Source organism: Myodes glareolus, chromosome 2 (genome assembly GCF_982192425.1).
Source record: "Myodes glareolus chromosome 2, mMyoGla1.1, whole genome shotgun sequence".
Classification (NCBI taxonomy): Eukaryota; Metazoa; Chordata; class Mammalia; order Rodentia; family Cricetidae; genus Myodes; species Myodes glareolus.
Genome location: NC_142027.1, coordinates 107203707 through 107347885, shown reverse-complemented (window position 1 = coordinate 107347885; position 144179 = coordinate 107203707). Strand labels below are relative to the sequence as shown.

General features: G+C 42.1%; 5 protein-coding genes, 1 long non-coding RNA gene and 1 pseudogene across 8 annotated transcripts; 2 read left to right on the top strand and 5 right to left on the bottom strand.

Moving 5' to 3' along the window:
- Positions 1 to 16051: 16051 nt before the first annotated feature.
- On the bottom strand, positions 16052 to 16987 carry LOC148123117 (olfactory receptor 2AE1-like). The gene has a single exon (XM_087903420.1). The coding sequence runs from the start codon at positions 16985 to 16987 to the stop codon at positions 16052 to 16054; it is 936 nt and encodes a 311-aa protein (XP_087759546.1).
- A 21309-nt stretch (positions 16988 to 38296) lies between these two features.
- On the bottom strand, positions 38297 to 39232 carry LOC146895490 (olfactory receptor 2AE1-like). The gene has a single exon (XM_085677266.2). It carries the CDS (start codon positions 39230 to 39232, stop codon positions 38297 to 38299), a length of 936 nt encoding a protein of 311 aa, XP_085533392.2.
- A 12672-nt stretch (positions 39233 to 51904) lies between these two features.
- LOC125396826 (olfactory receptor 2AE1-like) lies at positions 51905 to 57561 on the bottom strand. Its single transcript, XM_048428868.3, has 2 exons — positions 57486 to 57561; positions 51905 to 54848 (listed from the first exon to the last, which is right to left on the bottom strand). Exon 2 carries the CDS (start codon positions 54829 to 54831, stop codon positions 53896 to 53898), a length of 936 nt encoding a protein of 311 aa, XP_048284825.2. The 5' UTR covers positions 54832 to 54848; positions 57486 to 57561; the 3' UTR covers positions 51905 to 53895.
- A 9094-nt stretch (positions 57562 to 66655) lies between these two features.
- On the bottom strand, positions 66656 to 67625 carry LOC125396822 (olfactory receptor 2AE1-like; annotated as a pseudogene).
- Positions 67626 to 82660: 15035 nt separating this feature from the next.
- Gjc3 (gap junction protein gamma 3) lies at positions 82661 to 94481 on the bottom strand. Of its 2 annotated transcripts, none has more exons than XR_014999654.2 (3): positions 94161 to 94481; positions 83595 to 84458; positions 82661 to 82934 (listed from the first exon to the last, which is right to left on the bottom strand). XR_014999654.2 is itself a non-coding variant. In XM_048428861.3 (3 exons), exon 2 carries the CDS (start codon positions 84449 to 84451, stop codon positions 83675 to 83677), a length of 777 nt encoding a protein of 258 aa, XP_048284818.1. In that variant the 5' UTR covers positions 84452 to 84458; positions 94161 to 94473; the 3' UTR covers positions 82661 to 82934; positions 83668 to 83674. The 2 variants fall into 2 exon arrangements, 1 of the variants encoding a protein (XP_048284818.1); XM_048428861.3 differs by having other exon boundaries at positions 83668 to 84458; positions 94161 to 94473.
- A 14577-nt stretch (positions 94482 to 109058) lies between these two features.
- On the top strand, positions 109059 to 121631 carry Azgp1 (alpha-2-glycoprotein 1, zinc-binding). 2 transcript variants are annotated; one of them, XM_048428853.3, is made up of 4 exons: positions 109059 to 109182; positions 117236 to 117496; positions 119121 to 119396; positions 121031 to 121631. In XM_048428853.3, the coding sequence occupies exons 1-4, from the start codon at positions 109167 to 109169 to the stop codon at positions 121351 to 121353; spliced, it is 876 nt and encodes a 291-aa protein (XP_048284810.3). In that variant the 5' UTR covers positions 109059 to 109166; the 3' UTR covers positions 121354 to 121631. The 2 variants fall into 2 exon arrangements, with proteins under 2 accessions (XP_048284810.3, XP_048284809.3); XM_048428852.3 differs by lacking the exon at positions 109059 to 109182 and adding an exon at positions 114379 to 114536.
- A 7228-nt stretch (positions 121632 to 128859) lies between these two features.
- LOC146895489 (uncharacterized) lies at positions 128860 to 131287 on the top strand. Its single transcript, XR_014999652.2, has 2 exons — positions 128860 to 128990; positions 130151 to 131287. It is a non-coding gene; the product is annotated as an uncharacterized LOC146895489 (long non-coding RNA).
- The last annotated feature ends 12892 nt before the right edge of the window (positions 131288 to 144179 follow it).

The window sequence follows — 144179 nt, the reverse complement described above, 5'->3', positions numbered from 1 at the left end:
CTAGGATTGGGGATATAGGTGTTCGTGGTCAAGTTCAACTTTCTACATGGGTACTGTAACTTAGTTGATAGAGTGCTTCCCTAGTATACATAGAGCTCTGAGCATCGTGTAAGCCAAGTGTAGTGTCACATGCCTGTAATTCCAAGTAGAAACTGAGGATCGGATGGTGTGGGAGAATTGTATGTGTCACAAATGGTGTGACAGAATCTGTATTCTGTCAATCATATTTTAATAAAACACTGATTGGCCAGGCAGGCAGTATAGGCGGGAAAGCCAGACAGGAAGTAGGGGAGGAAAGTAGGAGTTTTCTGGGACACAGGAAGCTCTCTCGCCATTCCTGTACAGACCACCGAAGAGGCAGCATGTAACTTGCCCAGCAGAGAAAGGTACGGAGCCATTATGGCTAACATAGATGAGAATAATGGGTTAATATAAGTTATAAGAGTTAACAAGAAGCCTGACCTAATGAGCCAATCAGTTTATAACCTTATGGAGTCTTGTGTGTGATTTTCTTTGTTGCTTGCCGGCTGTTGGGGTACTGGGAGGGACAGAAACCCCAACAAGCCAGCCCTCATGTTACATATGGCGCCCAGACGTGGATAACTGAATCCACAGAAAGCCTGAGAAAGCTTGGAAAAGAATAGAGTAAAGCATGGCTTCTTGGTGGCAGCAATTTCTCAGGTCTACTTTGCTTGCTAGAGGCAAGCAAGCGCTCTCATCTGAGAGAGGCTTCCTGACTCAGCTTTAGCTGCAAAACCTTGCAGCTCTTTAAAGAGGTCCTGCCACAAAACACTTAAATGTTGTTGATGACAAGCTGAACGCATTCTTTTCAGTTTTCAGCTGTAGCAGGAGAAAAGCTGTGCTGTTTTAAAATGCCGGCTATGTGGGCTGTCCTGCCAGAGCAAACTCTGACTCTTTCAGGCAGGCAGTCCGACTGAGTGTGGTCTGTGAGCAGAATGCTGCAGCTTGCTTGCTGGCAAGGACCTTGAAACGCCATAGAGTTGTGGCAGTGAACACAGCTCTGGCTGGTACCTCAGCCTTGAGGCTGAAAAGCTAAGGAATGAGCTGGATCTAGCTGTCAAAGCCACGGCTCTCCATATTGCTTAGTAAATTAATGGCTCATGTGGTCAGAAAAAGAAAAATATACAGTAAAGAGAGATTCAAAGAGGAAGAAAACCTCTAAATGGTTTACAGTGTGTATATGCAGGCTAAAAGTTAAAGTTCTTAAAGTTAAAGGAAAGAAAGAGAGTAGTTGGGTGTGGTGGTACACACCTTTAATCCCAATGCCTGGGAGGCAGAGGCATATTGACCTCTGTGACTTCAAGGGGTAGAGGTAGATTGACCTCTGTGACCTCAAGGTGTGGTAGTACACACCTTTAATCCCAATGCCTGGGAGGCAGAGACAGATCTCTGTGAGTTCAAGGTGTGGTAGCATACACCTTTAATCCCAGCACTGGGGAGGCAGAGACAGGAGGATCTCTGTGAGTTCAAAGACAGCCTGGTCTACAGTGTTATTTCAGGACAAAGATATACAAAGATCCTGTCTCAAAAAGTAAAAGTAAAAATAAAAGAAATAGAGGTTAAAATAAAGCCACATAAAGATGGAAAATGCACAGAGAATCTTCATACTGTATGCTTTTATGCTCTCTTTAAATTGTTTGATTGCTGAGGAAGGAGCAACAACTGCTAAAAGACTTTTGTTTATAAATGCTGCTGAACTAACCCAAGATAGGAATTTTGAAAATACCTTGGCTTCAAAACTGAAGTCAAAAGGTATGTTACTTTGGAGAAGAGATTTTGCTTTTGTTTCCACAGAAAACGAGAGACTCTGGATTTATTCAGAGTTAAGAATAATCACCTTTGACCAAGGGAGGCCACCTGAAAAATCTCCGATAGGAACAGATGGCCCAGATGACAGAGGTCTACATCCAGAACTGATCCAAGACTGCTGCCTGAGATGATCGAGACTCACAGGATACTCCAGTCAGGACTTGATTATAACTCTAAATTTTCTTTAGGTCCCCATAAGATCATCAGCGCCCCCAACCAGCAGGAAGTAACCTGAAATACTATGCCCACATTCCCAACAAATGGACTATGGGTATTTTCTTTTGTTTTTTTTTTAAAAAAAAAGAGGGAAATGGTGTGGGAGAATTGTATGTGTCACAAATGGTGTGACAGAATCTGTATTCTGTCAATCATATTTTAATAAAACACTGATTGGCCAGGCAGGCAGTATAGGCGGGAAAGCCAGACAGGAAGTAGGGGAGGAAAGTAGGAGTTTTCTGGGACACAGGAAGCTCTCTCGCCATTCCTGTACAGACCACCGAAGAGGCAGCATGTAACTTGCCCAGCAGAGAAAGGTACGGAGCCATTATGGCTAACATAGATGAGAATAATGGGTTAATATAAGTTATAAGAGTTAACAAGAAGCCTGACCTAATGAGCCAATCAGTTTATAACCTTATGGAGTCTTGTGTGTGATTTTCTTTGTTGCTTGCCGGCTGTTGGGGTACTGGGAGGAACAGAAACCCCAACAAGCCAGCCCTCATGTTACAATCGGAAGTTCAAGGTCATCTTTGGCCTATGTAGCACGTTTGAGGCCAGCTTGATCTCCATAAGAACCTGTCTCAAAAACCATGGTGAGGCAGATAAAATAGCTGTTGTATAAGAAAACAGGAGACCAAACAGAACTGGAACTTAGCTATATAAAGACTTTTCCTAGGTCTGTTTGTTTTCTAAGTGTTCTCAACCAAGTCTATAAGAAGTATAAGGAAGAAGGAATCTGTGTGTGGAACGAACTGTTCTAGTTACTGTGTGGAAAAATACACCAGAAACAGGGACACTGGACTACTACAGGGGAGTTGGAGAGAGAAGGGTCGGTGATTTAACTGCCTGCAGCTCCAGAATGAGGACCTGAGTTTGTACCCCAGAACACTTGTACAGTCAGATATGGAAGCTTGCATTGTAATCCCAACATTCCTATGGGCAGATGAGAGGGGGAGGAAGGCCAGTCATCTGCATGACTGTTTTTTTTTAATTTCTTGTTTTATTTTTTAAAAAATCTTTTTCATTTTACATACCAGTCCCAGTTCCCACTCCCTCCACTCCTACCAATCCCTCCCATCTAAGGCACTACTCCTCAGAAGAGGTAAGGCACACTGCTTTGAGGAAGGCCAAGGTCCTAACTACTATATCTAGGCTGAGAAAGGTATCCCTCTAAAGAGAATTGGTTACAAAGAGTCAGCACAAGCAGTAGGGATGAATCCTGGTTTCACTACCAGTGGCCCCACAGTCTGCTCCAGTCATACAACAGTCATCTACATTCCGAGGGCCTAGTTTGGTCCTATGTTGGTTCCTTCCTAGTCGGTCAGAGTTGGTGAGCTACCATTAGCTCAGGTAAATTGTTCCAGTGGGTTTCCCCATCATGGTCTTGACCTCTTTGCTCATATTCTCACTCCTCCTACTCTTCAACTGGACTTTGGGAGCTCATCCCAGTGCTCCACTGTGACTCTCTCCCTCTGTTTCCATCAGTAGCTGGATGAAGGCTCTATGGAGACATTTAAGATAGTCATCTATCCAACTATAGGGTAAGATCAGTTTGGGCACCCTCTCCACTATTGCTTAGGGTCTTAGCTGGGGCCATCCTGGTGAATTCCTGGGAATTTCTCTAGTGCCAGTTTCTTGCTAGCCCCATAATGGCTCCCTCGATCAAGATATCTCTTTCCTTGCCCTCATCTCTGTCCTTTTCCCCTCTTGACTATCTGGTTCCCTCAAGTTCTCCATCCCTTCCCCTTCTCCCCTCTTCCTTCTCTTTTGACCTCCCTTCTGCCTTCACCCCCATGCTCCCAATTTTCTCAGGATATCTTGTCTATTTCCACTTCCCAGGAGGATCTATATATGTTTCTCTTAAGGATTTCCTAGTGTTGCAGCCTATAGTACAGTTATCCTTTACATAGTATCTACTTATGAGTAACTATGACCATGCTCATCTTTCTGGATCTGGGATAACTCACTCAGGATGGTTGATGGTTTGTTGTAGTTCAACTGATTTTCATACAAATTTTAAGATGTGATTGTTTTGTATGTACCACATCTTCTTTATCCCTTCTTCAGCTGAGAGACATCTAGTTTGTTTTCAGGTTCTGGTTACTACAAATAATGCTGCTATGAACATAGCTGAACAAATGTCCTTGTAGTATTCTTTGGATATATGCCCAAGAGTGGTATTGCTGGGTTCTGAAGTTATAACTGAAGTTAAAAAAACTGTCATATTGATTTCCAAAGTGGTTGTACAAGTTTTCATTCCCACCAGTAATGAATGAGTGTTCCCCTTACTCAGAATCCTCTCTAGCATAAGCTGTCGTTGATGTTTTTGATCTTAACCATTCTAACTGATTTAAGATGGTATCTCAGAGTCATTTTGATTAGCATTTCCCTGATGGCTAAGGATGTTAAACATTTCCTGAAGTGTCTTTTTGTCACTTGAGATACCTCTGTTGATAATTCTCTGTATGGTTCTGTACCCCATTTTTAAATTGAATTATTTGATAATTTTGAATCTAATATCTTGAGTTTTTCATATATTTTGGAGATTAGCCTTCTGTACAATGTGGAATTGGTGAACATCTTTTCTCATTGAATAGGCTGCCTTTTTATCTACAGAAGCTTCACAGTTTTAGAAGGTCCCATTTATTTATTGTTGCTCTCAGTGTTTGTGCTACTGGTATTATATTTAAGAAGTGGTCTCCTGTGTTCACATATTGAAGGTTACTTCCCACTTTCTCTTCTATCAGGTTCAGTGTGGTCAGATTTATATTGAGGTCTTTAATCTATTTGGATTTGAGTTTTGTACATGGAGATAGATATGGATCTATTTGCATTCTTCTACATGTTGACATCCAGTTATGCCAGCACCATTTGCTGAAGATATTTTCTTTTTTCCATTGTATAATTTTAGCTTCTTTGTCAAAAATCACCTAATTTTTCACAGATGTATGGATTAATATCTGGGTCTTCAATTTGAGTCCATTGGTCAACCTGTAGGTTTTTATGCCAAAAACAGACTGATATCATTGCCATACCTCTATAGGTATGGTAGAGATTGATATCAGAGATGGTGATGCCTCCAGAAGATCCTTCATTTTACAGGATTGTTTTGGTGATCATAAGTTTTTTGGTTTTCCATATGATATTGAGTATTGTTCTTTCAAAGTCTGTGAAGAACAGTGTTAGAGTTTTGATGGGGATTGCATTGAATCTATTGATTGCTTTTGGTAGGGTTGCCATTTTTTACTATGTTGATTCTAATAATCCAAGAGCATGGGAGATCTTTCAATTTTATGATATCTTCTTCAATTTATTTCTTCATAGATTTAAGGATCTTTTGCACAGGTCTTTCACATATTTGGTTAGTGTTACCCAAAGATATTTAATGCTATTTTTGGCTTTTGTGAAGGGTGTTGTTTCCTTGGTTTCTTTCTCATCCCTTTTATCATTTGTATTTAGGAGGGTTACTGATATTTTTGAGCTGATCAAATTCATATGGAGGATCCAAAAACCGAGGGAGCAAAAACAATCCTGTACAATAAAGGAACTTCCAGAGGCATCATCATCCCTGACATCAAGCTCTATTATGAAGCTACAGAAGTGAAAATAGCTTCCATCCCTGACATCAAGCTCTATTATGAAGCTACAGAAGTGAAAACAGCTTCGTATTGGCATAAAAACAGAGGGGTTTACCAATGAAATTGAACCAAAGGCATGGATATTCATCCACGCACCTATGAACACCTGACTTTTGACAAATAAGCTAAAATTATACAATGAAAAAAAGAAAATATCTTCAACAAATGGTGCTGGCATAACTGGATGTCAACATGTAGAAGAATGAAAATAGATCCATATCTATCCCCATGTACAAAACTCTAATCCAAATGGATTAAAGACCTCAATATAAATCTGATCACACTGAACGTGATAGAAGAGAAAGTGGAAAGACTTCAATGCATGGGCACAGGAGACCACTTCCTAAATATAACCTAAGTAACACAGAAACTAATAGAAATGATAAATAAATGGAACGTTCTAAAACTGTGAAGTTTCAGTAAAGCAAAAGACACAGTCAATAAGACAAAAGGCAGCCTACTGGATGGGAAAAGATCTTCACTCACCCCACATCAGACAAAGGACTGATCTCCAAAATATATAAAGAACTCCAGAAACTAGACATTAAAAATCTTTTTTAATTTACTTATTTATTTATTTATAAAAATTTCCACTTTCTCCCCTCCTCCCAATACCCTCCCGTTCCCCCCGACTCCCTCTCTTTCTCCCTCTCCAGTCCTAAGAGCAGTCAGGGTCTCCTGCCCTGTGGGAAGTTCAAGTCTTCCCCCTCCCTCCAGGTCTAGGAAGGTGAGCATCCAAACAGACTAGGATCCCAAAAAGCCAGTACATGCAGATGAAACAAGACCCAGTGCCATTGTCAACGGCTTCTCAGTCAGCCCCCATGTCAGCCACATTCAGAGAATCCAGTTTGATCACATGCTCATTCAGTCCCAGTCGAGCTGGCCTTGGTTAGCTCTCATTACATAAGTCCCCATGTATCAGTGGGTGAACGCACTCCTCGTGGTCCTGACATCCTTTTTCATGTTCTCCCTCCTTTTGCTCCTCAATGAACCTTGGGGGCTCATCCAGTGCTCCAATGTGGGTCTCCATCTCTATCTCCATCCATCGTCAGATGAGGGTTCCCTCTGATCCTGCCTTCCTTGCTCACGTTCTCCCTCCATCTGCTTCTCATTTGGACCTAGGGAGTTAAGTCCAGTGTTCCAATATGTATCTATGTCTCTATCTCCATCCATCGCCAGATAAACGTTCTATGGTGATATGCAAAATATTCATCAGTATGGTTATGGGCCAAGGCCAGTTCAGGCACCCTCTCCTCTGCTGCCCAGGGAACAATCTGGGGACCTCTCCTTGGGCCTGGGAACCCCTCTAGAATCAAGTCTCATGAAACCCTAAAATGGCTCCCTTAGTTGAGATAAATACCTCCCTGCTCCCATAACCATCCGTTCTCCCTCCCCCCATCCCATTCCCCCAAGCTATCCCCAGTCCTCCCCTTCTCCCTTCTCTCTAGCCCTCTCCCCTTACTTCCACCCCTCCACCGCCCCGTGCACCCAAGTTTGCCTGGCAATCTTGTCTACTTCCAATATCCAGGAGAATAACTATATGATTTTCTTCAGGTTCACCTTCTCATTTACCTTCTCTAGGATCATGAATTATAGGCTCAAAGACCTTAAATTAAGGCTAGAATCCACTTATGAGTGAGTACATACCATATTCCTCTTTTTGGGTCTGGCTTACCTCACTCAGTAAAGCGTTTTCTATTTCCACCCATTTACATGCAAAATTCAAGATGTCATTGTTTTTTACCGCTGAGTAGAACTCTAATGTGTATATGTTCCACACCTTCTCTAACCATTCTTCTATTGAGGGGCACCTAGGTTGTTTCCAGGTTCTGGCTATTACAAATAGTGCAGCTATGAGACATTAAAATTCTAAATAACCCAATTTTTAAAATGGGGTACTGAACTAAACAGAGAATTCTCAACAGAAGACTCTCAAATGGCCAAAAGATACTTAAGGAAATGTGCAACATACTTAACCATCAGAGAAATACAAATCAAAACAACTCTGAGATGCCATGTGACACCTGTCAGAATGGATAAGATCAAAAACACCAATGGTAACTTATGTTGGAGAGGATGTGGAGTAAGGGGAATACTCATTCATTGCAGGTGGGAATGCAAACTTATACAACCACTTTGGAAATCAGTATGGAAATTTCTCAAAATATTGGGAATCAACTTACCTGAGCATCCAGCAATATTCCCAAAAGATGTTCAATCATACTACAAAACCATTTACTCAACTATGTTCATAGCAACATTATTTGTAATAGCTAGAACCTGGAAATAACCTAGATGACCCTCAACTGAAGAATGGATAAAGAAAATGGTGGCACATCTACACATTAGAGTACTACTCAGTGGGAAAAAAAACCAATGGCATCTTGAATTTTGCATGAAAATCAATGGATTTAGAAAACACTATTCTGAGTGAGGTAACCAGACCCAAAAAGATGAATATGGTATGTACTCACTCATAAGTGGATACCAGCTATAAACAAAGGACATTGAGCCTATAGTTCATATTCTTAGAGAAGCTAAGTAATAAGTTGAACCCACAGGAAAACATATATAGATCTACCTGGAAATTGGAAAAAAACAAAATCACCTGATGAAATTGGGAGCATGGGCGTGAGGGGAGAAGGGAGTGTAGAAATGGAAAAGGAGAGGAAAGGAGGAGAATTGAGGAGAACTTGAAGGAATGGGATAGTCGTGATGAAGGAATGACAGAGATGGGAGCTTAGCAGAAACCTGACTCTAGAGAAATTCCCAGGAATCCACAAGGACCCAAGCTAAGACCCTAAGCTATAGAGGAGAGGGGACCTGATCTGACTTGCACTGTAGTCAGACTGATCACTAGCTTAAATACCACCATAGGACCTTCATCCAGCAACTGATGGAAACAGAGGGAGAGACCCACATTGGATCACTAGAGTGAGCTCCCAAAGACCAGTTGAAGGGTTGAAGGAATGAGAATATGAGCAAAGAGGTCAAGACCATAATGTGTTCACCCACTGAAACAGTTTACCTGAGCTAATGAGAGCTCACCAACTCCAGTCAGACTGGGAAGGTACAAGAATAGAACAAAACTAGTCCCTCTGAATGTGGTTGACAGTAAAATTGCTGGGGCAGGCTGAGGGGCCACTGGCAATGACACTATGCTTTATCCCTACTACATGTACTGGCTTTTGGGGATTCTATTCTCTTTGAAAGTATACTTTATTCAGCCTAGATAGAGTAGGGAGGGCCTTGAAACTTCCACAAAGCAATGTGCCTTACCCTCTCTGAGGATATGATGGGGGTGATTTGGGAGGGTATGTGGATAAAATGGGAGGAAGGGAGGGAGTGGAAACTTGGATTGGTATTTTTTAAAAATCTAATAAATTTTAAAAAATAATGAAATAAAAATTATAGAGATTCTAATGACCAGTGATGGTGAATTCCTGTTATTTTTTCAGTGATAGTGTTTGTGTTTCCCTTCTTTGGAGTTTACTGGTGTGATGTCTTCTGCTACCTGTGTTTTTGTTGGTGCTGTTAGCTTCCTTGGTTTGAAGCCTTCCTTTTAGTACTTTCTGTACTCTTTAAAGGTCTCCATCATCCTTACAAAGTTACATTTAAAATTGTTTTCTTCTGCTTTTCTGGGTCAGGATGTTCAAGTCTTCCTGTTGTATGACCACTGGAATCTGGCGTTACCACATTGCATCTGCAGTGTCTTTGCCTCGTGGTCCAATCATTTCAGTTGCTGTCTGTGTCTTTGGGAACTGCTGTTGTCTATGTCTGTCACTGTGCTGTCGCTGTCTATGTCTCAGAGAGCCACTGAGGTCTCTCTTGGTCCACGCTCTTGTTCTGCTCTCTTGCCCTGCTCTCTTGGTTTGTTCTGGGTAGTTGAAGCCTGTGCTTAGAGTTCCTCTGAGATGGTGGCAGAGAGGAGGGTTTGGGGGTGGAGTGGGACTTGTAGCTTACAAGGCCTAACGGATGGTGTGGGGTGTTGGAGCAGCACACCTGCAGAAAACTTGCCTGCTGTCTGACTAGGGAGGTTAGGGTGGCGCCCAGGGTTTTGCCCTGATATCAAGGGCCTAGACAGTGGGGTGTTAGCTGGGTGGGTGATCACTCACCTCTTGTCCTCTCTGTGTTCCTCTGAGGTTGTGGGGGATGGGAGGGTTTGGGAGCAGAGTGGGACTTGTAGTTTAGATGGTCTGATTTACTGGGTGAAGGACTTGGAGAAGCCTACCTGCAGGAAGCTTGCCTGTGGGCTGGCTAGAGGCTGAGGCAGGTGGGGGAGGGGCCCAAGGTTTTGCCCCAGTACCAAGGGCCTAAAGAGTTGAGAGTTGAGTGTTTAACTGGGTAGGTGATGACTCACCTCCTAGTACTCTCTATGCAGTTGTAGCCTGTGCTTCAGAGTTCCTCTCTGGGTCCTCTCTGTGCAGTCTCAGCCAGTGCTTCAGAGTTCATCTGAGTTCATGGGGATTGGGAGGCTTTAGGAGCTGAGTGGGACCTGTAGCTTACAGGGTCCAGTTAATGGTGTAGGGGTATTTGAATAGCCTACCTGCAGGCCCTCTCCCTAACTTATAGATAGCTGTCTTCCCTCTGTGTCTCCACATGTCTTCTCTTTAAATCTGGCATTTGTCTTTGTGTTGCTTTGGGTTACTTTACCCAGGATGGTATTTTTCTGGCTCCATCCATTTATCACTCCTCAAGATGTAGCTCACACCTGACACTCCTGTGTGGCCAAGAACCTGAGATTAGATAGGCAACAGGCCAAGGAGCAAAACAAACACTATTGTTCTTCTATAGAACACAGCAGTAGTATGATTCCTAGTGATTTTTGCTGACCCATAGATCAGTGCCAAGCTCTGCCATCACCAGACAGGCTTCCTCCTGCACTAGATGGGAGCTAACATGGAGACTCGGGATAATGTGCAGAGAGTGAGATACTTTGTAATGTTCAGTCCTAAATCAGATGTCTTTATAAAACTCCTCCAACTCCTCCACTCAAGGTTAGGAAGCTGTGTGGAAGAGGAGGGAAAAAGATAGTAAGAGCCAAGGCTGATAGCTAATACCAAGGAAAGAGTCTTCCTGATTCAACAGAACTGATACATCTGTGAACTCACACTGCAGCAGCATGAACGGGGCCTATGCAGGTTCAAGCCACATGGGTACCAGACCTGAGAGTTGAAGGAATGTGAGTTCATCCATGAAGTAATCTGTAACTGTACTAATAAAAATTAGTGATCTCTAATGGCTTCTCCCTTGGTAAATACACACTTCTGCCATACGTAGATGACCAACAGGAAGTGAACTCAAAGGTGTATTTCAAGATTTTGTGTCCTATTGCTCTGTTTGTCCATTCTTTGTCATGTTGGTTTTTGCTTACATATTACGTGTCTTATTTAAGGTTTAGTGTTGCTGTGAAGAGACAACAGGACCATAGCAAATATTATAAAAAATATTTGATTGGAAAAGCTGGCTTATAGTTTCAGAGGTCGTCGTGGAAGGGAGCATGGTGGCACGCAGGCAGATGTGATGCCAGAACTGAGAACCCTACATCTTGACTCAGAGGCCATAGGAAGTTAACTTACTGACACACTGAGTGAAACTTGGTAAAAGAACCTCAAAGACTATCGGCACAATGATACACAATCTCCAGCAAGGCCTCCTAATAGACCCACTCTCCTTGGAGGTCATTTTCTTTCAAACCACCAGAACTACGTTATGGCTTCCGTGATTGTGTTTCTATGGAATTGGGATGTGTGTGTGTGTGTCTGTCTAATGATTCTATTTGATTTTTTAATAAATTTTTACAACCTAACCACTGCTTTTCCTTCCTCTCTGCCAGTCCCTCCCCTCCCAGCTCTCCTCTGAATGCCATCAATTTCCCTCTACTTCTATTCAGAAGAGGGTGGACCTCCCATGAATATCAACCAAACATGGCATATCAATTTGAAGGCTGGTAAAAGCAACCCAGAATGAGGGGGAAAGTCCCAAAAGCACCAAACGTTTTCAGAAATAGGCCCTGCTTCAACTGTTAAGAGTCCCACAAGAACACCAGATTACACAACTGGAACATATATGCAGAGGGCCAGTTCAGTAGGTTCAGTTTCTGTGAGCCCCTGTGAGCTCAGCTTACTTGATTCTGTGGATTTCTTGTGGTATCCTTGACCCAACTGGCTCCTACAAACCTTTCTTCCCCCCTTTTCTACAGGGTAGGTCTGCATAATGTTTGGCTATGGGTCTCTGAATCTGTTTCCATCAGTTGATGGATTAAGTCTCTCTAATGACATTTGTGCTATGCACCAATCTATAAGTATAGCAGAATGCCATTTGAAAACATTTTGCTGATTTTTTTGTCATTCATGTTGGATTCTATCTTAGGTCTCTAGGCCTCCAAGAAGTGTCAGTGGTTGGCTCCCCCTTGTGGCATGGGTCTCAAGCTGAGCCAGTCATTGGTTGGGCACTCCCACATCTGTGCCACCTATACCCCAACACATCTCATAATCAGGATAAATTATAGGTTGAAGGCTATGAGGCTGATTTGGTATTCCAATCCCTCCTCTGGAATCTTGTCTGGTTATAGGAGATGGCCAGTTCAGGCTCTGCATCCTCTATTGCTAGAGTCACCTTCATAGATTCTTGGAAATTTACATGGACTAAGTTTCTAGTTTGTCCTGAGATGCCCCAATCCCAGTTGTCTCTCATATGCTCTACCTTCATCCTTCCTCTACCTGATCCCTCCAGTGGTGGTACTTTGTTTGTGCTATAACAAATAAAGCTTTCCTAAGGATCAGAGTGTGGAACAAGCCACTAGTTAGCCATAAGGCAAGGCAGTGGTGGCCCACAACTTCAATTCCAGCACTCAGGAGGCAGAAGCAGACAGATCTCTGTGAAGTTAAGGATATCCTGGGATACATGAAATGGATCCAGTCTCAAAGACAAACAGTGAGATGATGATGACTCACACTTTTAATCCCAGTGCTTGGGATCACATGCCTTCAATCCCAGCATTAGGGAAGTAGAGACAGGAGTGATACAGCTTAGAGAGAGGAAAATAAGGTGGGAGAGGACAGGAGCTTAGGGAATTCAGTCTGAGCATTTATAGAGACAAGAATCTTGCCTATTTGATCTTAACATTCAGAGAGGTAAAAGCTCTGGTGGCTGACTGCTCTGCTTCTCTGATCTTTCAGCTCTTATCCCCTAATATATGACTCTGGGTTTTTATTATTAAAACCAATTAAGATCGTACTACACCCTCCTGTTTCTATACACCCCACACCCTACACCACTATTTCATTTCCCATTCCCAGGGAGATTCATACAATGCTCCCCCTTGAGCCCTCCTTGTTACTTAGCTTCTCTGGGTCTATGGATTATAGAATAGGTATATTCTACTCTACAGCTAATATCCACTTATAAGTGAGTACATATAATGTTAGTCTTTCTGGGTTGGGTTACCTCAATTAGGATGATTGTTGTCTAGTTCCATCCATTTGCCTGAAAATTTCAAGATGTCCTTTTTTAACAGCTGAGTAATATTCCATTGTGCAAATGAACCACTATTTATTTGTCCATTCTTCACTACTAAGACTAAGGCTGATATTAACATAGCTGAACAAGTGCCCTTGTGGTATAAGGGAGGGTCCTTTGGGTATATGCCCAAGAATAGTAAAGGTTCTGGGCATATATTGACATTCAATTTCCTGAGAAACCATCATATTGATTTCCAAAGTGGCTGTACAAATTACACCCTACACTAGGGTTTTAAGACACAAGGTTCTGTACCTTGGTTCTTTAGGGTTGAACTTATATCCTCAGGCTTCCTCAGCTAGCATTTAGAAATTGAGCCATTTCACCAATCCTAGCTTAGTTCAATGGCGCTCCATCCAATTCTGCCTTATTCCCAATGCCCCTTCAGAAATTCTCCAATGATGACATTCACATGTTGTGTCTCTTGCTCAGAATTCAAACCAAAACAAACACAGAATCTCAGACATCTGTATTTTATATATAAGATTTATTTTATAAGCTAGTTATCTAGGATTGCCGAGGCATAGGGAGGTGAATTCATCCTATTCTATAGTGTGTGAGTGAAAGATTCTAATCCAAGTTTGTCTGATTCCCAATCAAAAGGCAACAATGGATCTGCAAAAAATACAAAGAATTGGGGGTGGGCTTTGAAATAATGGATCTTTATATCCCTATTTGGTGTGTTACAGTTTTGCCACAGAACAAATGAATCAGAAGAATCCCGAAAGGATGGGGGATTTTTAAAGACAAATCCAAGAAACCCACTGAAGCACTTGGCTGATGACAGACACTCAGTGAATATCTGTGTGATTTAAAACACATTACAAAAATTGTGCATTCATGTCTTTACTAAGAACACACAAAGCATGGTCAGGCATGGTGGTGTATACCTTTAATACCAGTACTCTGGAGGTCAAACCCAGTTGACCTCTGAGATCAAGCCAGCCTGACCTACATAGTGAGTGCCAAACCAGCCAAATGAATGGTGATACCCTGCCTCAAAAAATATACAAAATATTTTATTCATTATCTCTGAATTCATTTCAAGGGGAATAAGCTTTTATTAATTTTATTTGTATAGTGGATTTAAAGGTCAAAGGACAACCTTCCATGTAGTAGGGAGTCACTTGTTGATTCCTGGGTGCTTTGCCCCAAAATAATCACACAGAAACTGTATTATTTAAATCACTGATTGGCCTCTTAGCTCTAGCTTCTTATTGGCTAACTCTTACATATGAATTTAACCCATTTCTATTAATCTAAGTATTGCCACGTGGCTGTGGCTTAGCATACAGAGGGAAATCCCACATCACTTCCATTATGTGGGTCCTAGGGCTTGAAATCATGTTATCAGACTTGGTAGCAAGTTTCTTTACCCACTGAGACATCACCTCTTCCCCCTTCAGAATTTTTGTCCACTAAATGAAACAAGATTTAAGAGTCTACAAATATGGCTTTCTTGCCATCTATGCTTATTCTTTGTTTATTACATTGTGTGTGTGTGTGTGTGTGTGTGTGTGTGTGTGTGTGTGTGTGTGTGTAGGCAAATACTATCACATACATATTGAAGTCAGAAAACAGCTGTTAGGAGTCAATGCTCCCCCTCAGACCATGTGCATTTTGCGGATCAAATGTGAACTGTCAGCACCTTTGAAGCAAGCACATTTTTATTTTGAACCATCTTGCTGGCCCACATCCACCCATTCTTCTAAGACTTGCTTTAATCTACACACTTTCAGTAACAAGCAATGTGTGTGTCTTAGTTAGGGTTTCTATTGCTGTGAAGAAACACCACAACAGAGGCAACTTTTATAAAAGAAAACATTAAATTGGCATGACTTACATTTTTCAGATGATTTGTCCATTAATATCATGGCGGACAAGGTGGCATGCAGGCAAACATGGTGCTGAAGAAGAGCTGAGAGTTCTGTAACTTGATCCACAGGCAACAGGAAGTGAAGGGGCCCCAAACAAGGCATTATTTGAGTGTATGAGACCTCAAAGCCCCCACAGTGAGGCTCTTTCTCTAACAAGGACATACCTCCTAACAGTTCACTCCTTATAGGCCAAGCATTCAAACACTTGAGTCTGTGGGGGCCAATTATATTCAAACTACCACAGTGACCCAGTTTGACACTCTTTTGGCATGGTATACCTATTTTAAATTAATAAAAACAATAAATGCAAAAGACTTTGCTTTACTACCTTGTCGTATTTTTTCAGTTCCACTGGCCTTTGTGTGTCTTCTTTACATTTTTAATTTTCTGTCAATCTGTCTAACTGCCTGTCTGTTTCTGCCTCTATCAGTGGATTCCTATCTATTCTATCCCACGTCAGCATGAATTGTGTGTGTGTGTTTGTGTGTGTGTGTGTAGACTATAGCTCAACCTTGGGTGTTGTTCTTCTGGTCCCACCCACTCACTTTGAGCCTCCCTGACATAAAATTACCCATTAAAAAAGACTGGCTAGACTGGGAGCCAATGGGAGCAGCTTGTATCCACTTCTACAACACTAGGATTATAAGCTTACACTACCATATCTGTCTCTATGCACAAGTTCTGGGGTAGGACACAGCTCAAGCTTACATAACAAGTACTTTATCAACTGAGCTACAGCCTTGAATGAACTCCACTAGATTGATATTTTGATATTGTCTGTAACGTCTCAAACAGCTTACTTAAAGTGTATAGCATGGAATGCTGAGAGAAAAAATATAATAGTGAGATTAGAGGCTAAAACTTCACCCATGTCTTGCTCAAAGAGCATCAGAAATTTTTTGCCCTGAACAATGTAAGGAGTATATTCTACCAAGCACTGTATCCAGGCAACTACATATGCAGTCCCTAGGCAACAATGTCCCTCCTCAGCACTCTCTTCAGCGCCTTGGCAACATCCTTGTTCCTGAGAGTATAAATCAGGGGATTCAGGGTGGGAGTAATGATGCTATAGAAAACAGAACCAACTTTGTCTTGCAATGGAGTGCGCTGGGACTTGGGCCTCATATAGGAGAACATGCCGGCACCATACCAAAGAGAAACCACAATGAGATGAGAGCTGCATGTGGCAAAGGCATTTCTCTTACTCCCAGCTGAGCGCATCTGCATGACGCTGTGCAGAATGAATCCATAGGATGTAGAGACAAGAATGATGGGGAGGAGAAGAAGAATTATGCTGCAGATATACACTGTGGTCTCAAACACAGTAATGTTGCCAGACACCAACTTCAAAACAGCTGGAAGTTCACAGTAGAAGTGGTGGATGATTCTTGAACCACAGAAAGGGAAGCTCATTAAGACAGATGTGAGAATTAGGGAGTTCACAAATCCACTCAACCATGACATGACAGCCATCATGATTCCCACTCTACTGCTCATGAGCACAGTGTAGCGTAAGGGGTGACAGATGGCAACATAGCGATCATAAGACATGAGAGCCAGGAGGACACACTCTGCACCACCAAGAGACAGGTACATGAAGTGCTGGGTGGCACAGCCTACAAATGAGATGGATTTCTGGCCAGACAGGTAGTTGCTTGCCATCTTGGGAATGGTTGTGGAGACATGCATCAGATCCAAGAGGGACAGCTGGCTGAGCAGGAAGTACATTGGTGTGTGAAGACGAGGGTCAGCACAGATGAGGAGGATGGTGAGGCTGTTGCCACTCACTGCAGTAAGGAACACCAGCATGATCAGGAGGAAAAGACAAAGGTGGTTGAAGGAGTCATCAAAGAGCCCTTGAAGGATGAAGTCTTCCAGAGAGGTCTGATTCCACCCACACATGTTCCTTCCTCATCCCCTGAGAGAACCAGGAAAAGAGAGGAGTGTTACACAAGAAACACAGCTTCACAATAAGCACTTTATTTCTCCGGAAAATATGTAAAGATTTTTTTCTCTTTATTTTACATACTTTAAATGTCTTTGTATATATTCATTGGACATGATACTAGGCCACCTGTGGAGAATTTGTAGAAGTATCTATCTATTTATAATTGTGCAACAAATCTAGTTATCCAAGTGATATTTTAAAAAGGAAACATTCAAATCTCTCTTGAAAGTCATCATCACCATTAAGGACCAGAATATCTACATTGTATAGAAAGTACAACATGGGAGCTGAGGTGACATCTCAAGAAGTAAAACGCAAGGTGCCATGCAAACCTGACTGCCCAAGGTTGGTCCCCGAGGCTTCTATGGAATTGTCGAATATGAATGGAGATGAAATGCTGTAAAATGCTGTCCTCTCAACAGAGCATGGCCACTGCAATCTTGAACTCACTGCTGTTAGGATCACCATTCCATCGAGGAATGTGGCCCAGACTGAGTAAGCTACAAATAAAAGGGAGAAGAGCACTTGAAGGAGGGAGAGAAACATGATGAGAGAATGGAAGAAAGAAATCCAGCTGGGTGTGATCAAGATACATAGTACACAAATATGGAATTGGGGGGGGGGCTGTTTGTGCATCCTTCTTTTCCTAAAAGATTATTAAGTCTTGGTTCTTTAAGGAAGAGTCACTGTATTTCATATTGTTCTTATGTATACTCAAGTGCAGCTTAAAGTAGTAGTTCTCAACCTTCCCAATGCTGCAGCCCTTTGATACAGTTCTTCATATTTGGTGATCCCCCAAACATAAAATTATTTTCATTGCTAATTACTAACTATAATTTTCTACTTTTGAGAGCTGTAATGTAAATTTTCTTGGTTGTGACTCACATATTGGGAACTACTATTTTAAAGAAACACAAATGAGTAGTAAGATAAAACTCTATTCAGACTCCCTAGAAAACAAGCAGGAGATACCTCTCTCCTGAACATATTTGTGCCCACCAAATTGTGAATCATGGACAAGAGAAATTAGGATTACAGCTATTCATCACCCAAGCTTTCCTATCTATACTTTCTACAGTCTCATCTGAATACTAATAATATTGGCCACTTAATCTCCATGGTAAGCATAACTCAAAAATATAAATTGATCTTGCAAGTAGTACACTATCTTTCTTAGGTTTTTCTCCTTCGCTATTGTTTTCATGACTAAATGTCTTCATGACTAAAACACTCCCTAAAACATGAAGGAGGGAAGATGCTCTTGAAACAGAAAGTAAACAAACTTCACATATTTTGGAAAGCTGAAACTTGCAAGGATCTTGAGGGTCTCTTCCAATAATGTGGAAACAGTAAACAACAGCTGGGCAGGAGACTCTAGCCAGTCATGATGCTAAGAAGATATCTCATACTGTTGGGACTGGCTGTAGGGCATGCAGAGAGCTCCAGGGCACTGTAGCTCTCATGAATCATCATGAGTGTAGGGATGGGCTTTCTATGATGCAGTTATTGGTGTGCAAATCTAATTAGCCTTATTAATAAAAACCCAGAGTCAGATATTAAGGGTAAAAGCTAAAAGATCACAGAAGCATAACAGCCAGCTAAAAGAGGTCTTAACCCTATGAAATCACAAACCAAATGGAGGTTCCTATATCTAGGAATCCTCAAAATGAATGGGGGTGATCCCGTCTCCACTAGTCTATTTCTGTCTCTGCCTCCCTAGTACAGGAATTAAAAGTGTGAGCCTCCCATGTGCTGATATCAAAAGTATGAAATCCCAAGTAATGGAAACAAAGGTGTGAGATAGCCCTCTCTGACCTTGATTTTCTCTTAGTCTGGTTTAATCTCTTGTAGCCCAAGGTATCCTTGAACTCCTGATATTTCAGCTTCTTCCTCCCAAGTGCTGGCATTAAAGGTGTTTGCCACCAATGTCTGGCCTCTATGATTAAGTTCTGGCTAGCTCTGCCCTCTGATCTCAAGGCAGGATTTATTTGAAAGAACACAAACAAAGTATCATACAAGCTACTTTTGGGTTCTCCCTGTTCCTGCAAGTAGCCACTGCCCCATACTCCAATAAACTTACTTCACCGAACTGAACATTGCTATAATCTTTCCTTTGACCTCTCATGCATTCTGGGGTGAATGGATGCTGATTATGCCATATGTCCCTGAGGAAAAGTATCACACTACACTTACTAGAGATCTACCAAGGTCATCATACATTCCAGATTATTTATGTTTTCAAGCAAAGAACTCAGAACTAAATGCATTTTTCAAAGAATAGTTGAAACAGTGTAGAGTCCTGTTTCTTAGGCTATATGCTGATGAAGAGAAGTCAATGCCTCAGATTCACAGCTATTACATTATGTGAGTATTTCAGTCTCATCCTATGGGGAATAACATGAACCTTAAGTTCAATAAGATGGTTCATTTATGAAGAAACCTTTGTTCAAGCGTCACAGTTTGAGCTAAAACCATAGGGGCAAAATGATGAGAGAAATAAATTCTCCAAGCTGTCATCTGACCTCCATACACATACCATGGATGGGTCATGTACACACAACTAATTAAGTAATTAACTAAAAAAATTAAATGAAATAATTTTAGAGACATAAATATAGTTCTTCTTGCTATCTCTGATTGCTTCAGCAATTGAGAAGTTTGCACCCATACAAACTGAGCCAAATACTTCTCAATCACTTACCTCATCTCTGTCCTGCCAACAGTCTCAGTGGATACCTATATCAGAAGCACTCCATTATTTGGCTCCTCAATTTCTCTAGAGTGTTCCTGACATTTTCCCCATTCTTCTTCTGGCTCTTAAAAATCCTAGTTTCTTAGCTTCTAGGAAGCTGTCCTCCTGCTCTCTATCAGTGACTCCCTGTGACTTAAGGGATTGCTGATACTGATCAAATTACTAGTAAGGGTTCCAGGATACTGCAAGACCAACATTACCATACCCGGAATTTCCTCAGCAGTGAACTGGGGTCTGACCAAGCACATTTGTGCAATGGAGCCATCAGGAGAGACCACCATGATACTCACACACATTGGCTACTATTCTGCCAAGCAGGCCTTCCCTTTAGTGCACATCACACGTCCTTCTTTAACTCTGGACATCATCACTTGCTAGTGAAGCTGCAGTAATTACCCCAATAGCAGCACCACAGGAGCAACAGGAATCTCACAGCCTGTGTCCACATTCTAAACTTTTCTCAGCAAACAGCATGACAAACATGCTCAGATCTGTATCCTTATCAGACTATTGCCAGGATGGACTCAGCAATGGGACTTCTGCCACCCATGCTAGTTGGGCAGTGCAACCATGTCAAGTGTTCTCTCTGACTCAATACCTCTACTGTAGTCATCTTTCTTTCCCAGTTCAAGGTTGGGCAACAGGGATTACCAGAACTGCGATACAGGTTCGATCATTATATTCCCAAAACCAAGAGAAACTGTATTTGTTTTTCCCTGCTATTTGGGTTCCTCAAGCTCTCTGTATTATATATAAATGAATACAATAGTCCTGTTTTTAAGGTTAAATCCGCAGATCCAGTGAAGAAGTACCTTTCTGACTCTTAGAAGGTCACTAAAGATTTCAGAATCGACTTGGCCTGATGTGAGCCAGACATGAAGAAAGAAGAGAACCCTCTATGAGAAATTAAACCTCTCTAGCACAAAGGACCTATGATGACAGCTGAGCCAAGATAACAACAACACTAAATTGACAGCAATTCCACAGAAGCTACATTCTGGACTTCTCCTGGGAATGCCTATCTTAGACAACAACTATTATGTGCTCTGGAGATTGAGAAATGAATCACCTAAGACTTTATTTACTTCAAGTTTGTTTGTGGAGTCAAGGGAATAACGTATCTGGGAAGAGGTGACCCTGGGGACAATGCAGGAATATTTTAACTAGGGATCAATTAACCATGATGAACCATTGCTAGAGTCATATTTGCTTGTTGTTGGAATACATGTCTCTCTTGCCTCTATTCATCCAAAACTATGACAAAATCTAAGAAAACATCTAAGAAAGAGGTTGTCCCTAGAGTGCTGGGAGACAAGCAGAGCACTGATCTTGTATTGGAAGACCCTAGAGAAGCAATTACTATGCCTGCAAGTTTTGGTGTTCGCAGGCACTGCTCAACTGTAAACCACCTATGGGTGAAAAGAAGCTTTGCCAGTCACTCGGTCCATTAGACAGGCTCAGAGCTCTCCATCCTGAGTGACTATGAACTACACAGGAAAGGTAGAGTGGTAGGCAACCAGCCTATCACAGACTTTTACTTCTTACTCTCCATAAGAGTCACTGGTTGATGGGACTCTACACTCCCCCAAGATATCAGGCCCAGATACTGAACCTTCACAACACAGTATTGCACCTACTTAAACTTTTTTGCAGGACAATTTCTAGTCTTCCTCATCCTAAAGACTAATTTGGGTACTGAATATGTGACTCAATTGGTAAAGTGAAAGACAGTGGGAATCTGTTTGCTGCCCAGCCCCTATGTAAAAAAGTAGCACGTACTAGAAACCCAAGTACAGGGGAGAAATTAAAGCAAGAGGACACCTACAACTTGCCAGCAAGCCAGCCCAGCTCAATCAGTGAGCTCTTGGTTCCATGAAAGATCCTGTCTCAAAAATATTAAGTCTCAAGTGACTAAGGAAGACACCTGATGTAAGCCTGCAGTTTCTATATACACATGTACACCCTCGTCTACAGAAACAAGTAAACACAAAGAAACAAGTATGTTTTTATTGGTTTTTTATTTTTTAAAAAAACTGGTTTTTTCTCATTTTAAATACCAATCCCAGTACCCCAGTTCCCACTTCCTTCCATTCTCCTGTTCCCTCAACCTTCCCCTTACCCTACCCGCCCCCCATTCACTCCTAGAAGATGGAAAGTCTTCCCATGGAGAGTTAACAAGGCTAGCACATTGCTTTGAGGCAGAATAAAGGCCCTCTGCACTATACCTATGTTGCTGTGAGGCTTCTCATACGTTCCCAGCTGCTTAGACCCAAAATAATCACTCAGAAACTATATTATTTGCAGTACTCTTTAGCCAATAGCTAAGGCATATTTTTTGCTAACTCATATCTTAAATTAATGTTTCTATTAATCTGTGTATCACCACATAACTGTGGCTTACTGGCAAGCTTCTGGTACAGCTAGTACATCTGGTTGCATGGCTTATCATAGACTCTGCCTGATATATATATATCAGCCTGAATATATTTTGTTAAGCCATTGAGCAAAAGCAGATTCTTTATTAAACAATGGCACTAAAACATATTCACAGCAAACATCACCTCCCCTTTTATGTCTAAATAAAAAGAAAGGTTTTAACTTTACTATAATAAAATTGCATACAACAAAACAGGTATCAAGCAAGAATTATGGTTACAATATTTATATCTACTTTATCTTTTTATATCTACTATCATAACTAAGGAAAACTGTAGTTATAACTATCCGTTCTTAAGATCTATCAAAGACTCCAGAAAGATATAATATTACCTAAGTAAACAGGAATTGCATTGTAGACAACTTCCAAAACTCTAGAATTGACAGAGACATCTCGCTGCTTTGACAGTCACCCAAAGTTCTTCTGTGATGTTGCAGGCACCCACCTTAAGCCTACTGGCCCTTAGTATCTGGCAGACTTTTCCATGAAGAAGGAAATTTTTAAAACAGTTCCACCTATATTGGCACCTTGCCAGTCACTATTCCATGTCCTGCAGAATGTCTGGCACTCTCTTTAATGAAGCAGGAATCCCAAAGGACTGTCTCACGTTCTTTATGCAACTTCAGCAGTCATTTTTCTGTGGGTCCTACAAGTCTAGTCAACCAGTTCAGGCAAGAGAAGTTTCTTGCCCAAATGACTAACAAATTCCATAAGGAGCCTCTTCGATGTCTATCTTTCTCTTGAAGTAGATTGGTACTGCCAGGAGCAGATGTGTCTCATTGTCATGAAAACTTCGAAGTTTTTAAACATTTTAAATGCCATATTCTGAAGGTCTCTGAAAGATTTGAAGAATACCTATCTAAATGAAATATATTTCTATATACCTTAAAAAAACTAACATGAGCTACAAGGTTGACTATTATAGATGATTATCCATTAACCTATATTTCTTATTTTTACATTACATTTTTAAATGAACTGCAAAACACAATACCTTGATCAAAAGCAGAAATATACATAGGATAAATTTACCTCAAATTTGTATCAATGAACTAAGATCAATACAACTGCATAGTATCCATCTCTATAATATATCCCCCTTTAAATGTAAATAAACATGTATAAACAATATTTGGAAATTTGCATTTAGTTCTTTCCAAACTGCTTCCTGCTTTTGGTTGGACAAAGTAATTTTAGGGGGTCTTCATGGACCTTTCAGGGTCTTGGTCCACCAAACCACATTAGTCTGGAAGAAATTCACAGGTTCTCATCCTTTTTGGAAACAAAAGCAGAACCTCTTTTCCAAAGCAACACATCCTTTTAGACCCAAATTTTGAAGTCAAGATACCTTTAAAATATATATTCTGGTTTAGCTTAGCAGCCTGTACAATGAAATGTCTCTCTGTGTTTAGCTCAATCACAGTCAAAATATTCAAAGAAAACACAATCATATACATAATTCAGATTCTTTGTGTGTATGCCATCTTTACATGGCTTATTTTTCTTTACTCCTTTAATCTATGATTGTCTGTACTCTGTCTCTTTAAAGACTTTGTTTCACATTTTCTATACTCTTTTTCTTCTCTCTCTCAAGCCTATGTACATTTTATAAACACACTGTGACCCATTTAGAGATTTATTTTTGTCTGAATCTGTCTTTATTGCTTATCTGTAATTATTTTCTGACCAGGAGCGCTTTTAAAATACTAGGCGGCATGGATAGAACTCAGGTTGCTTTGCCTTTTGGTTCTGTCCAGGCCAACATGGTGGAGGCATGCTCACTGCCACTGTGAGCTGTACACACCGCCCAGTTCCAGGTATGCAGTGGGTCCACATTGCCATTTTTGCTAAGTTGATCCTACCAATCCAAGAGCATGGGGGATACTTCCATTTTCTGGTATCCTCTTCAATTTCTTTCTTCAAAGACTTAAAGTTCTTGTCAAATAAATCTTTCACTTCCTTGGTTAGTGTTACCCCAAAATATTTTATGTTATTTGTGGCTATTGTGAAAGGTGATATTTCTCTGATTTCCCTCTTAGCTTCTTAAACATGTCTGTAGAGAAGGGCTACTGATTTTTCTGAGCTGATCTTGCATTCTGCAACATAACTGAAGGTATTTATCAGCTGGAGGAGTTCTTTAGTAGAGTTTTTGGGGTCACTTATATATACTATCATATCATCTGCAAAAAATGAAAGTTTGACTTCTTCCTTTGCAATTTAAATCTCCTTGATATGACTTTGTTGTCTTATTGTTATAGCCAAAAAGTGAAAGAGATATGGAAATAGTGTACAATCTTGTCTTGTTCCTAATTTTAGTGGAATCACTTTGAGTTTCTCTCCATTTTATTCGATGTTAGCTATCAGCTTGCTGTATATTGCTTTTATTATATTTAGATATGTTGCTTGTATCCCTGATCTTTCCAAGACCTTTATCATGAAGGTTACTGGGTTTTGTCAAATGCTTTTACAGCATCTAATGAAATGATCATATGGATTTCTTTTCTTTCAGTTTATTTATATGACAGATTACATTGATAGTTTTTTGTATGTTGAACCATCCCTGCATCTCTGGGATTAAGCTGACTTGATCATGGTGGATGATTTCTATGTGATCTTGAATCAGTTTGCCTGTATTTTATTGAGTATTTTTGCATCAATATTCATGAATGAGATTGGTTTGTAATTCTCCTTCTTGGTTGAGTCTTTGTGTGGTTTTGTGTCAGGTAACTGTAGACTAAAAAAAAGAGTTTGGCAATGTTCCTTCTGTGTCTGTTATGTGGGAAACTTTGAGGAGTATAGGTATTAGCTCCTCTTGGAAGTTCTGGTAGAATTCTGCACTAAAACCATCCGGCCCTGAGGGTTTTTGTTTGGGAATGTTTAGATGACAGCTTCTATTGCCTTGCAGTTTATAGGTCTATTTAAATTGCTCATCTGGTCTTGATTTAATTTTTGTATATAGTTTCTGTCTGGAAAATTGTCCACTTCATTTGCATTTTCCAATGTTGTAGAGTACAGGGTTTTGTAGTGTGACCTAATTATTTTCTGAATTTCCTCAGTGTCAATTGTTATGTTCCCCTTTTCATTTCTGATTTTGTTAATTTGGATGTTCTCTCACTGCTCTTTGATTAGTTTGGATAAGGGTTTGTCTATCTGTTGATTTTCTCAAAGAACAAGCTCTTTGTTTCACTGATTCTTTGTATTGTTTTCTTTGTTGCTATTTTGTTGATTTCAGTCCTCAGTTTGATTATTTCCAATCTTCTACTCCTCCTGGGTGTATCTGCTTCCTTTTGTCGTAGAGCTTTCAGGTTTGCTGTTAGGTCACTAATGTGAGCTTTTTCTACTTTCTTTATGTGGGCACTTAGTACTATGAACTTTTCTTTAAGCACTGCTTTAATAGTGTCCCATCTGTTGTGCCTTCATTTTTGTTGAATTCTATAAAGTCTTTAATTTCTTTCTTTATTTCTTCCTTGACCTAGAGGTGGTACAGTAGTTCACTCTACAATTTTAATGAGTTTGTAAGCTTTCTGTGAGTGGAGTGTTGTTGTTAAATTATAACTTTATTCCATGGTGATCCAATAAGGCACAGAGTGTTACTGGCAATTTTTTGTATATGTGGAAGTTTGCTTTGTTTCCGAGTATGTGGTCAATTTTAGAGAAGGTTCCATGAGGTCCTGAGAAGAAGGTATATTCTTTTGTGTTTGGGTGAAATGTTCTATAGATGTCTGTTAAATCTATTTGATTCATGAAATCTGTGGGTTTTTTTACTTCTCTGTTAAGTTTCTGTTTGGGTGACCTGTCCTTTTGCAAGAGTGGAGTAGTCCAAGTCTCCTACTGTTAATGTATGAGGTATGATGTGTGATTTAAATTTCAGTAATGTTTCTTTTATATATGTGGTACTCTTGTATTAGGGAGATAGATGTTCAGGATTGAGACTTCATCCTGATGGATTGTTCCTGTTATGAATATAAAGTGTCTTTCTCTATCTTTTCTGATTGATTTTAGTTTTAAATCTATTTTGTAAGATATTAGGATAGCTACACCTGCTTGTTTCTTAGATCCTTTTGATTGGAAAACTTTTTCCCAACACTTTACTCTGAGGTAGTGTCTGTCTTTGAGGTTCAGGTGTGTTTCTTGTATACAGCAGAAGACTGGATCCTGCTTTTATATCCATTCTCTTAGCCTACGTCTTTTTATAGGTGAATTGAGTCCATTGATATTAAGAGATATTAATGACCAGTGGTTGCAAATTCCAGTTATTTTTTGGTAGTAGTGTTTGTGTGTTTCCATTCTTTGAGTTATGCTGGGGGGAGGGGTATCTGTTGCCAGTGTTTTGTGGATGAAGTTAGCTTCTTTGAGTTGGGGTTTTCCTTCTTGTAGTACTTTCTGTAGGGCTGGCTTTGTGGATACTTATTGTTTAAATACGTTTTTGACAAGGAATATCTTGTTTTCTCCATCAATGGTGATTGAAAACTTTGCTGCATATAGTAGTCTAGACTTGCATTCATGGTCTCTTAGTGTCTGTAGTACATCTGTCCAGGAACTTCTGATTTTCATGGTTTCCATTGAGAAGTCGGGTGTAATTCTGATGGGTTTGCCTTTATATGTTACTTGCCCTTTTCCTTTGCAGTTCTTAATATTCTTTCTTTAGTCTCCATGTTTTGCATTTTGATTATTATATGGTGAGGAGATTTTTTTTCATCCAGTGTATTTGGTGTTCTGTAAGCTTCTGTACCTTCATAGGGGTAACCTTCTTTAGGTTTGGAAAGTTTTCTTCTGTGATTTTATTGAATGTGTTTTCTGTGCCTTTGAGCTGTAGTTCTTCTTCTTTTTCTACCCTTATTATTCTTAGATTCGGTCTTTTCATGGTGTCCCAGATTTCCTGGATGTTTTGTGTTAAGAATTTGTTGAATTGAATGGGTTTTTTTTTAACTAATGAGTCTATTTCCTCTATAGTATCTTCAGCACCTGATATTCTTTCTTCTATCTCTTGTCTTCTGTTGGTTATACTTGTCTCTGTAGTTTCTGTTCTTTTACCCAAATTTTCCATCCCAGAATTTCCTCGGTTTGTGTTTTCTTTATTAGCTCCATTTCAGTCTTAAAGTCTTGAACTGTTTGTTTCACCTGCTTGAAAGATTTTTCTTGGTTTTCCTTGGTTTCTTTGAGGGATTTATAAATGTCTTCCAAATTTTGTTTGTCTATTTCTCCATTTCTTTAAGTGAGCTTTTTATTTCCTCTTTTATGATCTCCATCATTTTCATAAAGTTACATTTAAAGTCATTTTCTTCTACTTCTTCTGGGTTAGAATGATCACATCTTCCTGTGTGTGACCGCTGGGTTCTGGTGTTACCATGTTGCTTTTTAGGTTGTTGGATGAATTCTTGCATTGGCGCCTACCCATTTCTTCCTTCAAATGAGGCTGGCATTGTCTTTGCACCTTGGTCCAATCCTTGCAGTAGCTGTCTGATTATTTGGGAGTTTTTTTCTTGGTCTTCTCTGTACTGTCAATGTCTCTGTCTCAGGAAGCCTCTGAGGTCTCTATAAGCCTGCTCTCTTGGTCTTCTCTTGTAGTTCATTCTCTTTGTCCTCTCTTGTCCCCCAATGTTGTAGCAAGCTCTCAGCTCTTAGGCTGGGTGGGCCTAGTAACTTGGAGGGTCTGGTAGATGAGGTTGGGTTTTGGGGAAGCCTACCTGCAGAAAACTTCCTGCTGGCTGGCTAGAAAAGTCAAGGGAGTTGGGGAAGGCACCCGGGCTTTTGTCCCACTGTGGAGGTTTTAGTGAGTGGGGTGTTCCACCACATGGCTGTTCACTTATCTCTTAAGTCTCCTCAAAATTGGAGCAAGCTGTGTTTCACAGTTCCACTGATGTTGCAGCATTTGTTTTCTTTTTTGAACAAATAAAAATATAAAAAAGAAGAAGAAAATATTTATTTAGAATTTTTTAATGCAACCATTTCTAAATTTACCTAGCTATCCCCTTTCCTACTTCCTCCTTTCCGCCCATTTACTCTACCTTCCCTCAACTCCACCTCCTCATCCACTTCTCAGAAAATATAAGGCTTCCCATGGGGAGTCAATAAAGTCTTAAATTTCACATCAAGGAAAGATCAAGACCTTCCCCCCCTTGAGTTCTTTGTATATTTTGGAGATCAGACCTTTGTCTGATGAGGAATTTGTGAAGATCTTCTCCCAGTCGGAAGGTAGCCTTTTGGTCTTACTGACAGTGTCCTTTGCTTTACAGAAGCTTCTCAGTTTCAGGAGGTCCCATTTATTCATTGCTTCTCTTATTGTCTGAGCTCCTGGGGTTCTGCTTAGGAATTGGTCTCCTGTGCCTATATCTTGTAGACTACTTCCCACTTTCTCTTCTATCAGGTTCAAAGTGGTCAGATTAATGTTGAGGTCTTTAATCCATTTGGACTTGAGTTTTGTGCATGGTGATAGATATGGATCTATTTTCATTCTTCTACAGGTTGACATCCAGTTATGCCAGTACCATTTGTTAAAGATGCTTTCCTTCTTCCATTGTATGCCTTTAGCTCCCTTGTCAAATATCAGGTGTTCATATGTTTGTGGGTTAATACCCGGGTCTTCTATTAGATTCCATAGGTCGACTTTTCTGTTCTTATGCCAATACCAAGCTGTTTTCAATACTGTTGCTCTGTAATAGAGTTTGAAGTCAGGGATGGTAATGCCTCCAGAAGTTCCTTTATTGTATAAGATTGTTTTGGCTATCCTGGGTTTTTTGTTTTTCCATATAAACTTGATTATTGTTCTCTCAAGGTCTGTGAAGAAGTTTGATGGGATTTTGATGGGAATTGCGTTGAATCTATAGAACTTCCCACAGGGCAGGAAACCCTGACTGCCCTAAGTGACGAAGAGGGAGGAGGAGAGGGAGTGGGGGGAGTGGGAGGGTGTTGGGAAGAGGGGCGGAAATGGAAACTTTTATAATTTAATAAAATTACTTTCAAAAAAAATAAAAAAAATAAAAAGTTATTTCTATATTCCCTTTTCCCAGTATTTAGACATTTTTTGCTTTCTACTTGAATAAAAGACTTTTTGATAAGATCGAAAAAAAAAAAGACCTTCCCCCCTATATATAGGATGAACAAGAAATCTCTCCAAAAAGAATATGCTTTGAAAGTGCTAAGAGGAAAGTTCACAGCACTAAATGCCTACATAAAGAAGCTGGAAAAAATCCCACACTAGTGAATTAACAAAATATTTGAAAACTTTAGAACAAAAAGACGCAAACTCATCGAAAAGAACTATATGGCAGGAAATAATCAAAGTGAGAGCTGAAATCAACAAAATAGAAACAAAGAACACAATACAAAGAATCAATGAGACAAAGAGCTGATTCTTTGAGAAAATCAACAAAAATAGACAAACATTTATCCAAACTAACCAAAAGGCAGAGAGAGAATATCCAAATTAAGAAAATCAGAAATGAAAAGGGGGACATAGCAACAGACACAGAGGAAATACAGAGAATCATCAGGTCATATTTAGAAAACCTGGGCTACATAAAATAGGAAAACTTAAAGGAAATGGACAACTTTCTGGATAAATATCACTTACCAAAATTGAATCAAGACCAGATAAGCAAATTGAATAGACCTATAACTGCTGAAGAAATAGAAACAGTCATCAAAAGTCTACCAACCAAAAAAAAGGCTAGGACCAGATGGTTTCAGCTCACAATTCTCTAAGACTTTCAAAGAAGAAATAATTTGAATACTCCTCAAATTATTCCATACAATAGAAACAGAGGAAACATTGCCAAACACTTTTTATGAAGCTGCAATTACCCTAATGCCCAAACCACAGAAAGACATTACTAAGAAAGAGAATTACAGACCAATCTCACTTATGAACATTGATGCAAAAATACTAAATAAAATACTGGCAAATCCAAGAACACATCAGAACCATCATCCACCATAATCAAGTTGGCTTCATCCCATAAATGATTCAACATATGAAAATCTGTCAATGTAATCCACCATATAAACAAGCTGAAAAATAAAAACCACATGATCATCTCATTAGATGCTGAAAAGGCTTTTGACAAAATAAAACAACCCTTCATGATAAAGGTCATGGAGACAGCAGGGATACAAGCTACATACCTAAACATAATTAAGGCAATATACAGCAAGCCAAGAGCCAACATTAAACTAAATGGAAAGAAACTCACAGCAATTCCACTGAAATCAGGAACAAGACAAGGTTGTCCACTCTCTCCGTATCTATTCAATATAGTTCTTGAGGTCCTAGATAGAGCAATAAGATACCAAAATGAGATTAAGAGGATACAAATAGGACCATAGAACCTTCATCCAGCAACTGATGGAACCAGAGGCAGAGACCCACAGCAGAGCACTGGGCTGAGCTCCCAAAGTGAAGTCAAAGAGGGGGAGAAGTAAGAATATGAGCAAAGAGGTCAAGACCATAATGAGGATACCCACTGAAACAACTTAACTGAGTTGGGAGCTGACCAACTCTGGCCTGTAACATGAGGGGGCCTGCTTATTTGTGTTTTCTGTCTCGCCCGGCCCCCCAGCTGTTTAGTCTTAGAGGAAATTCACACACAGATCTCTTTAAGTTATAATGCTGATTGGCCCGTTAGGTCAGGCTACTTATTAGCTAACTCTCACATCTTGATTAACCCATTTTTCTGATCTATTTTAGCCATGTGGCTCAGTACCTTTTTCAGTGGAGCAGCTTACATCCTGCTACTTCAGTGGTCTGGGCAGGAGTGGGAAGAATCAACTTCCTCCTCCCCAGAATTCTCCTGCTCTCCTTGCATCATTTCCACTTCCTGTCTGGTTTCCCCGCCTACACCTCCTGCCTGGCCAATCAGCGTTTATTTAAAACATGACTGACAGAATACAGACAATTCTCCCGCACCACTTCCCCCTCTTTTTCAAAAAAACAAAGGAAAATATCCACAGTCCATTTTTGGGGAATGTGGGCGTCGTATTCCAGGCTACTTCCAGCTTGTTGGGGGCGCTGATAATCTTATGGGGACCTAAAGAAAATTTAGAGTTATGATCAAGTCCTGACTGAAGTATCTTGTGAGTCAAGATCATCTCAGGCAGCTCTTGAATCTGTTCTGGATGAAGAATTCAGACATCTGGGCCATCTGTTTCTACTGGAGATTGCTCAGGTGGTCTCCCTTGGTCAAAGATGATTTTTCTTAACTCTGAATAAATCCAGAGCCTCTCATTTTCTGTGGAAACAAAAGCAAAATCTCATCTCCAAAGTAACATACCTTTTGACTTCAATTTTGAAGCCAAGGTATTTTCAAAATACCTATCTTGGATTAATTCTGCAGCATTTATAAGCAAATATCTTTTAACAGCTGTTGCTCCTTCCTCAGCATTCAAACAATTCAAAGAGAACATAATAGCATACAGTATCAAGATTCCTTGTGTATTTTCCATCTTTACATGGCTTTATTTTAACCTCTATTTCTTTTATTTTTACTTTTAACTTTTGGTTTTTTGAGACAGGTTCTCTGTATATCTTTGTCCTGGAATTCTCTCTGTAGACCAGGCTATCCTTGAACTCACAGAGATCTGTCTGTCTCTGCCTCCCAGGCTACTCTTTCTTTCTTTCTTTACTTCTTTCTTTCTTTCTTTCTTTATTTTACTCTGAGAACTTTAGTCTTTAGCCTGTATATATTTTTAACACAATGTAAACCATTTAGAGGTTTTCTTACTCTTTGAATCTCTCTTTACTGTATATCTCTCTTTTTCTGACCACATGGGTCTTTAATTTGCTAAGGAATATGGAGAAAACAACAGTCAAAAGTTCTTAAGGTGTTTCAAGGTCCTTGCCAGGAAGCAAGCTGCAGCAGTATTTCCATAGTCCGGACTGCCTGCTTGAAAGAGTCAGAGTTTTCTCTGGCAGGACAGCCCAGAAAGCCGACAGTGCAGCTTTTTTCCTGCTATGGCTGAAAACTAAAATGCTTTACTCTAGTCTTTCCCAAGCTTTCTCAGGCATTCTGTGGATGCAGTTATCCACATTGACGCCATTATGTAACATGAGTGGGCCTGTTTGTTGGGGGTTTTTCTGTCCTGCCCAGTTCTCCACAGCCAGCAAACCCCAAGAAAATCACTCAGAGATCTCTATAAGTTATAAAACTGATTGGCCCATTAGGTCAGACTTCCCACTGGCTAACTCTCATATCTTGATTAACCCATTTTTCTGATCTATTTTAGCCATCAGGCTCTGTACCTTTTCCAGTGGGGCAGCTCACATCCTGCTGCTTCGGTGATCTGGGCAGGAGTGGGAGGAATCAACTTCCTCCTCCCCAGAATTCTCCTGCTCCCCTTGCATCATTTCCACTTCTTGTCTAGTTTTCCCATCTACACCTCCTGCCTGGCCAATCAGCGTTTATTTAAAACATGATTGACAGACTACAGACAATTCTCCCGCACCACTGGCCGGACAGGGAAGGAACCAGCATAGGACCAAACTAGACTCTCTGAATTTGGATGACAGTTGTATGGATGAGGCACACTGTGGGGACACTGGCAATGGCACCAGAATTTATCCCTACAACTTGTAATGGATTTTTGGAAATCATTCTCTTTGGATAGATACATTGCTCAGCCTAGATACAGTAGGTAGGAAGGGCCTAGGTCCTTCCTCAAAGCAATATGCCTTACCCTCTTTGAGAAGTGAATGAGGGGTGGTCTGGGAGGGGAAGGTGGAAGGAATGGGAGGAGGGGAGGGAGTGGGAACTGGGATTGGTATGTAAAACTTAAAAAGATATTTTTTTTGAGAAGTAAAAAAGAAGATAGAGTCATGAGAACTTCCGGTAAATACTGTAGCAAAAGACAAAGAAAAAAAAAGTTCCAAGTTTTTGTTCTCAGTCCTTAAATACCCCAAAGAAAATGGGAGAGCACAAGACCCCCATGAGAGTAAGAGAAAGAATCTCCTTACATCTCAAAACACTTGATATGCATACCATACGCCAAAACCTCCTGTTGACTGGCCTTTGAAGAGTAAGGCAACCAGTAGCCACACTTGGTCAATCATCTTGTCGTCCATCCTTGAGAAGCAAGAATATGTCTGAATTCTCTGCCCATTAGTCAAGATGAAATGGACTCAAAACTGTGGGACCTCACAGGGGTAAATTATTTTCTAATTTTATGAGAAACTACTATATTGACTTCCAAAGTGGCTGTCCCTGCACTAGGGTTATTAGAGTCCACACCTTTCTGTACCTTGGTTCTGGAGGATTGAACTTATATCTTCAGGCTCCCTCAGCTAGCATTGAGAATCTGAGCCATATCACCAGCACAAGCTTAGTTCTATGGAGCTGTCTCCAACTCTATCTTATTCCCAATGTCCCTTCAGTAAAATCATTCTCTGATAATGACATTTATATTCCATGTCTCTTGCTCAGAAACCATATCAAAACAAACACGGAATCTCAGGCAACTTTATTTTATATGTAAGATTTATTGTATAGACTGGTTATATAAGATTACTGAGGCATAGAAAGGTTGATTTATCCAATTCTATAGTGTTGTGAGTGACAGATTCTAATGCAAATTTGTCTGATTCCCAATCAAAATGGAGCAAAACAAATCCTCAAAAACCACAAAGGTTTGGGGGCTTTGAAATAATGGATATTTATATCTCTATTTGGTGTGTTGCAGGTCCACCTGCAGAACAAATAAATCAAAAGCATACAAAAAGTATGGGAGATTTTATAAAGGCAAATCCAAGAAACCCACTGAAACACTTGATTGAAGACAGACAGTAAGTATCTGTGTGACTTAATATGCATTATAAACACTGTGCATTCATGTTTTCACTAAGAACACACAAAACATGGCCAGGCATGGTGGTGCATCCCTTTAATCACAGTACCCTGGGAGTCAAAGTCAGTTGATCTCTGAGATGGAGCAGGCTTGGTCTACATAGTGAGTGCCAAACTACCCAAAGAAGCATAGCGATACCCTTCCTCAAAATAAAATATACGAAATATGTTATTCATTCTCTCTGAATTCATTTCCATGAGAATGAGCTTTCATTAATTTTATTTGTATTGTAGATTTAGAGATCAAAGGAGAACCGTTCATCATGTGGGTCCTGCAGATTGAACTCATGTCATTAGGTTTATAGCAAGATTCCTTTACCACTGAGACATCATCTCCTCCCCTCTCTGAATTCTCTTCTCCTAAGTCAAACAAACTAAAGGTGTATAAATATGGCTTTCATATAATCTATCCATTCTTCTTTATTTATTACTTTGTACATGTGTGTCTGTGGAGGCAAGTGGTACCACATACATGTGGAAATCAGAAAACAGCTGTCAAGAGTCAATTCTCTCCCTCAGACCATGTGCATTATGAGGATCAAACATGAACTGTCAGCAGATTTGAAGCAAGCACATTTTCATTTTGAGCCATCCTGTTGGCTCACATTCACCCGTTCTTCTAAAACTTGTTTTAATCTACACACTTTCAAGAAACAGCGCATCTGTCTTAGTTAAGCTTTCTATTGCTGTGAAGAGACTCCATGATCAAGACAACTCTTATAAACAAAAACATTGAAATGGGAATGACTTACAATTTCAGAGGTTTAGTCCATTATCATCACAGAACACATGGTAGTATACAGGCAAGCGTGGTGCTCACAAAGAAGCTGAGAGCTCTACATCTTCATCCACAGGAAGCAGGAAGTGAACTAGGTGCCACATTGGGCATGGCTTGACTATATGAGACCTGAAAGTCCGCCCCCACGGTGACACACTTCCTCTAACAAAGCCATACCTACTATAACAAGGCCATACCTCCTAATAGTGCTACAACTTATGACTCAATTATTCAAAGACATGAGTCTATGAAGGGCAATCCTATTCAAACAGCCACAGTGACCCAATTTCACACTCTCTTTTGGCATGCACTACCTATTTTAAATTAATAAAAAACATTAGTTGTAAAAAAAAAAACCCTGTTTCACTACCAGACCATTTTTTTTAGTTCCCCTGGCCTTTATGTGTTTTCTTTACCTTTTTCATTCTCTGTCTCTCTGCCTATTCTGCCTATGTCTCTACCAGTGGATTGTTATCTATTCTGCCTCTCTCTCTCTCTCTCTCTCTCTCTCTCTGTGTGTGTGTGTGTGTGTGTGTGTGTGTGTGTGCGTGCGTGCATGCGTGCGAGTGTGTGTGTGTGTGTGTGTGTGTGTGTGTGTGTGTGTGTGTGTAGACTAGAGTTCAACCTTGGGTCTTGCTCTTCTGGAACCACCCACCCTCACTGAGCCTCCCTGGCCTGAAACTGCCCATTAAGACAAGCTGGCAAGACTGGGAGCCAGAGGCATCAGTTTGTCTCCACTTCTACAACACTGGGATTACAAGCTTATACCACCATATTAGGCTTTTTACATTAGTTCTGGGAATAGGATTCAGCTCATGCTTGCACAGTAAGCACTTATCAACTGAGCTACCACCCCTGAAAGTGTAGATGAGAGGTCTCCAGAGACCAACAAGACTAGCCATATTTCCAAGCTCTGACTTGGATTAAGACATCTTGTCTCAATGAGTAATGTGCAAGAGCAGGTGCAGATGACTCCCAACATCAACCTTGGGCCTCCACAAGCACATACAAACACACATGTGGTGTAGGAGTTCCTTCTGTTTGTGTGTTGCTTTCGTTGGATAATGAATGAAGAAACTGCCTTGGCCTAGTTGATAGTACAAAACATTACTAGACAGAACTGAATGCTGGGAAGAAGGGCAGAGTGGCAGACGCCATGAATCTCCTGCCTGAAACAGACGCTGGTTAGAATCTTGCCGGTAAGCCACAGTCACGTGGTGAAACACAGAAATGGGTTAAATTAAGATGTAAGAATTAGCCAATAAGAAGTTAGAGCTAGTGGGCCAGGCAGTGTTTAAATGAATACAGTTTCTGTGTGATTGTTTCGGGTGTAAGCTAGCCCGGCAGCCAGGACAAACAAAAGGTCCCCTCTCCTTGCTACACACATGTGTATCCACACACGTGCAAACATATACACATAAAAACAAAAAAAAATAGAAAGCTTAACCACAGCTCACACAGAAATGTGAATTGCCCAGACACCTAAGAAATCTGGATTTGAGTCACCTTATTAGGCCAGAAACTATGATCAATTGTGGATAAATAAATATGGAATGGTTAGAGGGACTACTGATACATTCATACACACAAATGTATGTATGTATATAAATGTATGTACATATATTGCATAACTTTTAAAAATTAATCTACAAAAAGGGGGTTGCTGAAGAGATGGCTCTGTAGATAAGAGCACTTTCTACTGTTACAGAGGACCAGAGCTCAGTTCCCAAAACCCATATCAGTCAGGTCACAGCCAACAGCTCCAGGCAAACCAACACCCAATCTTACAGCCTCCTTAGGCTCTTTCAAACACATGAGCCCACATATACACACATACACACACATATAAATGTTTAAACATATAAAAATGTTTAAGACAAATGCCATCCATGATCATGTGTACACCTGTAAGAATAAAACTGTAAGCATGTTTTTATAATTCTCTTATGAATATTAAATATTAATATTGTAAACAATTTTATATTTTCTTAATTAGCTTGGTCATCTATCTATCAGAGCCTCAAGATATAGACTTATCTAACCAGGAATCCACTATGTAGTCCAGGCTAGAGCTCATATGTACCTGCCTCTGAATCAGGAGTCTTGAGATTAAAGACAGGTACTATCATACTCAGCTTGTCATTCTCTTATCAAACAAACATAGAAGATCTGAATAACAGCTAAGATAGCATCTTATATTAAAGAAACTGGGTATATATGGGAGAAATGAATTAGAAAAGAATAGAATTTCTGATCCCAAACTGCCTTCTAATTATTTATGTTTATGTTTATGCCCATAAAAAAAAACTTTACTGCCCACCTTAGTCAGAGAAGTTTTATGCAATGAATCACAGTGAATAAACACTGCTGGCTGCTCGGGGGCTGAGAGTGAGTGACAGTTCATTGTGCACTCCCAAAAAGGACATTTATTCAATACCTAGTAAGACTCAGGAAACATCATATAAGAAAGGACATGGGTAGGGGTGAGAGCCAGAAGATGTGGGAAAGTGTTGCAAATGCTATCTTTTGAGAATGTCACAACCATTACAATCATGATTCTGCAAGAGCCAGGTGTGGTGGCACAGGTCTTTAATCTCTCATGTCTTTGGCATAGAAAGGCATACTTCCATGAGTTGCAGGCCAGCCTTGTCTACCTAGTAAGTTCGAGGATAGCCAGAACTATATAGCAAAACCCTGTCTCAAACACATACACACAAGAGAAAGAGAAATAGAGAGAGAAAGAGAGAGAGACAGAGAGAGAGAGAGGAGAAAAGATAAACCAAACTACCAAAAAATATTTATTTATTTATTAAAAATTTCCACCTCCTCCCATTTCCCTCTCACTCCCCCCACTCCCCTTCCTCCTCCCTCTTCAGTCCTAAGAGAAGTCAGGGTTCCCTGCCCTGTGGGAAGTCCAAGGTCCTCCCTCCTCCATTCAGGTCTAGGAAGGTGAGCATCCAAACAGACTAGGTTTCCACAAAGCCAGTCCACACAGTAGAATCAAAACCCAGTGCCACTGACCTTCTCAGTCAGCCCTCATTGTCAGCCACATTCAGAGAGTCCGGTTTGATCACATGTTCATTCAGTCCCAGTCCAGCTGGCCTTTGTGAGCTCCCAATATATCAGTTTTGTTGGGTTAAAAGATTGGGGAGAAAAAGGGACTGTAAGTGTGGACATGTGGCCAAGCTTCTATACTTGGGAAGGGATTAGGATTGTGGTTTGGTTGATTTTCAAGCACTTGAGATGTTTTGTAGAACCCTCTGTGCCTTTCTTGAAACAAAAGTTCAGATTAAGGGTAAAACATGGCAGCACAGCTATTCTATCAGTTTCAGTGGTGGATATCATATTAGATTAGATTTTTGACTAATTGTGCATTAGTCAAAAAGCATCTGGAATTTGCTTAAATCAGTTCAAGATATATCATACTCAACTATATATTCTAGAAAACTATAACCGTGATCACTAGGTGAAAATATCTCTCCTCAACACTTTTTTCAGAGCCTTAGCAACATCTTTATTCCTGAGAGTATAAATCAGGGGATTCAGGGTGGGAGTAATGATGCTATAGAAAACAGAACCAACTTTGTCTTGCAGTGGAGTGCGCTGGGATCGGGGTCTCATATAGGAGAACATACTAGCACCATACCAAAGAGAAACCACAATGAGATGAGAACTACATGTGGCAAAGGCATTTCTTTTACTCCCAGCTGAGCGCATCTGCATGACGCTGTGCAGAATGAATCCATAGGATGTAGAGACAAGAATGATGGGGAGGAGGAGAAGAACAACACTACAGATGTACACTGTGGTCTCATACAGAGTGATGTTCCCACACACCAACTTCAAAACAGCTGGAAATTCACAGTAGAAGTGGTGGATGATTCTTGAACCACAGAAAGGGAAGCTCATCAAGATGGATGTGTGGATTAGGGAGTTCACAGATCCACTCAACCAGGATATGACAGCCATCATAACCCCTACTCTTCTGCTCATGAGCACAGTGTAGCGTAAGGGGTGACAGATGGCAACATAGCGGTCATAAGACATGAGAGCCAGGAGGACACACTCTGCACCACCAAGAGACAGGTACATGAAGTGCTGGGTGGCACAACCTACAAACGAGATGGACTTCTTGCCGGACAGGTAGTTGGTCGCCATCTTGGGAATGGTTGTGGAGACATGCATCAGATCCAAGAGGGACAGCTGACTGAGCAGGAAGTACATTGGTGTGTGAAGACGGGGGTCAGCACAGATGAGGAGGATGGTGAGACTGTTGCCACTCACTGCAGTGAGGAACACCAGCATGATCAGGAGGAAAAGACAAAGGTGATTGAAGGAGTCATCAAAGAGCCCTTGAAGGATGAAGTCTTCCAGGGAGGTCTGATTCCACCCACACATGTTCCTTCCTCATCCCCTGAGAGAACTAGGAGAGGACAGGAGTGTGTTACAAGAGACACAACGTCACAGTGAGTACGTCCTTTCTCATGAAAAATGTGAAGAATTTATTCACTTTATTTTACATACCTCAAATGGCTTTGTATATACTCATTGGACATGTACTAGGCAACATGTGGACAATTTGTAGATGTGTCTACTTATTTATCTAGTTACGCAACAACTCTAGTTATCTAAGTGATATTTTAAAAGGAGAAACCTACACTTGCTTGAAAGTCATCATCACTGTGAAGTTTCAGATTATGTACACTGTATAGAAAGCCCAACATGGGAGCTGAGGTAACATCTCACCAAGTAAAATGCAAGGTGCCATGCAAGCCTGACTGCCCAAGGTTGATCCCTGAGGCTTCTATGGAATTGTCAGATACGAATGGAGATGGAATGCTGTGCAATGCTGTCTTCTTAACAGAGCATGGCCACTACAGTCTTGAACTCATTGCTGTTAGGATCACCATTCCATCGAGGAATGTGACCCAGACTGAGTAACATACAAATAAAGGGGAGAAGAGCATTTGAAGAAGGGAGAGAAACATGATGGGAGAATGGGAGAAAGAAATCCGGCTGGTTGTGATCAAGATATATAGTACACAAATGTGGAATTGTGGGAGGGGGGCTGTTTGTGCATCCTTCTTTTCCTAAAAGATTATTAAGTCTTGGTTCTTTAAGGAAGAGTCACTCTATTTCATGTGGTTCTCATGTAGACTCAAGTACAGTTTAAAGTAGTAGTCCTCAACCTTCACATGCTGAAGCCTTCTGATATAGTTCTTTATATTTGGTGACCCCCCAAAAAATTATTTTCATTGCTATAATTTTGCTACTGTTGAGAACTGTAATGTAAATATTCTTGGCTGTACTCACATATTGAGAAATACTATTTTAAAGAAATACAAATGAATAGTAAGATAAAGCATAATGAAGCAGCTCTATCCAGACTCCCTAGAAAACAAGCAGGAGATATCTCTTTCCTGAATATATTTGTGCCCACCAAATTGAGAATTATGGACAGGAGAAATTAGGATTGCAGCCATTCATCACCCAAGCTTTCCTATCTATACTTTCTAGAGTTCTCATCTGAATACTAAGAATATTGGTTACTTAATCTCCATGGTAAGCATAACTCAAAAAATATAAATTGATCTTGCAAGTAGTACGCTATCTTTCTTAGATTTTTCTCCTTCTCTATTGTTTTACAGCAATGTCTTCCTGTCTAAAACACTCCCTAAAACATGAAGGAGGGAAGATGCTCTTGAAACAGAAAGTAACAAACACACATTTTGTTAACAAAATGTGTGAACAAACTTCACACATTTTGGAAAGCTAAAACTTGCAAGGGTCTTGAGGGACCCTTCCAATAATGTGGAAACAGTAAACAACAGCTGGGCAGGAGACTCTAACCAGTCATGATGCTAAGAAGAGACTCTCCTACTGTTGTAACTGACTGCAGGGCATGCAGAGAGCTCCAGGGCTCTGTAGCTCTCAGGAATCATCATGAGTGTCAGGATGGGTGTTCTGTGATGCAGCTGTTGGTGTGCGAATCTAATTAGTATTATTAATAAAAACCCAGAGTCAGATATTAGGGGTAAAAGCTAAAAGATCAGAGAAGCAGAACAGCCATCTAAAAGAGATCTTAACCCTATGAAATCTCAGATCAAATAGAAGTTCCTATCTCTAGAAATCCTCAAAATGAATGGGGGTGATCCCATCTCCACTAGTCTATTTCTGTCTCCGACTCCCTAGTACAGGAATTAAAAGTGTGAGCCTCCCATGTGCTGATATCAAAGGTATGAAATCCCAAGTATGGAAACAAAGGTGTGAGATAGCCCTCTCTGACCTTGATTCTCTCTTAGTCTGGTTTAATCTCTTGTAGCCCAAGGTAGCCTTGAATTCCTGATATTTCAGCTTCTTCCTCCCAAGTGCTGGAATTAAAGGTGTTTGTCACCAATGCCTGGCCTCTATGGTTAAGTTCTGACTAGCTCTCCCTCTGATCTCAAAGCAGGATTTATTTGAAAGAACACAAACAAAGTATCATACAAGCTACTTTTGGGTTCTCCCTGCTCCTGCAAGTAGCCATTGCCCTATACTCCAATAAACTTGCTTCACCAAACTGAAATTGCTATAATCTTTCCTTTGACCTCTCATGCATTCTGGGGTGAATAGATGCTGATTATGCCATATGTCCCTGAGGAAAAGTATCACACACCCTTACTAGAGATCTACCAAGGTTATCATACATTCCAGATTGTTTATGTTTTCAAGCAAAGAACTCAGAACTAAACGCATTTTCAAAGAATAGTTGAAACAGTGAAGAGTCCTATTTCTTAGTTTATATGCTGACAAAGAGAAGTCAATGCCTCGGATTCACAGCTATTACATTATGTGAGTATTTCAGTCTCATCCTACGGGGAGTGACATGAACCTTAAGTCTAATAAGATGGTTCATTTATGAAGAAACCTTTGTTCAAGCATCATAGTTTGAGCTAAAATCATAGGGGCAAAATGATGAAAGAAGAGAAATAAATCCTCCAAGCTGTCCTCTGACCTCCATACACATACCATGGACAGGTCATGTACACACAAATAATTAAGTAATTAACTAAAAAAATAAATAAAATGAAATTATTTTAGAGACACAAATATAGTTCTTCTTGCTATCTCTGATTGCTTCAGCAGTTGAGAGGTCTGCACCCATACAGACTGAGCCAAATACTTTTCAATCACTTACCTCATCTCTGTCCTGCCAACAGTCTCAGTGGATACCTATATCAGAAGTACTCCATTATCTGGCTCCTTGAATCCTCTAGAGAGTTCCTGGCATTTCCCCATTCTTCTTCTGGCTCCTAGTTTCTTAGCTTCTAGGAAGCTGTCCTCCTGCTCTCTATCAGTGACTCGCTGTGACTTAAGGGATTGCTTACACTGATCAAATTACTAGTAAGGGTTCCAGGATACTGCAAGCCCAACATTACCATACCTGGAATATCCTCAGCAGTGAACTGGGGTCAGACCAAGCACATTTGTGCAACCGAGCCATCAGGAGAGACCACCATGGGATACTCACACACGTTGGCTACTATTCTGCCAAGCAGGCCTTCCCTTTAGTGCACATCACTCTTCCTTCTATAACGCTGGACATCATCACTTGCTAGTGAAGCTGCAGTAATTACCCCAATAGCAGCACCACAGGAGCAACAGGAATCTCACAGCCTGTGACCACATTTTGAACTTTTGTCAGCAAACAGCATGACAAACATGCTCAGATCTGTATCCTTATTAGACTATTGCCAGGATGGACTTAGCAATGGGACTTCTGCCACCCATGCTGGTTGGGCAGTGCAACCATGTTGAGTGTTCTCTCTGATTCAATACCTCTACTGTAGTCATCTTTCTATCCCAGCTCAAGAGGTTGGGTAACAGGGATTACCAATACTGCTATACAGTTTCAATTATCATATTCCCAAAGTCAAGAAATACTGGGATCTGGTTTTCCCTGCTGTTTGGATTTCTAAAGCTCTCTGTATTATATATAAATAAATACCATACTTCTGCTATTAAGGTTGAATTCAGAATACCCAGTCAAGAAGCACATTTCTGACTCTAAAAAGGTCACTAAAGACTTCAGATTTGGCTTGGCCTGCTGTGAGCCTGGCATGAAGAAAGAAGAGACCCTCTATGAGAAATTAAACCTCTCCAGCACAAAGGACCTATGATGCCAAGTGAGCCAAGATAACAACACTAAGTTGACAGCATAGGGACTTTCCGACAGAAGCCGCATTCTGTACCTCTCCTGGGAACACCTATCTCAGACAACAGCTAGTATGTGCTCTGCACATTGAGAAATGAATCACTTAAGACTTTATTTACTTCAAGTTTGTTTGTGGAGTCAAGGGAATAAGGTATCTAGGAAGAGTTGACCCTAGGAATAATGAAGGAATATTTTACCTAGGGATCAATTAACTATGATGAACCATTGCTAGAGACATGTTTGCTTATTTTGATAAACATCTCTCTATTGTTTCCAAAACTTTGACAAAGTCTAAACAAACATCTTATAAAGAGGGTGTCCCTAGAGTGCTGAAAGGCAAGCAGAGCACTAATCTCTGTACTGAAAGACCCTAGAGAAGCAGTTACTATGCCTGCAGGTCTCAGTGTTAGCAGGCACTGCTCAACTGTAAACCACCAATGGGAGGAAAGAAGCTTTGGCAGGCACTCAATCCATTAGACAGGCTCAGAGCTCGCCATTCAGAGTTACTATAAACTGCATAGGAAAGGTAGAGATGAAGACAACCTATCACAGGCGTTTAACTCTAATTCTCCATAAGAGTCACTGAGATTCCACACTCTCCACACAATACAGGGCCCTGACCACTGGACCCTCCACAACCCAACATTACACCTACTTAAACTTCTTTGCAGGACAATTTCTGACCTTCCTCCTACAAAAGAGTAATTTAGATCCTGAAGATGTCCCTAAATAGGAAAAGAGAAAGGAAGTAGGACTCTGCTTCCCAGGCCCTATGTAAAAAGTAGCACGTACTAGAAACCCAAGTACAGGTGAGAAATTAAAGCAAGAGGATACCTACAACTTCCTAGAAAGACAACCCAGCTCAGTCAGTGAGCTCTTGATTCTGTTAAAGACCATATCCAAAAATATTAACTGTCAAGTGACTAAGAAAGACATCTGATGTAAACCTACAGTCTCCATATGCACTTGTACACCCTCATGTATAGAAACAAGTACACACGAAGAAACACTGATGTTTGTATTGGTTTTTTATTTTAAAAAATTCTTTCCTCATTTTACATACCAATCTGAGTTCCTCAGTTCCCACTCCCTCCCCTTCTCCTGTTCCCTCAACCTTCTCCTCAATCCAACACCCATCCACACCTAGGAGAGGGTAAAGGTTTCTATAGAGAGTCAACAAAGTCTAACACACTGCTTTAAGGCAGGACAAAGGCCCTCTGCACTGTATCTATGTTGCTTTGAGGTTGCTCATTTGTTCCAAGCTGATTAGACCCAAAATGATCACTCAGATACTATATTATTTGCAGTACACTTTATCCAATAGTCCAAGCATATATTTAGCTAACACAAATCTTAAATTAACACAATTTAATAAATTAATAAATTAATCTTAAATTATAAATTATCTTAAATTAACACAATTTAATAAATTAATAAATCCCTCAAAGAAAACCAAGAAAAAGCAATCAATCAGGTAAAGAAAACAGTTCAAAACTTGAAGACAAAAAAGGAGGCAATAAAGAAAACAAAACCAAGGGAAGGCTGAATATCAAAAATCTGGGTAAATGAACAGGAACTACAGAGACAATTATAACCAACAGAATATAAGAGATAGGAGAAAGAATCTCAGACACTGAAGATACTATAGAGGAAATATACTCATTGATCAAAGAAAACAACAAATCCAACAAATTATTAGCACAAAACATCCAGGAAATCTGGGACACCATGGAAAGACCAAACCTAAGAATAATGGGGGTAGAAGAAGGAGAAGAATTACAGCTCAAAGGCACAGAAAATATATTCAACAAAATTATAGAAGAAAACTTTCCCAAACTAAAGAAGAATATTCCTATGAAGGTACAAGAAGCATACAGAACACCAAATAGACTGGATCCAAAAAAAAAGTCTAATTGCCATATAATAATCAAAACACAAAACATACAGAATAAAGAAAGAATATTAAGAGCTGCAAAGGAAAAAGGTCAAGTAACATATAAAGGGAAACCTATCAGAATTACACCTGACTTCTCAATGGAAACCATGAAAGCCAGAAGATCTTGGATAGATGTGCTACAGACACTAGAGACCATGGGTGCAATCCCAGACTACTATACCTAGCAAAGTTTTCTTTCACCATTGGTAGAGAAAACAATATATTCCATGACAAAATCAGATTTAAACAATATGTATCCACAAACCCAGCCTTAAAGAAAGTCCTAGGAAAAAAACCTCAACTCAAGGAAGCCAACAACATCCACAACAGCAAAGACATTTGACAACCCTCCACCAAAACAATTCAAAAAAGGGAAACACATAAACACTACCACCAAAAAATAACTGGAGTTAACAACCACTGGTCATTAATATCAATTAATATCAATGGACCCAATTCACCTATAAAAAGGCACAGGTTAAGAGAATGGATACAAAATCAGGATCCAACATTCTGCTGTTTACAAGAAACATGCCTCAACCTCAAAGACAGACACTACCTCAGAGTCAAGGGTTGGGAAAAGGTTTTCCAATCAAATGGACCTAAAAAACAAGTGGGTGTGGCTACACTAATATCTAACAAAATTGATTTCAAACTAAAATCAATCAGAAGATATGGAGATGGATACTTTATACTCATAACAGGAACAATTGATCAAGATGAAGTCTCAATTCTGAATATCTATACCACTAATTCAAGAGCACCCACATATGTAAAAGAAGCATTACTGAAATTTGAATAGCACATCAAACCCCATACATGAATAGTAGGAAATTTCAACACTCTTCTTTCAACAATGGACAGGTCAAACAGACAGAAATGTAACAGAGAAATAAGAGAACTCAGAAATGTAATGAATCAAATGGACTTAACAGACATCTATAGAACATTCCACCCAGACAGGAAAAAATATACCTTTTCTCAGTACCTCATGGAACCTTCTCTAAAATTGATCATATACTTGGTAACAAAGCAAACACCTACAGATACCAAAAAAAATGGAATAATCTACTGTGTCTTATCAGATCACTATGAAGTAAACTTAGAATTCAACAACAATACTACCTTCAGAAAGCCTACAAACTCATGGAAACTGAACAGTCAACTACTGAACCACTCCTGGGTCAAGGAAGAAATAAAGAAAGAAATTAAAATCCTCCTTGAATTCAATGAAAATGAAGGCACAACATATCCAAACCTATGGAACACTATGAAAGCAGTGTTAAGAGGAAAGTTCATAGCACTAAATGCCCACATTAAAAAAATGGAATAAGCTCACATCAATGACCTAACAGCATGCCTGAAAGATCTAGAAAAAAAGAAGCAGACTCACCCAAAAAGAGAAGATGACTGGAAATAATCAAGTTGAGGGCTGAAATCAACAAAATAGAAACACAGAAAACCATACAAAGAATCAATGAAACAAAGAGCTGGTTCTTTGAGAAAATCAACAGGATTGACAAACCCTTATCCAAACTATTCAAAAGGCAAAGAGAGAACATCCAATTTATCAAAATCAGAAAGGAAAGGGGGACATAACAATGGACACTGAGGGGGCTGGAGAGATGGCTCAGCGGTTAAGAGCATTGTCTGCTCTTCCAAAGGTCCTGAGTTCAATTCCCAGCAACCACATGGTGGCTCACTACCATCTGTAATGAGGTCTGGTGCCCTCTTCTGGCCTTCAAGCATATACACAGAAAGAATATTGTATACATAATAAATAAATAAATATAAAAAAGAAAAAAGAAAAAAACAATTAACATTGAAGAAATTCTGAGAATCATTAGGTCCTATTACAAAAATCTGTACTCCACAAAACTGGAAAATGTAAAAGAAATGGACAAATTTTAGATAGATAACACCTACCAAAATTATATCAAGACCAGGTGAAAAATTTAATTAGATCTATAAACTGTAAGGAGATAGAAGCTGTTATCAAAAAGCTTCCAACCAAAAAACCCCAGGGCTGGATGGTTTTCGTGCTGAATTCTACCAGAACTTTCAAGAAGAGCTAATATCTATACTCCTCAAAGTGTTCCACATAATAGAAACAGAAGTATCACTGCCAAACTCTTTTTATGAAGTTACAGTTACCCTGATACCAAAACAGGACAAAGACTCAACCAAGAGAGAGAATTACAGATCAATCTCACTCATGAACGTGGATGCAAAAAATCTCAATAAAATTCTGACTAACCAAATCCAAGAACACATCAAAAAAAACAAACATCCATCATGACCAAATAGGTTTCATCCCAGAGATGCAGGTCTGGTTCAACATACAAAAATCAATCAATGTAATCAATAAATGTAACCACCATATAAACAAACTGAAAGAAAAAGAACATAAGATCATTTCATTAGATGCAAAAAAGCATTTGACAAAATTCAACAGCCCTTCATGATAAAGGTCATGGAGAGATTAGGGATAAAAGGATCATATCTAAATATAATAAAAGCAATATACAGCAAACTGACAGCTAACATCAAATTAAATTAGGAGAAACTCAAAGTGTTTCCACTGAAATCAGGAAAGAGACAAGGCTGTCTGCTCTCTCCATATCTCTTCAGCATAGTTCTTGAAGTTTTAGCAAAAGCAATAAGACAAAATAAGGAGGTCAAGGAGATTCATATTGGAAAGGAAGAAGTTAAACTTTCGTTATTAGAAGATGATATGATAGTGTATATAAGTGACCTCAAAAAACTCTACCAGAGAACTCCAATAGCTGATAAATACCTTAAAAGGAGTGGCAGGATACAAGATCAACTCAAAAAAATCAGTTGCCCTCCTATACACAAAAAATAAAAAAGCTGAGAAAGAAATCAAAGAAACATCACCTTTCACAGTAGCCACAAATCACAAAAGAATACCTTGGGGTAACACTAACAAAGAACATGAAAGACATATTTGACAAAAACTTTATGTCTTTGATGAAAGAAATTGAAGAAAATATCAGAAAATGGAAAAATCTCCTATGATCCTGGATAAGAAGGATCTACATAGTAAAAATGGCAATCTTACCAAAGGGAATCTATAGATTCAATGCGATCCCCTTCAAAATCCCAACAAAATTCTTCACAGACCTTGAAAGAATGATACTCAACCTCATATGGAAAAACAAGAAACTCAGGATAACCAAAGCAATCCTGTAAAATAAAGGAACTGCCAGAGGCAGTACCATCCCTGACTTCAAGATCTATTACAGAGCAACAGTAATTAAAAAAACAGTTTGGTATTGGCATAAAAACAGAGATGTTGACCAATGGAATCAAATTGAAGACCCAGATATTAATTCACACACCTATGAACACCTGATTTTTGACAAAGAAGCAAAAATGATACAATGAAAAAAAGAAAGCATCTTCAACAAATGGTGCTGACATAACTGGATGTCAAACTGTAGAAAAATGAAAATAGATCTATATCTGTCACCATGCACAAAACTCAAGTAAAAATGGATTAAAGACCTCAATATAAATCTGGAGTAGGAGGTCCATCTGCATTAGCGTTGCCTTCATTAGTTGAATAAAGAGACTGCCTTGGCCTTTTGATAGGGCAGTCCTTAGGTAGGAAGAGTAGACAGAAATGGTACATCCACCATTTTTGAAATTGGAGAGAGGTGGAGCCAACGTCCAGAGCAGCCACAACCTAGATGCTTAGCATTTTAAAGGCTCTTCAAGACAGCAGAGAATTTCTTCAAACTTTTTGTTATATTTCTCATCTATTTCTATACTCATTTCTTCAAACTTTTTGTTATATTTCTCATCCAATTCTTTAAGGGAGTTATTCATATCCTGTTTAAGGGACTCTATTGCTTTCATAATGGCACTTTTTTCCACTTCTTCTGGGTTAAAGAAGGTATTCAAGTCCTTCTATTGTAGGGTCCTTGGGATCTGGTGTTTTCATGTTGTTTTTCAGATTGTTGGATGAGGTCTTGCCTTGGCGTCTGCCCATCTCTTACTTCAAATGGACCGCGAGGGGTGCGATCACCCACTGATACAAGGGGACTGATCTAATGAGAGTTCACCAAGGCCAGTTGGACTGGGACTGAACGAGGATGTGATCTAACCAGATTCTCGGAATTTGGCCGGATTTTCTGAATGTGGCTGGCCCGAAGTCTTTCTGAAAAGCCATTGACTATGACACTGGGACTTGTTTCCTATGCATATACTGGATTTTGGGGATCCAGTCTGTTTGGATACTCACCTTCCTGGACCTGGAGGGAGGGGGGAGGAACTTGAACTCCCACAGGGCAGGAAACCCTGACTGCCCTAAGGGACAAAGAAGGAGGAGGAGAGGGAGTGAGGGGAGTGGGAGGGTGTTGGGAAGAGGGGCGGAAATCGAAACTTTTATAATTTAATAAAATTACTTTCAAAAAAAAGACAGCAGAGAATTAAGGACAATAGAATTAGACAGATTCAGACATAAAAGACCTCTAAATGGGTCATAGTGTTAGATAAACGTAGACTTAGAAGAGAAAAAATAAAGAGTATAGAGACTCATAAAATAAAGTTAATGCTTTAAAAAAAAAAAGGGTAAAGTCTTTAAAGAGACCGAGTACACATAGTTTTAAATTAAAAGGAAAAAATAAGCCACATAAAAACTGAAAATTCACAGAGATTCTAGATTAGGTGTATTACTGTGTTTTCTTTGAATTTTTTGACTGTAAAGGAGGTAAGTGCAGAGAGACATTTCATTGTATGGGCTGTTAAGCTAAACGAGCATGTGTATATTATAAAGGTATCTTGACTTCAGAATTTGGGTCTAAGGATATGATGCTTTGAAAAAGAGATTCTTCTTTTGTTTTCACAGAAGATGAGACCCTCTGGATTGCCTCCAGGTCATTATGGTATGATAGACCATGCCCCCATGAAAGGCTGCTGTGAATACCCTCAAAAACTTACTTTGCTGAACTGCTGACTGAGATGAATCTAGCACATAGAACACACCATGAAAACCTGATTAACAGCACCTCCATTCAGCACAAAGCAGTTTGGAGAGAAAAAACTGCACCCATATTCCCAAATGTTGTTTATAAATGTTCTTTTACATTTAAAGGGGGATATGATATAGATATGAATAATTTACATTGGTATAAATTTTGCTTTATTGATATAAATTTAAGGACAATTTTGGTATATGTATATTCCTGTTCTTGATTAAGGTACTGTGATTGTGTAGTTCATTTAAAAATGTAATGTATAATTAGGAAATATAGGTTGTTAATGGATAATCATCGATAATAGTCAAACTTGTAGTCATATTAGATTTTCTAGCTCTATAGAGATATATTTAAGTTAGATAGGTATTCTTCACATCTTTCAAAGACTACAGAATATGGCATTTAAAATGTTTTAATAACGTAGGGCTTTTCATGACAATGAGACATATCTGTTCCTGGCAGCATCAATCTACTTCAAGAAAAAGATGGGCATCAAAGAGGCTCCTTATGGAGTTGGTCATTTGGGCAAGAAACTGCTCTTGCCTGGACTAATGCATAAACTGGACATGAAGAACCCACAGAGAGATGACTGCTAAACTTGGCTAAAAATGAGATGATCCTTTGGGGTTCCTCATTCATGAAAGAATCTGCGAGACATTTTACAGTACACAGAAGAAAGTGACTGAGCTGTTTTGAAAATTCCTGCTTCATGGAAAAGTCTGCTGGATACTATGGGCTTGTAGGCTGAAGATGTATGCCCCAATGGTACAGAATAACTTTGAGTGGCTGTCCAGGCAGCAAGATGTCTCTGTCATTTCTAGAGTTTTGGAAGCTGCTTACAATGTACTTCCTGTTTACTTAGGTAATATTATATCCTTCTGGAGTCTTTGATGGAATTGAAGAATAGATAGATAGTTATACTTTTCCATTGTTATGATAAAAGATAAAATAGATATAAATATTGTAACTGTAATTCTTGCTTGATGACTGTTTTGTTATATGTAATTTTACTATGTTAAAGTGAAAGTCTTTCTTCTTTGTTTAAAAAGAAAAAGGGGAAATGGTGTAAGAGGTCCTTATGTATTTGTGTTGCATTCATTGCTTGAACAAAGAAACTGCCTTGGTCTTTCCATAGGGCATAACTTAGATAGGTGGGGAAAAGAGAACTAAATGCTGGGAGAAAGAAGGCAGGCAGAGAGAGCCGCCATGGAGTCACAAGAATAAGACATGCTGAATTTTTCCCAGTAAGCCATGACCTCATGGTGACATACAGATTATTAGAAATGGATTGAATCAAGATGTGAGAGTTAGCCAATAAGAGGCTAGAGCTTATGGTCCAAGCAGCAATTTAATTAATACAGTTTTCTGTGTGGTTATTTCAGGGATTAAGCAAGATGGGCATCCTGCTCCTCCTCACAACAGATGGAGATAGAGACAGAGACCCATATCGGAGCACTGGATTGAGCTCCCAAGGTCCAGTTGAAGAGCAGAAGGAGGGAGAATATGGGCAAGGAGGTCAGGACTGCAAGGGGTTGGTCCACCCACAGACAGTGTGCCTGATCTAATGGGAGTTCACAAAATCCAGCTGGACTGGGACTGAACAAGCATGGGATCAAACTGGACCCACAAAATGTGGCTGACAATTGGGGCAGCCTGAGAAGCCAGTGATAATGGCACTGAGATTTGTCTCTACTGCATGTACTAGCTTTTAGGGATCCTAGTCTATTTGGTTGCATACCCTCCTAAGCCTTGAAGGAGGGGGGAGGGCCTTGCACTTCCCACAGGCCAGGGTATCCTATCTTCTCTTAGAACTGGAGGTGGAGTGGTGATGGGGAGGGAAGTGGGAGGAGAGGAGAAAGTGGAAATTTTAAATGGTATTATTTATAAAGTAATAAAAATAAATAAATAAAAAAGAAGAGTCTGTGGATAATCTAGTGTGCTTTTTTATCAGGTTTATTAGCAGCAGAAAAGAGTCTAACACAAACAACTGAGAAAAAAGTAGTTGCTGTCTCTATACATAATTCTGTGATTCACAGGATTTTGGAATTGATTTGTGGTAGAAGATTAAAAAATATATAAAATCACAGAAGCTGAACAACTCACTAATGGATGAAATTAGGTCCAAGACAGAAATCAAGAATGAAATGTAAAGCTGTTTAGAATTCAATAAAACTGAAAATACAACATACCCAAACACGTGAGACACATGAAGGCAAAGTTAAGAGGCAAGTTCATAGCACTACGTTCATAATTCAAACACTAGAGTGTTCTTGTATCAACAAATTAATGACACATTTGAAAATTCTAAAAAGAAAAAAGTAAGAGCAACACAATACACAAAAAGAGTAATTGGGGAGACACAGTCAAAATCAGGGCTGAAATTAGTAAACCAGAAACCAAAATAAAGCAATAAGAGAATACTATTAAACTCTGTGAAGTACTAAACTGGAAAAGCTACACAAAGAGGATGATATTTTTTGCTATGTTCTTAATTTAAATAGAATTATATCACTTCCTCTTTCCTTTGCTTTCCCCAACTACCCAGCCACCATCCAATGAACCCCTGCAATGCCCACTCTCAAGTTAACAGGATTTTTCTCTTTTATATTTGCAACATACACAAATTAATAAATACGGTCTATGGGGTATCTTATAGATGTTTATCTGTATATAGTTTCAAGGCTGGCCACTCCACACTGGAAAACCAATAATGAGGCTCATCTTTTACAGTCAATGATTGGCATCACACCCAGAGATTCAAATTCATAGTGTTTATAAGTTCAACAAACATTATGAGCATAATCTACCATATACACAGACTAAAAAACCATGATTATCAAATTAGAAAAAGAATTCTAACATAGCTTCATAGCAAAAGTTCTGGAGAGACCAATGATACAAGAGACATATCTCAACATAATAAATATCATTTGATACAGGTCCACAGTCAGCATCGACTTAAACAGAAATTAAAAGCATTTCCACTAAAATTGGGAACAAGGCAACAATGTCCACGTCCTCATACCTATTAAACATAGTATGTGAAGTTTTATCGACAGCCCGCTGTCATTTTGTCTTAATGTTTTTGGGTATGTCATTGGACTTTTATATCTAATTGGAGTTGGATCACTAATTGGTTGGTTTTGTTTTGATGGTCTAATTTTGAGGCTGAAACTCACTATATACCTGAGGATGGTCATGAACTTCTGATCCACATGAGTTCAGGAATCACAGACATATATACCACCAAGCCCAGTTCAAAGCACTTCTGGAGATCCAAGCCAGGATTTTGGGAATGCTAAACAAAGACTGTACTGACTGAGTAGCATTGTCTATGCATCCTTTCAAACCATTATTGAGGGTGGGTTTGGGTTTGGATTTACTTTTTCCTTAGCTCTTCAGGAGTTTCATAGTATGTACACATTAGTATTCACATTAGAAAAAGGATGTCAAACCAAAGGAATCTGAAGTCAGAAGCCTGTTCAACAGGAGTTGCAGCCTTGCTGTGCAAAACCTAAGAAGCCACACACCTTTACACAGGTAATAAGAGTGCTTCTGCTACAAGCTAGGGAAGTTTTGTTGTATTAGAAGATTGGGGAGGAAAAGAAACTGTATGTGTGGACAGGTGGCCATGGTTCTATACCTGGGAAGGGATTAAAATTGTGGTTTGGTTGACTTTTAAGCACATGAGATGTTTTGTAAAAAAAAAAAAAAAAAAAAAACTCTGTGCCATTCTTAGAAGCAGAAGTTCAGGTAAAGGGTCCAAGATGGCAGCACAGTTATTCTATCAGTTTCGGTGATGGAAATCATATTAGAATAGGATCCATGTTATTTGTACACTAGTCAAAAAGCATCAGGAATTTGCTTAAATCAGTTTAAGACATATCGTACTTGATTATTATATTCTAGAAAACTATAACCGTGATCATTAGGTGAAAATATCTCTCCTTAACACTTTTTTCAGAGCCTTAGCAACATCCTTATTCCTGAGAGTATAAATCAGGGGATTCAGGGTAGGAGTAATGATGCTATAGAAAACAGAACCAACTTTGTCTTGCAATGGAGTGCGCTGGGATCGGGGTCTCATATAAGAGAACATGCATGCACCAAAAAAAAGGGAAACCACTGTAAGATGAGAGCTGCATGTGGCAAAGGCATTTCTCTTACTCCCAGTTGAACGCATCTGCATGACGCTGTGCAGAATGAATCCATAGGAGGTAGAGACAAAAATGATAGGGAGGAGAAGAAGAATAACGGTGCTGATGTAGGCTGTGTTCTCATACACAGTCATGTCCCCACACACCAACTTCAAAACAGCTGGAAATTCACAGTAGAAGTGGTGGATGATTCTTGAACCACAGAAAGGGAAGTTCATCAAGACAGATGTGTGGATTAGGGAGTTCACAGATCCACTCAACCATGATATGACAGCCATCATCACCCCCACTCTACTGCTCATGAGCACAGTGTAGCGTAAGGGGTGACAGATGGCAACATAGCGATCATACGACATGAGAGCCAGGAGGACACACTCTGCACCACCAAGAGACAGGTACATGAAGTGCTGGGTGGCACAGCCCACAAACGAGATGGACTTCTTGCCAGACAGGTAGTTGGTCGCCATCTTGGGAATGGTTGTGGAGACATGCATCAGATCCATGAGGGACAGCTGGCTGAGCAGGAAGTACATTGGTGTGTGAAGACGGGGGTCAGCGCAGATGAGGAGGATGGTGAGGCTGTTGCCACTCACTGCAGTGAGGAACACCAGCATGATCAAGAGGAAAAGACAAAGGTGGTTGAAGGAGTCATCAAAGAGCCCTTGAAGGATGAAGTCTTCCAGAGCAGTCTGGTTCCACCTCCACATGCTCCTCTCCTCCACCTCTGAGAAAACCAGGAGAGGACAGGAGTGTGATGTAAGAAACACAACTTCACAATGAACACTCTTTCTCAGGACAAATGCAGAGGTTTTTTTCCTTTATTTACATATTTTCAGTGTCATTGTAAATATCCATTGAAGTGATACTGGGTCACATGTTTACAATTTGTAGAAGTGTCTATCTATTTATAATTGTACAATAACTCTAGTTCTTCAAGTGATATTTTAAAAAGAGAAACCTACAAATCTCTCTTCAAAGTCATCATCACTGTGAAGTTCCAGATTATCTACACTGTACAGAAAGCCCAACATGGGAGCTGAGGAGACATCTCACCAAGTACAATTTAGGTTCCATACAAGCCTGGCTGGTCAAGGTTGGTCCCCGAGGCTTGTGAGGAATCGTCAGGTGTGAATGGTGTTGAAATGCTGTGAAATGCTGTCTTCTGGACAGAGCATGGCCACTGCACTCCTGAACTCAGTGCTGATAGGATCACATGAATGAGACCACCCAACATTCATCAAGAATTGTGACCCAGTCTGAGTAAGCGACAAATAAAAGGGAGGATGTGCACATAAAGGAGGGTGAAGTACATGATGCAGGACAGGTAGGAAGGAGTCCATCTAGGTGTGATCAAATACATAGTACGTGAATATGGAATTATAGAGGGGGGTTTCTGCATCCTTATTTTTCTAAAGGATTATTAAGTTTTGGTTCTTTAAAGATGAGTCAGTGTTTCTTGCTGTTTTTATGGAAACTCAAATGCAGTTTTAAGTAGTAATTCTCAGCCTTCCCAATGCTGTGGCCCTTTGATACACTTCCCCGTATTGTGGTGACCCACCAAATGTAAAATTGCTTTCACTGTTAGTTCATAACTGTAATTTTGATACTGTTATGAATTCTAAATATTCTTGGTTGTGACTCACAGACTGAGAGCTGCTGGATTAAGGAAACACACAAGAGTAGTAAGATAAAGCATAGGGAAGCAGCTCTAAACATACCCCCCAGAAAAGGAGCCGGAGCTACCTCCTGTATATAATTGTGCCCACCAAATTGTGTATCATGGACAGAAGAAACTAGGATTGTAGATGTTCATCAGTCAAGATTTCCTATCAAGTTCTCTTATGAATACTAATAAAATTGATTGCTGAATCTCCATGGTGAAGAATAACTCAAAGAAACCTAAATTGATCTTACAATAGTACCCTATCTTTCTTAGGTTCCCCCCACCACTTCTATTCTGTTTGTACAATGTCCTCCTGACTGCAACACTCCCTAAATCATGAAGGATGGAAGATGCTCCTGAAACAGGAAGTAAACAAACTTCACACATTTAGAAAACCTGAAACTTTCAAGAGTCTTGAGGATCCCTTCCCAAAGATGTGAAAACAGCAAACAGAAACTGTGGAGGAGACTCCCACACACCGTGTTACTAAGAAGAGACTCTCCTACCATTGGGTCTGATTGCAGGGCATGCAAAGAGCTCCAGGGTTTTGTAGCTCACGTGAATCATTATGAGTTTTCAGATTGGCTCTTCTGTAATGCAGCTACTTTTGAGTTCACCCTGCTCCTGAAAATAGCCACTTCCCATAATTAATAAACTGCTTGCTTCACCAAATTGAACTCTGCTATAATCATTACTTTAGACTGTCATGGATTTGGGGTGAGTAGATGCTGTGTCTCCTTGGGGAAAGGTCTCACACAACACATACTAAAGATCTACAAGGATTTTAGTACATTCCAAATTGTTTATGTTTTCAAGTAAAGAACTCAGAACTAAATGCAATCTTCATAGATTAATTGAACCAATGAAGCATCCTATTTCTTAGACCATATGTTAACCAAGGCATTTCAATATCTCATCTTTACAGTTATCATATAAGTGGGTATTTCAGTCTCATCCTATGTGGATTTACATATGAACTTTAAGTCCAGTAAGATGGTTTGTTGATGAAGAAAGCCTCCTCTCAGCTTGATAAACTGAATTCAAACCATAGGGTTCAAATGATGAAGGAACAGGTTATCTTCTGAACTACATACAAAAAGCAATGACAGACTATTCGCACAAAAATTAATTAATTTGTTTAAAAAATAAATAATGAAATAATTTTAGAGACAAATGAAGTTCTTTTTGCTATTTCTGATTGCTTCAGCAGCTGGGAGATCTATGAACACACTTACTTATCAATCACTTACCACATCAGTGTCCAGCCAATGGTCTCTGTGGATACCCCTATCAAAAATACTCCATTATCCGGGTCCTTGATTCCCCTAGGAAGTTGCTGACATTTTCCCAATCTACTTTGGGTTCTTTGAAGACGTTTTTCTCTGCTTTCTATGAAGGCTGTCCTCTTGTGTTCTATCAGTGATGCCCTGTGACTTAAGGGATTGCTGACATTCATCAAATTACTAGTAAAGGTTTCCAGGATACTGCAATCCAAGCATTGTCATACCTGGAATTTCCTCAACAGAGTCCTGGGGTCAGAACAAGCATATGTGTATAATGGAGCTAGCAGGAGAGTCCACCCTGACACACAAACAAGTTGGCTACTCTTCTGCAAAGCAGGCCTTCCCTTTAGTGCACATCACTCTTCATTCTCTAACCCTGGACATATTCACTTGCTAGTGAAGCTGCATTACTTACCCCAATAGCAGCACCACAGGAACAACAGGAATCTCACAGCCTGTGTTCACATTCTGAACTCTGCAACATATTGCACCACAATCTTGCTCAGGGCTTTATCAGACAGACTATTGCCAGGAAAGACTCAGCAATGGGCTAATGCCAATTATGCTAGTTTGGTAATACAAGCATTCTGAGGGTTCTCTCTGAATCAAAACCTCTACTGTAGACTGCTTTCTATTCCAGCCCAAAAGGGTGAGCAAGAAGGATTTTCAAGACTGCAATACAGTTTAAATCATCACATTCTGAAAGCCAAGAAAAAATTAGGATTTGGATTCCTCTCCTGTTTGGATTCCTAAAGCTCTCTGTATTATATATAAATGGATACTCTACTTCTGTTATTGAAGTTGAAATCATCAGATCCAGTCAGGAAGACCCTTTCTGATTCTACAAAGGTCACTGAAGACACCAGAATTGAAACAGCCTTTGGTGAGCCAGACAAGAGGAAAGAGGAAAGCCATCTATGAGAAAAAAATAAACCTCTCCAAGCAATGGACCTGTGATGCCAGCTGGACCAAGATGAAAAAACTAAATTGACAGCACAGGGACTTTCCCACAAAGGCTGCATTCTGGACCTCTCCTGGGAACACCCACCCCAGACGGTGTGGTGCTCTGCACATTGAGAAATGAATCACCTAAGACTTTACTTCGACTTTGTTTGTGGAGTCAGAGGAATAAGGTATCTGGGAAGAGTTGGCCCTGGGGATAATGCAGGAGTATTCTAACTAGGGACCAATTAACCATGGGACCAATTAACCATGATGTTCTTGTTTTGGAACATATCTCTTTCTTGACTATTTCCATGCAACCCTTTGACATAGTTTAAGCAAACATCACTAAAAGGGGGTGTCCCTAGAATGCTGAGGGGCAAGGAAAGCACTGATCTTTGTACTGAAGCACCCTAGAGAATCAATCAATATGCCTGCAACTCTCAGTGTTTGCAGACATTGCTCAACTGTAAACCACCTATAGCTATGAAGGTCATAGGAAAGGCACAGTTTTAGGCAACCAGACTATCACAGGCTTTTAACTCTAACTCTCCATAAGTGACACTGGTTAATGGGACTCCACACTCCCTACATGATGACAGGGCCCTGACCAACGGACCCTCCACAATGCAATATTAAACCTAGATAAACTTCTTTGCAGGACAATTTCTGATCTTCTTCCTACAAAAGACAATTTGAGGTCTGAAGATGTGGCTCAGTTAGTACAGTGAAAGCAAGTGGAACTCCGTTTGCTGCCCAGCCCCTAATATAAAAAGTAGCAGATACTAGAAACCCAAGTAGAGGGGAGAAATGAAAGCAAGAGGACACCAACAACTTGCCAGCAAGCCAGCCCAGCTCAGTCAGTGAGCTCTAGGTTCCGTGAAAGACCCAATATCAAAACTTTAAGTGTCAAGTGACTAAGGAAGACACCTGATATAAACCTACAAACTCCATATATATCTGTACACATTCATGTACAGAAACAAGTACACACAAAGTGGTGCAGGACAGTTCTGTATTCTATCAATTATCTTTTAAATAAATGTTGATTGACCAGTAGCCAGGCATGAAGTAGTGGAGGGACAATGAGGACAGGAGTATTCTGGGAAGAAGGAAGTTCTTTCTCCAGTCCTGTCCAGACAAAGAAAAAGCAGGATATGACCTGCCCTGCTGAAAAAGGTACTGAGCCATGTGGCTGACATAGATAAGAATAATAGGTTAATATAAGTTAAAAGACTTAATAAGAAGCCTGAACTAATGGGCCAATCAGTTTATCATTAATATAGACCTCTATGTAATTTCTTTGGGGTTTATCGGTTGTGGGAACTGGGCAGGACAGCAACCCCAACAAGCAGGTCCTCATGTTACACAAAAAAAGATTGATATTTATGGCTATTCAAGACTTGAAAACTGAAATAGAAAAATAAAGAAAACACAAGCTGAGGGAATTATACAAACAGAAATCATGAGAATATGATCAAGAACCACAAGCAAAAGCATGCACAGCAGAATACAAAAGATGGAACGGAGAATCTCAAGCACTGAAAGTACCATAGAGGAAATAGACTCATCAGTTAAAGGAAACATTAAAACTAACAAAAGCTTAACCCAAAATATCCAGGAAATATGGGACACCAAAAAAGGACAAATCTAAGAATAATAGGTTTAGAATAAGGAGAAGTTCAACTCAAAAGCACAGAAAATATATTTAACAAAATCATAGAAGAAAACTTTCCCAACCTAAAGAAAGATATGCCTATAAAGGAACAAGAAGCTTACAGAACACCAAATAAACTGGACCCACAAAAAAAACCCTTCGCCACATAATAACCAAAACACTAAACATATAGAGTAAAGAAAGAATATTAAGAGCTGCAAAGGAAAAAGGCCAAATAACATATAAGGTAGACCTATCAGAATTACACCTGGCTTCTCATTGAAGACAATAAAAGCCAGAAGATCATGGTCAAATGTTATGGACACATTAAGAGATCATGGATACTAGCCCAGACTACTATACCCAGCAAAACTTTCAATCTCCATAGAAGTACAAAACAAGATATTTCATAACAAAACTAGTTTTAACCAATACCTAGCCAAAAACCCAGCCCTACACAAAAATACTAGAAGGAAAACTGCAACCCAAAAAGATGGCTACACCAACAAAAACACAAACAGTTGATGGTCTCATAGCAGCAAATCCCAAAGAAGGGGGAAATGCACAAATTAACGTCACCAACAATGACAACTAAATTTACAGGAGGTAGCAATCCCTGGTCATTAATATCCCTTAATATATATGGATTCAATTCATCTATAAAAAGGCACAGGATAACAGACTGGATATGAAAACAGAATCCATCCTTCTTCTGCATACAAGAAACACATCTCAACCTCAAGACAAACATCATCTCAGAATAAAGGGTTGGGAAAAATATTCAAACAAATGGACCTAAGAAACAAGTCAATATACCTATCTTAATTTCTAAAAATAATAGACTTTAAGCTAAAAATCAATCAAAAGAGACAAAGAAGGTCATTACATTTTAGTCATAGGAAAAATTCATCAAGAGGAAATCTCAATACTGAACATCTATGCCCCAAATACAAGGGCACCCTCATGTGTAAGAGAAACACTTCTAAAGCTTAAATCATATATTAAACCCTACACACTAATAGTGGTAAACCTCAACACTCCCTTCTCACTACTGGACAGGTCAGTCGGACAAAAAAATAGAGAAATTAGGAAATTAACAGAGATTATGATTCAAGTGGAATTAATAGACATCTATACAACACTCCATCCAAACAGAAAAGAATATACCTTCTTCTCAGCACCTCATGGAACCTTCTAAAAAATTGACCACATACTCGGTAACAAAACAAACCTCAACAAATACCAAAAAAAAATGGAATAACTCAATGTACCTTATCAGAACACCATGGTTTAAAACTAGAAGTTAACAGCAATAGTTATTCCAGACAACCCACAAACACATGGAAATTGAACAATACTCACCTGAATCATCAAAGGGTCAAGGAATAAATGAAGGGAGAAATTAAAGACTTCCTTAAATTCAATGTGAATGACCACACAACTTATTCAGATTTATGGGACACAATGAAAGCACTGTTAAGAGGAAAAACCATACCACTAAATGCTTACATAAAGAAGTTGGAAAAATCTCACACTCATGAATTAACAGAACATTTGAAAACTTTAGAACAAAAAGAAGCAAATTCACCTCAGAGAACTAGACAACAGGAAATAATCAAATTGAGAGCTAAAATCAGCAAAATAGAAACAAAGAAAACAATATAAAGAATCAATGAGACAAAGAGTTGGTTCTTCAAGAAAATCAACGAATTAGACAAACCTTTATCCAAATTAACCACAAGGCAGAGACAGAATATCCAAATTAAGAAAATCAGAAATGAAAAGGGGGACATAACAACAGACACAGAGGAAATACAGAGAATCATCAGGTCATATTTAGAAAACCTGGCTACACAAAATAGGAAAACTTAAAGGAAATGGACAACTTTCTGGATAAATATCACTTACCAAAAATAAATCAAGACCAGATAAGAAAATTGAGCAGACCTATAACTGAAGAAATAGAAACAGTCATCAAAAGTCTACCAACCAAAAAAGCACAGGAACAAATGGTTTCAGCTCAGAATTCGACAAGATATTCAAAGAAGAACTAATACCAATCCTCCTCAAATTATTCACACAATAGAAACAGAAGGAACATTATCAAACTCTTTTTATGAGGCTACAACTACCCTGATACTCAAACCACAGAAACCACATTACTAAGAAAGAGAATTACAGACCAGAATACAAGAGATAGAAGAAAAAAATCTGATCTCCAAAATATATTTTTAAAAAACTTAAGAAACTATACATTAAAATTCTAAATAACACAATTTTAAAAAATGGGGTACTGAACTGAACAGAGAATTCTCAAAAGAAGAAGTTCAAATAGCCAAAAGACACTTAAGGTCATGTTCAACTTTCTTAGTGATCAGAGAAATGCAAAGCAAAACAACTTTGAGATACCATCTTACACCTGTCAGAATGGCTAAAATAAAACTCACCAATGATAGCCTATGCTGGAGAGGATGTGGAGTAAGGGGAACACTCATCCATTGCTGGTGAGAGTGTAAACTTGTGCAACCACTTTGGAAATCAGTATGGCGGTTTCTCAGGAAATTGGGAATCAACCTACCTCAGGATCTAGCAATACCACTCTTGGGAATATTCCCAAGAGATACCCAATCATACTACAAAACCATTTGCTCAACTATGTTCATAGCAGTATTATTTGCAATAGCCAGAACCTGGAAACAATCAAGATGCCCCTCAATGGAAGAATGGATAAAGAAAGTGTGGAATATATATGCATTAGAGTACTACTCAGCAGTAAAAAAACAATGACATCTTGAATTTTGCTTGCAAATGGATGAAAATAGAAAACACTATCCTGAGTGAGATAAATCAGACCTAAAGAGATAATTATGGTATGTACCCACTCATTAGTGTACTCTAGCCATAAACAAAGGAGATTTAGCCTATAGTTCACAAGCCTAGAGAAGCCAAATAACAAGGTGAACCCAAAGAAAAATATATATAAATCCTCTTGGAAATTGGAAGCAATCAAGATGGCCGGGCAAAAGTTGGGAGCATGGTGGTGGGGATAGTGGTGTGGGTGGGGACAGGGGAAGGGGAGAGGGTGAGAGAGAAGGGAAAAGGGAAAGACTGGGACAGCGTGGGCGAATGGGAGGGTGGAGATGGAGGAAGGGCAGATATTGGAGCAGGAAAGAAGATATCTACATTAAGGGAGTCATTTTAGGGTTGGCAAGAGACTTGGCTCTAGAGGGTATCCTAGGCGTCCACAGGGATGTCCCCAGATAGGGCCTTGGGCAGCAAAGGAGAGGGTACCTGAACTGGCCTTGCCCCACTATCCCACTGATGATTATCTCTTATATCACCATAGAATCTTTGTCTAGCGACGGAAGGAGATAGAAACAGAGACCCTCATCAGAGCAATGGACTGAGCTCCCAAGGTCCAATTGAAGAGTAGAAGGAGGGAGAAGAAGAGCAAGGAAGTCAGGACTGTGAGGGGTTGGTCCACCAACTGAGATAGTGTGCCTGATCTAATGGGAGCTCACCAAATCCAGTTGGACCAGGACTGAACCAGTGTGTGATCAAACCGAACTCTCTGAATGTGGCTACCAATGGGGGCCGACTGAGAAGCCATTGATAATAGCACTGGAACCCATTTCTACTGCATGTACTGGCTTTTTGGTACCCTAGTCTATTGGATGCACACTTCCTAGGCCTGGATGTAGGGGGGAGTGCCTTGGACTTCCCACAGGGCAGGGTATCTTGCCCTCTCTTAAGGAGGGAAGGGGAGGAAGGAGCGGGAGTGGGGGAGCCGGAGGGGAATGACAGGAGAGGAGGAAGTGTAAATTTTTTAACAGAAAAATAGATAGATAGATAGATAGATAGATAGATAGATAGATAGATAGATAGATAGATAGATAGATAGATAGAAAGAGAAGAACGTGGGAACGTGGTGGAGGCAAAAGAGGATGGGAAGGTGGGAGAGAAGGAGAGGTTGGAGGAGAACATGAGAGAATGGGATGGTCAAGATGGGGAAAGGACAGAGAAGGAGAACAAGGAAAAAGATATCTTGATTGTAGGAGTTGTTGTGAGACTAGCATGAAACCTGGTACCAGGGAAATTCTCAGGTATCCACAAGGATGATCCCAGCTAAGACTCTAAGCAATAGTGGAGAAGGTACCTGAACTGGTATTCCCTTATAATCAGATTGATGACTACCTTGTCATCATAGAAACTTCATCTAGCAACTGATGGAAGCAGAATCGGAGATTCACAGTTAAGCACTGGGCCAAGCTTCCAGAGACCAGTCCAAGAGAGGGAGGAGCTATAATATGAGCTAAGGAATCAAGACCATGATGGGGCTACCCATAGAAACAGCTGACCTGAGCTAGTGGGAGCTCCCTGACTTTGGACTGAAATGGAGAAACCTGAATAAGACCAAACTAGGACCTCTGAATGTAGGTGACAGATGTGTGGTTGGGGTAGGCTTTGCTGTCACTGGCAGTGGGACCAGGATTAATCCCTGGTGCTTGAACTGGCTTTTTGGAGCCCATTCTTTTTGGAGGGATACCTTGCTCACCCTAACCATGGATGGGAGCACCTTGGTCCTGCCTCAAAGTGATGTGTCAGACTTTGTTGACTCCCTATGAGATGCCTTACCCACTCTAAGGAGCAGATGGGAGGTGGGGGTGGGAAATGAGGGGGAAGTGGGAGGAGGAGAGGGCGTGGGAGTGGGATAGGTATGTAAAACGAATAAAGATCCCTTTTTAAAAATTAATTAATTGATTTAATAAATATATATTGATTTAACTTAGTCTCTCAGCAGTTAGCTCATTAATAGTCAAAAATTCAAAGAAAACACAATAGTATACATAATCCAGACCCTCTGTGTATTTTCCATCTTTACATAGTTTATTTCTTTTATATTACTTTTACTGTCTCTTTAAAGACTCTATTTTATTTTTTAAAACTATGTGATTTTTTCTTTAACTGCCTATACTCATTTTCCTCGTTTCTTAAGCTTGCATACATTTTTTGAACACACTGAGACTCATTTAGAGGTTGATTTTGTCTGAATCTGTCTTTATTGTGTATCTGTAATCTCTTTCTAATCACTGCTTTAAATTGTTAAGTGGGCACGGCTAGGAACAAAGTGGCAGCTTTGGCGGTTGGCTCTACCCCTGCTTGGCTTTCCAACACGGTGGGGGTTGCCTGAGAGTCTCACGACCCCCCACCCCCACCCCGCCCTGCCGATCTCAGGAGTTCGTGCAGTCATCAGGTAGTGTGCCTCCAGCCCACAGGTGTGAATAAAAGCTAAATACGCCACACAGCGTGCGGAGTCTCTCTGTACCGAGACTGTGAGACTGCCGAGACTGTGAGACTGCCGAGACCCGCCATGCTGCTTAGCTCATGGCAGCTGGCTGCTGGCTCCATCTTGCAGGGAGCTGATGGGAGGAAACACATCTCTGCGCTGCTTGCTGCTGGCAAGAGACTGTGAGACTAGGAAGCCCAATGCAGCTCTGTTTCTGTGCATTTAGAGCCTTTTTTTTTTTTAAGCTTCTCAGGCCCTATGGTTGAGAAGAGCCTCACGTTGCTGCACCATTTGTAACTGGAGGTTTCTCTCCCGCCCGCCAATTCCCGAATAACCAATGTGAAGATTAATATTAATTACAGTTTGACCAGTGGCTCAGGCTTCTTATTAACTAGGTCTTATGACTTAAATTAACCCATTTCTATTCTATATTTTACCATGTGGCTTATGTCTTGCTACTTCACAACTTGCTTCTCCAGCAGCTGCTGCCATCTCCCTGGTCTCTGCCTTTTTTTTCCTCCCTGTATTTGGTTTGGAAGGGAAACAGAAACCAACAACACGGGCAAACCGCTGCAGCTGCCCATTTGGACCCCAGGTTTTCTGTACATAAATTACACTCAATAAGGAAATAAACCAGGTTCCCTGCAAGTGTGTGGGAGCCAGCTGTTGTTTAGACTGCTGATGGAGAAGGTACAGGTACTGGCAGCTGAGAGATCATTTCTCCCAGAGAATAAAATAGATGGTATTCTGCCCTCTCATAGGCCAAAACACTTTTATTCATCAGCCAATAAAAGCAACACATATTCGCATACACAGAAGGACATCTCACATCATAATGCCACTCCCTATAGGTTAAGAATAAAAAACACATGAGTCTGTGAAGGCCATTCCTATCCAAATCACCATAGTGGCTCAATTTTACACTCTTTTGTCATACTTTACCTATTTTAAATTAATAAAAACAATGAATGCAAAAGACCCTTGTTTCACTACCAGATCACTTTTTTAGATTCACTTGCCTTTGTGTGTCTTCTTTACCTTTTTTATTCTCTGTCTGTCTATTTCTGTTCTTATCAGTGGATTCCTATCTATTCTATCTCCCCTCACTCTCTCTCTCTCTCTCTCTCTCTCTCTCTCTCTCTCTCTCTCTCTCTCTGTGTGTGTGTGTGTGTGTGTGTGTGTGTGTGTGTGTGTGTGTGTGTAGACTAGAGCTCAACCTTGGGTATTATTCTTCTGGACACACCCACCCTCTTTGAGCCTCCCTGACCTGACCTGAAACTGCCCATTAAGATAAGCTGCCAAGACTGGAAACCACATTCATCAGTTTGTCTCCACTTCTACAACACTGAAATTACGAGCTTATACCACCATGTTGGACTCTTTACACAAGGTCTGGGGTAGGACACAGCTCACGCTTGCACAACAAGCGCCTCACCAACTGAGCTATCACCCTGTATGAACTCCACTAGAGAGATGGTTTGTTATTGTCTGCCACGTCTCAAACAGCTTACTGAAACATAATGTATGGTATGGCATGCTGGGAAAAATATAATAGTGAGATTAGAGGTTAAAATTTCACTCATGTCCTCCTCAAAGAGCATCAGGAATCTGGATCTTAAAAGTCATAGTGTTTTGCCCTGATCAATGTAAGGAGTATATTCTACCCAGCACTGTATCCAGACAACTACAATTGCAGACCCTAGGCAACAATGTCCCTCCTCAGCACTCTCTTCAGCGCCTTGGCAACATCCTTGTTCCTGAGAGTATAAATCAGGGGATTCAGGGTAGGAGTAATGATGCTATAGAAAACAGAACCAACTTTGTCTTGCAGTGGAGTGCGTTGGGACCGGGGTCTCATATAGGAGAACATGCAGGCACCATACCAAAGAGAAACCACAATGAGATGAGAACTGCATGTGGCAAAGGCATTCCTCTTACTCCCAGCTGAGCGCATCTGCATGACGCTGTGCAGAATGAATCCATAGGATGTAGAGACAAGAATGATGGGGAGGAGAAGAAGAACAACACTACAGATGTACACTGTGATCTCATACAGAGTGACATCACCACATACCAGCTTCACAACAGCTGGATACTCACAGTAGAAGTGGTGGATGATTCTTGAACCACAGAAAGGGAAGCTCATCAAGATGGATGTGTGGATTAGGGAATTCACAGATGCACTCAACCATGACATGACAGCCATCATCACCCCTACTCTTCTGCTCATGAGCACAGTGTAGCGTAAGGGGTGACAGATGGCAACATAGCGATCATACGACATGAGACACACTCTGCACCACCAAGTGTGCCAGGAGGACACACTCTGCACCACCAAGAGACAGGTATAAGAAGTGCTGGGTGGCACAGCCCACAAACGAGATGGACTTCTTGCCAGACAGGTAGTTGCTCGCCATCTTGGGAATGGTTGTGGAGACATGCATCAGATCCATGAGGGACAGCTGGCTGAGCAGGAAGTACATTGGTGTGTGAAGACGGGGGTCAGCGCAGATGAGGAGGATGGTGAGGCTGTTGCCACTCACTGCAGTGAGGAACACCAGCATGATCAGGAGGAAAAGACAAAGGTGATTGAAGGAGTCATCAAAGAGCCCTTGAAGGGTGAAGTCTTCCAGAGCAGTCTGGTTCCACCTCCACATGCTCCTCTCCTCCACCTCTGAGAGAACCAGGAGAGGACAGGAGTGTGATGCAAGGAACACAACTTCAGAAATAAGTTGGGAAAAGAATTTTTTATTCTTTTTTAATTTTTATCAGGTATGGTTTTATATGTGCAGGGTACTTTACATGCAGACATTATCTTTTTATTATTTTATGTTTATGGATATTTCTCCTGCCTGTATGTCTGTGCACCACATGCACACATTGCCTGGATGCCAGAAAGGGGCACTGCATCTCCTGGAACTGGAGTTACAGAGATCATGAGCCACAATGTGGGTGTTGGGAATTGAACTCAAGTGGGATGGAAAAGTAACCTAGCTCTTAACTGCTGAGCCGTCTTTCTAGCTCTCAAATATGGACATTTTTCATGTAAGCCTATATTTGTTTCTAATTATTTCACATCCCTAATTATTGAAATAGTTGAATCTTGAAATCATGACCACTCTAAAATTTAAGAATATATAGACTTCTACAAACATTTCTCATTATGAAACACAGACTACGTCTATGTATATAGGTGTGTCTGAATGTGTATTTACGCTGTGTATTGTTTGCTTGCTTTTTTTAGTCTTTATTGTTTTACGGTTTTCACACATTTACAGAATGAGTTTTAGTCATTTTCACCCCTCCTTTCCATACATTCTTCTTCTCTCTCATATTGGAACCCCCTTTTTTCAAGGAATGTCTCCGCTCCCCCTGCTTTCATATCTTTTCTTTGTATGTGAATCATGGACCTCAAGTGGGAGTTTTTTTGGTGGAGCAAGGACAGCTTATCTGTGGCTACACAGCTGAAGAAAATGACACCATTGTTAGTAATCTATCTGGCGAGGCCTTGGGGCAGTCCTATCTGTGATAAAATCTTGAGAGGTCCAACCTCTCAAGTTGGTTCCTTATTAGTTAATTTATTATACACTCCAACTCCAGAATTCCAAGCAGTTTGGCAATCTTACACATGCATCTGATTATAATGGGTCATATGTAAAATATCGCTCTCACCTGACATGGAAGCCAGGTAAGTTTATACATGGTTGTTAGATTAGTCTGTGTGATGGGGCGGCCTGGGGGAGATAGTTCATTTGGTGAAGTTTTGTCCAGGCCAGAGGATCTGAGTTCAATCCCTAGCATCTAGACGAGAAAATGCTTGATGTGGCAACACCGAGTGGAGATCCTTGACAATGGCTCACCAACTAACCTAGTCAGTGAGGCCTAGGTCCCAGTGAGAGTTTTGTCTCAAAAACCAAGATAGATTGTTCCTAAAGAATGGAACCTGAGGTTGTCCTCTGACTGCCACACTCACAACACACACACACACACACACACACACACACAAACACACACACACACAAACACACATATATGCTTGTGCAATCTCATGCATGTACACACATGCACATGCACACACACACACAAACTATAAGATGGGAAATCAGGAAAGGAAATCATTCAAAAGAATATCAGTTAAAAGACAGGTTAGAACCAACAAACATGCTCTGTAATCACACAAAACCCAATGTTTTCCTGCCTCTGGAATCTGTTGGTAGGGCATGTTGCAGGGTTTGGGGAAATTCTTAATGGATCTTAGTGCACTCAACCATCTCAGAAGTCGAACTATCTAAAAGAGGATGCTGAAAAACAGACCATTCCAGAACCAGGAGTTGTTCTATACCAGTTAGGAAAGAAACACATGAATAAACTAAAAATGACTTGTTTCCTTCCAGGAATGTTCTCTGTGACCGATCTTTTAGCCAGACGCACACAAAAAATGACAACTGGGAAATGTAACTCATTCAGCCAAGCTGACATTATAGAAACTCCAGAGTTCATCCAACTGTTGATATAGGACACACACATACATACATACATACATACATTCACACACACACACACACACACACACACACACACACACACACACACACCTTCCATAATGCTGAATCTCCAAATGAACATACTATCGCACAACCAAGCTCAAGCTGACCCTTTGCCCAGAGGACTACACAACATCCATTATTTCTATGTTGGGTGCCATGAACTCCAATGAAGTCAAATGCCCTGTTTATGACCTAATTATTTTTATTTTGCTTGATGTGCATGCATAACAATTACATGAGGGATTGGAGAGATAGTTCAGTCAGTAAAGGGCTGGCTACACAGCAAGTCCAGTCCCCAAGAACCCACATCAAAAAGACAGGTGTAGGACTGTGAGACTATAAGCCCAGCCCTAGGAAAGTGGAGATGGGCTTCCCTGGGCCCACTAGCTAGCCAGTCCAGTTGAACCAGTGACCCCACACCCTGGTTCAGAGAGAGACTTTATATCAAAATCACAAGGCAATAAAGCAGAAGACACCTGACACTGATTTCTGGCCTCCAAAAGCAAGCGCGCGCACACACACACACACACACGGCTTTCTTTTTTCTTTTTTTTTTCTTTTTGGTTTTTCCAGTTAGAGTTTCACTGTAGCTCTGGCTGTCCTCAGCTGTAGACCAGGCTGACCTCAAACTCACAGAGATCAATCTGCCTCTGCCTGTCAAGTGCTGGGATTAAAGTCATGCACCCCCATTGCCCAGTGAACACATAGAATTATCCACAGAACGAATCATCCTATATTTTAAGAAAAAGTGGGACATTCTATGGTCATCAGCTCCCCTTTTACTCAGCCACTCTTATCAATTCTCAATAAATCTATCAGTGACGCAACAAAGATAAATATTGCACATGAATTTGGCAAAATGGACTTCTGCTCTCCATGGCCGAGCTGACCAAAGCCAACACTGAAGACCCAGTCTGACAGCAACCAAGGTCACCATCACGTTTCAATATGGCCCCATTCTCTAGGTAAGCATGTGGTTAAGTGGTAGCAGATTGGCACTCAGTGCAGAAGGGACAACCCTTTCTTCTTACCACAGGAGACACTTTCTCTGGACTCACTTCCCATGTCTGCTGCTCGGCTGCCAAAGCGACCTCCTACAGACACACGATTACTCATAGCACACGATTACTCATAGTCTTGGTGCTCCAAGCAACATTGTTCCTGACCAAAGAGCTCATTTCACAGAAGACCAAGTGTGGGAATTGGCTGATGCTCAGGGATTTATCAGTCCTGGAGGGCAGGGACAGCTAGACAGTACGTGTAAGATATGTTGATCTGGATACACACTTATGAGCATGGAGGCTCAACCCCACCCACCTTGTAAAGACAGACAGGAACTCTTACTGAGGCCCAAGCGTAGCCAGTTAGGCTAAGCTAGAAATCAGCCTGTTTCCAATGCCCTAGTGATGGGTTATAAGCACATGCTACCACCACGATTTGATGTGGGTTCTGGGGATCAAACTCGGGCCCTCAGTCTTGGGCAACAAGCCCTTTGTTAACTGAGCCATCACCACAGCCCTTCATCAGTCTTACTACGGGACCTCTGTGTTTCCTGTTACAACGAGTCTAGTAGACTGATGGTGCCTGTTAAGACTCAACTATCATGACTGCTAATGCAATTCCTTGTCTTGCAGACACTGTCATCTGGAATGAAGTAAATACTGATTTATACTTCTGTTTCTCTTACAACACAGATTCACAGAACCAGACTCCAAGGACTCAGTGGATACAAAGAGGAATGAGTCCTCTCACTATAAGGTCTCTAGGGGCCAGAGATAAGGCTCAGCTGGTAAAGGAATACTGCCAAGCCTAATGACCTGAGTTCATGCCTGTGAACCACATGGTGGAAAAGAGAACTAAACTGAAAGAATTGTCTTCTGACCTCCAAACGCCCATGGTAGCACAGAAGCAAACAAATGCAACACACACACACACACACACACACACACACACACACACACACACACACCATCCCACACAGATAAACACACACACTATACAGAAACACACACATACACGAAGAAACACAGCCACACCATACCACACAGATATACACACACACACAAAGAAACACACGCACACAAGTAAATAAAATGTAGTTTATACACAAAGTCCTCCATCTATTCCTGTTTTTATAAATCTCCACAGGAGAGGCGTTTCATCTATGCCTCTTGTCTCTCCTCCTACCTTAGGAACCTTTGTGAATAATTTTCTATCCTCATTTGTAACCCACCTTTTCTCTTTCTTCTCCAGAAGTCTTCTTCGTACTCTGATCAAATGTTTCCTTTGGCTTGAAGAATAACTGACAACTAACTACCTTCTGGCAAATCTTTCCAGGATTCATCAAGCCCCAATGTTAGCTTACCCAGAATTTCTTCAACAGGTACTAGTGAGCAGAAGCACAGAGGAGAAATGGAAAAGGAAGGAGGGTCCACACGGGCATGCACATTGCCTATTGTTCGTGCCAAGAAACCTTGTCTTGTTCATCAGGCTTCCTTCTCCAGCCCTGGGAATTTCCATTTACTGTTGGAGTGGAACAGAAGATGCTAACCCAACACAACCATCATTGCACTAATTACCTGAGTTATAGCCTCACAGAAGCAGTAGGGCATGTGACTCCACAAGATTTTCACAACCCCTGCTCATAATCTGAACTCTCTCAGCCCACAGTAATGCAGATTCTAGATTTGACCCATTTTAACACCTACTAAGTCTTGGAAGCATCCAGATGTTGCTTCTGGATTTAAATATACATCTCCACAACCTTTCCTCCCCAATTTCTAAGCTTAGCCAACAGGACTTCTCATTAATATTTCCTCATTAAGATGCTAAACATTTTATCAGCTTCATCATCAAAGTTTCCAAAGTCAAAAGAAAATCTGATTCCTATTTTCTGCTGTCCCATGGATCTTGGCTAGCCTTCTCCACTGTTTGTACTTGTTCTCTATGTAACAAAAACCTAAATTTTTATTTTACAGGCAGGGATTCCCTATCCTGACTGACAACTGTTTTCTCACTAGTAATAAAACAGACTTGGCCTGACATGAGCCTGTCACAATAGAAAAGCAACACCTTCTATGAGAAATGAAATGTTCCCCGTCCTGGAGGACCTATGATGTCAGCTAAGATGAACAGACATTGCCTGGGTGGCATCGGGGATTTTCACCCAAATGACTTGGATCTCTTCTGGGAATTAATACCCAAGATACCAATTAATCTGTGTCCCACACATAGAGATAAGCACCTTAAAGATTGCACTCAGAGTTTGTATGTTGCAGTCAGGGGAATGAGATATTTTGGGGAAGTTAGCTCTGATAATAACATGAGGATATTCTCCCTGAGGACTAACGAACTGTGCAGACAAACACTTCTAGAGTCTCTGACTTGTTTTCCATTTTTAAATCCAGGCCTTTGTCATAACTGTACATTCAACCCTTGAAGAACAACAGTCTGAGAAAGACCTAGTCCAGCGGTTCTCAACCTTCCTGTCTCTGCTACCGGATTATTGCCCCTTGCTATCCAGGAATCACTTTGCCTGCAGTCCTACCTTGCTGCAGGCAGGCTATTAAAACAAAGGAACTCCCTCCCGTTTGCACTCACCGCCCCTTCTGGCCGCGGTGCCCACCCAGGCTGAGTTGGAGAAATTTAAGCCCCGAAAAAGGGAGAGAGGAAGGGTAGGGGTTCCAGGCAGAAAGCCGGGATGGCGTAGGAGGAGAGGATGTTCAGCTGGGGGAAGCCGCCCCTTTGGAGTAGCCAGGGAGATAAGGATGGCGGGAAGATTGTGAGTTCCCTTTCCGGACTTGTGTGGCGGTCAGGAACACACTTACCCCTCCATTGTATCCTCTCTCAACCTTCCTGTCTCTGTGTCCTTTAATACAGTTCCTCATATTGTGGAGACCCCCAACCATAAAATTATTTCTTTGCTACTTTATAACTGTAATTGCTACTGTTATAAATCATAATGAAAATATATGATATGCCACCCCTTTGGGGATCAAGACTCACAGGTTGGGAACCACTGAACGAGTCTCTCTTACACAGTGGACCATTTTGAGTTTCCCCAGGGGTCCTAGTATAGAAAAGGGGTCACAAAGTCAAGTCATTTCTGCCCTCACTCTTGATCATACTCTAATTGCATAAGACACGAGTAAAATATGTCAAATGTTTTTTTGTCAAGGAATAAAACAAGAGAATGTCATATCCCATCACCTCTTTATTTACTTTGATCTATTTCCCATACATTGGCCTCCTTCTTATTATAAGGATATGCTGAAGAAGCCAACATATGGTATCAGACTAAAGGAACTGTGATTTATAAACAAATGGATTTTTATTCAATCATAAAAAAAGAACAAATGTATGTCATTTGCTGAAAAATGAATGGGCTGTAGATCATGTTAAGTGAAATAAACCAGACTCAGAAGGAAAATGTCACAGCTTCTTTTAATGAAGAATCTAGATTTTAAATCTGTGATATATATATATATATATATATATATATACATTGCACATACTTATGACGTGAAAGCAGAAAGTGTTCTACTGTAGGGAATAAGGACAACAATATGGGAGGAGCAATAAGAGATACTAATGGGGTAAATGTGGGTTAAATACAGTTACAGTCATGCATGCAAATGTCATAATAAAACCCATTACTTTGTATGCTAACTAAAAATAAATTAAAATAAAAGTGGTTATATGACTGGAGAGATGGTTCAGTGGTTAAGAGCACTTGCTACTCATATGAAGGACCTGAGCTTGGCTCACAGTACCCATGTCGGGTGTTCACAGTCACATGCAATTCCAGATCCAGTGGATCTGATCCCTCTGTCTCTAAGGACAGTTGCATTCACATGAACAAACCCCTGCATACACACACACACATAATTAAAAGTTTTTGAATAAAGAAAATGGGTCTTTGTTGCTTGCCATAATTTGGATGTTAAATGTCTGGGTAGCTCCATATTATTGCTATTTCTTTGAGTAGATTAAATGTACCATCATCTTCCTTACACCAGAATATAGTATCTCTCTAGTTAAGGCAGCTATTACAGCTGCATCATTCATTCACTTATTGGGCCACCACTTGATGAGTACCTGTTCCATTTTCAGAGTTGTATTATTGGTTAGCATTTGTGGAGGGCTTAAGAAGCACATGATCCTTTCTCCAATAGGAAAATAAATTGTCAAGAGCTTAGGGGATTTAATCACTACGGTCCACATGGAAATGATGTGAAGGAAAGCGGATACTGTGTAATGGGAGGAGTAACAACCACAGCAATGAGTGGGGCATGACTGAGCTCAGTCATCTTCCAGGAATGTGAGCATCGTAAACACCTTGTCTTTCCATCTTCCATCTTGTCTTGAGTCCCATTGTCTCGGACATCCCCAAATGAGAGTGAATTGTTATCTAGAAGTTCAATAGTCATCCTTATCTCTAAGTTAAAAACTCACTCTCGCCGGCCTGAAGAGATGGATGTGCAGTTAAAAGAACTAACTGCTCTTCGAGAGAACCTTGGTTCAATTCCCAACACTACACATGACGGCTCACAAATGTCTGTAGATGCAGTTCCATGGGATCTGGCACACTCTTCTGACCTCCACAGTGACTGTACACAACACATGATGCACAGACATACATGCAGACAAAACATCCACACACACATAAAAATAAATATTTTTAATTAATCACTCTGGACTAGGCTGAGGCATAGCTCTTATCTTGTCTTGTAAAGAACCCATCTGGTATTCTAGAAACCCTAGATTTGATACCTAACCCTGAAAAATAAAAGTAAACATCCCAAGAAGATATCTTCAACAGAGCCACTCTTTGAAGCCTTCACTGCCTACTTGCTGTACTTGATTTGGTCATAAAGAAAATATCTGTCTTAGTTAGGGTTACTATTGCTGTGATGAAACACCATGACTAAAAGCAACATGGAGAGGAAAGGATTTATTTCATTCATAGTTCCATGTAATGGTTCATCATCAAAATCAGTGAGAGCAGGAACTCACAAAGCACAAGAGCCTGTAAGCAGGAGCTGATGCAGAGACCATGGAGGAGTACTCTCACTGGCTTGCTCCCCATGGCTTGTTCAGCCTGCTTTCTTATAGAACCCAGGACCAGGGATGCACTAGTCACAATGGGCTGGGCCTTCCTACATCAACCACTAATTAAGAAAATGTCCTACAGGCTTGCCTACAGCCCAATCTGATGGAGGAAGCATTTTCTCAGTTGAGGTTGCTTCCTCTCTGATGCCTCTAGCTTGTGTCAAGTTGGCATAAAAGTAGCCAGCACAATGTCTTTAAAGAAGCGATGGATGCTTGAGCCAGGCTTAGTAAAACACGCCTTTAACCCCAGTACTGAAAAGGCTCTAGAAGGATTATAAATTGAAAACCACTCTGAACTGCTCATTCAGCCTCTGTGTCAAATACCAAAAAATGAATGGCACCTAAGCTAAAAATCTTCATAGTAAGGTATGGGTTATCTACTTAAGAGGAGACGAAGGGGGCCTGAGGATGTGGTCAGTTGGTAGAGCACATTAATCAAATCTTGGGTTCAGTTTCTAGCACCACGTAAAACCGTCATGGTAGTGAATGCCTTCGAGTCCAGATCTCAAGAGGGTAGAGATAGGAAGATCAAAAATTAAAGAAGATTATGACTTCAAGGTCATCCTCAGCTGTATCCCAACTTTGAAGCCAGCCTAGAACTCTATGACTCTGTCTCAAAAAGGGGGGGGGGGGATTGGGGGATGCAAGGAGGTCAGATAAAGGAAAAGACGTGAACAGAGAACCTATTTCTCTTATTAATTGTTTTAGTTATTATACAACCTACTGTGTTTTGTTATAAGATTTTCATATGTATATCATTACACTCCATACCTCTCCCTGACTGCCCTCCTCTATGCTACCCCTGTCATTGTCTGGGTGGTCCTTTTCCTACCTCTAAGTGATGTCCCCTTCTATTTTCATGTCAAATGCATTCCATTACTCTCTGAATTCCATTCACCTTAACATCTCTTCCTCCCCTCTCAGGGTCACCTTTCTCTTTTTATCATATAGACACATATATACACATATACATATAATTTTAAATTTGTGTTCTGGGTGTGAGGAAAATGTGTGGAATATGTGTTTCTTAGTTTGAGTTATTTTGTTTAACATACTGGCTCAGGTGCATACATTTCTCTACTAGCACCAGTATTTCATCTTCTGTACAGTTAAATAAAATCACATTCTACATAAGCATCACATTTATCAATTCCTCTGCTGACTGGCATATAGGATGGTATCACTTCCTTGTGATAGTGCAACAACGGACACAGATGTGCAAGCAACTCTTATGTATATTGATTTTGAGTTTTCCAGCACATGCCCAAAAGATATAATTGTGTCATATGGTAGCTCTGTTTTCAGTTTTATGACAAACCTCCAGATGCTGTCCATAGTTGATGCACCAGTTTGCATTTCCACCAGAAGGGATAAAAGTTTCCCTCTTTCCCCAGTATTTATTTCTTGATGATAACAATTCTGACTCGAATGAGGTGAAATCCTAGAGTTGTGTTTCCTGATGGCTAATGATGTTGACTCTTTTTCAAATATTTATTGGCTATTTGTAGTTCTTTCACTGTCTTATTTGATTCATTAGTTCATTTCAAGATGAAAAAGTTAGGGAATGTTTAAATTTTACAGTACTTTATAATCTCTGGATAATACTTATGTATTAAGGAATACTTGGCAATGACTCTTCACTGCTGAAGGCTCTCTCTGTTTTGATGGCTTCCTTTGCTCTGCAGAAGCCTCTCAATCTTGTATAATGCCATTTTTCAGTTCTTGGACTGCCACCTGTGCTACTGGCACCCTCTTCAGAAAGCTCTTGCCTACACCTATATTTTTGAAGTTTTACCTGTTTTCCCAGCAGTTTTAAATTTTCATTAAGGATTTCATCCATGCAGATTTGGGTTCTGTGCAGCTAGAACCCAGTTCTACGTGAGCCAAGTTTTCTAATACCCTTTGCTAAGGAGGCTAAGCTTCTCTCTACTGTGTATATTCTTGACAGTTCTCTCAAAACTTAGGTAGTCTAGCTGTATGGTTTATTTCTGGGTCCTCTATTCTATTCCATTGCTCCGTATGTCTGCTTTTGGTGCGAGTACCACACTAACTAATCACTACAGCTCTGTTGTATAATTTGAAAGCAAGTATTATGAAACCTGAAGCATCTGGTTAGAATAGCCTTGGCTACCTAGTAGTGTGGTGTGTGTTTATATGTGTGTGTGTGTGTGTGTGTCCACATTAATTTTTCTGCCATAAAGAATGTCATTGGAATTTTTATATAGATTGCAATGAATCTGCACATTCCTTTTTGTAATGTGGTCTTTTTGCAATATTATTCTACCAATCCATGAGCATTGGAGGTGTTTTCATCTGTAGAGTATTCTATCACTTTTCCAGTTTTCACTGTGAAAGTATTTCACCTTGTTTATTTCTAGACATTTTAAAAAATTTGTTTTTATTTTTATGTACATGAATGTGTGTGAGAGAGGGGAGAGACGGAGGGAGAGAGAGAGAGAGAGAGAGAGAGAGAGAGAGAGAGAGAGAATATACCACACATCTATACTCAATATGAGTACAGGGAATTGAACTCAGATCTTTTGAAAGTGCAACAAGTTCTCTTAACTGCTGAGTTCTCTCCAGTCCCATCATAGATATTTTATAAGTTATTTTGAATTGTGATATTTTCCAAGATTTCCTTTCAGTAAGTTTGTTATTGGTATATAAAAATGTTACTGACTAGCTCTTTGTAGGTGGCTTGGTCAGTAAAGAACTTGGACCTGAGTTCAATCTCCAACACTCACAAAGGAGGGTATTGGTGGTAGATGTGGTAGCATATGCTTGTAATCCCAGCACTGAGGAGGTAGAGATAGGAGAATTCCTGGGGTTCACTGGCCAGCCATGGTGGTCAATCAGTGAGCTCCAAGCTCAATAAGAGATTCTGTCTCAAAAAATAAGTTGGAGAGATAGAGGAAAACACCTGACCTTCACTTTGACCCCACCATGTACATTTGGACAGAGAGAGAGAGAGAGAGAGAGAGAGAGAGAGAGAGAGAGAGAGAATAAAGTCAACTTTTTTAAAGGATGGAATGTAGAGTAGCTTCTTCCTAGGTATCAAAAATTGAAATTAGAGAGTGTGGGACTGGAGGGATGAGTCAGTGGTTTGTAACACTGGCTCCCATTGCAGAGGACCCAGGTTCAGTTCCCAGCACCTACATGGTGGCTCACAACCACCTATAACTCAAGTTTCAGGGAATGTGATGCCCTCTTCCCTGGACATCAGACATCTATGTGGTACACAAACATTCATTCAGGTCAACACTCAAACATAAAAGAAAAGTTAAACTTTAAATAAAAGTGTAGGCGACCACGTACATGCATGGAATGAAGAAAAGGCTCTGGCAAAGCAGAGAGTCTTGTCTCGCCTCTGGTTTTTGATATCACTAACTTTGCATTGACCAAGTGCTGTCTTTCATAGAGTGTTGCGTCTGCCTTTACTTAGTAACTTTTCTTCTTTGCAGATCGGTGGCCTCTACTGGCCACACTTAACTTTCCACAGTCTGGGCAGGCTCTCCGAACCTTCAGATGCTACCCCTTGGGTTAACTAGTTATTCTGTCTGTGCTGGGGAGGGATGGTGTCTGCCCCATGTGTTGGAATTGTGAGAAGTACCAGGAACTGTACAGACAGAAGAGCTGTGTATTAATCACCCTAGAGGAGGGAGGAACCTACAGATGAATATGTGCACATAAGCACAGTGAGGCCATAAGAGGGCATCAGATGCCCTGGAACTAGAGTTACAGGCAGCTGTGAAGCCTCCCAACTCTGGTCCTCTGCAAGGGTAGCAAACACTCTTAACCACTAAACCATCAGCCTTTGAGTTACTTCTTATCAATGCATTGCCTTATGCTTTTTATGTACTTTTCACGTGCCCAAATACTACCTTTGTAAATTTCTGAAGCTCTTTCTTTCTGAATTGAGGTTTTTTTTCCCTTATTCTGACTCTTTTCCTTTCCTGAGTCCCCTGGAGCCACCTTCTACTCCACCATCTTAATCAGAAGGCTCAAGGTAGATTTAAAAGCAAGGACTAGATAAAGTCATTGCCTAATGATAAGAAAAGCTACTGTGCCAAGGGTCTTACTTGTAAATGCATTACACATGCATTTATTTCTGGTTATTTATATAGTTGGTGAATTTTTTAATCTATGGTTCTCCAAAGAAACCAAACCAATAAACGTCCATATATGTATGTACCTGTGTTCTTGTACCTGGAAGAGATTTACCATAAGGAATTGCTTCACTCTAGTATGTGTAGGATTTAGGAGACATGGAGGTCTCTGTGCTTACAAATAAGCATGTGTCACAGTGGGGTGGAGGTTGGGGGAGTGGACCTGGAATGTTAAGAACACAAGGCTATTCTTTCAAAGGAAGGAATAAAATACCTGTTATCCTCTCAAAAGGTTAGGAGCAGATGGACCTTCTAACCTAGTGATCTTTGTACTTTCTATGTGGTTGGAGACAACACTGAACCCTCTCCCAAATCTTAAGCTTGTTTTTCTCAGTTAATCTATAGAACCTACCTTTATGGAAGGCATCACATGTGCTTTACAAATAGTTTCAATGTAATCACATCCAATATTTATTTAGTGTACACTGTGCTTTATTATGTACATGGGATTGAGTTAATTATCACCCGGAAAGTGCTGAACCCAATTGACCCCTTTACAGACCAGCAGAGAGATGATCCACAAGAGGCAAGATGGCTCGGTCCAACATGGCTCAGTGGCCAGCATTGGTTCAAACTTTGAGAGTCTGACCCTGAGTGGTTTGTTTTAGCCATATTTAAGCACAGCACAATTCGATGATGGTCATGGAGCTAACCCTCTAGAAGTGGGAGCCTTAGATAAAACACTTTATTTTATAAATTGCCTTGGTTACGGTGGTTTAGCACCGCAATAGAAAAATAACTGAAACAGGCCTGGAGAGATGGCTCAACCGTTAAAGGCTAGGCTCACAACCAAAAATATAAGAGTTCGGTTCCCAGCACCCACAGCTGTCCCTCCAGGTATTTATATATTAAAAAAAAAAAAACTGAAACAGTAAGTCAGCAACATATTGAAATATTGGTCAGCTGTAAACTTTTAGTTTTTTTGTTTAACTTCCAAATACCTTTCTTTTTCCTTTGCTTTGGAGAGTTATTTCTGCCAAGTGTAGGACTCTAGAGTAACAGGATTTTTTTTTCTTTTTATACTTCAAAGATTCTGCTCATTTGCATTATTTCCAATAAAAATATGATTTCATCTTTGTCTTTTTTTGCACTGTAAAAAATAACTTGTAAGTGATTGGAGACATAAATGTAAAAATTAAAAGTATAAAACTCTTAAATGGAAACATAGGTGTAAATTCATAGCCTTGGGTCAAACAATGGTCTTTTAAATGTAGCACCAAAGCCACAAACGAAAAACCAGAAAGCTTTCATAGTACCAACTCCCTGCTGGCTAGCTTTCCTAGTAATCACCATCTCACTCATTGTTGGAGGAGACCCGCTTGTTTCCTGCGTGCTCAGGCTCCCAAAAAAGCATACAGAAACTATATTATTTACAATACTGTTTGGCCAATAGCTTAAGCATATTGCTATCCAGCTCTCACATCTAGAATTAACCCATTTCCATTATTTTATATTTTATCATGAAGTTTGTGGCCTATCGGCAAGGTTCCAGCTAGCAGCTCGTGCCTTTCCTTTCTGGCAGTTACATGGTGTCTCACTGACTCTGCCTTCTTTCTCCCAGCATTCAGGTTAGTTTTCTCGGCCTAACTCTACTCTGCCCTATCACAGGCCAAGCCAGCTTCTTTATTCATTAACCAATAAAAACGATACATATACAGAAGGATTTACCACACCAACTCATATATGAAGCCTGTGAGTTACCTCCATCAGCTTCACAAGACATACCCATGCATGCAACAGTGGTATAGATGATGTGGGAGTAAAAAACTGCTTTCTGATTGGCTTAAGGATCCACTCCATAGGAAGAAACTCAAGCCTGGTACTATAAACCTAGCCAAGAAACCATCCTGCAGAGCTCACAGGACCTAAAGAAAAGCCTATTACTATTAGTTTGATAAATTACAATAGTATCAAATGATCTTCTAAATAATTCTCTATACCCACAGATTCACATTCCCTGTCAGAGAAATATCTCTTTGCAATGGACAGTGTCCCATAGCAGACTCACAACTTACCAAAATGCAGACAACAAGTGTGGAGTCCTCGGCCTCAAATGAGACATCTAGACCACACCCTTGCCCCCAAAGCTTGGGTAACAGCAGAGAAAGTAAGGTTTGAAAAGCAGAGCTCTGGAAGGTCTGCCATGAGACAACGTCTTCTTAACATGGCAGGGATGTTATACTTGTGACCTCGCAGAAGCAATGGTTGCCTTCCAGGGCTCCCAGCACTCATCATTCCAGCATGGCTGAGCGATGGACTGTCCACAGCTGAGGAGCCATTAGCGGTTGACAGATGCTGATGGAGGAAGAGTCATGTTCTTCAGGGGTGAGTCATCTGGCCAGTTGACCATGTTCTGGTAGATGGCTTCACACCCATGCACATTTGAGTAGCGCTAATTTTGTACTTGGTGCGTTATAGACAAGGAAGAGGACATGAAATCAGGATGGGAACATAATGGGGGATCCAGGAGGAGTTATATATGATTATAATCAAAATGCACCATATACATTTATGAAAGTATCAAAGAATAATTTTAAAGGAACATTACTCAGAAAAAATGAAAGACAACCCATGGAATGGAAGAGAATATTTTAGATGACTCATTTAAAAGAATTAGGTACGTATCTAAGAATCATTATATATGAAAAGTTCTTACAATGCAAAACAACAACAAAAAATAACCTGATTTTAATTGACAAAGGACTTGGTCTTTTTTACAAAGACATACAAGTGGCCAATAAACATGTTGTATGACTCTATCTCTATAAAATTCCAGACTAGGATAATCTATTAGAACAGAAAGTAGGTTGGTGGTTGCTTAGGTTTAGTGGGAAGACAGAAGAGAGAAGAAGTCAGAAATAATAGCTAATGATGCAGGAGTTTTTGTTTCATTTACTGACATTTTATTATTTTATTTATTATCATGTGTTGTGTGTGTGTATGTGTGTGTGCATGTGTGTGCGTGAATGCCATGGTATGTATATGGAAGTCAGAGGACATCTTGTTGGGGTGGGTTTTCTCCCTTCTCCATGTGGGTTCTCAGATCATGAGGCTTGGTGACAAGCGTCTTGACCCACTGTGCCATCTCACTGGATGTATGGAGGAAGATCCAGTCACAGGGTTTTCTTCAAGCAAGGCAGGTAACTTCATAACTCTGTAAGGCAGAAATCAAGCAGAAGCTCAGGACTTTACCAAAGGAAAGGGCAGGCAGTACATGTACTAGTATAGCCATCGTGATCTACTAGAAGGAGTCATGCAACTGATAGGGACAGGTGCTGGGAAACACATCTGACTCAGCCAGGTATAGCGTCTTGGGCTTTGAATTCCAGCACTTGGGAGGCAGAGACAGGGGGATCTCTGTGAGTTTAAAACCAGCCAGATCTACATAAGCCAGCCCAGGCCAGCTAGGGTTACCCATTTCATATGCATATATGAATGCCTTGTCCACCATGAGGAACTGTACCTCTAAACTGTGAACTAAAGGAAACACTTTCTCCCTTTAAAAGAATACATCTTGGAGTTGGAGAGATAGCTCCGTGAATAAGAATACGTACTATTCTTGCAAAGAACCCTAGTTTGCTGCCCGACACCCACACCGGGCAGCTCACAAATGCCTTTAATTCCAGCTCCAAGTGATCTATCACCCTCTTCTGGCCTTCACAACCACTTGCACTCATGTGTACACATACACAGACACACACACACACACAATTTAAAATTAAGAGTAAATCTTTTTTAGAATGCATCAGCTTTGAGATTGGTTATCTACTTTGTAATATGGTGAGCTGTACACCCCAGAGGATGAGGGACCTACCCTGGGTGGAGGTCGCCAACACAGAGACATCAGTGGCAGGGACAGATGACTGTCATGTCAATAGGGTCCTCACCTGCTTCTCAAAATGGTTCTTTTGTCTCCACCACTGTCAAGTCATCAGCTGGGTCCTTGCGCCGTACAGAGTTCTTTGAGGTTGGCAAGTTTTTTAAACGGGGGAGTTTGTCCTTGTACATGCTCCAAAGCCTTCCTAAACCCAAAAGCATAAGCTCCAAGGAAGTAAACAAGAGACAGGCCCCACTAATCCCAAACATGGTGTTGAGGAGGATGGTCTTCTCAGAGGGGTGCGACTGGAAACAGGTTGTGCTGCCGATGCAAGGATCCTCACGACATAGAAAAGTGCTGGGCATCTTGAAGCCATAGAGATGGTATTGAAGTCCCAGAGCTGCTCCCTCAAGGACCAGCCGCGCCCCAAGCTGTGCCACATAGGCCCAAAGAAGCTTGAGGCTTCCAGTCCCTGAGACATCCTTGCTGCGATCCCCCTTGCAAATCCGAAACTCTTGTTCCTTGTTCCCTTTTTCTGGTTCCTCCCAGTATCCAATCACATGATACATAGTGAAACCCATATAAACCACACTGGGTACAGCCATCAAGATGACTTGGAAGGCCCAGAAGCGCAGTGGAGAAAGGGGGCGGAAGACATCATAACATATGGTCTTGCAGTCTGGTTGTCCTAAATGACACATGAATTCGTTCTCATCATCACCGAAGACCCCAGGTCCACTGGAAACCAGGAGCAGGAGGCGGAATCCCACCAGCACCGGAAGCAGGAAGCGCCCCACGGGGGTGGAATGCTGGCTCTCCTTAGCCAACAGCTGCCTCAGAAACTTGCCACACATTCTGCCACTGAGCAGAGGACAATTATCAGTAAAGGTGTCTCACTCACTGCCCTTTAGGGGAGGCTTCATCCTGTCTTGTTCACCTGCTAATCCAAGGATTTGCAAAGCAAGCTTTTTTGCTCCTCACCAAAGTTAATAAAACACCATATAGCCTGCTTTGCATGCCTACAAGGCAATGCCTGAGGTCATTACCTTTATAAACATGAAAAGGTTAATTAGCTCACAGTTGTGAAGGTTTGGACTCCAAATGCCATAGCACATACTTGGTGAAGGTTACTCATTGAGAGAACATGGCATGTCTTGGACAGCAATGAGGAAGAGAACACATTGAGCAAAAAGTTTCCAAGGAGGGGGGAAGATGAACAGAATTCCATGATCCCTTTCAAAAGTATATTTTCATGGATTGGGGGGGGGGGGGTTTGACTCAGTCAGTAAGGTACCACAGAAGTGTGAAAACCTAAACTCAATCCTCAGAACCCATGTGAAAATGCTGAGTGTGGTGGTGTGGACTTGGACTCCCACTGCTGGGGAGGCAGGGACAGGAGGATCCGAGCCAGCTGCAGAGCCTCCAACCAGCAAGAGAGCTTGTCTCAAAAAGTAAGGCAGATCACTCCCAGAAAACGACACGTCATTGAGCTCCAGTACACACACACACACACACACACACACACACACACACACACACACCAAAAAAAAAAACCATGTCTTCAGTGATTTAAAGACCTCCCATTAGGCTCCTCATCTGTGTGTGTGTGTGTGTGTGTGTGTGTGTATGTCAGGTGTGTGTGTGTGTGTGTGTGTGTGTGTGTGTGTGTGTGTATGTCAGGTGTGTGTGCATGCCTGTCCATGGAGCCCAGAAGAGGGCATCAGATCCCTTTCAGCTAGAGTTACAAGTGATTGTGCATCACCAGACATGAACACTGGGAATCAAACCCAACTCCTCTAGAAGAGCCACAAGCACTCTTAATCACACCATCTCTCTAGCCCCAAACAACAGTTCTTTCAGGTCCACAGCACCCTCTAATATCACAACCCTAAGGGCCAAGTCTTCTTGTATGGATGGACTTCTGTGAGCACACTCATCTAAACCAAGTTAATACGGAGTTTCTGGTTGCCCTTATTTACAAGGAAAAGAAATGTTAAGTGAATAATACGAATCTAGGTAGGTGTCCTAGTTGCATTTCTAACTGAAAAAAAAAAAGCTTAAAGAAGAGGGAATTTACTCTAGCTTACAATGCAGTTTACAGTTCATCAAAGCAGGGACATAAAGGTGGCAGGAACTTAAACACTGCTCACATCATATCCACACTCAAGAGTGATATAGATATGAATAATTTCATTGGTATGGATTTTAAGGTCAATTTTGTTATATGTATATATATTTCTGATCTTGACTGATGTATTGTGATTGTGTAGTTCATTTTAAAAATGTAATGTATAATTAGAAAATATAGGTTGTTAATGGATAATCATCGATAATAGTAAAGCTTGTAGTAATGTTAGTCTGATTTTCTAGAAGTGCATAGATATATTTCAGATAGACATTCATATCTTTCAAAGACTACAGTGCATGGCATATAATGCTTTAATAACTTAGAACTTTTCATGACAATGAGACACGTCTGCTCCTGGCAGCACCAATCTACTTCAAGAGGAAGATGGGCATCGAAGAGGCTCCTTATGGAGTTGGTTAACCATTTGGGCAAGAAACTGCTCTTGCCTGGACTGTTATATAAACTGGACACAGAGAACCTGCAGAGAGAGGACTGCTGAACTTGCCTAAAGGTGAGATGATATTTCGGAGTTCCTGATTCATGAAAGAGTCTGCGAGACATTCTGCAGGACACAGCAGATAGTGACTGAATTGCCTTTGAAATTTCCTGCTTCATGAAAATGTCTCTGGATATTATGGGCCTGAAGGCTGAAGATGGGTGCCCCAACGATACAGAGGAACTTTGGGTGACTGTCCAGGCAGCGAGATGTCTCTGTCATGTCTAGAGTTTTGGAAGTTGCTTACTTCTTGTTTACTTAGGTAATATATCCTTCTGGAGTCTTTGATGGAGTTAAAGAATGGATAGTCGTAGTTATAGTTTTCCATTATTATGATAAAGATTTAGTTATAAATATTGTGACTGTAATTCTTGCTTGATAACTGTTTTGTTATGTGTAATTTTACTATGTTAAAATGAAAGCCTTTCTTTTTTTGTTTAAACAGAAAAAGGGGAAATGATGGAGGAGGGTTATCTGTCTATTGTGTTATTTTCATTGGTCAATAAAGAGACTGCCTTGGCCCCTTGATAGGACAGAAAATTAGGTAGGCGGAGTAAACAGAACAAAATGCTGGGAAGAGGGCTATGAGCCAGACGCCATGGAGCCAGCCACCAGGTCAGACATGCTGAATCTTTCCCGGTAAGCCACACCTCATGGTGTGATACAGATTATTAGAAATGGGTTAATCAAGATGTGAGAGTTAGCCAGTAACTAATTCTCTAGAGATAATGGGCCAGGCAGTATTTAAATGAATACAACTTATGTGTTATTATTTCTGGGACTAAGCTAGCCATGCAGGAGCCGGGTGAGGTGAAAAGCAGGCCTGCCCGCAACTCCTCACTACACAAGAGCAGAGAGAAATGAAGGCTTGCAGGCTTAGTGATCAGCTTGCCTTCTCTACACTTACATAGCCCAGAGCCCAAACCCAGGCAACAATGACACCCGCTTTAAGGTTGGGTCTTCCCAAACCAATTCAGGCAATAAAGACAAACTGCTTCACACACACACACACACACACACACACACACACACACACACACAGAGAGAGTCTGATCAGCAGATCCTCATTGAGACTCCCTTCCTAGTTGGTGTCAAGTTGACAGTTAAACTTATCACCACAGAGGGCTAGAAAGATAGCTCAATGGTTAAGAGTACTTGCTGCTCTTGCAGAGGACCCTGGATCAGTTCCCAGCACCCACAATGGTGACTCTCGACCATCTGCAACTATAGTTCCAGCAGATCCAATGTTGTCTTCTGGATTCCATGGTGGCATGCATGTGGTGCACATACCTACATGCATGCAAAATTCACTCACACACATAAAATAAAATAAATCATTTTTTAATTTAAAACTACCACAACATGTATCGATTAGGGAGCTGAAAAGCAATGGGATGAAATAAGCAGAGTCAATGTCAGCATTTACTCTAGTCTCGTGTTCTTTATACCTTACGATCTTGGAAACAACAATTTTTCATAATTAAATGCCATAGGGTTTGGGGGCAGAGCACAGGAGTTCAAATGTCTAATCTCTGTTCTTTAAATGTTTATCTCCCTCATGATGAGGGGTAACTATTATTGAGGATAAATTTCAGAAAAAAATCTCAGTTCTCTGGCCATAATACCAAGCTTGCTATCTTTATCTCTGCCTTAAAAGAAACCTTCTTCAGTGCCCAAAAGCTGCTTCCAGCCATAGCCATATCTGACCATCTTCCCTTTCTCATTCTCTAATGATTATGTTCTGTGATCTAACTGTTGGAGTCCTCCCCAAAGTCAGATGCTGATATGTGGTGAGGAGTTAACTGTGTGGCTCAGTGGTAGGACCCCTGCCTAGAATCCCCCAGTGAGGGGCTGAGGTGTGGCTCAGTGGTAGAGCCCCTGCCTAGAGTCCCCCAGTGAGGGCCTGGGGTGTGGATCAGTGGTAGAGCCCCTGCCTAGAATTCCCCAGTGAGTTACTGAAGGTACCTGCTTACCATTCAAGAGGCCCTAGATTCAACCCCAGAACCTAAAAAAGAAAAGCAACAAAAAGAAGAAGAAAGGTCTTTAAGTCATGAATGGGGTTGAACGGGTTTATAAAAGATATTTGAAGGAGCCCTTCAACCCCTTCCATCAATTGATGACTAAGAGACATCACCATCCATAAGGAACAGGTTTACAACCAACACTTTATCTGCTAGTGCCTGCCTCTTGGACTTCCCAGCCTCCAGACTGGGAAAAGTAAGTTCTGTGGATTATAAATTACTCCTTCAAAAATATTCACAGCAGTTCTATTATACTAAGATATTATGCAAACTTCTTATTCCCAAAAGCTCCACAGATGATTCTTTATCTTTTTCCCTTTTACAGATGAGTACTGTATTTACATTTCCCCTGACTCCTTCCTACTTTGTCCATGTCCCTCAACTCCCTCTCAAAGTCATGGCCTCTTATTCTTTAATTGCTATTACTACATACATATGTGTGTCTATGTGTATACTGTTGAGTCCCATATGTATGTATGTTTAGAGATGGCCACCTGGGGTTAGATAACCTATAAGATCCTTGCTCATGCAGAAGACTAATTCGCTATCTTTTGGAAGCCATCAATTGCCTGTAACTCTATCTAGGAATGTGGCCTCATGAGATTTCCCCCTTCCTCAGTGGCATATAACCCGGTATTGTCATTTTTCAGGTCTTGTTTAGGCAACCGTATTGTTGAGCCTTCTTGGGCTCATTAGAAGTCCTGGTCCTCTGACTCATCTCGTCTTTCTGCCCCGGTCTTGTGAAGGGTTTCCTGAGCTGTAGGTGTAAGGCTATACTGTAGATGCATCAACTGGAGCTGGGCACCCTATAGTCAGTGGCTCTCTGCATTATGACCAGTTGTATATTTCCATCTGCTCTCAAAAGAAGTTTCTTTAATGACAGGTGAGAGCTACGCTTAGTTGTGGGTATTGGGATAAGTATTTAGAATGAAGGTAGAGTGAGGGGAACCCACAGTTGCCACCTCCCTAACCCAGTGTGACTACTATCTCCAACTGTCTCTATTGGCACACACGCACACGTGCCCTCACACACCTGGGGGAGGGGCACACACACCGTAGCATGCCCAGAGAAATCAGAGGACAAGGCTGTGGAGTCAGTTCTTTCCTCCCACCTTCCCGTGGCTTCAACAGATCAGACTCAGGAGGTTAAGCTTGTGTAACAAGTGCCTTTACCAATAAGAACCTCGCCATTCCTCCTTTCCCTGTCTTAGTCTTCCTTCTTCTATCTTCAAGAAAAGTGGTCCTACACCTGTCAAATACCACCATCTTTTCTGGAGCTGGCACTTCAGGCCTCTCCTTTCCCACTACTGCCAACATTTGAAGCCCAGATTACTGTCCCTGTAATTCAAAACCCACTCCCTAATTTTGAAATAGCACAGTAGGTAAAATGCCCCCCATGAAAGCATTTGGGTCTCAGTTTGGGTATCCAGCACCCACATAAAAGCCAGGCATAGCTGCATTTTTCTGTAACCTAGGGCTGCTGAGGAGCAGGGCAGGAGGAAACAAGGAGAAACAAGCGAATCCCTGAAGTCCATTGGCCGGCCAGCCTAGCCAATTATTAGTGAGCTCCAAGTTTAGAAAGCACCTCTGTCTCAAAAAGTACAGTGAAGACCAATCTGTGAAGACCCTAAAGTTTACATCTGACCTCCATGCACATGGACATACAGTCATGTGAAGAGTTACAAGCACCAGATACACACAAAAGGAGGAAGGGAGGGAGGGAGGGAGGGAGGGAGGGAGGGAGGGAGGGAGGGAGGGAGGGAGGGAGGGAGGCAGGAAGGGACGGAAGGAGGGAAGGTGGAAAGAGGCCTTTGGCACAAGAAAGGGGATTGGAATTCCTGGGTCTTGAGGGAGGTTGACTCCCAGTTTACTGAGAAACCGCCACACTGATTTCCACAGTGGCTGCACAAGTTTGCATTCCCACCAACAATGGATGAGAGTTCCCCTCTCTCCACATCCTCTCCAGCATAGGCTATCATTGGTGTTTTTGACTTTAGCTAATCTGACCGGTGTAAAATGGTATCTCATAGTTGTTTTGATTTGCATTTCCCTGATCGCTAAGGATGTTGAGCATGACCTTAAGTGTCTTTTGGCCATTCAAAGTTCTTCTGTTGAGAATTCTCTGTTCAGATCAGCAACCTATTTTTTAATTGGATTAATTAGAGTTTTAGTGTCTAGTTTCTTGAGTTCTTTGTTTATTTTGGAGATCAGGCCTTTGTCTGATGAGGGGTTGGTGAAGATCTTCTCCCAGTCAGAAGGTAGCCTTTTTGTCTTACTGACAGTGTCCTTTGCTTTACAGAAGCTTCTCAGTTTCAGGAGGTCCCATTTACTCATTGAATCTCTTATTGTCTGTGCTACTGGGGTTCTACCTAGGAAGTGGTCTCCTAGGCCTATGTCTTGTAGACTACTTCCCACTTTCTCTTCTATCTGGTTCAAAGTGATCAGATTAGTGTTGAGATCTTTAATCCATTTGGACTTGATTTTTGTGCATGGTGATAGATATGGATCTACTTTCATTCTTCTACAGGTTGGGAATATACCCAAGAGATGCCCTATCATACCACAAAAGCATTTGTTCAACTCTGTTCATAGCAGCACTATTTGTAATAGCCAGAACCTGGAAACAACCTAGGTGCCCCTCAATAGAAGAATGGCTAAAAAAGGTGTGGAACATATACACATTAGAGTTTTACTCAGCGGTAAAAAACAATGACATCTTGAATTTTGCATGCAAATGGATGGACATAGAAAACGCTTTACTGAGTGAGGTAAGCCAGACCCAAAAAGAGGAATATGGTATGTATTCACTCATAAGTGGATTCTAACCATAATTAAAGGTCTTTGAGCCTATTATTCGTGATCCTAGAGAAGCTAGATAAGAAGGTGAACCTAAAGAAAATTTATATAGTTATCCTTCTGGATAATAGAACTAGGCAAGATTGCCAAGCAAAGTCGGGTGCATGGGGGGTGGGGGGTTGTTGGAAGGGGAGAGGGTTAGAGAGAAGGGAATAGGGGAGGAATGGGGAAAGCTCGGGGGATTGGGATGGGGGGAGGGAAGAAGGATGGATATGGGAGCAGGGAAGTATATATCTCAAATAAGGGAGTCATTTTAGGGTTTACAAGAGACTTGATTATAGAGGGGATCCCAGCTCCAAGGAGAGGTCCCCAGATTATTCTCTGGACAGAGGAGAGGGTGCCTGAACCGGCCTTGGCCCATAACCATACTGATGAATATTTTGCATATCACCATAAAACCTTCATCTGGCGATGGATAGAGATAGAGACAGAGACCCACATTGGAACACTGGACTTAACTCCCTAGGTCCAAACGAGAAGCAGAAGGAAAGAGAACGTGAGCAAAGAAGGCAAGATCAGAGGGAACCTTCACCCGTTGGTGGATGGAGATTGAGACAGAGACCCACATTGGAGCACTGGACTGAGCCCCCAAGGTCTAAATAAGGAGCAGAAGGAGGGAGAACATGAACAAGAAAGGCAGGACCGCGAGGGGTGCGTTTACCCTCTGATACAAGCGGACTGATCTAATGAGAGCTCACCAAGGCCAGCTGGACTGGGACTGAACGAGCATGTGATCAAACCGGATCACACGGATCACACCAGAGCACGGGGTCTTTCTAAGAAGTCATTGACAATGACACTGGGACTTGTTTCCTCTGCATATACTGGATTCTTGGGATCCAGTCTGTTTGGATGCTCACCTTCCTGGACCTGGAGGGAGTGGGGAGGAACTTGAACTTCCCACAGAGCAGGAAACCCTGACTGCTCTTAGGGATGGAGAGGGAGGAGGAGAGGGAGTGGGGGGAGTGGGAGGGTGTTGGGAGGAGGGGCGGAAATGGAAACTTTTATAAATTAATAAACTTTTATAAATTAAAAAAAAGAAAGGCGATCGGTAGGAAAGAGAGGAGGCAAGAGAATGTAAAGGGCAGTGAATACAAGAAAAAGCATGATATACATGGATGAAAACGTCATGAGGAAATCAGTAATTATGTATTATTAATGTAAGCTAATAAAACATTTCTAAAATCCATGCTGATTCTAAAGAAAATAAACTGAGACATTAAATAGGCATTCTTGGAAAAATAAAATTTAAAAGATAGAATTAATAAAGTAACAAAATGACACAAATATAGAACAAATTTGGGGTGTTTTTTTTTCTTTTGAAAGTCAGGACAATAATAATAAAATGTCCGCTACGGTTTAAATATCCCGAATTCAATAAACCTAAAAATCTCAAAAGCTACAAAATCGGAAACATTTTTACTTTCGTGTGTGTGTGTGTGTGTGTCTGTGTGTGTGTGTGTGTGTGTGTGTGTGTGTGTGTGAGAGAGAGAGAGAGAGAGAGAGAGAGAGAGAGAGAGAGAGAGAGAAATGGGGGTAGGATGCACTGCAGCTACAGCGTGAATGCAGAGGTAGACAACCCGGATGTCAATCCTCACCTTCCGCGTTGGTTGCTTGAGGCAGAGTCTCTTGTTTGTCACTGTGAACACCAAGCTACCTAGCCTATGAGATTCCAGAGATTCTGTAGTCTCCGCCCACCCACTCACCACAGTACTGCAGGGATTACAGACATGCACTACCACGCCCAGTTTTCATGTGAGTTTTGGGGATTCTAACTCGGGTCCTCATGCTTTCACAGCAAGCACTTAACTCACGAAGTCATCTTCCCAGCCAAGAATCGGAACTTTTTTGAGTGCGAACACAATAGCACAAGTAGGAAATTCTCTCCTGACTTCCTGTGGTGGCTGCGATCAATCCCTAGTTCACTGAAACAATAGGAAAACGGATGAACCAGAAAATCATCATATTAAACGAAGTAGCCAAGGGCCAGAAAGACATATACTGCACATTTTCTCTCCTAGGCACGTCCCAGATCTTAAGTTTTACGGATGTATACCTATGCGGATATGGGTCATGAAACTAGAAAGAGGACTATACCTAGGGACCAGAAACATCAAATGAGGGGAAAGAGGTCTTAAGACAGTGAGGAAGAAAAGCAGAACAGAATAGGTCTGACATATGGAAGCAGAATGGGGGCTGATGAGAGGACAAAGCCCAGCAGAGAGGGCAAGGGGGGACTGAGGGAAGAAACAACAATAAATCAAAGTATGCGTGAAAATGCCATAACGAAACGCATTGCTTTGTATGCTAATTTTCAGAACACAAGTAAAACTGAGGATGTAGCTGAGCTGGTGGAATGTTTGCCTCCCATGCTCAAGCCCCTGGGTTTTATCCACAGCACAGTATAAACCATGTGTGGTGCCCGCCCATAATTCTAGCACTGGGGAGATGGAGGCAGAAGTTCAAGATCATCCTCAGTTATATGCTGAGTTTAGGGTTAGTCTGGGCTAAATGAGACCGTGCCTCAACAAACAAACAAACAAACAAAGTGTAAGTGAAGCAACAATCACAGACTCAAAATTGAGAAAGGAAAGAAAATCCCAGAATTTGAGCAGATTTTCAAGTACCTAAAGAGATTATTTAAAATCCCATTTGAAATGAGAATTTTTCAAAGCATCTCACCTACTTTTGGTGGTGGTAGGGGGGCTGGGGTGGAGGGGGATGTCAGGATTCCACCAGTGACTGAATACATCCCAGAAAGTTAAGGAGCCGCAGAGGAAAAGAGCCAGTGAGGAGGGAGGAACCTGGCAGTGCAAGCCTAAACGCATTGCTCCCACCTCCTTTCACCTGGCCTGGGATGCATTATAGATGCTTCTCTTCAAAGTGTGGCCTCCAAAACCGGTATGAGCGGAGATGCAGAATCTTTTGCGCAATATCCCTGACTTCTAGATCTTATGTGAATTCAAAGCTATCTCTAAGAATTCATGAATGCATCCACTCACAGACCTATCCAGAACCGAGAAAAACCTCAACGATAGCAGCTACTCTGCCCATGAACTTACCAGTACTTGCCTGGCAGCCCCAAGCAGAAGCGTCAACCACAGAGGAAAGCAGCCAGAAGGGATCCTCACACTGGAGCCTTCAGGGTCCAGACTCCTGGGATGGCCCTGCCTTCTGCAGCCGCCCACTCTTTCGCCTTCTCTTTTTCATTCCTGGCAGGCTCCCTGCCACATAAAAGAATTCCAATTAAAGGACCCAGCCCTCCAGGCATGAACTCTGGAGGAGAGTCTGGTGTCAATGGTACAGGACGTATTCTCTAAGTGAATGGGGATGGGGACTTTTGAGGTCATCTGAACGGAGAGTGGTTTATTATGTACATTATATTGGTTAATTGTCTTGGGATGTTTGAGCTCACTGAGAAGCTGGCTCTGGAAGTGGAACTGTCCTCTCCCATTTCAGACCCAAGTGTGTTTGTCTCGTGTCCTCCAAGGCCCTTTGTCTAGGGAAGGACTGCCTCCCAGACTCTGTGACAGGGAGGGAAGGGAACAACAAACAGTCGAAGAATAAGAGCATTGTAGGGGGGTGGGTGGGAGGGTTGTTGGAAGGGGAGAGGGTTAGAGAGAAGGGAGTAGGGGAGGAATGGAAAAAGCTCGGTAGACCGGGATGGGGGGAAGGGAGGAAGGATGAATATGGGATCAGGGAAGAATATATTTCAACTAAGGGTTTATAGGGTTTATAGGAAACTTGATTATATATAGGATCCCAGGTCCAAGGAGAGATCCACAGATTGTTCTCTGGACAGAGGAGAGGGTGCCTGAACCGGCCTTGGCCCATAACCATACTGATGAATATTTTGCTTATCACCATAGATCCTTCATCTGGCGATGGATGGCGATACAGACGGAGTCCCACATTGGAGCACCGGACTGAGCCCCCCAAGGTCCAAATCAGGAGCAGAAGAGGAAGAAAATGACGAAGGACTGCGAGGGATGCTATCACCCACTGATACAAGGGAACGGATCTAATGAGAGTTTACCAAGGGCAGTTGGACTGCGACTGAACGAGCACGTGATCCAACCAGATTCTCTGAATGTGGCTGGCCCGGAGTCTTTCTGAGAAGCCATTGACAATGACACTGGGACTAGTTTCCTCTGCATATACTGGATTTTTGGGATCCAGTCTGTTTGGATACTCACCTTCCTGGACCTGGAGGGAGGGGGGACGAACTTGAACTTCCCACAGGGCTTGAAACCCTGACTGCCCTTAGGGACAAAGAGGGAGGAGGAGAGGGAGGGGGGAGTGGGAGGGTGTTGGGAAGAGGGGCGTAAATGGAATCTTTTATAATTTAATAAAATTACTTAAAAAAAAAGAGCATTGTAGCCTTGCAAACAGCTAGAGGGAAAATGAACGGCTGAAAAGTACAGCAGAAGGCACCACTGGGTACCCCATGATACAAAACTACCTAGAATGGGGAGAGCTGGAAGTTGAGACAAGGGGAGCTCAGCCATTGAGAGAAAGCTAAACAGAGAGCTCCAGCTGACTGTCTCGACTTCCCCAGTCAGTGTCTGCTGGATCCTGTGAACACCCAATCTGATGATGCTACTTCTATCTATTATTTGCTCTTTATCTTTTTCTTTTTCTTTTATTTTTTCTTTTTGAGATTGTATTTTAATTGCAATATTTCTCCCTTCTCGTCTCCCTCCAAACCCTCCCACACACCGTTTTCTATCTCCTTCAAATTCATGGCCTTTTTATTTCATCAACTGTTATTGCATACACGTATATTTTATGTGTACATATATATTGCTAAATATAACCCATAGAGTCCATATAACATTACTAAGGTACATGATTTTTACGGCTGACCATTTGGTGCCGAACAACCATTGGGAGCGCTCTTCCCTGGGAATGGCCTCCTCTCCCAACTTTACTCAGCTACCTGTAGTTCTTTGTGTCGGGTTACTCTTTTCCTTAGAAGCTTCACTAGAAGGAACACCTTGTTCTGCCAAGAACTCTGTCTGTGGGAAACCCCACTTGACTGTGTCTCCCCAGTCATTTCCTGCTGTATGTTTGTAAGCCCCAATTTGATGATGCTCATGTCAGTCCACCTATCACTTCCTATTTTACTTTGGTCTTCTGTATGCTTAACAAACTCACTCATTCAAAACTGAAAGTGTGTCCAAAGAATAAGTTTACTTGTGTCAGAATGTGCCTGTGTGTTGGAAGGAATACACACCAGGTAATGCAAGCCTGGTCAGAAGTCTATGACTGGGGAGGTCATAGCCCTAGTAGGAAACCTACTACTGATATTTTGCTAACCAGACATGTTGTCAATCTGTATAATAATTATTTGTGTTTACTACATGGATCTTCACAAGGTTCTCTGCATAGATCTTATAGCTTTCAACTTCATATTTTTATGGGACTTCTGTGTGAGCTAATGGGTCTTGAATTCTTGTGCCTGCTCTTGGGGCTCTTTTCCTTCTGTTGGGTTGCCTTGTCCAGCCTCAGTGAGATGATTTTTGCTTCGTCTTATTATATTTTATTTTTTCATTTTAGTTGTCATTTCTTAGAAACCTGTTCTTTTCTAGTGAGACAGAGAGTGGATCCTGAGGGGAGAGAAGGTGGAGAGGAATTGGGAGGAGTGCGGGGGCAGGGGAAATATAAACGGAATACATTGTATGAGAAAAGAATCTATTTTCTTTTTTGTTTGTTTGCTTACTTGCTTGCTTGGTTTTTTGTTTTGTTTTGATTTGGGTTTTTGAGTTTTTTCTTTTTTATCTTTTTTTTGGGGGGGATAGATTTCAAGAAAGAGTTCTCTGCGTAGCTTGGCTGTCCTGAAACTTGCTTTGTCGACCAGGCTAGCCTCAAACTCACAGAGGTCTGCCTGCCTCTGCCTCCCAATTACTGGGATTAAAGGCATACACCACTACTGCCTTGTAAGAATCTATTTTCAATAAAAGGAAAAACTAGTTGCTATTTATTCTATATATCTACTCTACTACCTAGAGTCGTACTACCCTAGGTCACAGAAGCTTCTTTTTTCTGTGAAAGATGGTTACACAGAGACTCGTTACTATTCAAACTGCCCAGAGTGCTCAGCCCTAAACAGGACATCTATATTGTTTCCTCCAAAACCCAGGGAACTCCTCAGAAGAGGGGAAGAGAGACTGTAGGAGTCCGAGAATGGAGAAGACCACTATGGAATGCTGTCTTCCAGACATGGCACGGCAATCATGAACTCATTGTTACCTGTGCAAGACTTGTACAGAGAGGAGAGAGAGAGAGAGAGAGAGAGAGAGAGAGAGAGAGAGAGAGAGAGAGAGAGAGAGAGATGTACAAAAGAGACTAATTAGTAAGAAGAAGGCAAGTGGGAGATGAGGACAGGCAAGTGAGTACAATGTATGCACGTATGTTATCATCAAAAAAAATTTAAAAGGGAGACCGGAGACAAGGCTCAGGGTTGGTTAAGAGCACTGGTTGCTCTTGCAGCAGACCCAGGTTCAGTTCCCAGGACCCACATGGCAGTTCACAACCATCTATAAGACTCCAGTTCCAGGGGGTTCAATGCCTTTTTCAGATCTCCCCCAGATACTAGACATGCATATGATGCACATACATACATACATACATACATACATACATACATACATACAGGCAAAAGACTCACACACATAAAATAAATCCAAAAAAATTAAAGAGTGTTTATGTGTCCATGGGTACCCATGCATGCATATTGTGCATTTATGTGTGTGTGCATGCATGTGTGTGTGTGTGTGTGTGCATGCATGTGTGTGTGTATGTGTGTTTGTGTGTGATTTGCTTCATGTCCTCAGGTAGTCTTCATCCCAGAATTCATGGTGACTTCTCAATGCCCTCTTAGCTGGGAGAATAAAGCAACTCTTAAAGAACCATGGGGATATACTCCATGTCCCCTCAGCAGCTCAGAAAGTTGAACCCCTCTCCTGCAGCCCAAGTGAGAGCTTAGACCCCTGCTCCATACCCCTTCCTTCCTGCATCACTTCAGCCAGGATCCCCTCCAGAGATACAGCTAAGAAAGGGGAAGGACAAAATTGGGCATGCAGAGAGGCTTAATCCTGAACTTCTTTCATAGGAAAGAAAGTAAACATATCTGATTTTAGTCTGTTAAAATTCCTGGTTGGTGATTAGTAGTCTACAGCAATTGGCAGTCTTAGCCAACCTACCCATACAAATTACAAATATTGGGGGGGTATGTATGTACATGTTCATGGGTGTCTAGATGCATGTCTGTGCACATGTACATGTTTGCATGCAGAGGTCAACCTCAGCTGTCATTCCTCAGGAGTTGTCCATCTTATTTTGTGAGACAAGCTCTCTTGCTGGCCTGTAACTCACTACCTAGGCCTGGCTGGTCAACAAGCCCTAAAGATCTGCCCATCCCTGTCACCTCAATACTGGGATTACAAACACACACCATGCCCCAGTGTTTTAAATAATTATTTTAGTTGGGTGTGGTGGCACACACCTTTAATTCCAGCCTCCAGGAGGCAGAGGCAGGTAGATCTCTGAGTTCAAGGCCAGCCTGATCTATAAAGCTAGTGCCAAGACAGCCAGGGCTACACAAAGAAATACTGTCTTAAAAAACCATAAAAATAAAATATTTTTTAATTTTTAAAGATGTATTTTAATTGAATAAAATAAAATATTTTTAGGGGCTGGAGAGATGGCTCAGAGGTTAAGAGCATTGCCTGCTCTTCCAAAGGTCCTGGGTTCAATTCCCAGCAACCACATGGTGGCTCACAACCATCTGTAATGGGGTCTGGTGCCCTCTTCTGGCCTGCAAACATACACACAGACAGAATATTGTATACATAACAAATAAATAAATATTTTTTAAAAATTTTTTTTATTTTTTAAAGATGTATTTTTAATTGAAGAAAACTTCATGCAATATATCCTGATAGCATGTTTTCCCTCCCCCAACTCCTCCCAAATCATCCCTACCTCCCCACCCACCCAACTCCATGCCTTTCTCTGTCTCTTTAAAAAATAAAAACAAAAATTAAGAAACATAATAATAATACTAACAATAAACACGTAAACAAAAACACACAATCAAAAGACCAAGGAGACAAAAACGGGCCCAAACAAAGCAATATGAAACAAAGTCTACAAAAATACCACTGAGTTCATTCTAAGTTAGCCAACTTCTTCTGTGTATGGAGCCTGCCCTGAACCGTGGTTAATGTGCTCTGTGAGACTTCATGGAAGAAAACTAATTTTTCCTTTGTTAGTGAGTATCAGTTGCAGATAACTTCTTAGTTAGGGGTGGGAGCCCTTGTTTATTTCCCCCTCCCACGGCTGGAACCCCATCTGGCTAGAACCTGTGCAGGCTCCACATACAGGGCTCTTTTGGTTTTGGTTTTGGTTGGGTTTTTTTGTTTGTTTGTTTGTTTTGGGTTTTGTTTTGTTTTGTTGTTGTTGTTGTTTTGTTGCTGTTGTTGTTTTGGTTTGGTTTTTTTGCATGAGTTCTGGCTCAAACCTGTCAAACCACAAAGCTCAAACCACAAGGCAAGCATTCCACCGATGGAGCCACCTCCCCAGAACCCTCTTTTTTTGTTGTTTGCTTGTTTGTTTTCATGTAGTTTAAGTTGGCTTCACACTCCATCAAGCCAAAGAATTGTTCCTCCTGCCTCCACCTCCCAAATACTGGGATTCCAGACCTGTGCCACCGTACCTGGCTCACAAATACTTTTGAATTACAAATATTCCCCTAAATCTAGTGAAACTATTTTGTAACATACATGCAAAATACGTAAATATATATAACCAATTTTTAATGCAAATTAGTATAGTCCTTTGATGAACTCAAGAAATAGCTACCAATCATTAGCTTTAATTACGCTCATCTTTACTGCGCCGGCCATTCAGAGAAAGATGCCCTCAGAAATAATGTGATTGCACTCCATTCTCTCTCAGGCACATGCATACATGCGCACATGTGTGAATGGGCACCTGTGTGCGAGCTTGGCACTAACATTTCACGGTATTCTTTACCTCCTATCACTCACTCTTTTCTTTGAATGTCCACAGACAGAGAAGGACAAATTCTAACCTGATTTTATTACTGTATTCCTATTCATTTCTCCAGCTCCTGCGGGGGGGGGGGGTTTCTATAACAAATAATGTTAGTGAATCTAATTAACATTAGATAATTAGCATTATATATATATTATATATAACTTATAATAGATAAGTTATCTATTAACTTAGATAATTAACATTATCTAAGTCTTGATGACTGCAAGTTGCACAACATTGTGGAAGGAGAGGACTGACCGTTGGAAGTTGTTCCCTGACCCCACACACATGCACTCACATACATATACACACAAAAATGAATGAATGAATGAATGAATGAATGAATGAAAAGAAGAAAGCTTAAGCCAAGTGTGTTCTTTCTCATGATCCCAGAATTTGGGAAGTAGAGGCAGGAGAAGATCAAAAACAGAAGATAGATGAGAAGGAGAGGGGAGAGAAAAGAGAGGGAAGGGGAGGAGGAAAGGGTAGGAGAGGGGAGGGGAGAAAGGAAGGGGAAAGAAAGTGCAAGGAAGGGAGGGAGGGAGAAAAGAAGGGAGGAGATTAGAGAAGCAAGCTAGCTAAGGTGTACTTACTAGATACCTTTCTCAGCAGTAACAAATATTACCTCATTTGACCCTCATTCCAAGCTTAGGAAGTGGATTTTAATGCCACTCTCAGGTTACAGAAAACTAAGATGTGAAGGGGTTAAAAATGACCTGAAGAGGTCACTGAAAAGTGAATAAAAGAAGCAAAATAGAAACAAGTCAAGGATCATACTTTCCCCGTTTGCTAAACCTCTTCTTCGGGAGAGTCCACCGAGACAAGTGCACTGCATCTCCGTTCGTGGTAAGCAAACACTTGGAAACTGAGAACTGTGACCCCACCGTTTGCGGTCACACAGACAGTCCAGCCAGAGAGTTAAAATGTCTGCACTGGGGGTGGAAAGTGGGGAGATGCCCAGGGCCCAGGCAATAAGAACGTTTTTCAGTGATGCATGAATTTCTCCTGATTCCTCAATGGCTCTATTTATACATGCCCACGGCCCAGGTCAGTGTGGGTCTCAGGAGAGGAGGCTACAGTTGGCACTGAGGGCTGGAGGGAGAGATGTTCCGCCTATTTATTTCTAAGCTGCTGTCGAGACATTAAAACACCAAGACAAGCCTCTCTTTCAGAGTAACTTTCTTTGGCCTAGTGCCAGGAAGCTCTCACGGCACTGCTTTATGCCACCAACAATGTCCTCGCTGTCCCTCCTCTTCCCACCAGATGAGACCAGCCTCCTCCCACAGCCAGATGTTCGTGATGTGTGCCAAGACCTTGGGTAGCCGGGTACTTGGGCAGCAGGCATCACCCGTGGGTAAGGAGTGCAAAGAAGCCCAGCAGCCTAGAATAGCGGTTTTCAGCCTGTGGGTTGTGACCCCTTTAGGATCGAATGACCTTTTCACAGGGATTGCCTAAGACTATCAAAAAGCACAGATATTGACACACACACAAGTAAGCAGGACTAGAGAGGTGGCTCAGAGGGTAAGAGTGTTCATTGTGGGAGCATGAGGACTTGAATCTGAAATCCCAAGCACCCACATGAAAAAAAAAAAACAGTGTGGTTATGCATTCTTGTAGCCTCAACACTGTCTGGAGGTGGGTAGAGAGTAAAGATTTGGGCTTGCTGGCTGCCAACCTGGCTTCAGGCTCAGTAAGAAACCCTGCCTTGGAGAAATGTGGCAGTGAGTGATAAGGCAGGGCACTCAACAGCGTCTTCTGGCCTCTGCACAGGCATGAGCATCTATACACATGTGCACTTACACAATCTACACACACACACTCCAGCCTTTACTTCCCCAATATGCACAAACACACCCATGATGTGGGGGGAGATGGTACCCAGAGTCGAGTACTCTACCAACTGAGCTACATCCCCACATCAGCAATTTTATACATGTTTAAGGGGAGAGCTATAATTTTTAAAAAGATTTATTATATATTGTATGTATGTGTGTGTTCTGCCTGCATGACAGAAGAGGACACCAGATCTCATTACAGTTGGTTGTGAGCCACCATGTGGTTGCTGGAAATTGAACTCAGGACTTCTGGTTGTTAGGAATTGAACTCAGGACCTCTGGAAGAGCAAGCAATGCTCTTAACCTCTGAGCCATCTCTCCGCCCCGAGATATATAATTTCTTAAAGCCTGCCAGGCTGCAAACTGCACTGCACCAGCCAAAGTTGTGGAGACCTGGGATAGAAAGCAGGGAAGGAACGCCAGTTTCTTCCTCACCTCAGCTCCAACCAAATCACTTGAAGACTAAAGGGTGGGTTTAAGGGTGGACTCCAGGGGTATAATAAAGGGTGGTTCCTCTAGTAAAGCCACACCAGAGGTTCAAGAGGAATCCAGGCTGCAGGTCTCCTCTTCCCACACTGAGCAGAGCCTTGCATGGAAGGAAGCCTTGGGACCCTAGGACCAAAAGACTCAATGACACGTTTTTTGGACAGACAGCCTGCCAACGGGGATCCAGCAAAGCCTGGTGTTGCAGGCTTGTAAACCCAGCCGCTCAGGAAGCTGAGGTAGAGGGAGCGGTGCAAGCGGGAGACCAGCCTGAGCTGCATGAGCTTCAAAATAAAAAAGAGACAAGGAAGAGAAGGAAAAGAGGAGAGAATAAGGTGGTGGGAAAGAGGAGGAGAGGAGAAGATGAAGAAGGGGGAGGAGAGAAGAGGGAGGGGAAAGGAGAGAAGGGAAGGAGGGTGATCAAGAGGACGGTGTGCAACGAGACTAGGCTCCCACAAAGCCAGTACATGTAGTAGGATCTAAACCCAGTGCCATTGTCTTTGGCTTCTCAGTCATCCCTCATTGTCCGTCATGTTCAGAGAGCCCGAGTCCGGTTTGATCCCATGCTTTTTCAGTCCCAGTCCAGCTGGCCTTGATAGTCACCAAAGGTCTAGAAGGTGTGGCGTGAATGAATCAATCATTAAAATTGAACTCGCTATTTGGATGGAGACTGGAAAATGTCTTTGAAGACTATTTTATATATATTTAAAGACTTTTTCTGTTTCTGTTGGACTAAGTCAAGAAAAGCGTGATGACACTGACTTCTTCAGTGTTTTCTCAGCGCTTCTCATAATGACTGCAGGGTAATTTTGAAGCTGACTTTAAAGTTCATTTCAACTGATTATAAATTTATAAAGAACTTTTACCTTGTTATGCTTTTTCAAATGGTTTGACGACATAGCATAGCCTTAGTTGTACTGAGCTAAAACAGTTTTATATGAATCATTTTTAGTTATTTTATTGATTTTATTGTGCTCTACATTTTTCTCTGCTCCCCTCTCTCTCCCATGGTCCCCATGTTCCATTTTACTCTGGATATTTTGTCTTTTTCTACTTCTCATGTAGATTAGATCCATGTATGTCTTTCTTGGGATTGTGATTTGTAGGCTGTCTGAGTTACCTCACTCAAAATGACGTTTTCTAGCTCCATCCATTTGCCTTCATATTTCAAGATGCCATTTTTTCTGCTGTTTAGTACTCCATTGTGTAAATGTACCACATTTTTCTTATCCATTCTTCATTTGAGGGCCATTTATGTTGTTTGAACCTTTTTATTACCTTTAAAATTCATCAAGATTTTAACATACTGTCAGTTATGTTACTTTGGGGATCATTTTTTTTACTCATGAATGCATCTCTCATCTGTTGAATAGCTGTAAATTCTATGTAGCACTGTTCCTTATGAAAATAGCTATTTCCAAATAATTTATTCTTTTTGATGTACCATGGCAAAGTATATAAAATCTAAATTTGAGTAAGTGTATTTGATAATTTACTAAAATCATAAATATTTTATTTAACAGTGGTACATGTATTTGTCGTAACATAAATAGTACTTATAATATTAAGTACTATTTATTAAATATTAAATATTATTAAATCATCATGCTGTTTCATTTCAGTTTCAATAATGAGTGTCTTTCTTATAACCTCATGTAAGTGAGTCTGTATCATGTATGTCAAATGAAATACTGTATGTTTTGTATTTTCTTTGTTTTGATACTAGTTTGTACATAAATTATTTATTAAAATACAAGCATGTTCTCAAATACAAAAAAAAGAGGACAAAGGGGAAGAGGAGGGAGGAGGAGGAGGAAAAAGAGATAAGGGATATAAGTCAGTTTTAGATGGCACTTGACTAACTTGTACAGGCCCCCAGGTTCCATGTGAATGACCGGGTTTGGAAGATTCTGCAATCATCTAAAGTTATTTCCTAAAATGTCAAATCAGGAATCATAAATCCAGGCAAAAGTACGTCCCTGCACCACCCCACACCCCCACGGAGGCCTTTGCCTTCTGACGAGTGCATCCTGAGAGCGTTGGTTCATTGAGGTAAAATTATGCCACACTGCCACACTGTTCTTTCTTTTTTTTTTCAAAGTTTATTAAATTATGAAAGTTTCCATTTCCGCCCCTCCTCCCAACACCCTCCCACTCCCCACTCCCCCTCCTCCTCCCTCTCCATCCCTAAGAGCAGTCAGGGCTTCCAGCCCTGTGGGAAGTTCAAGTTCCTCCCCCCTCCCTCCAGGTCCAGGAAGGTGAGTATCCAAACAGACTGGATCCCAAAAATCCAGTATATGCAGAGGAAACAAGTCCCAGTGTCATTGTCAGTGGCTTTTCAGAAAGGCTCCAGGCCAGCCACATTCAGAAAATCTGGTTGGATCACATGCTCGTTCAGTCCCAGTCCAACTGGCCTTGGTGAACTCTCATTAGATCAGTCCCCTTGTATCAGTGGGTGATCGCACCCCATGCGGTCCTGAGGTTTTTTTCATGTTCTTCCTCCTTCTGCCCCTCATTTGGACCATGGGGGCTCAGTCCGGTGCTCCAATGTGGGTCTCCATCTGTATCACCATCCATCGTCGGATGAAGGATCTAAGGTGATAAGCAAAATCTTCATCAGTATGGTTATAGGCCAAGGCCGGTTCAGGCACCCTCTCCTCTGTCTAGAGAACAATCTGGGGATCTCTCCTTGGACCTGGGATCCCATTTATAATCAAGTCTCTTGTAAACCCTAAAATGACTCCCTTAGTTGAGATATATTCTTCCCTGATCCCATATCCATCCTTCCTCCCTCCCCCCATCTCAGTCCCCCGAGTTTTCCCCATTCCTCCCCTACTCCCTTCTCTCTAACCCTCTCCCCTTCCAACAACCCTCCCACCCACCCCCCCCCCCCATGCACCCGAGGTTACCTGGGACTCTTGTCTATTTCGAATCTCCAGGAGGATAAGTACATGATTTTCTTCAGGTTCACCTTCTTATTTAGCTTCTCTAGGATCTCGAATAATAGGCTCAAAGACCTTTAATTATGGCTAGAATCCACTCCATGCACAAAAATCAAGTCCAAATGGATTAAAGACCTCAACATTAATCTGACCACTTTGAACCAGATAGAAGAGAAAGTGGGAAGTAGTCTACAAGACATAGGCACAGGAGACCACTTCCTAGGTAGAACCCCAGTAGCACAGACAATAAGAGAATCAATGAATAAATGGGCCCTCCTGAAACTGAGAAGCTTCTGTAAAGCAAAAGACACTGTCAGTAAGACAAAAAGGCTACCTTCTGACTGGGAGAAGATCTTCACCAACCCCTCAACAGACAAAGGTCTGATCTCCAAAATATACAACGAACTCAAGAACCTAGATACTAAAACTCTAATTAACCCAATTAAAAAATGGGGTGCTGATCTGAACAGAGAATTCTCAACAGAAGAACTCCGAATGGCCAAAAGACACTTAAGGTCATGCTCAACATTCTTAGCGATCAGGGAAATGCAAATCAAAATAACTATGAGATACCATTTTACACCAGTCAGATTAGCTAAAGTCAAAAACACCAATGATAGCCTATGCTGGAGAGGATGTGGAGAGAGGGAAACTCTCATCCATTGTTGGTGGGAATGCAAACTTGTACAGTCACTGTGGAAATCAGTGTGGCGGTTTCTCAGGAAACTGGGAGTCAACCTCCCTCAGGACCCAGCAATTCCACTCTTGGGAATATACCCAAGAGATGCCCTATCATACTACAAAAGCATTTGTTCAACTATGTTCATAGCAGCACTATTTGTAATAGCCAGAACCTGGAAACAACCTAGGTGCTCCTCAATAGAAGAATGGTTAAAGAAGGTGTGGAACATATATACACTAGAGTTTTACTCAGCGGTAAAAAACAATGACATCTTGAATTTTGCATGCAAATGGATGGACATAGAAAACGCTTTACTGAGTGAGGTAAGCCAGACCCAAAAAGAGGAATATGGTATGTATTCACACTGTTCTTTCTTGCTCTCAGGCCTTGGGAGTAGTCCTGGTCCCAGTCAGGATATGACGCCACCTAGCGACCACTTGGAGAAGTTACAGTGAAATTTAATTTTTTTGCCCTTTCCCTGTCGGCAAGCCCACAACCAAGGGCAGATTGTCTTTCACTATTCCCGAAATTGTACCCTTACTTATATACCGCTCCATCACAGATGAGTTGGCTGACTCAAGTCATAGCTCCTTCCAACCGCAAGAACACCAGTACCTGCAAAAGGTGAGCAATGCAGGGAAGGGAGGCATAAGATTGTCCCCTAGTGTGAGTGCTCCTCAGGGTCCGGAATTATGGGCCAGTAAATTGACCTGCTGCTGTTTGCAGAACACCTGCAAAAGAGAGGAGCGCTGCGAAAGAGAGCCCTATGGGCTGAGGCACCAACTGAAGCATGCGTGTCTTTCTTGGCCAAAGTTCCCTTGGGCCCTTAAAATTCTAATGTCTCTCTGTAGCCAGATGAGCACTGGAAAGATTTATGCTGCGGTCTAGAAATATCAGTCTTGGTGAAATCACGTGTTTGCAAATAACAGTAAGGGCACCTGTTTGTTTTTGCAAAGGGAGTCGGCATTTTGTCCCATGAAAACACTCCACTGCAAACCATTCTGAGAAATGGCCTGGACAAAGAACAGACAATGGGGGAGGGGTGAGTGGGGGCGGGTAGTGAATGTATACACATGTGTGTGCAGGTGTGCTCACCCGTGTAGGCATTTGTGGAAGCCTGAGGTCAACTTCAGACTTTCTCCCTCAATCACTGCTACACCTCACTGCCTGTTTTGCTTTAGGCAATTGGGCCTTACTGTGGAGCCCTGATCAGTCCATCACTTGCTATGTAGAGTAGGACGGCCTCAAACTCACAGAGATACGCCTGCCTCTACCTCCCAGTGCCAGGCTTAAAAGTGTGTGCCACCAAGTCTGGCTCCTTGCTTGTTTTTAAGCCAAAGTCTGCCACCGAACCTGGCACTGGCCAGCTAACCTGGCTGCCAATAAAGCCTCCAACACCCCTACCTGCACATTCCTGTGGTGATCCTGGGTCTGTCCCCTAGTGCTGGATTATAGATGTGCACAGTCACCCAAATTTTATATGGTTGCTGGGGATCTGAACTCGAGTTCCCACGGAGTCATCTCTCCAGTTTCAGCTCTTGCATTCTTGAGATGCCAAGCAAGAACATGCAGGGAGCATAAGACATATGGCAAACTGCCTCTTCCTCACACATCCACTTTTTTTTTTACCTTTAGAAAATCAAACCTTTATTCAAACTAACCAAAGGCAGCAAGAATATATGAATTAACAAAACCAGAAATGAAAAGGGAGATATAACTGACACTGGGGAAATCCAGAGAATTAGTAGGTCATACTTCAAAAACCTGTATGCCACAAAACTGGGAAATCTAATAGAAAGGGACATTTTTTCCTGGGTAGGTACCATATACGAAAATTAAATCAAGACCAAATAAACACTTCAAATATACCTATAACCCCTAAGGAATGTAGAAACGGTATTTAAGGGGCTGGGAAGAAGGCTCAGAGGTTAAAAACATTGCCTGCTCTCCCAAAGGTCCTGAGTTCAATTCCCAGCAAGCACATGATGGCTCACAACCATCTGTAATAAGGTTTGGTGCCCTCTTCTGTCACACATCCACTTTTGAGCGGGTGGACGGTTATCTAAATTAGTGGAGGTGGGGATGGCAAGTCGATTGTTCCCATCGATTGAAGCGGGGTTGCATCAGAATGTTACTAAAACTGATCTTTGATGACTCTTCCCAATGGTCCACAGTGAAGTTCTGTAGGAGACACAGTGGCCTACACCAGCCTCCAACTCTACCCACATATCTAGTGTGGCAGAAGGCTTCTGAGCTGAGATTTACAGATGAGATCTCAGTGTGACTTCCGAGGATCAGGATGAATTATGCTCTTTGCTGACCCTGAAGAGTTGTGGGTGGCCCATTAGGTGATGAAGCCAGAGTCTAGGCAGTGTGGTTTGTTCTGCCTCTGAAGTGCCTTAGCCAAAGCTGGAGGTGGGAAAGGTGGGTTCTCCCAGCTTAGCTGCAGAGTGGGTGGGTATGTGGGTACAGAGAGATACATAAAAGCATAAACTATCATCTGGAGAGACAGCTGTCTCTAAAACGCTTGCTGTGTAGACATTAGGACCCAAATTTAAGCAAGCAGCATATATCTGTAATCCCAAGATTGAAGAGGCAGAGACAGGAGGATACTCGGGACTTGCTGGCCAACCAGTCAAGACAAACGTGTGAGGTTCCGATTTAGTGGGAGATCCTGTCTCAATATAAAGCGGGAACAACTGAGACAGACACAAGACATCGATTTCTAGCGCCCACACATATGTATAAACACATGCACAACACACATACACACACACAGCATGCAGTCCCAGCACCCCACATGGTAACCCAGACACCCTCTTGAAACAAACAAACAGCTCTGCAGACGAGCTAGTGAAAGCAAACATTAAAGGAACAACGCTTGCAACACCCATAAAGGTCAATAGCAAAGAAAAAAAGCAGGTTTCACGCACTTGTGGTATCCATCCACTGGTGGGAGGAAACAGTATTCTCTTGTCTTCGGCTCCAGCCCAGGATTCCAGAAGAAATCCCGACTCGTGCTTAAAGGATACCTAGAGTACACAGCATGAAAGTTTGCTTTATATGGGACAGGGCACAGGTAAGGCAAAAGAAAATTCCTCAAGGGAAAAAAAAAGAAATGGTTTTGGTTTCTTATTTACACAGAGTCCTTAGTTCTCCCTTTTCTCTAAGGATGTGAGAAGTGTTACCCCTGAAATAGACTTTAGGGGTTGGGGGAGGTGGATACGTGGGTAAGGGTGCTCGCTGCACAAGTGCAAGGTCCTGAGCTCAGATCCCCCGAATCCACAAAAAGTCAAATGCAGTAGTGCACACCTGTAATCCCAGTGCTTCCTAATGCTTTTACTTACAGAGAGATGGGAGTCAGACAGGAGAAGCCTCAGAAGCTACTGCATAGGCCAGCTAGCCTGGTGTATATACTGGTGAACAAGACAGACACTAACTCAAACAAGATAGAACCAATACTCAGTGCTGTCCTCTGATATCTACACACAAGTAGTGGCATGCTCACACACACACACACACAGAGAGAGAGAGAGAAAGGAGAGAGGAGGAAGGTTTTTTAATATTTGGATCAAAAGAACAAGTTTGGGAACACTGAGGCAGATAAGAGGGCTTAAGACTGAGTAAGAGTTAGTCACACTAACTAGAAAAGGGAAGAACTGGGCTCTAGAAAAAATAAAAGCCCATTTGGCAGGGTCCAGAAGGCTTCCCCAAACCGCTTCTGAGTAACACATGAGCAAGGCATGTTTGCCCTTTCCCCTAGTACACTTCGGGATTTTTTTTTTGTATAGTCATACCTTATACATATTGTTTTTTATTTCTTATTTTTGTTTTTGTTTGTCTTTTGAGACAGGGTTTCTCTGTGTATCCCTGGCTGTCCTGGAATTCACTCTGTAGACCAGGCTGTCCTCAAACCAGAGATCTACTTGTCCCTGCCTGAGTGCTGAGATTAAAAGTGCGCACTACCACCACCTGGCCCTTATACATATTCTTGTGTCTAATGTACCTAGTTGTAACAAACTGAATTGTAGGTGAGGACAATCTCTAAAAAATTTTTCTACTTGTGGGCAGGTGAGAGGGTTCAATTGGAAAGATGCCTGCTGCCAAGCCCGATGACCAGAATTCAATCCTCCCAAACAGTGGCAGGAGAGAACTGACTCCCACAAGGTGTCCTCTGACCTCCACGTATGTGCTGCATACACACACCCACACACATACACACACCCACACACATACACACAAAAACAAATATAGAAGGAGAGAGTCCTCACCTATTCCAGGAGGAGACCACCTCAAGGAAGGAGAAATAGAGTGAGACTCCTAATTCCAGATACTGAGAGCAGCCATGACCACTGAAGCCTGGCCAGGGACCCTTCACTCTGGTGGTGTGCTCCGATTTAGCTTACTTGCCCGTCTGCTAAAAATAACCCGTGAAGGGTCAGGAAGATAGCTCAGTGGGGAAAGGAACCTGCACTGCCACACCTAAGGGACAACCTGGAAGAAGGAGAGAAACACTGCAAACTGTCTTCTGTGTGGCACACACACATATACACACACACAACACACACATACAGACATACATACACATACAGACACATGCACACACACATATACATGCATGCACACTCACATACACACACATATGCATGCACACACACAGCCCTGATGACTCGTATTACTGAAAGGACAAATTAATGAAAGGATCAAGTACAATTAGTGTGATCCGGACTCTGGAGAGGATCAGCAAAATTCTCACAAACACAATAAAGCATAGGGCTTTGGTCTCATTTGAGGTCTTGAAAACTGAGTTAGGGAGTAAAGGGACCTGCTGGCAATCCTGGTGACTCGAGTTCAATCCCTAGAACCACGTGATTGAAGGGGAGGACTGAGTCCTGAAAGCTATTCTATGACTCCACAGGTATGCTGTAGCATACATACAAGCACACACATGCACATATATGTAAACGGCTGTGTTACAGTTAGCGAGTCAGGCAAGGGGCTAGAGATTAAAGAACACAAGAGACATGTGCCATTCGTGAAGAGAGAATGCAGAATGCCGTTTATTCAAGCTTAGAGAAAACTTTATATGCCTAACTGCTGCACAGTGGAAATCCCCCAGGCGGGTGGAACATTGCCAGGCTTAAGACGAGGGGCGGGGGGGGGCCTCCCCTATAGCTATCCACCAGGGTGGGCATAGTGAGCACAGGAACAAACTAGATGTTTTGCCAGAAACTGCTAGCTATCCTCAATATGAACCCTGGGAGGAGGGGTAGACCTGTGGGCCCTACACATATATACTATACAAATAGAAGTAATTAAATTTATTTTTTAAATGTATTTCAACTGGGTATGGCAGTATATGCCTTTAATCCAAGCACTAGAGAGACAGAGGTAGAAAGATTCCTGGGAGATTGAGGCCACTCTGGTCTACACAGAGAGTGCCGGTACAGCCAGGGCTACATAGTGAGAAACTGTCTCTAAAAGGAAAAAATTCAGGACAGCCAGATGGCTCAGTAGGGAGAGGCATTTGTTGCTAGCCTGAAGGCCTGAGTTTAATATCCAGGGCCTTCCACATGGCGGAAGGAGAGAACTGGCTCCTGCAGGTTTCTTCCAACTCTGGAATGTATACACACACACTCACACACACACACACACACACACACACACACACACACACAGATGATGATGACGGTGATGAAAAAGAAAGACAGAGATAGAAAGACAGACAGAGATAGATGGATGGATAGATAGACAGACAGACAGACAGATAGATAAATGGATGGAAGGATGATGGATGGATGATAGATATTGATAGATATGGATGATAGATGGATGAGATAGATAGATAGATAGACAGACAGACAAATAGACAGACAGGCTGACAGATGTGATATTGGTTACTTTTCTTATCGCCATGACAAAGTACCTGACAAAGCAACTTGAGGAAGGAAAGGTTTATCGTGGCTCGGAGTTCGAGGACACACTCCATTGTGGAAGGAAGGCATGGTGGCAGGAGCATGAAGCAGTTAGTTACATTGCATCCACAGTCGGGGGCAAAGACAGCTCACTTTCTCCTTTTTTCATTTAGTCAGAGCCCCCAGCCCATGGGATGGTATCATTGACACCCACAGTGGGGGCTTCACAGTTCAATTAGCCCAGTCTGAAAAACCCTTTATAGAGATGCCAGAGGCTTGTCTCCATGATGGTTCTAGACATTGCCAAACTGACAATCACATAAACCACCACATCATCCAAAGAATTCAATTAATCCCTAGTGCTGGAAGCAATAAACCGGCTACCAAGGGAAAACCTGAATAAACCCTCTAGTTTGACTGCTTACACAGTGGTAATACATTATTAGTTACCTGCTAGTTTGCTGTGGATGACCTCCAGACTGAAGCCACCAGAGGATGGCTCCTCCCTGTCCTCCAGTGGGAAGTCACTTTCCTCTGTGTCCCACAGTCTTCCTGCCGTCTAGGCTAAGGTAGCCTATTGTTACCTTCCAGGTTCTTTAATGAAAAACACCTTTTATAACTATGATGGCTAACCATTGTCAACATGACTGGATCATTAGAGCCACCTAGAAGACACACAGCTTAGTGACTCTGAGTGTCTTTCCAGAGTGTTTTCCAAAAGACCCAACCTGAACGTGGGTGGCACTACACTTTGGGCTGTGGATTTAGACTGAATTAGAAAGAAGAAAGTGACCTGTGATTTCCTGTGATTCGCCCCTGTGATTCCTGACCTTGGGTGTAACATGACCAGCAGCCTCACACACAGCTGGAGATGCTCATCACACCAGAGTGAGCCTTCCCTCCTTAATTTTCTTTTGTCTGGTATTTTGTCACAGCAGCTTGTAAAGCAGCTTATAAAGGAATGGCAGTATTAGCCATTCCTGGAGAAAGAAAACATAAAAAAAAAAAACCTCTTCCTACCCAGGTACTTGTCTTTAGATTTACAGGACCCAGAGTGCCTGGCATCCTACAGATAACAGTAGTCTGTGCAAACCAGACGTGGGAGTGCATGCCTGTGATCCCAGCATTTAGGAGGCAAATGGATCAGAAAGAAGTTCAAGGGCAGTCAGAGCTGCGTAAGGACACCTAGTCTCAGAAAAGAAAGGTAGGAAGGAAGGAGGAAGGGAGGGACAGAGAGAAGGGAAGAAAGGGGGGCTGGGTTTCCTGAGCCCCCACCCACTCTGAGAACAGTTTTTCTCTCTATGTGCTTGCTGTATGTATGTTTCCTCACCCCTAAAAAAAGCCTTTCTCTACTGACGAAAGAAAGAAACAAAGAAAGAAAGAAAAAAAGGAAGGAAGGAAGGAAGGAAGGAAGGAAGGAAGGAAGGAAGGAAGGAAGGAAGAAAGAAAGAAAGAAAGAAAGAAAGAAAGAAAGAAAGAAGGGAGAGAGGGAGGGAGGGAGCGGAAGGGGAGGAAGAAATCAAACCACCCCAAGTTTCTAACAATCCAGGATTCCATAATCACTTCGATGTCCTCCTGTGTAAATGCCTCTCCACAAGTCCCTTTAAAAAGCCTTGCACCTGCAGCTCTTTTGGGGGTGGTCTTTTTGAGGGGTCCCTGCTAGCAGCAGCCTCCACTGTCAATGGCTTTCTAGCCTTCAAAGCAAAGCTAGTGGGAGACTACACTGTTCAATCACGTGACTTAAAAATTAGTGGCCTTTAAAGTCAACTCAGGGGCTGGGATGTAGTTCAGTTAGCAGAGTGCTTTCCTGGCATGCTTGAAGCCCCAGGTTCCATGCCCTGCACCACATACGCCAAGTGTGGTGGCTCATGCCTGTAATTCCAGGGCTTGGGACATAGAAGCATGAGAATCATCATCAGCTACCTAGGAAGCTGGAGGCCAGCTCGGGATATGTGAGATCCTGTCTCGGTCGGTCAGTCAATGAAGTCTACTAAAAGCAAGGGAAGCTGGAGGGTGTGTTTAGGTTTATCCCTTGATTTCACAAGATGTACCAGGCTGGCACTTTGGACATATTCAGAACTTTACAACATGGTCTTACAACACCCAAATCCCCCCACCCCTGCTGACACCAGCATGGGGATCTCACTGCATACTGTAAGAGTAACACACTTTCAACTTCTACCACCTACTATACAGCCCTCCACCCCACTGCTGTTCTTTCACCTGAGGAATACACAGGGTCTCAGTTCTGAGACCGGCTTTCTCAGCTCTCAGCAGCTTCTGTGTGTGAAGACTGTGACCACACCTCTGCCCGCCGGTTCGTGCATGTTTCCAACAGGAATTCCTCTCATGGCTCTCCCATTGGCTGGGGAGTCACCTCCCCTGGGCAAGACGCCAGACTCAAGGAAAAGAGCCCTGATTCCTGGGCTGACTGTCCTCCCAGGCACTAAAGTAGCAATGGTGCCTGTCCTGCTGTCCCTGCCTCTCCTCCTGGGTCCTGCAGTCCTTCAGGAGACTGGTGAGTGGCAAAACAAAGGAAGATTGGGAGAGAAGCCAAGGAAAGGCAGAGGACAGAATGCTGGGCCCGTCAGAAGGATCCCTCATGTCTCGGGGATTCCCATATGAACAGTGGTAACGGGTTTGTAAAGTTGCCAATTAGCCTAGTTCACCCTTGTAGAAGCATCCGGGAAGTCATTGGACTTGTGTTAAATAAGACCTTAAAGAACATGATTCTCACAGGGGTGGGCCTGGTCCTGCTTCAATGTGACAGTGACAGACTTGTTGACTCCCAACAGGAGGCCTCACCCTCTCTGAAGAGTGGATTGGGGGTGGGGTGGGGGGAAAGTAGGGAGATCAGGAGGGAAGGGAGGGGGGACTGTGATTGGTATGTAAAATTACAAAAAGATTGTTTTAAAAAAGAAAATAATAATAAAAAGAGAACATGAATCTGACTGAGGGCTAGTGATGTAGCTCAGTTGATAGGGTGACTGCTGGGCATGCATAAAGCCTTAGGTTCACGACCCCAGCACCACAAAAAACCATGTATCTCATTCCTGTGATCCCAGCACATGGGAGCTGGAAGCAGGAGGATCAAAGGTTCAAGGCAAGCCTCCACTATATAGTGTATTTTTTTTTTAGAAGAATTGAGAATCTGAATCTAAAATCCAGATCAGGGCTGGAGAGGTGGCTCAGTGGATAAAATACTTTCTGCATGATCTTGAGGACTTGGGTTCAGATCTCTAGGACCCATAGAAATCCAGATGTGGTCACATCTGTCTATAATCCCAGGTCAAACCAGAAGGCAGAGCAGAAGTCCTCAGGAGCTCATGAGTCAGCTAACACAGCTACAGACAAGATGGAAGACAGGACTGACATCCAAGCTTGTCCTCTGACCCTCATGGTCACTATGACATTCCCATGAACATGCACCCCCACATAGACACACAAAAGACATTTTTCACTATTCAGATGGGGAAAAAACATACCCAGAGAGGTAAAGTGACCTGCCTGAAGTCAGACAGTGAAACTGAGTAAGAATCACATGGAGTTTCCTTTACTTTCTTCTCCCACTCTTCCACGGGCTGAATACACTTGTCTGTCTGGGGGCAAATGAAAAGAATCCCAGGAAAGCATACAGAGGTGTGCTAGAGGATTCTACGAGGAAGCCAGGGCCTTCATCTGCAGTGAGATGAGGCAGCAGAGAACCAGTGAGGTCGGCAGTTCCAGCACAGGGAATGAGCTGTTCTGTTTGTTGACCACAAAATTTTGGATGACAATTTCTAAACTATGCCAGTTTAAAAACTTGGTACATTTCCAGAATGTTGCATAGTTATTCATGTCTGCTTTATAGTAAGGCACAGAGTTTAGAATATTAAGTATATTCTAAAGGGGCTGGAGAGAAGGCTCAACGCTTAGAGGTACTTGTTGCTCTTAGTTCCCAAAATTCATGTGGCAGTTTATAACTTCCTGTAACACTAGTCCCTGGTCTGGCCTCTTTGGGCACTTCACACATGTGCAGTGTATAAAATTTTTAAAATAAATAGTTTTAATGTTAAGTATATTCTATACCAAAAATATGAATTAGTACAGGACCTCTGGAGAAACAGAACTAATGGTATAGATACATGGATGGATGGATGGATGGATGGATGGATGGATGGATGGATGGATAGATGGATGGATGATGGATAATGGATGGAAAAATATAAACAGGGATGGGTAGACAGATGACGGTTGTATGAATAGATAGACAGGAAGATATAGATAGGTGATGGCTAGATGGGTGAATATATGACAGATAGAAAGATAGATAAATAGAGAGATAGTAGATAGTTGATAGATGAATGAATAGATGATAGATAGATAGATACATACATACATACATGCATGCATGCATGCATACATACATACATACATACATACATAGGCAGACAGATAGAAGATAGACAAATAGACAGACAGACAGACAGATAGATAGATAGATATAGACAGACTGACAGATAGAGAGGCAGATCCCTAGAGTTCATTTATAGGCCAACCTGCTGCCTGGACTGATGAATTCCATGTCCAGTGAGAGACCTTATCTCAAAAAAATAAGGTGACAGACCGGAGAGATGGCTTATAAGTAATAGTATTTGGCACCAAGTCTGATGACTAACTTTGATCACTGGGACCCACATGGTAAAGAGAACCAATCCCTACAAGCTGTTCTCTGACTGTTACACATACAGTGGAATATGCATGCATGTGTGTGCACAAGTCTCTCTCTCTCTCTCTCTCTCTCTCTCTCTCTCTCTCTCTCACACACACACACACACACACACACACACACACAAACACATAAAAACAATTCTTAAAAAAAGATGAGGAGTGATGAAGGAAGACATCTCAACTTGACCTCTGACCTCTACATCATATACATGTGCTCACACCCACAAGAATACATACATACATCACATACAATACACACACACACAAATAACCTTATATGTAAATTAGAAGATACAATGTAGAAACAACACAGAACAACGTCTGACATGACATCCCCAGTACAAGCAGAGACCCTTCCCATGAGTGAACCTCCCAGCGTGTGAGGTGGCAGGAAGAGCGGTGGATGAAGAAGCTCCATGGCCAAGTCCTCATTCCTGGGTCTCTGCAGCTCTGCATGGGCCTCCTGTGCATAAACTCTGCCCCTGAGAATTTTCTTCTCTCCTGCAGGGTCTTACTCTCTGGTTTTCCTCTACACCGGCTTGTCCAGACCCAGCAAAGACTTCCCCAGGTTTCAAGCCACTGTGTTTCTCAATGACCAGGCCTTCTTCCACTACAACAGCAACAGCAGGAAGGCGGAGCCCGTGGGGCCCTGGAGCCAGGTAGAAGGAATGGAGGACTGGGAGAAGGAGAGCCAGCTTCAGAGGGCCAGGGAGGAGATCTTCCTCGTGACCCTGAAAGACATCATGGACTATTATGAGGACAGTGCAGGTCAGTGAGCTATTATAGACCAATGAGATGGAGTGTTCACCCCGAGGCAACCCCATAGCCTCGTGAATATGAGTGGAAAGGATTCCACTGGATAGATCTAGTCACACACACACACACACGGGAGGGGAGCAGGAAGCACAGGTAGATGCACACAGGTTCATCTGCAACCCCACCCCCTCCACTCATATCTACCTCTTCATTCCCCATGGCTTTTTCTATCCTCGATTCAGACCTCAGCCCTTAAAGGAAGTGGTATCAGGGTCACTTCTTACCCAGAGACCACTGACCTTTCAACCCCATGCTCCCACCCACTTGAGAAGGTATCAGATTCAACACTATCCCCATGGAGAGCAATAGAGGAGCATCCCAGCATCCTATGGGCTCTGAGTGTTCATGCAGAGGTACACATACCTGCACACACACACACACACACACACACACACACACACACACCCCACAATTATATAATTAATAAGAAAGAAATTAGCAGTAATTTGAACTTACTGACCACTTACTCTGTGCCAGGCTCAGGCACGAACACATTTAATGATCAAAATAACATCTTCAAAGATTATTGTTACAGTTGTCGTTTCGAGGAATTTCTTTAAGTGTTTCACTTAAGCTTGATTATATTTCATATTTCATTTAACAAGGAGGTGGGTGGACCAGGGAAAGATCTGGAATTGAAACCCAGACAGCTAGAGCTTAGAGCCTGTGCCAACAACACTACTCAGAACTGGGTAAACACTCACTGTTGTAATCAGATTGACCTGTGCTAGGCAGGTCATTCTGTATAAGGTCACTGTTCATAGGCAAGGGGATAAAGGCTTTAAAGGTTTGGGGTAAACACGGTGGTTGACCAGTAATTCCAGCATCCAGAAAGCGAAGACAGGGGGGTTGCCATGAGTCTGTTACAGCCTGTGCCATGAGATCCAAGCCAGCCTGGGCTACAAAATGAGGCCCTGTCCCCCCAAAAAAAAACAAATCAATAAGTCAGATACTAACCACTGGAAATACGGAAATAATCAAATTATGTATAGAGTGATGATTTGAATGCAAAATAGACCTGACAAGTAGAAACTCCTATAATCTCTAAGAAACCACAGATAATTCCTGTATAACTTGGAAGTGCAGTTCAGTGTGATTATGTTTAATCCTGAAGAACCCACCACCCACTAATGCAAGCACGTTCATTAAATGGGATGATGCAAAAAAAAGCTTGAAATTGGAGCGCTTGCCTAGCACACAAAAGGCTCAGTCCCAAGTACCACATAAAACTGGGAACAGTGTCACACACCTGTAAACTTAGTACTATTGAAATGAAGACAGGACGGTCAGGAATTCAAGGTCATCCTTGGTACTCAGAGCATCTGACCCTGTTAGAAAGCAATAGACTTGGAATCTGTCCATAATTTATGAAATTCTCCAACTATAAAGAATGCAATAACGCTCTGAGTAGCCTGAAATGCCTAGTCAAGTAGTTTGTTCCTCTGCTGCGTGCCTGGCTAGCAGCACAAGATACAGAACTGGGTGTTTAGATGTCCCGAGCACGCAGGAATGAAAGTCGCTCAGCTGGAGTTGGCACCCATCTGACTGACTCCCTGTGGGGTCGGGGAGGCTTCAGGGTCTCACACCTTCCAGGGAATGTTCGGTTGTGAGCTGTCGAACAACAGAAGCAGTGGAGCGTTCTGGAGGTATGCCTACGATGGACAGGATTTCATCGAATTCAACAAAGAAATCCCAGCCTGGATCCCCTTAGACCCGGCAGCTGCGAACACCAAGCAGAAATGGGAAGCAGAAAAAGTCTATGTGCAGCGAGCCAAGGCCTACCTGGAGGAGGAGTGTCCTGCAATGCTGAAGAGGTACCTGAGCTACAGCAGAGCTCACCTGGACCAAAAAGGTATGCACTGCTTTCATGACCTGCTCCAAGTACTGAACTGAAAATCAAGGTGATCCCAGGCTCAGGGTGTCCCATCAACCCCTATCAGTCCCTTAATCCCCCAGTTTTCTCATCTACTAAGATTCAGGCCTTCTGAAGACATGATGTGAAAGCCAAAAGGAAATGTTCATCAAAACTTCAAATGGGAAGAGCTAGAGGGTATAGCTCAGTTTTAGAGAATCTGCCTAGAACCTACCAGTGAGGGGCTGGGGTGTGGCTCAGTAGTGGAGTTCCTACCTAGAATCTCCTAGTGAGGGGCTGGGGTGTGGTTCAGTGGTAGAGTCCCTGCCTAGAGTCCCCCAGTGAGGGGCTGGGGTGTGGCTCAGTGGTAGAGCCCCTGCCTAGAATCCCCCAGTGAGGGGCTGGAGTGTGGCTCAGTGGTAGAGCACCCACCTAGCGTATACAAGAGTCTGGATTCAATCCTAAGCATACACCCAAAAAAAAAAAATCAGAACCAAAACTGGCTCAATGGCAAGGTTCCCTAAATAATCCTCACTTAACAGCACATGCTGTAATCCCAGCACTCAGAAGGCTGAGGCTAGAAGATTGCCATGAGTTCAGGGCTGGTCTACAAGACAAGTTCCACGGCAGCTATATCCTGTCTCTCAAAGGGGTGGGAGGGATGGAGAAAGACAGAACTGGGATTCAGCTTCAGCTGGCACTCCAATTCCGTATTTCAGATTCCAAACTCTATAGTAGTTCCTCAATATGGTGCTGTCTCTTGTCTTGCTTGTAGCAAGGAGGTAGGTGTGTAAAACATCTGGTTAGAAAAGATGAACAAGCAGGAGCAGCATCAAGTGCCTCACGCTGAGACTTCCACTGGAAAATAGCTAGAAAGACTATTTAGAAAAGGAAAAGGCTTAATGGACAGAGATGTGGACAGAACTGAGGAGCCGAGCTGAGATGGCAGCGGAGCTATGAAGCACACCCAAGACACTCAGAATCTGGGCATGGTGTAGGTTCCAGTAATCCCAGTACTCAGGGCAGGAATATCACAAATTCAAGGCCAACCTGTCTCTATGTATTGCTATCTGTGTATATGTATGATGTGTGTATGTATATATGCACAGCTGTATGTATGAGGGTGTATGTGTGTGGTGGTGCATGTGTGGAGATAGGAAGACAGTCTCAGCTGTTGGTCCCCACCTTCCACCTCGTTTGAGACACCAGGCTAGCCTGCCACCAGTTTCCAAGTATTTCCCTGTCTCTGTTACCCATCGCCATATATGAGCTCTGGGAATAGAGACGTGCATGACTGCATCCAACTTCTACATGTATTATGGAGATTCAAAGTCAGACCATCATGTTTGCACAGCAAGGTCTTTATCCACTGAGCCATCTCCCCAACCCCAACTCAGTCTGTTGCCAACTGAAGTCAACACACCATAGCATGAGGCAGGAAGTGAGAGGGTAGCTGTGGACATATAACCCTAAGGCAACAGGGAAGGCTTGGGAGAAGGCCCAGACCTTGCCAAGCTTCACAAAGGTCTCTTGGAGGAGTCAGATTGGATGGTCATCCAGACAGTTAGGAATGAAAGTGTGGAAGGAAAAGGTCCACCTTAAACTCCCAATGTGCATGCGCTACCCCTCCACAGATCCTCCCTCTGTGACCATCACCAGCCGTGCAACCCCGGGAAGAAACAGGATATTCAAATGCCTGGCCTATGACTTCTACCCTCAAGGAATTAGTCTACACTGGAACCAGGCCGGCAAGATGCCAGCATCTGAATCAAGAGGTGTTTTTCCCAGTGGAAATGGCACGTACCTATCCTGGGTGGAGGTGGAAGTCCCCGCTCAGGACAGAGACCCCTACTTCTGCCACGTGGAACACAGTGGACTGTCCCAATCTCTCTCAGTGCAGTGGGATGAGCCAAAGAGAGCAAAAGCCAAAAGCAATGTGGCAACTCGGCCTCAGTAAGTCACTCTCTGTGCGTGACGTGAGAGAGAGTTGAACTTCAGAAGTCATTGTCACCCACAAGCCTTCCATGGGCAGATGTACAACAGCCGGCAAGAATCCAAGAACAGGTGTGGGGACAGAAGACTTCAATACCAAGCACTGAGTTTACGCTCAATGTCAAATCACCTGATCTTGTAAAACTCCTCACTGATTAACCTGTAAGCCCTCACAGTGACCCTCATGCCTGGCACTGTATAGGAAGGTGTTTTAACCTTGGAGATTATAAAAGTGTGAGTTGATGTTCATGTGTCATGTGTATTTATTTATTTATTTATTCATTAATTATTTATTTATACTCTTTTAGGGCTTGCCACCCAGCTCCTAAAAAAAAAAGTACACAGAGATTTATTCTTTTTTTTAAAGGATGATTCTTTTTTAATACTTATTTATTTGTTATTAAACAATATTCTGTCTACATGTATGTCTGCAAGTCAGAAGAGGACACCAGACCTCATTACAGATGGTTGTGAGCCACCATGTGGTTGCTGGGAATTGAACTCAGGACCTATGGAAGAGCAGGCAATGCTCTTAACCACTGAGCCATCTCTCCAGCCCCACAGAGATTTATTCTTACTTATGAATGTGCAGCCTTAGTTTGGCTTATTTCTAACCAGCTTTTCTAACTTAAATTATCATGTTTCTCTTCTATGTTTTGCCTCTGGGCTTCTTAACCTTTCTTTATTCTATCTGTCTTTCTTCCCTTCTTACTCTGTGACTGGTTGTGTGGCTGGGTGACTGGTTCCTGGCATCCTACTCTCCTTCTCCTTTTCTTGCCCCTCCCTCTTCTCATTCTTCTTTTCTAGCCTACATTTCTCCTTCTATTTATTCTCTCTGCATGGTATCCCCACCTATTTCTTTCTCCTGCCTAACTATTGGCCATTCAGCTCTTGATTAAACCAATCAGGTGTTTTAGGCAAACAAAGTAACAAGGCTTTACAGAGTTAGCCAAATGCATCATAAAAGAATACAACACATCTTTCCATCATTAAACATATATCCCACAGCATAAACGAATGTAACACATCTTAAACTAATATTCCACAAGTCCTGCTCCCGCACAGTTGATTCATGGGAATATTCTCATTCACTCAAAGATATCTTCATTTCATTTCTGTTGCTGTAAAAAGATGACCTGACAAAAGCAATCTTAGGAGAAAAAAAGTTTTATCTGACTTATACTTCCAGGTCTCTGTTGTGTGATGCTATTCCTGGGGAGACGTGAACAAATTTCTACTAACCCCAGTTAGGAAACCAACTACAGATTAAAGAAAAGATACCACCAAAGGCACAATTAGTGAACCAATTAGTTGGAATTATTTACATGAATATGGGTAAGGGGTTACTTACAAAAGCAGGAGTAACTCAAAGACAGTTTCATCACCAAAGTCCACCGCAGCATGGGGGACAGCTCATATAAAAACTGGAAACCTTGAGGCCACTACACAACTTGTAGGCAGCTCAGTAGTCTGAAGTGTCCTTTGCAAGTTAGCTCAGCCAGTCAGAGCCTCTCCCAGGCAACAAGACTGTTCTATGCTTCTTCAAGGAAACTCCCTTTGTCTGAGATTGTTCACATAGGCTTGGGGAGGGTGGTGGCCTAGTAAGGGTGATCAGTTTCAGTGACATCCTGAAGCTAGTGAATTTTGTTTACTTCCTGAACGTAATGAGATCCCCTGCAGGATAGAATATTTTGCACCACTTTTGACCATCCTGTTGCTTCACCTCCCTTTTAGCATTCTGTGTCTCCAAAACGGAAGTTTGTAGTCGTGAAAGAAATTACTAAACAGCAGTTGTAGTCCATCACTGTGGAGAAGCCAAGGCAGGAACTTGATGCAACTAGTCACTTCCACAGTCAAGAGCAGAACAAGAAATGAATGTGTGCATTTCTACAACTGTTCAGTACCCTCTCTACATTTATACAGTCCAGGGTCTCCTTCCTAGGGAATGGTACCACCCACAATGGATAGAGATCTTCTCGCCTCAATTAACATAATCAAGATAATTTGAACAGATATGCTCAAAGACAGTCTAATATGGGCAATCCCTTCATTAAGACTCTAGGTTATGTCAAATTGGCAATTAAAACTAATCAATCATAAGGGCTGTCAAGGCGGCTCAGTAGGTAAAGGTGCTTGCTGCCAAGGCTTATGGCCTGACTTCAACCTCTGGGACCTACATGGCAGAAGGAGAAAACCAGCTCCTCCTGTAACCTGCACATACACCCCCCTCCCTCTCACCCTCATTCCTTTCCTTCCTCCATGATCTCCCTGTGCAACCTCTCAATTTTATCTGATAGCCACAGATATAGCCATGGCTCTGATAACTGCGGCTTTCAAAAAAAAAAATCTGCACATTCAAGATAAACTCTATAAGTTTGAGGCCAGACTGGTCTACCCAGTGAGTTCTAACACAGCCATAACTACATAGTAAGACCTTCCCTGGAAAACAAAAGAAAGAAAGAAAGAAAGAAAGAAAGAAAGAAAGAAAGAAAGAAAGAAAGAAAGAAAGAAAGAAGAAAAGCGATGTACACAAACAAACTTCCATACCTCTGTTTCCTTAGCAACCTTTCACCCTTGTGAGGCACCAGCCTCACTTTCAGTCTTCCCCATATCATTCTAGCCTCAGGACACACACCTGAGAAGCACATTATCTCCAGAGCACACCCAGAAAGATCAGGAAACAGGTTTGATTTTCTTGGACTCCCTTCAAGTCCATTTGAGCCTGTTTTCTCAACTGAGTCACCCGCTGCCATGCAGAGCTGAACCTTTACTTACGTTTTGATGAAGCCTCACCCACCTATGCCTGTGTTCTTCTTCTATGTCCAACGAGGATTTCCTTCCTATTCAGGCATGCTAGCACTCACCTATGATCCCAGAACTTGGAAGGTTGCAGAAGGAGGATTGCTGCAAGTTTGATGTCATCCTGGACTATGCATGGTAAGGCCTTGTCTCAAGAAAAAAAAAAAAAAGAAAAGAAACCTTTGAGAACCTGGATTGATCATCCTGGGCTTAGAGCACTTATCTAATATGCACAAAGCCCTGAATTTCACGCCAGCATCACATAAAACAGGATGTGTTAAGGCATGTCTGTAATGACAGGCTGAAGATCATCCTTGGCTGGATAGCATGTTTGAGACCCCCCAGGGCTACCTGAGACATGAGAGAGGGTGAAGGAGAGAGAGACAAAGACAGAGAGACAAAGTCAGCATAAGCAAGCCAGCACTTAGAAAGATTGAAATATGACACCTGGCCATTTTGACAGGAGAGATGTGAGGTATGAGGGGTGTTGGCAGGTGGGAGGGGGGGGCAGGACCTCAGGAGACTAAGTTCTTGACAAATGTCTTAGAGGAAGAGAGTGATGCAGGGCCATTCAGAAGCCCATATCAAACTTCCTGGAGGGAGTCGGGTTTCCGAGGGGTATGAAGTATTAACACGGCTTAAGAGTCAAAACATGGCTCCTAACCAACTGGGTGTGAGATGTTTGAGAAGTGGGAAGTCTCACAAGTCTGCCAAGCGACACGATGTGCGAGTGGGGTTGGGCGATGGCACAGATTTGGAACACCTGGAGGACAAAAGAGTCCCAAGAACTTAATGTGGAACCTCTCATGGTCACCTCCAGCCCCTCTGTGCCGAGTTCCGCAGGCAATACAGGCACGCTGGTGCGAAACTGTAGTCCCTAGACTTGGGAGGCTAAGGGAGGCAAGAGGACTAAGAGTTCAAGGCCAACTTGTTTATCTCTGAAGGGAAAAAGCAACAGCAACAAATTCTTCCCTGGACAAAACCAACTTCAAGTGCAACTGGAGGGTGCACCAGCTTGGGAAGGCCTCCTTCAGTGGTTCGTTCGTGTGTGTGTGTGTGTGTGTGTGTGTGTGTGTGTGTGTGTGTGTTTATAGGGGTTTTGCTTTGCTTGCATGTATATCTGTGCAAAACATACATACCGAGCATCAGTCCCCCTGGAACTGGAGTTGTGGGTGGTTGTGAGCTGCCATGTGGGTACTAGGTACTGGGAATCAAATCTGGATCCTCTGGAAGAGGTAGCTGAGCCATCTCTCCAGCCCCATCCTCTTTCAGTAATTCTTAACATCCTTGGTATAATCTTGACTCTCTGGAACATTCCTGTGGTGATAGCTCCCTGCCTGGGAAGGAGGTGATAAACACCAAATCACACTGAAGACATTGGCCAAGAACAACTCTGTGTCTGTCTGTCTGTCTGTCTGTCTGTCTGTCTCTGTGTTGTGTGCATGGATGCTAGCTAGTTTTATGGGAATTTGATGCAAGCTAGAGTCATTTGAGAGATGGGAACTTCAACTGAGAAAATGCTTTCATAAATTCAGGCTATACACATTTTCCTAATTAGTGACTGATGTGAGAAGTACTGTGGATGGGGATACCCCTAGGCTGGCTGTCCTGGGTTCTATAACAAAGCAGAGTGAGCAAGCCATGGAGCGCAAGCCAGTAAAGAGCATCCCTCCACGGCTTCTGCATCAACGCCTGCCTCCAGGTTCCTGCGATACATAGCAAAGAACTGTGTCTCATCATGGCATTTTCATACATGCATATATTACTGTGCTTTGCCCATACAGCCCCGCCACTCTCCCTTGTCCCTCCTCCTCACTTCCTGCTGCTCCCCTTCCTCCCTCATATGGTCCTTCTACTCTCATATCACAGATATACATTCGAGAAAGCAGAGAGAGAGATTCTGCACATGAGAGAACAGCTGCAATAATTTGTCTTACTGCATTAAAAATAAATTTAAAAAAATAAATAAACCTTATTAGCATCTCTTCTTCCCACCTCTCCCTGGCTCCCCTCCTTTTCTCTTTTGATAAATATTTTTTAAGATTTATTTATTTATTTATTACATATACAATGTTCAGACTGTGTGTGTGCATGCAGGTCAGAAGGGGGCACCAGATCTCATTATAGATGGTTGTGAGCCGCCGTGTGATTGCTGGGAATTGAACCCAGGACCTCTGGAAGAGCAGCCAGTTTTCTTAACCTCTGAGTCATCTCTCCAGCACCTCGATAAACATTTTTTATTATTTTTATTTGTGTGTGTGTGTGTGTGTGTGTGTGTGTGTAGCATCTATGTTTGAGTGCCTGTGGAAGCTATAAGATGGCATCAGATCCCCTAGATCTGGAGTTACAGGCAGTTGTGAGCTGCCAGGTGTGGGTACTGGGAACTGAATTCAGGTCCTCTGGAAGAACAGCCAGTGCTCTTGACATTGCAGCCATCTCTCCAGCTCTCCTCTCTTCTCACTGCATAGAACAAGTATCTAGTGAGCACTTAGTGCCCTCATTACTGGGGGAAGGAAGGAGCATTGGTAATACAGTTCAGTGGTCAAACATTTGCATCACATACCCAAGGTCTTGGGTTCAATCCCTAGTACCACAAAAATTTTAAGAATAAAGTAAAATGTGTTGGGGAGGGGCTCGGTGGGTAAAGTATTTGCCGCACGAGTCTGACAACCTGAGTCTAGATCCACAGAACTCATGTCAAAGCTAGACAAGGTAGGACACGCATCTGCATTCCCAGTGCCCCAATGGGGAGGTAGGAGATGAAGACAAAAGAGTCTCCTGAAGCTTGTGGGCCAAGATCAATACAGGTGTAGTTGTCAGGATACAATGAGGTTTGCAAGCTATACAAAGTACACAAGATTAATGTGTAAGGCCAATTGCCCTGTCAAGCCTTCATGCTTCTTTGACAACGAAGGAAACAGACAGAGAAACACAAAGGGGCCTGAATGCTTCGCTGCCTGAAGGAGAGCATTGGTCTCTCGGGAACAGGAAGATACATTGTGCCTCAGGAGCCATGGACTCTTCACCTGAAAAACCTATGAAGACACACCTCTCAAGGCAGGTAGGCCAAGCCAACTCCACGGTTTCCGGCAAACACCAAAGATTGTTCTCTGACTTCCACATGCACACTGTGGCTGTGTGCACCTGAATCCACTCACACAAATGTACACACACACACACAAACACACACACACATACCAGGTGCATTGCATATAACCTGTCTACATCTTCTCATACACTTTAAATCATTTCCTGATGACTTACAATGCAAATGTTATGTAAATAAATGCTATTCTATACAGTTTGAAGAATAATTACAAGAGGGAATATTACAGGTGCAATCATTTCTAAAATATTTTCAATTCATATTAAGTAGAGTTTGCAGATTAAGAAGCCATGGTTACAAAGGATAGCAAAATTTCCAGGGCAGTCACTGTCTGGATTCTCAGGCTATGTCAGGACCAGCCTGGAATCCAGTCCATTCTATTCCTTTCTCCAACCTTTCTTGCATTATTGTAACTCGGGGCAACCCAGAGCCTTCTACAGAGCCTAAGACACTCATCCTCTTTGTGGCCGAAAAGCGGAAGTCTTGTCTGGCTCTCCACAGCCATGTCAGGAATCTGGAGGTAAAGTCAAGATGGCCAAGATGGCTCCTCCCACCTCCCACATTTCTTTTTGAAATTAGTAAGCAAAGGCTGGGCAGGATGCCTCAGCAGGGGAAGATGCTTGTGGCCAAGCCTGTTGACAAGAGTGCAATCCCCAGAACCTCTGTACAACGAGGTCTCCTAACCTCCACACAAGCATGCACACATGCACACAGATAAATGTTTTTATGGAAATAAACAAATTAGCATGCAAGGTAGTGTTGTGTGATATTTTGATCACATTCTGACAATAAAGTTTGCTTTGAATCAGAAGGCAGAGCTAGCTACTAGCTGACCAAAATTAACTATCGGGGTTTTGGAGCTTAGAGCAGGTTTTCCCTTCTTGGATGGAGAAACAAATGAGATAGGAGATTACTGGTCGCTTCTCTGATTATTCAGGTTCTTACCCTGCCAAGTTTTTACTGATAAAGAACAACTTGATAAACACTTGAAAGTAGTAACTAGCAAGCTGGTTCCATTTTCTGAGTGTATCCTATGGTGAATTCAGCAACACTAAGCATGAATTATGTCTTTGGGGTACAATAAAGAGGCTTTTGGGTATGACTAGAAACTCATACCTCCTTAGACATTTTAACTACTGTGTAGCTGGTGTCTTGCTGAAGTACCCACTGTTTAAACCAGAACCAGAGAAGAAAACTGACTTGATGATACAGCAAATGCTATAGGCACCTCCAACACCCTTCCACTGCTGAATTTTCTTAACGGGTCCCCTCTGCAGAGATAGGCACTCATTGAAAAGGTCCCCTTTGGGAGCCATGTTCCTCCTTAGTGGAAACTTTGGCCCACATGCCTCACACATATTAACACCGCCACCTCATATCCGGAAGTGGAAATACCTTCCAACCAGGGGATTCATAACTACTATAGAATATTCTTTAAAAACAGATGGAATACCTGTCCAGTTGTCATCAGAAAGGCTTCCTCCGGTAGCATATGGGAGCCGGTGCAGAGACCCACGGTCAGACATTACCCAGACTCTAAATTGTAGGTCTCCATTGGGTCTCTCCCCTCGGAGATCAATGAACCCTGCAGAAAGGGAGAAAAGATTGCGGGAGAGGATGGAGGACACCAGGAGAACATGACCCAAGGAATCAACCAAGCAGGACTCACAGAGACTGAACCGGCAAGCACCAGGCCTGTATGAGTCTGCACCAGAGTCTCTGAGTATATTATGACTGTTAGCTTCTTCTTTTTGTGGGCCTCCTAACAGTGGGAATGGCTGTATCTCTGACTCTTTTGCCTGCTCTTAAGACTGTTTTCCTTCTATTGGGTTGCCTTGTCCAGGCTCAATATGAGGGCTTTTGTCTTGTCTTATTGTATCTTGTTTTATCCTGGTTGTCTGTCATCTCTTTGAGGTGTGCTCTTTTCTAAGGAGAAAAAGGGGAGGTGAATCTGGGGGAAAGGGGAGGTGGGGGGAACTAGAGGAGTGGAGGAAGGGGAAAGTGTGGTCTGGATGTATTGTATGAGAGAAGACAGTTTTCAGTTTGGGGGAAAAAAATAAAAGAGCTGGCAGAGAGATAAAAGGACCCAGTGGCCCAAACTAAGGAGTCCTAACTGTACTTTTTCCCAGATCCCCTGTAATGATTAATATCGATCGTCAACTTGACAGGAACTAAAAGTCCCTTAAGAGACTCCGGACACCTCTGTGACAGACTGTCCACATTAGGTTAATTGCGGTGTCTAAATGTGGGCAGCACCAGACTGAACAAAAAGGACAAAGTGAACTGAGCATCTCTCCTGCCCTCCCCACCCTATTTTCCCCCACACCCCGTTCCCCTCTCCTGCTCTGCTTCTTGATTGTGGATGCAAGATGACCTGATGCTTCAAGCTCGGCGGCCTCCAAACCGAGCCAAAACCAACCCTCCTCCCTGAAGTCGCTCTTGCCGGGTATTTTTCACAACAACGGGAAAAGTAACTGCTGCATTCCGTTGGGACACAAGTCTTTGTGTCCCTGGATGCTCTTTAACGCAAATAAGGAATATCTCCAGACACCCTCAGAAAACAGAAAACAGAATCTGCCTTAAAGGTAGATTCTGTTTGCAGTTTCATATTATTGCCACTAGGTGGCAATATGGCTCCTGCTGTGGATTCCGAAAAGTTAGCAGGTTCCTAACAGCCTGTGAAGTAAACATTCAAAATACATCTCAATGATTTCTTTTCTTTTTCGTTCTTTCTTTCAGCAAGTGCTTCTTTTAGTTTATGACTTGCTGAGTTTAACTAGGGTTGATTGCATGAGCGTGGGCTTGTGTGACGACACTTTTCCTGGAAAGACCTAACATACATGTCTGTTCTTCCCAGACAGGGAACCCACTACAGACCAAAGTCCAGACACCACCAAAGTTCAAGTTGGTGAACCGATGAGTCATATTGGGGCTACTTACAGGACTGTAGGTGAGGGGTTACTTACTGGAGCAGAAATACCTCAAAGACAGCAGTGTCCCATGAGGAACTGTATTAAGATGTCTCAGCATTGGGAAGGTTGAGAACCATTGATTTAGGTCCTAGATTTTAAGGGGTCAGAAAAAGTAAAGGACAAAGAGGAAGAGGGAGAAAGGAGATAGATAGGCTTTCTCGGCCATTCTCTCCTTTTTCTTTCTTTTTTTTTTTTCTTTTCTATATTTTTTTCTTTTTGTTGTTTTTTTGTATGATTTGGTCTGGGTTTTGTTTTATTTGTTTTTCAGATTTGTGTTGAAGGTGACCTTTTGATCTTACTTTGGGAGTTTTTACTGTTACTTTTTAGGTGTTTTGGGGGTGTGTTTTTTCTCATGGAGCCCAGGCTGACCTCTAACCCACAATACAGCCTAGGAAGACTTTGGGCTTGAGATCCTCCTGCCACCTCCCAAGTCCTGGGATTCGGGTGGTCAGTCATCAATTTTCAAGTACTCAATACATGATTATGGTTGACATTCACAATGCTGTACAGCAGAGTTTCAGCATTTACCCGTCGCGTCTAACACTTTTGGAGCTACATCTTCCCATGGTCAACAACACATAAGGCAAGGGTGAGACTTGAGAGAGACTGCAGGACACGTGGCTTGTCCATTAGAATGAGATTAAAACTCGAACTCATTTGGCAGGCACGAAGTATGTGGAACTATCATTTTCCGAGAGAATGCCTCTTGCCTTCAGAGACTAGACTTGTCCTGGACCTTGCAAGCAAGTTAATATCGTGCCTGGGGATCATTCAGAACTATGACCTTACCTGCTGTCTTACTATGTACTCAGCCTGTTTAACTTGCCTGGGAGAACAATGTAACTGACTTACCATGCCTTGCACTTCCCAAGTAATCAGCCTTTATAACCTCAGCTAAATGCATAGCTTTAATCTTAAATTATGTACTCCCCCATGTCCCTGACCCAGAATGGTGGGGGTGCAGGTGGTAATCATTGCTAAAAACAACCATCAGCAAAATAAATATGCCATAAATGTTCAAAGCCACGTGTGGATATAAAGATCGCTAACGACCGTTTGTAGTTTCAGTGCTCTTCTGGGCCAAGCTGGGGTAACTTCTTACCTCGTAAAACTTCATTCCTATCCAACGCCTGACCCTTTGTTAGGGAGGCAAACTTCAGGCACACACAACAGACAGACGACAGACAGATGGCAGGCACAGAGACAAAAGTGGAGAATTCAAATTTGATCTTGTTCTTAGTCTACATGATTCAAAGAGGAAGTTTTTCTATTCTTTTTTTTAATATTTATTTATTTGTTTATTATGTAGGCCAGAAGAGGGCACCAGTCCTCATTATAGATGGTTGTGAGCCACCATGTTGTTGCTGAGAATTGAACTCAGGACCTTTGTAAGAGCAGGCAATGCTCTTAACCACTGAGCCATCTCTCCAGCTCCAGTTTCTCTATTCTTAAGGCAATACTGATGCAGATGTACACATCTGTAACCATAACCCTAAGAGGCAGATGGAGAAAGACTGTGAACTGAAGACCAACTTAGGCTTTATACTGAATTCCAGGCTACCCTGGCCTACATAGTGAGGATTTATTTTGTAAAAAAAAAATCTTTCAGACAAATCTATGTGCATTCATTCAATGCCAACCTGGTCTCCAGAGTGATTGCCAGGAAAGCCAAGGCTATACAATGAAACTCTGTCTTGAATGTTCCTCACAAAAGAAGGAAGGAAGGAAGGAAGGCAGGAAGGAAGGAAGGAAGGAAGGAAGGAAGGAAGGAAGGAAGGAAGGAAGGAAAATCAAATCTGTATAACACTGGTGCAGTTGTTGCTGCCATTCTTGGGAACTCTTCATTCGTTCATCCCCGTTAATGAACAATGTGTGGCTACGGCCAGACAAGGATCTGTGTCTACTTGCCAAAATATTAAGATTTTAAAAGCTCCTTTAATATCCTTTAAAGGAATCAGTTCTGCGACTGAGGATGTGACTCAGTGATAGAGCAGCTCCTAGCATGTGTGAGGCCCAGGTCCCGGGTTCCATCCCCAATACCCCAAACATACACATACACACACATAAACACATGCCTCGGTTCCGATTGTACATTTCCAGCACTCAGCACATGTGACTATTGGAAAGAACAGGATTGAAATCTTAAAGGAAGAATCTCCCAGCATAGCTTCCTCGTGTCCAACTCCTGATCTCTAGAATGAGTTCTGCGTGTCAATAACCACGGATGATGAGCACTGCTGTCTTCGTGATGAGCACTGCTGTCTTCGTGATGAGCACTGCTGTCTTTGTGATGCGCACTGCTGTCTTCGGTCACTGTTGCCATTGCTTTTAAACGATCGAGACTGAGTGTGCCAGGTCGGAAGTCGCATCTGAGTCTATTTAGCATGAACTATGACCCCCTCCTGACTACCAGCTTTTCACACTACCTTTTTCTTTTAAAATCCTGTGTAATGATGTGTTTGTGTAAATACAGTTTTTATTCCAAAAGAAAAATGTTTAAAGGTTAACACCATATTGCTCTCCATAGGGTCTTCACCAGCAAGACACAAGAATTCCAATTTCTCTGCAGCCTTGTCTACACCTTTATTTGAGGTGGGGATAGTTTAAATAGTAGCCACTGAAAGGAAAAGTATCACCTCAGGACCCCAAGACCAAGCTCTCAGTACAAAGGAGATTTATTTGCCCCAGAACGACAGAGGCAGGGAATAAAAGACAAGGACAAGAGATAGAGGACAAGGGAAAAGGGGAAGGGAACAAGGAAAGGGGGGCAGGGGTATTTGTCCCAGAGGACAAAGGACTGCCTCTGGATAGAGGGGATAGATGTGCCACATAGACAAATAGGTCAAGGTGGAAACCCCATGTTAGGATGAGGTGTTTAATTTTCAATGGGCATGTTAATTAAGGGAGCCAAAGAGGACGTTTGATGGCTGGGCTTCAGTACTTCCATAGCTGGACCACAGAAGTCAGTCTGGAGGTGAATAATAGGGAATAGACCTTGGAGGCTAGCCTTCAGAATGTAATCTAACAGTTTTTAGTAAGGCAGAGGGAACAGAAGAGAAGGGCAAGACCTGCCAGAGCCATATTTGCCAGGCCCAAGCTGACTGGAGTCCCTTCAGCCACCGTAACAGGTGTCTCTGAATTCCAGCATAATCCATTTTTTCAAAGTTCCTGGAAGCATGAACTTCCACCTTCCTGTTCCTCCTCCTCCTCCTCCTCCTCCTCTTTTTCTTCTTCTTCTTCTTCTTCTTCTTCTTCTTCTTCTTCTTCTTCTTCTTCTTCTTCTTCTTCCTCTTCCTCTTCCTCTTCTTCTTTTTCTTCTTTTCTCTTCCTCCTCCTCTCCTCTTCTCCCTCCTCCTCCTCCTCTTCCTCCTTCTCCTCCTCCTCTTCCCCCTTCTCCTCCTCCTCTTCCCTCTCCTCCTTCTCCTCTTCTTCTTCTTCCTGGAAGCATGAACTTCCACCTTCTTCTTCTTCTTCTTCTTCTTCTTCTTCTTCTTCTTCTTCTTCTTCTTCTTCTTCTTCTTCTTCTTCTCTCTTCTTCTTCTTCTTCTTCTCCTCCTCCTCCTCCTCCTCCTCCTCCTCCGTCTCCTCCTCCTCTCATTCTTCTTTCCTCTTTCTCCTCCCCCTTCCTCTTCTCTTCTTTCCTCCTCCTTTCATTCTTCTCTTTCCTCTTTCTCATTCCCTTTCCTCTTCTCCTCTTTCCTCCTCTCCTCCTTTCCTTCTCTTTCTCCTCTCCTTTCTCCTTCCCTCCTCCTCCCTGCCTTCCTTCTCTTTCTCCTCCTGTTCCTCCCCAACATAGTTCTGCAAGTATGCCTATGTCACTGAACCTGACTTTTCCTTTCTTTTCTGTCCATACTCCATTCCATGCCCCTTTTAAAAATGCAGCATTTTATTTAGCCCAAAATGCCCTCAAACATGTTGTGTATCAGGGGATGACCTTGAATTACTGATTCTCCGATTCTCCCGCTTCCTCCTCCCAAATTCTGGGATTACAGCCATGCAGTGCCACACCTGGTTTCTGTGGTTCTGTGGGCTGGAAGGCAGGATTTCATGCATGCTACATATGCGTTCTAGCATATAACTAAGTTATGGTCCCAGCTCACAAAATTACTTTTAATGACTTTTCTATGTGATTTTTGAATTTATATATACCCACACACTCAAGACTCATGTGAGCTAAAAGTCTGCCTACAGAAAATACTCACAGTCACTGAGACCATCAGAGTTGTCTCCGTTTATAGAATATTTGCCTTGGGCTGGGGAGATGGCTCAAGCAGCAAAGTGTTTGCTGTACACACAAGAGGACCTGAGTTCAGTTCCCCAGCTCCACACAGTTCTGTAACCATGGTACTAAATAACGGAGGAGTGTATTGTGAGTTCAAGGACAGCCTGGGCTACGTAGAGATACCCCAAGCAAAAAGTTTCTTCTCAAAGGCCTCTGAGTTTTGTTTTTCTTCCAGCCATACCTCCTAGCGCTGCCTCTTCTCTATAAATGGCAGAGTGACTGGCTCTTCCTCCCTCACATAGTCTCCACAGTGTGCCATGGAAATTTAGACTCTGATGATTGCCTTGCATGGAAAAGGCAGTCACAGCAATTCCACGAGTCCCTGCCAAGTTCCACCCAGAGTAGAAACTGTTGACTGTCTTTTTATTCTCCAGAAATCTTCACCAAGGTGACAGATGGGTCCAGTGGGAAGGGAGCTCTGGGAAAGTGGAGGGTCTGAAACAGACCCTTGACTCACCGCCTTCAGAGGGGTCCTTATCAAAAAAAGGCAAATAAGCCAGACTCTGTAGTGAGATTTATAATTCCTGCTGTTCAGGAGGTTGATGCTGAAGAATCACAAGTTAAAGTCTAGCCTGGGCTACAGAGTGAGTTCAGTGTTAGCCTGAGCAAATTAATGAGACCCTTTATCAAAAAAAAAATAAAGTAAAATAAAGTGGAAATAGAGCTGGAGATGTCACTCAATGGTAGAGTGTTTGCTACGTGTGTGTAAAGCTATAGGTTCAACCCCTAATACTGAAACAGAAAGGGAACTGAGAAATAGACAGTAGATGGAGCCATGTGTGTAGTGGTAGGTGGAAGGAAGAAAGGAAGGAAGGAAGGAAGGAAGGAAGGAAGGAAGGAAGGAAGGAAGGAAGGAAAATAGATAAATACCAAAGTAGATACATAGATAGAAAGATAATAGAGAGATATGTAGATAAATAGATGATAGATTAAGATTATAAATTGATAGATGATGATAGGTAATGATAGATAGATAGATAGATAGATAGATAGATAGATAGATAGACAGATGATAGATAGATAGATAGATAGATAGATAGATAGATAGATAGATACTTGATAATAGAAAGATAGAAGATGGAAAGTTAGTTAACAGATGAGAGAGAGAGAGAGAGGGAGAGAGAGAGAGAGAGAGGATAGACAGACACTGTTTTCAGTGGACTAGTCCCTGGCTAATCTCAGCTTTAAGTGGTCCAAGAAAGAAACACTTCCTTTTCAGTCACAGGGGTTTGAAATAAAAACCATTTGCTTATGCCATTTGCATTTGAGAACAAGTCAGTCTCCTGCCTAAGCCTCAGTATCTCTGCTACAAAAGGAATGATAATAGTCTCAACTAAACTGGGCAAATGTCAGAGGCAGAGTTAAGAGCCCTTGTAGAGGGCTGGAGAAATGGTTTAGTGATTAACAGCACTGATTGCTCTTCCAGAGGACCCAGGTTCATATTCCCAGCACCCACATGGTAGCTCACAACTGTCTATAATTTCAGTTCTAGGGGACCCAACACCCATAGAGAAGCACCAATGCATATGAAATAAAAGTAAATAGATTTTTTAAAAGAGAGAGAGAGAGAGACAGAGAGCCCTTGCAGAGGACCCAAGTTCAGTTTCCAGCACTTACAGTGTGACTCACAAGTACCTATAACTCCAGCTTCATGAAATATGACTCCTGCTTTTGGATTCCACAGGCACATGCACACACACACACACACACACACACACACAGAGAGAGAGAGAGAGAGAGAGAGAGAGAGAGAGAGAGAGAGAGAGAGAGAGAGAGAGAATGAGAATAAATCCTGTTTTTAATTAAGCAACTAAGTGAATTAATAACATAACACACAAAATCCATAATGAACTAGTGTGATCATTCAGCTATTAAATGTTTGCCTTGTAAGCAGGAGTTCAACCCCAAAACACATATTAAGAAAACAAAAAGAGGGGGCTGGAGAGATGGTTCAGTGGCTAAGAACACTGGCTTCTCTGCCAGAAGTCCTGAGTGTAATTCCCAGCAACCACATGGTGGCTCACAACCATCCACAATGAGATCAGGTGCCCTCTTGCAGTCTGGCCTGCAGACAGAACACTGTGTACATACTAAATAAGTCTAAAAGAAAAATAAAACAAAAAGAACCAGGTGTTGGTGGTTTTTAATCCCAGCCTTCAAGAGGCAGAAGCAGGCAGATCTCTTGAGTTTAAGGCCAGCCTGGTCTACACAGAGTGTTCCAGGGTAGCCAGGGCTATTCAGAGAAACTCTGCCTCAAAAAACAAAAACAAAAGAAAGAAGGAAAGGAGGAATGGAGAGAGGGAGGGAGAGAAAAAAGGAAGGAAGGAAGGAAGGAAGGAAGGAAGGAAAAGGAAAAGTTAGGCATGGTGGTGCACACCTGTAATCACAATGCTGAGAAGAGACAGGAAGGACTTGACTGGATGGTCAACCTAGCCTACCTGTAATTTCTAGACCAATGATAGACTCTATTTCAAAGCAAAATTTAAAAAAAAAAAGATAGACAACATCTGAGGAATGACACCAGGACCTGTGTCCTGGCCTCCACACATGTGCACAGGCATCTGCACACACATGAACTTACACACACATACACACAAAACCAGGCCTGGTGAATGCACACCTCTAAACCCAGCACTCTGTGACTCCAAGGCAGGAGAAGTGTGAGTTCAAGGTCAGTCCGGGCTAGAGAGGGAGGGGGGAGGAGGGAGGAAGGGGATGGGATGGGGGAGGGAGGAAGGGAAGGAAAGATTAATATGTGCATGCTTGGGTACAGAAAAGGTGAGAGCTGTGGACTATTAGGGCACAAAAGTCTCTACTCTCTAGCACTCCACCACCACCACACACACACACACACACACACACACACACACACACACATACACTCCCAAGGACACAGACTCTGCTCTCAACTCACACCCTGGGCACAACCAACTTTCCTGAAGCTGAAGAACCTGAAGGGACTGGCCGACCCTACCCCTCACACCCCTTTTCTTCTCCCATCAACCACGAGACACCACCTCGCCATCTCTGCCCAGTCAAAGAGCTTCTTTGTAATGAGTTTGGAAGAGGAAGACCCTGGGCCTGCCTGGTTGTTACTGAACCCTGTGGGCCCTGCAGTTCTGTTTACACAGGAGAAAGAGAGCCAAGACAGATGACCTTGTTGCCAGGGGCCCAAGATTAAATAAGTCACCAGAGCCAAGGTCCCTGTGCCTCACCCTCCTTGTTTGCAGGCTACACCACACAGAAGTGGAGCAGAGGAGCCCCTGGATCTGGGGAGGCCTGTTTACTCTGCAGGGTGAGGGATGTTTGCACAAGGAGGGGAGCTCGCAGAGGCCATCTGGCTAAACTCAGGGTGAGTGGGCAAAGGATTTGCAGGCCTGACGCAGTCTCCTCAGGCCCTGGAGAGGCAACGCCCCCACCCACCCCCACCCCTCAAATGTTCTTCTCTTCCTTGGCAACTTTTAAGAAAATGTTATGACATATCTGTTGCTAAAATTCCTCCCCTAGGTGGGGATGGGTGAACAACGTCTACCCCTTCCTCCAAGGTTCCAACAACAAACTGTAGTTCCATTCACCCCAGGGTCAACTTTGAGTTTATTTGACTTACTTACAGAACGTGGGTGAGGGTTTACTGTCAAGGGCATGGGTGACCCCAAAACAGCCAGAGTCTTTACCCTACATGAATAATGACTTCTCCTTCGTAGCATAAATGGAGCCCCTTTCCTCTTGACTACCCCAGCCTATACTCTAGCCCTTCCCAGAGACATCGTCTGCTGCCCACAGTCCAGTCCATGTACTAGTAGGGCAAATTTCTATTAAAAAATGACTTGGAGGAATAGCTGGATAGTCAAATGAAGGTTCAGTCTCAGTCTCTCTCTCTCTCTCTCTCTCTCTCTCTCTCTCTCTCTCTCTCTCTCTCCCCTCAGATGTGGGGAACATCAACAACGGTCAGCAAGCCCACCTGTGATGATCAAGTGCAAACACAAGCACAGCTGGTCTTACACAGCTGGTCTTACACAGCTGGTCTTACACAGCTGGTCTTAGGGAAAGCCAGTTGTTTGGCTCCAAGGACAGTGCTATACAGCATGTCTGCTTTTGTAGTTTTCCTCTCTAATTCATACCAAGAGGCATGGAGATTTAAGATGTGTAGATGTCTCACTCACGTTTTTGGGCTTACAGAATGGGGATTATGGAGATGGATCTGTAGGTCAAGCACTTGCCTTGCAAATGTGAGGACCTGAACTGGGATTCCCAGAAACCACATACAATGCCTAGAAACCCCAGAAGTCCAAAGGTCATATAGCCCCATATATACAGCAGCAATGAGATATTATCTCAAATAAGGGTGAAAGGGGGGACTGACATCCAAGCTTGTCCTCTGACCTTAACACACGTACCCACTCTCACACGATACCATACCAGGACATGGTAGTACATGCCTATACTCCTAGCACTTGGGAGGTGGAGGCAGGTGAAGGAAGTGTAAAGGCATCCTAGGCTAAATAGCAACTTTGATGCCAGCCTGGGCTTCTTGAGGCCCTTTTCTCAAAAAAAAAAAAAGAGCAGGAGGTGAAGGAGGAGGAAGATGGATCTTGACTGTGTATGATAACATATACATGTAATCCTAGCCCTTGCAAAAATGGAGGAAGGAGGATCAGAAGTTCAAGGGCATCCTTGGTGGCATAAAGAATTCAGGATGAGCCTGAGCTACAGGAGACCTTGTCACAAAAGGAGAAAGAATGGTGATATGGGCTGAGCACAGTGACACATGTCTGTGATCCTGAAACCCTGGGAATTAAGGCAAGAGGTTCATGCTTGGCCTACAGAGTGGGTCCAAGGCGAGACTGAACTACACAACTAGATCCTGCCTCCAAGATACAAATAAAACACAACATAAGAGAAATAGGTAATGAGGACTGGACTGGAGGTGAAGCTCAGAGGTAGAGCACTTGTTCACTTAGCATGCCCAATGCAGTGGGTTGGTGCCCCAGCAAAGCAAAAATAAAATAAATAAAATAAAACAAATTAAAAACTGCCACATGTGCAATTTCACGTGGGCCTCATGACTGGGTCACTATCATCCAAATCACGCCTTTCCACAGATAAGAAGCTGGTACTTTGAGGGGTGTAGCCATTTCCATAAAACCACACACTCAACAAGAAGCAAAGACCAGGAGATGACTCCACATTTTACGTTCCTTCCACCCTGTCCCCCTTCCTCTCCATTAGGTAACAAAGCAAGGCAAGCAGAGAGTCCATTCTACTACATAACTGGGGGACAGCCGTATATTTCAGAGACATAGTGAAAGACAAGGTGTTGGTCTATGTGGGGAGTGCATACCATCCAAAGATACCACAATGGAGCATTCTCGAAGGCTGGATGAGCCCTGAGACCCAACACCAGATAGAACTTAACACAGGGAACATCCATCACCAGTCGGAATCACAGAAATAGGAAACGGCAGCTTGTTGCAGAATCACAGTGTGACAGTTACCGTTGCGATGCTGTGACAAAACGCAGTCAGAACAACTCAAGGGGTGCAGGATTTATCTGGGTTCCTGGTTTCAGAGGAGGAGAGGTTGTAGTGGGACAAATCTATAACATGGCCAAGTGCTTCCCGGAACATTTCAGATTTATTACCAGCTTGACTTTGAATTCGCCTTTGGTCATTACACATTCAGGAAACCTTTACTGCTTTCAAATTTTTGGGACCCTCACATTCAGTTATTCAACTCAACAATGGACCCCCAGTTTAATCCGTTTTGTCACAAGCTACTCCAATGCTTAGAAATGTCCCAGATGGCCTCCAGATTCTAGCCGGACTCTGACATGTGTCCCGGTGCCATGGGGTCCCTCTCTAGGCCATTGAGTGTGCACCACAAGCAAACCTGAGAAGGTGCTGCTGTATACGGTTAGCCTGTGACTGAAGGATCAAAGGGCAGAGGAGACAGAACAGTCACAGTCAGAAGTAATATTCCAGTACCTGAATGAAGAACAGTAGAACCATGCCAACCTTAAATTCCTGAATGAGGATATTAGAATTCTATGGGAACTCTGTGAAGAGGGACATGGTTTTCCTTTTTTATTTTTTTTGCTGTGTTTATGTGTGCTTACACATATATCTGAGGACAAGTGTTTGCTGGTGTGTGTGTGTGTGTGTGTGCGTGCGTGCATGCGTGCGTGCGTGTGTGTGTGTGTGTAGACCAAACTGGAATATCATAGTGAATTTGAAACCACCTTGAACAACATGAGATCCTACACTTAAAAAAAAAGGTCAAAGGCAACAACAGTTCATGTCTCTATGATCATGGTAGAATTAAACACAGATTTTTTTTCCTGCATAACATCATAAATCCAAAAGTCAACTAGTCCTATGGAAAGACTCCCAAGGAACACATAAAGGAAAAGTAACTGGATACCTGGGAAAACATAACCCAGAAGCCTGTAGTATGCAATGTTGGCCACACAAGCCAGGAACACTTCCCTTTGGCATTGCCTCCACTAGCTTTCGCAACAAGGGTGGAAGTCAGAGACTCACTTTGCCAAGGGTCCTTAAGGAGCTCGGGTTTGTTTGGACACTAGCCAAACTTTCATCATTATCGCTGGGTAATTGTAACCCATTATGTTTCTTGATTCTATACTTTCACCTTGAGTCCTTTCAAAATTCTTGGGTTGAAGTCTCATGATGTCACCAGATGAGCCCTTTCGCCAATAGTCCTGGAACCCCGGGGCTACAAACACTATTTCCTGTGGGACCATGAGTAATGTCTTCTCTTAGATTCTATCCTGAGGATACAGATTTGCCACCAAGGATTATGTACCAACATATCCTTACATGCTTTTCTCAAACCTCGGTGTGAAACCATCTCACTTGGTTATATATAAGATCATTGTCTCTTTTTAAAACTTCATTTATATTAACTTATTTTGTGGAGGGGTGTAGGCACACCATAGCTTGAGTGTGGAAGTTGGAAGATAACTTGAAAGAGTTGGTTCTTTCTTTCCATGATGGGTTCCTGACATCCAACTCGGGTCAAAGACTTAGCATCAAGTGTCGTTACTGATGGAGACATCTTCCTGGCCTGAGATCATTGTCTTTTTTCTCCTGTATGGATACAAGCTCCCATTGTTTTCTTGAGCAACTAAAATGAGTAGGTGGAAAAAATTATTATGATAAAGAATAAATATTGTTATAATACTAATAAATTGTCAAGGTTAATTAACAATAAAACAAAAAAAATCAACAAGCAATTGTTGGTTGATAATTATCTCTCAGTGGATTACCCATTAGTTAAGTCAGAGCCCTCTTGGTCTAATAGTCTCTGGAAATGTCCTCACAGGCACCCAGAAGTGGATTGGTGGTGGTGGTGATGGCTGCATTTGTTACTAAGGATTAAACCTTGGTGTTTGTCTTAATTATGGTTTATACTGTTGTGAAGATGGACACCATGACCTTGCAGCAACTCTTACTAAGGAAAACATTTAATTGGGTGGCTCACAGTTTCAGAGGTTTATTCCATTACCATCATGGCAGGAAATATGGTAGCATGCAGGCAGGTATGGTGCTAGTGATGGAGCTGAGAGACCTACATCTTAACTTGCAGGCAACGGTGGTCTGAGACACTGGGTGTGGCTTGAGCATGTGTGTGTGTGTGTGTGTGTGTGTGTGTGTGTGTGTACTCATGAGAACTCAGATTGTGCCTCCACAATAACATGCCTCCTCCAACAAAGTTACACCTCTTAATCGTGCCACTCTCTATGAGATTATGGAGGCCAATTACATTCCAACTACCACGGTGCTCAACTACTGAACTATATCTCCAGCTGTCCTGATGAACTTCTTGTTGTTGTGATAACACAGTGACCAAAAGCAACTAGAGGAGGAAAGGGCTTATTTTAGCTTCTATACATAAGGGACTAGAAAGACCCTTTGGCAGTGTGAGTGAGCAGGAACTTGAAGCAGAAACAAATAGAAGAATGCTGCTCACTGGCTTGCTCAGCCACCTATCTTTTTAACTGTGAGTCTCACCTTTGAGCCATCTTTCCAGTTCTCAGTTACCTTTCTTACACAGCCCAGGCCCACCTGCCCAGAGACCACACCACCCATAGTGGGCTGGGCCCTCCTGTATCAATACAAATAATGTTCCACAGACATTACCTCAGGCCAATGTGACAGAGCCAGTTCCTCGAGTGAGACTCCCTCTTCTCAGGTGACTCAAGGTTGTGCCAAGTTGACAGCTGAGGCCCTGATACCAGCTCTCTCCTTAGGTTTTTTTTTCTCCTAAGATTTATTTTTAGCTATATGTATGCATGTATGCCTGTGTGTGGCATATGCACATGAGAACTGTGCCCAAATAGACCAGAAGAGTGCACTGGATCCCCTGAACCCGGAGTTACAGGTGGTCATGAGCTACCCAGTATGGGTGTTTAGAACTAAACTTCAGTCCTCTGTAAGAGCAGTGTGTGTTCTTAACTGCTGAGCCATCTCTTCAGCCCCGCCCTCTTTTTAGCTTTATGTTTTGAGATAGGGTCTCCCTAAGTTGCCCAAGATATCCTTGAACTCGCTTGTTGGCAAAGGCATACTTTGAACTTAACAATCTTCCTGTCTTGGCATGTTGAGGCCAGCCTCACCAGGTATACTTTACTAATCTTCCTGACCATCTACCAAGACAAATTAAACTTCAGTAAGAGAGAGAGAGAGAGAGAGAGAGAGAGAGAGAGAGAGAGAGAGAGAGAGAGAGAGAGAGAAAGAGAGAGAGAGAGAAAGAAAGAGAAAGAGAGAGAACTCATTAACTCATATAACCAGAAAGGGCAATGGTGTTCTGTCATCTTAGAGGAAGGAGCAATTGAATGGCACCAGCTCTCCCCCTCTTCCTCCCTCGGTTAGCTTTATTTTCTCACTATGGCTACATCTGCCTCCAAAAGCAGGGAAGGGGCACTTCTTCATTTCATGTACAAATAACTATTAAACAAATCTCAAGGTGACTCAGATTTGCGGTTAGAAGGTTCAATTGTCAGTGTGGATGAGAAATTTGCCTCCAGACCAGCTCCTATATCCAGAAAGGTAGAGATATGAAGAAATAACACCTCCTCTTCAAACCATATGCCCAAGATACAGGTGGAGGATTCTCTTCAGTAGAGAGGGATTTGAATTTTAAAATTCACCTGCCTGGACCAGAAAGATGGCTCAGCAGATGAAAGTGTTTGCTACACCAGTCTGACAGTAACCCGAGTTCAATCCTGTAACTTATAGTAGAAGGAGTGTCCTCTGGCAACTACACACATGCACCTGCATGCACACACACGCATACACACACACACACACACACACACACATCACCACCACCACCATCAACAACAACAATAAATATTTTTAATCCACCTGCTTGATGCTGGAACATTACTCAGCAGTTCAGAGCACATCCTGCTGTTGTAGAAGACCAGCATCCAGTTCCAAGCACCCACATCAGGCAACTGCAGCCACCTGTAACTCCAGTTCTAGGGGAGCTGATGCCCTGCTTTGGCCTTAGGGGGTACCTGCACTCACGTGCACAAACCCACACACACAACAGTCAACGAAAGCTTCCAAGGAAAGTTCTTGGGTGTCATGCTTAAAAATTATCCACACTCT

Bases quoted from the DNA above. Each gene is read 5' to 3' on its own strand.
- LOC125396826 (XM_048428868.3), bottom strand. From the start codon at position 54,831: ATGTGGAGGTGGAACCAGACTGCTCTGGAAGACTTCATCCTTCAAGGG.
- LOC146895490 (XM_085677266.2), bottom strand. From the start codon at position 39,232: ATGTGTGGGTGGAATCAGACCTCCCTGGAAGACTTCATCCTTCAAGGG.
- Gjc3 (XM_048428861.3), bottom strand. From the start codon at position 84,451: ATGTGTGGCAAGTTTCTGAGGCAGCTGTTGGCTAAGGAGAGCCAGCAT.
- LOC148123117 (XM_087903420.1), bottom strand. From the start codon at position 16,987: ATGTGTGGGTGGAATCAGACCTCTCTGGAAGACTTCATCCTTCAAGGG.
- Azgp1 (XM_048428852.3), top strand. From the start codon at position 114,476: ATGGTGCCTGTCCTGCTGTCCCTGCCTCTCCTCCTGGGTCCTGCAGTC. The intron at 117,497-119,120 runs GTCAGTGAGCTA...GGGAGGCTTCAG, and splicing joins CTATTATGAGGACAGTGCAG to GGTCTCACACCTTCCAGGGA. The intron at 119,397-121,030 runs GTATGCACTGCT...ACCCCTCCACAG, and splicing joins AGCTCACCTGGACCAAAAAG to ATCCTCCCTCTGTGACCATC.